This window comes from Lampetra fluviatilis, chromosome 17 (assembly GCF_964198595.1).
Source record: "Lampetra fluviatilis chromosome 17, kcLamFluv1.1, whole genome shotgun sequence".
NCBI classification, from domain to species: domain Eukaryota; kingdom Metazoa; phylum Chordata; class Hyperoartia; order Petromyzontiformes; family Petromyzontidae; genus Lampetra; species Lampetra fluviatilis.
In genome coordinates, this window is record NC_136291.1 from 4,645,675 (window position 1) to 4,768,013 (window position 122,339).

Below are 122,339 nucleotides of genomic sequence, written 5' to 3' on the forward strand. Positions count from 1 at the left end.
CGATAACCACGATATATCGCGCCACGTGTTTCACGATATAACGATTAAAATATTGTCGTGTCGTAAATATCGGTTTAAATCATGGAAAGTGGTTATCGCGATAACCACGATATATCGTGGACATTCCGATAACCCCCTCCTGCATGTTTGAACACGCGCCCGCAATTACGGCTATTGTGGGTGGGGGAGTTCCCACGCGGACCAATCGGCGTTCGTTTGAAGGTTGGAGGTTTTGTCTCAAATTTCCCTCCAATTAAAACCCCGATAAATAAATTACGCAAACGAGGAGTGGAGGGAGATGTGGTTAGGAACGCAGCCAACCACCACCACCAGCAGCTGAGCAGCATCAGCAGTGCGGGTTGTGTTCGTGGAGTCTGCTGTGTTTGTGGTCACTGACAGTCTTGGAGGTGGGTGGTGTTCGCTGTTGTTCATTAAACAAAGCTGCGGTTTAATGCGAGATTGACGAGACGAAGAGGGTCTGTGTTTGCATTGTTTCTGTTGTATCATCATCATCACCCTCCTGACAACTTTAAACATGTACGGATAATGGCACGGCACTTAAATTTCCGCGGCGCTCATGCGTGCAATATCTTCATGCACACGTGGCAAAGTGTGTGTCATCATCGCGAACTGGCTTCACTGTTTTGCAACAAACGCCTCGGCCCAGTGCAATTTGAAATCGATTGCAGCAAACTCGTCCACTGACCAGCGTGCCCTCATCCAGCAGTGGATTAATCATGGCTAACGATTATGATACCCATGTTGGTTGTATGTTGTTGTTGTTGTACACTGTACTCGCGCTATGTACCCCCCGCGGAAATTATCACCGCCTTCGCCAAGCCGCATATTGACCAGTCTGGTGAAGTATGACCAGCCCCCCCCCCTTACCACGTGCCCAACCTGCAATTGACCAGCGTGGTGAAGTATGGCCAAACCCACGCCACGTACACACACATAATAATAGTTGATCTTCTTGGTTATTTCGGTAAAGTCACGTAGAAGGAAAATAATAAAAATAAAACTTAATAAAATAATTCTCACAACGCAAGCAGCCGTTTGTGTCGTGGCCGAAACGTGAGAATTATTTTATTATGTTTTATTTTATTATTTTCCTTCTACGTGACTTTACCGAAAGAACCAAGAAGATGAATCCCTGCAGTCACGAAAGCTTTAAATCGAAATAATAGTTGAGTATGGCTCCTTGTATGTTGGGTGCTATTTGTCGTTTCCTGGCCGTGATGGAAACTCCACATTCACAACAACGCACTTTATCGACCACGTGGCGACCCAACCACTAGCCCTCTTTGATTAAAGACGAACGCCGCCACCTATAACATAAACCGAGACAACTTTCCTCTTCTTGGTTCTTTCGGTAAAGTCACGTAGAAGGGAAATAATAAAATGTTTTATTTGTATTATTTCCCTTTCTACGTGACTTTACCGAAATAACCAAGAAGATGAATCCCTGCAGTCACGAAAGCTTTAAATCGAAATTTAACTTTCCTCTTGTTTACTGTCATAAATCGTGCGATACCAGCATCCCTTCGTCTTACGCTGCAGCGTGATCAGATCGTTTGGGGCAAAGCTACCATCTAAACATCTGTAAGCAAACTACAACAGCACCCATATGCACGTGACATTGAGAGACACATGCTTGCATTTAGAGTGCTGTACTGCATATTAGCCACAATTGTAAAAGCAAAAGTGTGCGTTTGTGTCGTTGTTCATGATGTTATTTATCCACTAGATTCAGACCCCGTTTCCGTACACTGTGCCTCTCATGACCTTGCACAAGTGCAACTTATAACAAACACATTCCTGCGGAGGGAGCTGGTAGGAACGTTGGGTTGCTCGGTCAATGGCCAGGGTCAACGGCGGCGTGGTGTATTCCGCAAATATGCCCGACTGTGAGGGCGGGTAGAAGCCGGCGTGAGTAGGTTAAACGTTGAGTTTTATAAGGGCACCACGGGGTGACCAGCCCCTCCCCACCCAGCCCCACCCAGCCCCTCCCTGCACGACGGACGGACACAATAATCCCCTGTAGGCTGGTGTAACCAGGAGGTTCCTACCAGTGTTAAACTTGTAAAGCGCAGCACAGTATTAAATCACCGAAGCAGCTAGGACAAATTCAAAAGAGCGAGGGGGAACCACAGACAAGCGTGAAGGCAGCCAAACGCAATGAACCAACAATTTGCCCGAGCTCTGCAATTCTTTCATTAAAGTGTTTTCGGCAAAAAAAAGTGTTTTTTACATGGAGGAGTAAACTGGACGGGCGAGAGGGAAACGCTCTATCCTATACAGAAGTAACAGTGGAGTCGACATTTGTTTTTCTGGACCGTATTCTGGCGAGACAGGGTTACATGGCTCCTTCAGTGCTCACGGGAAGGGAGTTGAACAACAGTGCAATCCACCAACCCTCGAACCCCTCCATAGTGCTGGATTACAGGCGCATGCATAACGTCATAGAACTGTCACGTTATGAACGGAGATTGTAAACAATCATTCACGTAACATTTGTATTGATACCGCACTGATTTCTAATGGCCCTGTTATTTTCTGAACAGCTTATTGAATATTGTCAGAGTGATGACTTTTCTGGGTAAAGTCAGAAGAGTGTTCAAAGATATAATGAGTGTGTTGAGATTGGTCAGAAATATGTAGAGACTTTGAATGAAACTGTTATCTCAATAATGTTCCATTATTTAGTGGTGTATCCAAAAATAGATCACCCTGTTTAATATTCAATGTCTAGACATGTCAATTTACATTCCAGTGGTAATGTTCCTTCATAGCATTTCGAAGTGCATGCACTGATATACTACAATATTCATGACCTCGTTTTTCAAACGAATGCCCCCATTGGTGGTCCAGTGCTGCAGTCTGGTAAACGTGGAGTTGCATAACGAATAGCTGCCACTTGGAGCCTCTTGGCTGCACTGTAGCAGGGCAATAGAATGGTTGAGATTGAGATATGATGTAGGGAACGGTGCTTTAAGTTGCTGAGGTGTTTAGGTATCCTATACATGTACATACTTTTCCTTACCCATCATGCAATCCATCGGGTTGCATTATGAAGATCTGGAAAAAAACATTCAAGAAAAACGTGGATAACTTTTTGCAGTATATCAGCCTGGAAATTGTGACATTATTGGAACATTCTTTGTTAATAAATAACACTTCATGTGACCGTGTAAAGCAAATGTGTTACTTAACAGATTGCCATCAATTAATAACTTGTATACTAGTATTACATTAAGACAAGGCACAGAGCGACTGGCCATGCAACCCAAACTATAGACCATATAGTAAAACACTGTGGTCTGTGTTCCTTAAATGGAGGAATAGCAACACCTTCTCGTGGCAAGTAGATCTCAACATTGGCGTTCAGCTCCTGAACATATTGCCATATGCAAACATACACTTTACATTATAGGGGCAACATCTATAGATTGGTCTTTTAATTTTATGGAGTAAACCACTTGTATCTCTTGATGGAAAAGCCTTGAAAAGCTTAAGTGCATTTAATAATTCCTCTGCTTTTTCAATAACAATTAAACGGCCAATAGGGCATATTACTTAGCTGTGCTGTTACTGCACGCGATAGTCATTTTAAAGCGATTGTGCTGTATCGCTGCCTTTCAAAGCGGTCGGTGGCATTCCCTGGAAGTGAGCGTAACATAAACGTAATTTTCAATGGAAACGTAGAACACAATCTTCAATAGAAACTTCACGACAATGGGGCACCCATTGGTGCTTGCGGGCGTTTGACTGTTTCGCCGCCCGCGCTGCGAACGTGGCGGCAGCATGGCGACGTCGGCGGCGGCGGCCAAGGGGACGTTCCAGTTTGCCATCGACCGCGGCGGCACCTTCACGGACGTGTTCGCACGCTGCCCCGGTGGCCGGGTCCGTGTCCTCAAGCTGCTGTCCGAGGACCCCGCGCACTACCCTGACGCTCCCCGCGAGGGCATCCGCCGCATCTTGCAGGAGGTTCACACTCGGCAGCATCATCACCACCACGTTCATCGTCGTCGTCGTCACTGTTTTCATTTAACTTATAAATATCTCCCCGGCAAGAGGCAGTTTCACCAAACATACGCTTGTCTGCTTCACAGTGGAGGTTAAAAGATGATGTGGCATTAATTTGACAAAGAGTAGGTCACATGTGCTGGCATCACTGTCCAAATTTATAAACAAATTGAATGACTAGAAAGCTGCCTAATTATAAAAAAAACTAATATCACCCGATACTGTGAATATACTTCAGCCTATACAGTACTCATCTGTAAAATGGTGCCTTTGTGATAGCCTCGTGTAATTATGATGGCATGAATACCAAATATACCAATTTTTTTTTTTACTGAAAAAATGTCGGTAATAATTAGTATAATTTGCATTTAAGCTAAACACCGCACATAAATCGAAGCGATTTCCTGACTAATTCAGACAAAGAGTTATAAGTCGCTATTCATCCAGTTGAACGCAAGAATAAGTATAAATATGAGGTGACTTTTATGTGGCCCTAATATTCAATCAGGACTGTAATTCAAATTGATATAATTTTTCCACCTTTTGTGATGAGGGAAAAATCCTCAGAAAATAGCACGGTGTCAGACATACTTAGACAAACTGACATTTCGTCCACATTGGGACAATAATTGTGGATTCAGTTTCAAGTGTGCCAAACCATTGACTTATTCTATAAGTAATCTACATTTTCGAAACCTAGATAATTTCATTCGAAATCTTAACGGAATTTATATAGCGCCTTAATCAAGGCACTTTACTGTAATGGTGGAGATGTGAATAAAATAGACGAGATGATGCAATGGGCAAATCTGTGATGCGTGAATTCTGTGAAAGCGCAATTGACGACAGTAGATGATGAATGGATTGAATGAATGGGGAATGAGTGATAGTAATATCATGAGAATATGAAAAGGGAACAGTAAAGGTGGTGGTTATCAGGGGGAGATTAAGGGGATGGTTAGCTAGGGAAAATAGTGAGTTAGGAGTGGGAACTAGTGAGCGAAGGTGACTTTAATGAGAAGGGAAAGTTTGTTCTAGTGAAGGGGGGTGAGAAGAAAAAATGAGCCAAAGCGTGGATTGAGCGCTAGACAAAGAAAAAACAGAGAGACGCAAAGATTTAGAACGTAGAGTGAGAAGACACTAGGAAGATACAAGAGTGGCAAGATATGGTGGGTTCACCAACAATTCCAAGGGCAGTTTCGGAGAGGCCGTGGCCCTTTAACAACAAGTCCCTGGACATCATCAGTCGACTGGAGACCTTCGCCGACGAATCCTGTGTGACTTAACCTGTTGGAACTTGCAGGAGACGGGCATGGCAATGCCCGCGGAGCTGCCCCTGGACACGGTGGCCGTGGAGTGGATCCGCATGGGCACCACGGTGGCCACGAATGCGCTGCTGGAGCGCAAGGGAGAGCCCATGGCCCTGCTCATCACGCGCGGATTCCGAGACCTGCTGCACATCGGCAACCAGGCCCGACCCAAAATATTTGACCTGGTACGTGATTTTGTCAATGTATGTACTGTATGGTTCAACTTCTTTTGCACCGTTGCGTGGTCAACCATGCTAATTGGAGGTGCGGGGGAAAGGACAACAAACCAAACACAAAAAGCTGTTCTAAAGAAATACGTTTTTAATATAGGTTTAAAAGTGCATAGCTCCAGTGGCTTCCTAATATCGGAAGGAAGAGCATTCCAGACGGCCGTAGAAGCCCATCTGAAAGTGCGTGATGCAGTGAGCATCTTTGTTCGATGGTTGAGGGGCACATAGGTGGTTAATAGAAGCCAAGTTGTACATTTGTTTCAGCTGTCCTTTACGGAAGGAGCATCATGAATCATCCAGTTTTGTAACATAACTAACCCTCATGGTAACAAGCCCCAAAAGCATATGCGCAATCGACTACAATGCCTGCTTTCTGACCGTCACATATCTGCACTTGCAAAATAATCACCCACGCCTTTTGCAGTATTTGTGCATAGTGTGGCCACTTTTTGTGGATGTTCACAAATTCAACCTTTTCACATGCAGCAATGTGTTCTTAATCTCATGTACATTCAATTATAAAGCACAGTAAAACATTTTCCCAAGTTTAAAGGAGTTTTTGATTTATTTGTTTCTAGTAACCTATTTGTGCATTATATAACACATTTTCTAAAGATGTACTCAAATCCGACCTTTTCACATATCCACCTATACCTGGGCCTTACCTGGCAGGCCCCAGCGAATCAAGATATGTAATGATGTATTGTACAACCACTTGCATTTAATTTAGTAAAATAACTTCGAATACAAAATGCATTCATAAAAATAATTGTATTATTTTTGGTTTCATTATTAGGTGAGAACATACTGATGTCAAATAACATGTTTAAACTAAGCTGATTAAAGGTTGAATTAATATTCCACTTTTCATATTAAATTGTATATCCTAAAGGATAGTTTCAAACGGATATCTGCATCTCAGCTAATTTCCCAATTGTATGTGGTTTCATGAAGACTGATGTGCACATGAAAGCATTTAATCTGCAGTGGTTCTTTATTGATGGGAATCATTGTGGTTGAAGCAATTTTTTACTTGCACCCCAAGGGCCATATTCATTAGCCACAAAAATATATATTCTGCACTTCAGTCAATTTTGCTTTTCCCAAAAGGAAATCCGAATGCCCGAGGTGCTCTATGAAGAAGTAATCGAGGTTGAGGAGAGAGTGGTTCTCCAACAGGAGAAATGTCAGCTCCCAGGAAAGGAGGCACATCCGATTGTTACAGGTACAGTGAGTCCTCGCTTAACGCGTTTTCGCTATAACACGGTTCTTCTATTAGGGAACTCTATTAACACAACGCAGAAAGCGCAATCCGTTATAATAAGGTTTCTGGATTGTGACATTGCACAGGACCGTGATGGATGGCAATGACGCGAAGTGGTCTTCATGTTGCATTGGATAGAAATTGGCCTGTGATAATGACTTAGACAGTTACTTAAACTGCTCGCAAGTCTTGTGTATTAGTAGGCATTTGCCGCTGAGCCTTCGACAGAAGATGAATTTGTTTCGCATGGTGGGTGGAGCAGGTTCGACGGGCGAGAAGCTGGAGGTCTGGAAGGAGGTCGACCTCGCTGACCTGGAGGAGAAGCTTAGCGGAGTGTTGGCCCGGGGCATCAGCAGTCTGGCCGTGGTGCTCATGCACTCGTACACGTACGTGGGGCCTCCGCCAGAACTCCTCTCCGCGTCAACACCTGAGATAAAAAACACAACAACACCGGGCCTATATTAGACACATTGTTTAGTCAATTCTCAAACTCGTGTTATGTGCATTGAATCATGCGTTTCGAGAATTATCTGCACAAAACCTTCCAAACGAGATGTAAAAGATTACTTGCATTACAAACAAGATAGGGAAAATAATGCAACAGAAGGAAACATTTTCGAGAATCGTGACCTCGAATGTGAAAAAAACTTCGATTCGGTGTTGCAGTGAATCATTATATGCCCAGAATGGAACTGTGCGACACTAATACTCGACACTAGATGGAGCCGCTGTCACCATTACTGTACCGCTGTATCAACTTATGCAAGCGTGTTGAATTGGTAGCAGAGGTCGCAAACGGGTTTTGATTCCTTACCCGTACCCGTACCCTGCCGCACCAGGGTCGCAAATGGGTACCTGTACCCGTACCCGGCCGGGTACGGGTTCCCGTTCCCTACCCGTACCCTACCCGAAATGAGTGACAAACGGTGACTCACCAGTGACTCACGGCCTACCTGTACCCGGCTGCACCAGGGTTGCAAACGGCTACCCGTACCCGGCCGGGTATGGGTAGCCGGGTATCGGGTAGGGTACGGGTATCGGGTAGGGTACGGGTATCGGGTAGGGTACGGGTAGCCAGGTATCGGGTAGGGTACGGGTATCGGGTACCCGGTTGCGACCTCTGATTGGTAGTCGGTTATGGCAGCCATGTTAAATCTGATTTACAAATTTTGGTCATGATTTTGTTTCAGGTCCCACTGCAATCAGAAATGTTTTCAATTGAAGACATTCCTTTCGGCATATTATATAATTTATAATTTGAAGTCCATCATAGATGTACAATGACAGTACTCGCATATCTGCCAACCCCTTATCAGTGCCCTACCTTATTACAGACCAATTCAGACCTTATTGGTCACCTCGTGCCCTGATAAATCTCAACGTTCATCCTACAAAGTCTCATCAGAAGGGAGAAACACAAACAAATAGACAAAAAATGTTTTTTGCCCGGATTGAAACGGCTATACGCCATATGAACCTGAAAACTCAATTTCCCTGTATAAGAATATGGGTAAACCGTATGGGTTGACAGGTATGTACTCATACCAATACGTATGCCTATTACAATGTATACCCAAACGGAATGGCGAGAGGGAATCTGGAAAACCGAGTCTGCATTGCTATTTTGGATTAGCATTAAGTGTATAAAAAAACTACAGGAATGTGCAGTAGAACAGTTTTATTATAGATTAAGAGTAATTGCTGAAATTGGTAACCTTTGATATCCACACAACCTAACACATAGACACATGTTCTGAGCAGACCTGGGGCCAAATATAATTACAATTACGGCAGCATCGTTAGATGACATTCCACTTGTAATTACACTGTTATTGGATTTCATTACACATGATACATTTACAATTGTAATTGACCCCAGGTCTGGTTCTGAGATTCAAGAATCAATTCCCCTGTCTGCATGTCCCTTATCACATGGGTGACTTCCATCTTCAGGTCATCCAGGGTGTGTGAGAGTTGTTTGCATTCAAAGTAGCACAGCTACGGTAAGATGTGTATTGTCCAGTGCTTATTTGCAGCCAATTCTGTCTATAAGTGACCCGAAATATGTTTTCATACCTGGCACACCACATCCAATAACAATTCTTAAAATAACTGTGGCTGCGAGTCAAGTACCTAATCCAGTCTGCCAATGACCCAGACAATATTTGGTGACAAATGTGAACCCCTGGTACTGCTTCGAACCAAACAAAGCAGAATGTCAGATCTCAGAAGTTAATCAGGGTTGAGCTTGCATTCGTATTTGGATGGCTGACTCCATAGGCTCTACTGTGTGGTGTTCAGCAGAGGGCAGTGCAGCCAAATCCGTTGTTGTACTAAACTTCTCACTCCCACGTCTATGCTCCCTGTCTTCACCAACCTGAGCAACCCCTGCGTCCAGTATTGAGTGGAGAAGCTCTTATCCACCAGGGTAAATAAATGCCTAGGTTTACTTGGATTGTGCTGTATAGTTCTCCGATGTGTTTTCAGGTTGTACCGCATGATGGTCGGCAAAATCTTCCGACGCATCGCACGCTGTACAAACCCACCCAATAAACACATCGGAGAGCCGTGCACGTACGAGTTTGGTACCAGCGTACTAGCCAGTGCCAAAGCAAACGCAATGCCTCATGGTGGCGTCCAGGTGGGCGGGACACGAGCGGAGCGTGGGCGAGCTGGCACGCCGCATGGGGTTCCGGCACGTGTCGCTGTCGTCGGACATCATGCCCATGGTGCGGGCGGTGCCGCGCGGCTACACGGCGTGCGCGGACGCCTACCTCACCCCGTGCATTCAGAAGTACCTGTGCGGCTTCACCGCCGGATTCCGCAACGAGCTGCAGGTGAGCCCCTGTTGCACGGGTGACGACGTTGCTGTCAGGCGGCGGGTGTCCGGGTGGCTTCGTTACGTTAATCTGATGGAATCCACATTTCATCTACTGGACATCTGTGGAAAAAGAGCTGTACAGATCATCGGATTCCTCCTGTATAAATAAATATTCCCATTCTGAGTCTGATCGTCAGCTATGGGATGTCCATTGTTGTATGAAAACTTCACCCCAGCTGCCGCCTCCTGCACATCGCTCCACCTCTCATGTTGCACGTACTCTCAGCTTTGTTTCCTTCTTTGGCTGCCACCAAACTTGGGGGCCAATCAATACAATTACAGCACAAATTGATGCGTCGATGCATCGTTGCATGCCTAACATCATCGTTGCAGGCCTAACATCATTATTACATACCTAGCATCAGCGTTGCATGCCTATCATCATCACAATGTAATTCCAATTACAATCTAATTCCAATTATATTGTGATGGTAGTTCATTACGAATGACACAATTGTAATTTGGTTGTATTGCGTGGTTGCGACTACCGGTCGTTATCCCGTCCAGCTCAGTGTGTCCTGCCCAGGCCCACTTAGGTTTATTAACAATCATGATGTTCTCGAACTTGCATATATTCCCCAATTCGTGTGTTCCTCATTCTTCTTTCTCAGTGTCCCTGGTCCACACTTACATACGTGTAATTTAGGTCCTGCTTTAATTTTCGAATGTCTCAAGAATAAATAATACATTTGGAGGTTGTCTTTTTTGACAGTGGTGCTCTTCGTACATTGTGTCTTTCTTATTATTAAGAAATATTCCTTGGCTTACTTGGACTTAAGTGCTTTTGAACTATGCTTAATACCAAGAGCTATGATCCATCTTCACGTAATTTAAGTTCTGTTTTTAAATCTTATGCTGCAGCGATGCGATGACTCTGCGCCCTAGATTAATCGAGCAGCTAGCCGGCGCTCGCGCATGCACAGGTGGGTTTTGATTTGGAAAATGAAGGGGCCGGCAATGATAGGCCCCTTGCCTGCTGCGTCTTGCGGCGCATACGCTTGTCAGTTCCTCTTCCTCTCATGGTCGCCGTTCCCACATGGCTATGGGGTTGGCGGCACGCGCCTCCCCCCTTGTCGCCGAAGCCACTTTCTTGTCCCTGTTTATGTTAATGCTTCCGTCTCATCTTCGGTCTTCCTCGAATCTCTCTCTTAATGACTCTGTTTATGATTTTTTCCCTTCCTTACTCCGCATCACAGGGAAAAAAATCATCACCGTCTTGCTTCCCTCGCTTTGTCGACAATACTTCGTACCCACCAAATTGTTTACTGACGTCCTTGTCAGTCACACTTGCTATCCGTCCCCTCTTCTCCACACGCTTTATGCCTTCCCCCCCCCGTCACATCCGTGGTCTTCCGTCCTTCGCCAAAATATATTTACCCAGTGGCCGGCCGTCACCGACGATGCTCTCTGCAGGACGTGCGGGTGCTGTTCATGCAGTCGGATGGCGGGCTCACCCCGATGGGGAGATTTAACGGGTCGCGCGCCATCCTGTCCGGCCCAGCGGGCGGCGTGGTGGGCTACGCCGTCACCACCAGCACGGCGGACGAGCGCCAGCCCGTCATCGGCTTTGACATGGGCGGTACGACTCGTGGCCCGCGGGGGGCGGGGGGGGGGATGCTCATCAGCGAGCCCTCGGGCAGCGTCAGACCGAATTGAGGGCCGTGCTTGGAATTTCCACGAACGGATAGAATTGCAAATATGGCGACGTGTCGGATGCGATTTAGGAAGGACGTTGCAAAAACTAAACGGCTAACTTTATTTCGCATGAATTTGGCTGAGTACTGCCAAGTGCCCCAAGTATATGGAATACACTTGGCTGTGAATAACTTGGCGTTTGCAGAGTATAGTTGTTAGACTTGTAACAATTCATCTCCTAGTGCCTTGGAATAAGGCGCTATCTAAGATAAGATTTGATCAATTGTCATGAGTTAGGTTGGCTATTTGATTCAATAATCATATTTGGTTTCGTTATTTCTGTCTCATTTGTATTTCTAGGTGTTCTGTTCTGAGTTTAAAGTTTTGCTTCATTGCCATAAATGTAACAGGAGATATATGCATATACAGTACTTTGCATAAATAATAAATATATCATTCTCATAAGGAATTATTTAATGCATGTGTCCTGAGCTTAGGAATAGATTTTAGTTGATGAATCCATGCGTCCGTTACATGCCTAGCATCATCGTTGCATGCCTAATATCGTTGTGTGCCTAGTATGAACATTGCACGCCTAGTATAATTGTTGCATGCCTAGCATCTTCGTTGCATGCCCAGAATCATTGTTGCACACTTAGCATCGTCGTTGCCGGCCGAACATCATCGTTGAATGCCTAGCATCATTGTTGCATGCCTAACATGGTCGTTGCATGGCTAGCCACACCGTTGCCTGCCTAGCATCATCAATGCATGCCGAGTATCGTCATTACATGTCAAGCATCATCATTGCATGCCTACTATCGTCGTTGGATGCCTAGCGTCATTGTTGCATGCCTCACAACGTCGTTGCATAGCTAGCCACACCGTTGCCTGCCTAGCATCATCAATGCATGCCGAGTATCGTCATTACATGTCAAGCATCATCATTGCATGCCTACTATCGTCGTTGGATGCCTAGCGTCATTGTTGCATGCCTCACAACGTCGTTGCATAGCTAGCCACATCTTTGCATGCCTAGCATCATCGTTACATGTCTAGTATTTGCGCAGGTACGTCGACGGACGTGAGTCGATTTGCCGGCTCGTACGAGCACGTGTTTGAGACGACCACGGCAGGGGTGACGATCCAGGCACCGCAGCTCGACATCAACACAGTGGCAGCGGGTGGCGGCTCCATTCTGTTCTTCAGGTGTGATATAAGAACTGCTTTTAGTGTCGACTTTGGTGTCCTTCCCCCCCACCTCCGATTAGCACGGTTGGCTACGGACGGTGCGAAAGAAGTTCAACCTACATTTGTTTTGGCAGCGTAACTTTACTTGCTTAACTTGAATTGTCGGGCGGCATAAGGTAAACCTTTCCCCGTCAATGATGACCACGTGAAAGATTACGCAGTTTATCGTTTACATTTTTAATTGACCCAAAAACAGACAAAGAAATAAAACGTCGCGAGGCTTGAGCTGTGGCATGGTTATTGAGTGTGCTGGTGGCGACATTGCACTGGGGCTCATGGGCCAGTGGGGCCTAGCAGGTGGGCCACGAAGAGAGAAGGGATATTGAACAGGGGGCCTCAATGTCATTCCTTGTGTAGTAAGTATTCAGGAGGCTTTGACGACGGGGTCGGAGGCACACTTATTTATTAACACCAACTTGTGCACAGTAACGGGTACACACAGTACTTAAGGGGGTATCGTCCCCTTCACTCGGCTAACAGGGAGACACAACATCTAACCCCGCTAACCTACGCCCGAGTCCTCCACTACGGAGCTAGGGGAGGCTACCTATCCCAGCCCTGGTCAAGCTGGGATCCCGGCACCCTGAGTCTCCAGACCGGCTCTTATAAGAACGTCAGTCTGGGCTCTCGGGGCCACGCCACCGGCTTGCCCTGGTCGGCCCTGACAAGGACAGCGAGCCAGGGGAGCTCCGGGGCCTATTCTAGCTGGTCTTCAGTCTTCGCTGGTTTAAGCTGATACTCGACCTCGAGCCCTCCGGCTCACCACCTTTTATAGTACTCGGCCCCCGGGAGGGGCCCGTGGGGGATGCAGGTGCGGACGTCGGTGTGAGCACCTCCTCTGTGTACGGCCCTAACCACGCCCCTTGTGTTTGTTAGCCATCCGCGCCCATACACAATTACACCTCTACACTTGCACCAGGGCCCATGCCACCCATGCTACTACACCACTGGGATTGAAGGTGATAGAAATGTGGAAAGGATATATTGCTTGATGTGTTCATTTTCTTTTGGCAACGCAAATTATGGTTCCATCAATGGAGCTCGTAAATATAACCCTGTGGCTTGCTCACGGACATCGTGCACATGCCTTGTGTGACAAATGCTCCTCCAGGGCTGGCATGTTCGTGGTTGGTCCGGAGTCGGCTGGCGCTCACCCTGGCCCAACTTGCTACAAAAAAGGTGAGAGAGCAATGTCCGATGTAGGAACAAAAACAATTAGAATCAGAATGTTTATTTAGACTGGAGGAATCCGATGAGCTATGAAGCTTTTTTTCACAGATGCACGGTAGGGGCGGGTCAGCAAAGCTACAACAAGAAACAATAAAAAAAAAGATATTACAAAGTATCCCATTGGGAAAGGTGTAACACAAAGTCGCTGACAATTACCTGCAGTAAATTTCTGAAAAGCAGAATGTTGAGGATTATTTTGGAGTGAAATACTTCTTGTAAGGCTATGATCAAATAACCCATAATGCACCCTGTTTCATCAGATTTCGGACGCTGAGCAGAGTTGAGCCTGGATAATGTTTCGATGGGACACCATCATGCATTAAAACAGGTGTTATAGGCTGCTGCAGGGCTATGGTGTGGGCAGCAGAGGGCAGTGCAGCAAACTACATGCTGGGCTGACTCAACACGGCCCCCAGCAGGCGCTGTTCAGACAAGGGGCAATTGTTGTTCCCTTGGAAACCAGATGGGCCGCTCACCGTGACCGATGCAAACCTGTGCCTGGGTCGGCTGCTCCCGGAGTTCTTCCCCAAAATTTTTGGACCGGATGAGACGGAGCCTCTGGGCAAGAAAGAGACGTCGACCGCGTTTGCGAAAATGACGGCGGGCGTGAACGACTTCCTGGCTGGGCAGGCGTCTGGGAGTTCGCAGGCCCCCCCCGACAACATGAGTGTGGAGGAGGTGGCCATGGGTTTCATTCGAGTGGCAAATGAGGCCATGTGTCGCCCCATCCGGGCACTCACACAGGTACCGTCGGGGATTACATAAAAAAAAAACACATTTGCACTTGAGACTTATTCAGTTTTTTTCTTGCCATTGATAAGATGGCGCTTGCAACCGTTGTTGGGTGCAATGCCTCTGATGTCACCAATGTTTGATGGTTAAATGTGCCACTATGTGTCGAATCAACCATTAATAGTGATTCTCATGCTCACGATACATGCATCGAATCGCATGTAACAGTCATTTTTGTTTGTACATCTACGTAATGGATTCACATCACCCCTACAGCGACTACAGACTGTTTCATCACAAAGTTAAAAATAAATATTTGATTCTTGAAAGGACCCTGAAAATGTGCAACAACTCATCGCCACATGCAGAAATGTGGTTTTTGATTTTCTTTTAACAAGTGGTTTCGAGAACCATGTGGCTTCAAGGTTCGCCCCACAGCACTAGGCAGAATTGTACCGAGGACAAAAAACAAACGTGGTTCTCACTCATTCTCTGTTAATGCCCCAAACACCTGGAATTCCATCACTTCCAAAATGCCCTGGTTTGCTCTCGTATCTAAATCACAATAGGATACTAAGCTGTTTAATCTTCATGATAAAATTCACTTGCAATTGCATTTGATATGTAGAATCTGTTAACAGATAGTGTATATTGTAGTGATATGTAACATATTAACATAATAGAGTTACGGGGAATTTATTATTTTACATTGATTTATGTTCGTGCAAAATTTCCGATTTATCATGCGACAGTTGTTTTGTTCTGATTTGTTTGCTTCATTGTTTTACTTTATTTTTCTTTTGTCGGTTTGTTGACCCAGGTCACTTGCAAACAAGACTCTATACTGGTCTCTCCAATTCTCACGTGGTTAAACTAACAAGAGTCGACTTGACTTGTTCATGTACACACACTATTTGCTTCCTTACCAAACCTTTAGAGCCAGTACACTTTGCAGAAGCGAAAAACGCCTTCAATCCAAACCAAACAAATGCATTTAAATATTTGCCTTGGGTGGCTGGTGCCCAGTGTCGACAATGTTGTCCCTGTGTCTTTGTTTCTGTGCTAGGCAAAGGGTCACGACACCTCCCAGCACGTGCTGGCATGTTTCGGCGGCGCAGGAGGACAGCACGCCTGTGCCATTGCACGCGCCCTCGGCATGAGCACAGTCTTCATTCACAAGTCAGTGGCCGGCACCAGCAGACATAGAGGCGCTGCAGTTGGGACATTCGGTAGCTCTTACGAACCCGCACCTCCGATTAGCACGGTTGGCTACGTACGATGCGAAGTTCAAGATGCGTGCATAGCGCAGGCAACAGTGTAACTACACATTAGCGTGGTGGCATCTGATATCTATCGTTTTAGAGGTGAGGGTTGGGTGGTACGCACACATGTTTGAGAAACTCAAACCTGCGAGGCTGCGAGGTGGACAGCAGATGGCAGTACAGCAAGAGGATTGAATTACTTTGTTTAAAGCTTTGGGTGCTACCTCCTCAAAGCCATGGGTATTCTTCAGATATTCCCATTTCCTCCCAACATTCCAAACATTAATGAAATTGGCCAGACATCCTAATGCAGAGACTAAGTGCAGCGTTACTGAACACACAAAGGGCATTATTGTTACTTTCAGTACACTCAGGTTCATGTGATCGTCCTGATGTGTAAATTGTCACTGGTAATGTCCAAATGATTTATATTTGTATATCAACTGCGCTTCATTGATGCTGCGCATTCACCTATCAAGCGTGCTCCCCAGTTATTACCGTTGCACAACGCGTGCCTGCATCCTTTCGCCCACACCGTTTCAAAGGTATTCTGGCATCCTGTCTGCGTACGGCATGGCGCTGGCGGACGTGGTGCACGAGTGCCAGGAGCCGAGCGCGCTTGTGTACGGACCGCCTGCCTTCCAACGCTTGGAGGAAAGGATCACAGCACTCGATCAGCGTTGCGTGCAAGAGCTGCAGGCTCAGGGCTTCGCCCGGTAAATTTACTATGAAACTAAACTTTTTATTTTGCCAGGTAAGGCCCACTGAGCTGTATAGCTCTTTTTTAGAAGTGACCGGGCCACAAATGATAGTTCAACAAAGCAGCTTATCATCAACTGGAAATGTATAGCAGCCAAATACTCTATAAATGCATGTTTCTAAATGTGGAGGGAACAACCGGAGGACCCGGAGAAAAAATCCACGTGACCACGGGGAGAGAACACGCAAACTCCAAATATACAGGCTTAAGAGTTGGTATCGAACCCACAACCTCCTCCTCCTCCATACCAGGCGAGGTAGTTAATGCATTATGGCCACGGATGTCCAACAATGATTGGAATATCTTGATTGCTAATCTCTTTAGGGGTTTGTAAAAGTGGCACTAATCAATGGTGCTTCAGCATTCAGTGGGAATATGTCCTGTGGAGATATATTTTTACCACCATATGAACGTAGCATTTCTGCAGTGGGACCTCCAGCAATGAGCACCATTGAATGCTGGAAACAACACTGCAGGCCTGATGTTTGTTAAATAATGAACCGATAGGGCATCACGATCGCTGGTTTTGTAATAAAATTTGTCTACGTAAAAAGACCATGGTGGGAGAGATGGAGTGGGAGGAACTAAGCCCAGGGAGTTTCGTAACTCAAAAACGTCTGGAATCAAGAATTAGAGCCATGCTGTCGATCCAGAATTCTGCCAGTCTAAGTAAAGATTCTGATTCATTATGATTCTGAATTGTCATTGCCGGGCCGCTGAGCCTTCTTCGGGAAAATGTTGCGTGTGTTTCTATTCACTGCTAACCTGGTATTGCTCCCCCTTTCTTCAGGTCCCAAATCCACACGGAGGTGTTCCTGCACATGCGCTACGAACGGACCGACTGCGCTCTCATGTGCTCTGCCTGCGGGTTCCCTGTAAACGAGGCCTCTTCTAGCTACGGAGACTTTCTTGAGGCCTTCACGCAACGGTACACTATCACACCTTGTTTTTATTGCCAGCCCTCGGTCGTGGGGGATGTAATGTTTGTGGAGCATAAACGGAGAATTTCTGTTCAGGTTTTTCGTCGTTGTGCTGTGTAACTCTCCGAAGTGTTGTTGGTTGTACCGCGTGTTGTTCGGCATGATGGCCAATGCTTTTGGTTGTGCCAAGGTGGCAAGATGTTAACTACCTCACCTGGTATACAGGAGGTCGTGGGTTCGATCCCGACCCTAACGCCTGAAAATTTAGAGTTTGCACATTCTCGCTGTGGTCGTGTGGATTTTTTATCCGGGTCCTCCAGTTTTTCCCTCCACATTTATAATCGGCATGCGTTCAGAGTATTTGGCTGTAATACATTTCCACGTGATAAGCCACTTCATTGGGCGATCATTTATGGCCAGGTCACTTCTGAAAAAGAGCGATATAGCTCAGTGGGCCTTGCGTGGTAAAAAATTAATAGAAGTTAATGTTTTCTCCATGTGCTGCTGGGAGCTTCTTCAATTCAATGTGGTTTTCAAAAAAATTCAGCATGTCGAGCGAAATGTCAAGACATCTTGCCCAACAACATGGGGTTTCAACCCGAAAGCACATCGGAGAACTCCATCAAGACGGGAATGGGAGGCGAGGTGGGGGAAGGGGTGGCATTTGCACCCACGTCTCGAGAGAGCGGTCTCTCACCTGCCGCAGGTACAAGCAGGAGTTTGGCTTCACGATCCCTGGGCGCGCGGTGGTGGTGGACGATGTGAGGGTGCGTGGGGTCGGCAAGAGTGGCGTCCACGCGGAGCCCGAACTTCCTGCCAGCGAGGAACCGCCGCCTCTCAGGAAGGCAAGTTGCGTCTGCCGCTCGTGATCCCTGTCGCAGGGCCACACAATAATGAATAATCACGTAAAAGCTCATCCTCTGATTATGTGAATTGTTACGGTTCACGGTCATGATCGGAGAATCATTTCTTCATCCCGTATTTACTCTCTCATGTTTTTCATTATTGTCCCGACCTCCATAGCTCTATGGACCTGACCGATTAAAGCCGCTGTATTGCGTGTGGTGTTCCACTACGCTCCTGTGTTAACGTCGAGTGATGCTCATTGGTGGTCGTGGCGTACAGGTGACGCGTTGCTACTTTGAAGAGGGTTACCTGGACACAGGCGTGTACCTGCTGGGGGAGCTGATGAGCCAGCAAACTATCCCAGGCCCCGCCATCATCATCGACAACAACAGGTGTGGGCAGCTAGCATGCCCTCGGGTGCACGTGGAAGCGGCAGTTGTGGTCTCCTCTGTAATCGTAGTAATTGCTGGCATGGTGTAATGCTGCGCACACTGGACTTGCATATCCAAGCGGCAGTATAAATGGGTAGACCACAGCTATCATTGTTTGGAAGTTCGGTGTGGTGTGGTACAGTATGAATAGTTCCAAGATATCTGGCCAGCATGGAAGGGTAGGCCAAAATAGCCAAGAGATTTAGGTTTATCTAGTGGAGGCCCTTCCGCCAGCAGTGGCCTAAGCAAATAATTGCATGTGTGCACCTTTATCTAACTTCAGCGTGTTTTTTCTGTCCCATTTAATATGTTCATATTTACATCATTGGACCTCCTTTGCCAGTACCAAAATATGAGAATAGGTTTTCCCCTTTTTTTCTGGCAACAAAACAGGTGTGTAGATGTTAAAACACCAAACTGAAACCTTTTACAAGGAATCATGTTCATATTTGTCAGAAGAAATGGGGGTATCTGGAGAAGCCCACCCAAAAGAGGGGTACATGCTCAAAGGTTCCCACAGATGGTTTTCACAAACCCACTTGCTGTACTGCCGCCACCTGACAAACTTGCGTGCCAGTGGGTTTGTGTGTTTCGCAAATCTTGTGCGATATGCCAAAGGGCCCTTGCCACTAACGCGCACGTCGCAATTAGTTCAGGTTCAATTATAAGATGTTATCTGCCTCGCCTGGTAAGGAGGAGGTAGTGGGTTCGATCCCAACCCCTGACGTCTGTTGTATATTTGGAGTTTGCGTGTTCTCTCCCCGTGGTCGCGTGGATTTTTTTCTCCGGTTCCTCCGGTTGTTCCCTGCACATTTAGAATGAACATGCGTTTACAGTTATTTGGCTGCTAAACATTCCCACGTGATGGTAAGCCACTTTCGTTGATCTATCATTTGTGATAGCCAGGTCGCTTCTGAAAAAAAGCTACGTCGCCCAGTGGGCCTTACCTGATAACAAAAAAAAAAACTTTTTTGTTTTTGTAAACCCCCGCGCGGTTTCTCTCGGTGCCGACTCGCGGCCGCAGCACCATCCTGGTGGAGCCGGGCTGCACGGCGAGCGTGACGGCGCACGGGGACGTCTGTGTGGCCGTGGGCCGCGCCTCGCCCTGCACGGTGGGGCCGCGCCTCGACGCCGTCCAGCTCTCCATCTTCTCGCACCGTTTCATGAGCATCGCCGGTGGGGTCACGCGGGGGTCACGTGCAGGGTCATGCGGGGTCACGTGGGGTCTTGCGGGGACACATGGGATCATTTGGGGTCGTGCGGGGTCACGCGAGATCGTGCAGAGTCACGTCTGGGCACTTTATGGGCCGCAATGGCATGCGCAGGTACGGCACGTTCAAACATCCGGAGAAAATGACAGTATTTGGTAGCAGAGTAACGCGCTGTATGATAAAATACCTTTTCTTAAAAAATATCTTTAAGTTACGAATAAAACGTGTTTAAATTATGCAAAGCATTTGGGTAAGAGTCATGCTACCAAACAGGACGATGATGTGAGTGTGTGTGTGCGCATTGAATTGTGCAGATAAGAGTCATTGTTGTTCGATTCACGTACAGTACCGTGTTTACGTGACTCCTGTTCGATCTGCTCCAGGCCACTACATCACCGTATTGTAAAGAATTTTTATTTTTTATTTAATTGCTACGCTGAATCGCGAACATCTGTTGAATTGAGAGGGAGAACGTGAATCATTAAACCCCTGTTATTCCACTTCCCTTTTTCCTGCCCCCCGCACCTCTTGGGCTGTGCGGTCCATCTTAGGACAGCCCTGGTCAGCTTAGTTGTACAGTGGAAGAGTGAAAAAGTGGTATAAAAAATCTCACAAGGCAAATTGTCGTCGCCGGCTCACCGCCTGGCTGTCTTTCCCGCTTGCTTGTGGTTCTCCCCACCCTCACCTCCTCGAATCGTTCTCTCTCGTCAGAGTTGAACTAATGCAGTGTGGCGTGTTGAAAGCTGAAATTATTATAACACGAGATTTACATTCCCACCACAGAGCAGATGGGACGCATTCTGCAGCGCACGGCCATCTCCACCAACATCAAGGAGCGCCTGGACTTCTCGTGCGCCCTCTTCGGACCCAAGGGGGGCCTCGTCTCCAACGCCCCCCACATCCCCGTGCACCTGGGTGCCATGCAGGAGACGGTGCAGTACCAGGTACGGCCGTCCTCGCCACCTCCCAACTTAATCCGCCGATGTAGAAATGGGCAGCAGCAGAGCTTGAGGGAGTGGCTGCGCTCTCGTTGTGTGAACAGGGATGCTGCGGACACCAGACGGAAAAAAAAAATACCAGCTCGTATACAGACATTAAAGGTTGCTTATGTAAATGACGTGTGATAAGTATGTCACACGTCGAATTATTCTGAAATGTAAGATAATAGAATAGCAACTCGTATATAGATACCAAAGACAGTTGCCCTTTGGCCCGCTGATTGAAAAAGGATCACTGCAGGGGCATCAGCAGGGTGTCCCAACAGTGATCATGATTATGATGATATTTATACAGATATGTCTGCAAAGATGCCGTAACATGTAGTGGTGTTGTCCTGTATGTTCCCTATGCTGGTGTCTCCCCGTGGCTTGCCCTGCATTTCAGATCAGAAACCTGGGAGATGATATCAAAGAAGGCGACGTGATCTTGAGCAACCACCCGTGTGCTGGAGGGAGCCACCTGCCTGATCTCACCGTCATAACCCCAGTAAGTGCTGGCCCTGCTTGGCCCAGGGGCCAGATTCAGATGCCTTTTGAGGTCCATTGTATCACGGTTTGGTTCTGGCTCAGCACAATATCTAGCGGAAAACCACCCATGCCAGCAGGCTCCTGCACTGGCTCGGCTCAGATGTGCCAGTGGACAAGGGGTGTTTGTGTCGTGTGGTGACAGGTGTTCCGGGCAGGCGTGGATCGACCTGTGTTTTTCGTGGCGAGCCGCGGGCACCACGCAGACATCGGGGGCATCACACCTGGCTCAATGCCACCAAACTCCACCACGCTGCAGCAGGAGGGGGCTGTGTTCATCTCCTTCAAGCTCGTGAAGGATGGCATCTTCCAGGAGGAAGGTGTGGAGCAGGCGGCGCCTGTGATTCTTCTATCGGTGCAGCCACCAACAGACTGATGGACAGACACACTCCTTGTTTGCACAACTACTGAAGCCGGGCACTGCTGGCCCAAGAACTGTCCAGTACTGGATCAGGAATGGCCACATGTTTTGAGGTCGTGTCTCCATGCCTGATGTGCCATGAGGCTCCGTGGGCTTGACACTGTCCCACTCTGTTCCATATGAGTGATTTCACAACTGGTTTCTGGATCAGCCCGGCTCTAAGATCTAATAATGGAACTCCATTGGATTGGTTTGGCCAATTCGTGATGCCATGAGAACACTGGCTGACTGGCCCAGCCTATTACAAGAGTGCATTTGACTGCATCTGTGTGTATGGCTGACCCAGTAGATAGCAGTGGGGAGCAGTGGCACTGTGGTCAACATACTTGTACAAACCCGGTGACTTAAATTCGATATCCAGTCACAGCCAACATCAGTGGCAAGTAGTAACTTGTTCTGGCACCTCCCCTAGGCTGACTGTCATATTTGAGTACCCAGCGCAATCTGTAAACATCAGCTTTGAGAAGACAATGGGCCCCAAATGCCTATCAAAGCCAGGAACATTCCCAGTTACTGGTTTTCATTGGCACTTGGGCTGTAATATCACATTCACCGCTTGTTGCAGAGGTTCGTGATCCAACCCCTGCAGGCCACTCTGGTTAATACTGTAGATGTATTAACGTAAAGGTCCTGTGAAGTCATTCAAAAACAATAGGCCATTGTCTCTACACCTGTTGAGAGCCATGAGGCTCTGTGGGCTCGTAATCTCCCACTCTGTGCCAAATTTGGAAGAAAAAAAAATGTACCTGCAAACTAGTCAGCTGCAACATCACCCCATCCTGTACAGTGACCGCAGACTGTGTGAAACTTAGCGCCTCCGCCATAGCCTCGTGAAATAAACACCGGCGCAAATACCAAACGTACAGAATTATTCTGGTTACTCCATACTCGCAAACAGCACTTACCACCCCCCCCCCCCCCCTTGACGATCTGGCAAAGGTTGTACAAAAGATGTCTCAAGCCGAGTGATTGCCCACGCCCTCCTCTGTAACACTCAGCGGTGACCGAAGCGCTCATGGCTCCCGGCCTCGTGCCCGGCAGCAGCGGCACACGCAACCTTCAGGACAACCTGTCAGACCTGCGCGCCCAGGTGGCAGCCAACACCCGTGGCATTGCGCTCGTCGGACAGCTCATCGACGCGTACGGCCTGGCCACCGTGCAGGCCTACATGCAGCACATACAGGCAAGCCTGGCTGAACAGCAGCCGTCGCCCCGACCACGAGCGATATTTGCAACCAATCCCTGAGCACTCCTTCACCAACCGGCAATGACCAGCACGGTCAAGTAGAGTCATACATCACCCGCCAAGGGTCATGGAGAGGCCTTCATCCAGCAGTGGCTTAATAAAGGGATGTACACTGCATTATAAACCTTCCCAAAGATATTTTGTTTTTCACTTTGGTGTTAAAGATTTTGACCTGTTTGGATTTAGTTTACTTGGTCCCTACTATGTGAATGTAGGTAAGTCTGTCAAGATAGAGCTGTGTTAACTATGAATGTATCAATAAGTCATTTTTAACCAGGTGATATGTAAATGAGACAGGAGACCCTCATAAAAAGCAATACAGAATACCAACAAATCAAATACAACGGTAAAAACATCAGGAACCATTTACACATAAGTTCATAATTTAATTCAACAGTTAAATGTTAAAACCTAGTGAGGTGGTCTGGTGGCTTATGACCCAGAGCACTGCGCTGGCAACCACTAATTAATTATTAAACTGAGGTCTTGCGGGTTAATAGCCTCAAGGCATTATGCAATGACTGTGCACAGGCATCATGTGAAATGTGTTTTTCGTTTCATTTGGCAAAAGTTCCAGGATGGCTTCAAATATCACTCAGCACTAATGTAAGCCTTGGCCGAGAGTCAAACTCGTACCACTCCACCCAGTGCTATTGTACCACGCGTATAATTATTTTGTCAGCTCTTGCTCTAAAAGCATGCCAAGCATTCGCTGCTTGTTGCAGAGGCACACGGCTCTAATCCAGCAGCCGCCCTGGTTATTGCTGGTGCTCAATAAACGTAAAAAACAATGCGCACGCTGTTTGCTTCGCAATGAATGTTAAATGACACCGTGGCGTCATTGGCAACAGTAGGCCAATGTATGCCGTTGTCATGATCCACATTTTTTCATTAACCACAAATTACCCAATTTGACTATATATAGCAAACATTGCAAACATTACAAAAACTTGGCAAGAGTCTCCTCAAAAATATTAATGAGACTCAGCGAGGCTTTCCTGGGTAAGCAAGTGTAATAATAATACGACGGTAAGTCCTCGCTTAGCGTGTGTTTCATAACGTGCAACATGCCCGCTCCAACGCGGTTATCCAAGCGGTCGACAACAAAAACGACTTTCTTGAGCTGTATGGCTGAGCAGCGTGATAACAGTACGCGGAACGATACAGTATGTTTATCATGTATGTGCATGTGGCTGGCCCAGTAGTCGGCAGTTGGGAGTGCTGGCGCAGTGGTTCACATGCTATGCTACAAACCCAGCAACTTGAGTTTAATTTCCGACCCCGGGTTATGTCTCCTTTGTTTTTGCTTTTAATCATTTGCCCTACAGAACAATGCAGAGGTGGCGGTCAGGCAAATGCTCAAGGAGTTTGCGCTCGGTCTTTTGGCTCCCGGCAATGATGGGCCCCTTCGGGTGGAAGCCGAGGACCATATGGATGATGGAACGCCTATCCGTCTGTCGGTGGAGATCAACCCTGCCGATGTGAGTGCTGCGCCGCTCTGCGTAGACATTTATTTGTCGTGCGCCTGTCTTGTGAAGGCCGTGATACGCGAGGGCAATCGTCACCGGCGATATTTTATATTTTCCGCGCCACTTTTTATTCTAACAAAACATTTTTTTTCTCATGTATGGGTGAGGTTCATTGCTGTTCCCCTTAGTGGATACATGGGATGGAAACTTCCATTCAGATGACAGACAGGGGGTCACATGACTGTGCCATAATGATGCATCAGAGTAAACAGGGTTTGTAGCCAGTGATATTTATAAAATCCTTTATATTAAGTTCACTTGCGTGCTTGCTTGCGCGCTTACGACCGTGCAAATCTTTCGGTCGTTTTTTAACCCACTTCCCGTGATCCAATCGAGCTGACATTTTGCACACAGACTCGTTGTGCGTGACAATTTATTTTCGTGAAAATTGTTTTCCAAAATTTTACACTTTTTAGGAAAAAATAAATTATATTTAATTACCAATTGCTTAATGGTGGCAGGAAATCATCTGACCCATAGGTGGCAGCCATCTCAAGCCAGAGGACGAGAGGACTCTAGCCGCCACGCATGTAAAGGATTTATAGTGAAAAACTTTGTTTTTACGGGTTAATTTTTCCTTCATGTACCATGGCCTTAAAGCATTCAGCTCTGGCAATGCAGATGTTATTGATCCTCACTAATGAAGGTGTGGCCTGATTGTGATATTTATGTATATTTGCTTACACAAATCTGGGAATCTCCCCAATGCCGATACATCACACTGCCATACAAGAGTTGAAGGTGTCTTCAACCACGTATGTGTGAGTGCTACCATACAATGCAGAGGTGAAATACGTTACGATGAACAGAAAAGTGCGTGCAGCATGGACTCGACTGAAACAAGTTATGCACGCTCATGGAAATTTAAAATGGAAATGAGGCGTGTCCTGGGAAATGTGGGACGAAAACCCATTGTATAATAAGTAGGAATGTTAAGTGCGTGGAGTGAGTGAATTATTATATTTGTGGTGCAAACGTCTGTTAGGTGGTGATACAACAAAACTTTCCAAAGTGTGTGTTCGTGTGTTTTAATCAAGCCAGTGTGATTCATTTAACATTATCATCTCTTACGTGGATTCTAAAAAATTCTCCAAGACATCCCCATCCAGCGTATACATTATTTATTTAATTATTATTGTTGCATTTCACAATCTTTGTATTTCGCTTCGTACCCAAAGCCTTTGTTATTTACGTCACTTCTTTGGAATGCTTCAAGAAGAAACGGACACATTGACCTCTTCAAACATTAAAACAGAACTGGTGTCAGGGCGCATTGACAAATTGAGCTCACCCCCCCCCACTCCTCTTATGCTCGGTTAATTCTTGTTGCCTTTAAACTCGTCACAATTGCATGCCCTGCAGGGCAGTGCGGTCTTTGATTTCACAGGGACCGGTCCAGAGGTGAAGGGCAATTGTAATGCTCCCCGTGCCATCACGCTCTCCGCACTCATATACTGCCTGCGTTCCATGGTGGGACAGGACATTCCTCTAAATCAGGTCTGTACAGCTTGGCATTGCCCAAGCATTGCCCATTCAGAATCGACGTGCGTTTAAGAGTATTGTCGCTGCTATAAATTTCCACACGATGATAAGCAGCTTCGTTGAGCTATCATTTGTGACCAAGTCGCTTCTGAAAAAGAGCTACACAGCTCAGTGTGGGCCTTATCTGGTAAAATACAAATAGTTTAGTTGGACAAAGTTAACCAAGCTCTCTAATGTGTTTCCCGGGTTGCACCGTGTGTTGTTTGGCACGATGTCCGACGTTTCGCTTCACGTGCTGAGAGCTTTTCCAGGAGGCGAATGGAGCAGCGCTCACATTCTGCTTCGGTAAGGTTGATGTCGGTTGCTCCATTCGCTTCCTGAAGTAGCTGCCCAATGAGCTCTCAGCACGTGGAGCGAAAATGTCGGACATCGTGCCAAACAGCACGTGGTATGAGCCGAAAGCAAGTCATTTGTACAGCACAACCGTGAAAACCTGCATAATGTTTTTTTTTAATTGTCAAAGTTACCTAACCTTGGCTTGTTAAAAATAAACTTTTCGCAGGGTAGCATTATGTTAATCTAACAAACATGGGTATGTTTGCATGAATAAGTAGGATATTGTTTTCCCTTTACAGCTCATGACGTAAGTTTGCTGTGATTTATGCATTGTTTTCACAGCCGCCACTTTGTGATTAGAACTGTTTGTGATGAGATGGAATTCATAATATGTAGCGTATATCTCCTTTCTCATTCACATTTGTAGTGGATGTACATCATACATATTAGTGTCATAAACAGTTTGCATGTTTTAACGTACATACACATTTTTATTGATCATATTGATTTCTCGGCATAATTTGTAATCAATAAAAAAAACGTATTCAAACAAAACAAGTCAAATTGCAAAACACGACAATTCTAATTAAGTGTTTTCTGTCACTTGGTGATGTGTGTCGGCAGGATGCATGTGTTGCGTGTAATTCCCTGCTGGCTGGGAAAAGGAGTGCAGTGGTGGTTTGTGATGAGGCTCTTGGTGGGCTGTGTAATGTGTTTATGGTGGCGGCAGTGTGGGGAGCGGTGGCGCAGCAGTTAGCGCCCCGCACTATGAACCCAGCAAACCCGAGGTCGATTCTCGCTCGCAGCCAACACCAGTTACGATTACCTGAACCAGTCTTGGGGCCTCCCCGAGGTCGGCTCAGCCTCAAATCGGTACCTTGTGCGATGTGCAAATATTGCCAATCGGGAGACAAAGGCGGTCAGGCGTGGTGCTGGCCGCCCTCGTGTGCCGTGTCGGCCTTCATAGGTGCTCGCTAACAGCACTTATTCCAACAGTCTGTTAAGGCTACACGGGGGATCTTTGTCTTTGGTGACAGCAGTGGAGGCTTGTTATTAGAGGCCAGAAGGGCTGAGCCCCTACTATTTTGAAAAACACCTTTTGGAAAACTGACCTGTTCATTATAAAGATTGTAAATTGCATACAATCACCCACCCTCCATCCCCCCTCCCTCTCCATTCCGCCCCCCCACCCTCGTGGGCTTCCATGCCCCCACCACTGCGTGCCTACCGGGCGGCAGGGCTGCCTGTTCCCTGTGAGGGTGGTGATCCCGGAGGGCTCCATACTGTCGCCCTCTCTGGGTGCCGCCGTGGTGGGAGGGAACGTCCTGACGTCTCAGCGCATCGTCGACGTCATCTTCCGAGCCTTCTCTGTGTGCGCTGCATCGCAGGTCGGTGGAGAGGAGAGAGAGAGATACGGCGATGGGGAATTGTTTTACATGTTTTTTTCCATACCTCCGATTAGCACGGTTGGCTTACGTACGTTGCGAAAGAAGTTCTCCACCATGATTCAGGATCTTTGTTTAGACTGGAAAGATCTGGTGAGCTATGAAGCTCTTTTCACAGATGCACAATGGGAACTGCATTGCCACAAAACGTGAACACAGCACAATGTTCACTTGAGCATGGTTACATCTTAACTTTACATATCCTCCAAATTATAAGACACTGGAAAGTAAGACACATCCTTAATGCATATCTGCTTTCAATAAAGTTTTACAAATATTGCCACACATATGCATGTACCGGAATATAAGACGCACCCGAAACTTTGACTTTAAAATACATGGGGAAAAGTGCATCCTGTGAACATGGTAACATTACAATATTTACCAGGGGTGCGAAATTCATGGCACGCAGGCCTAGTCGAGCCTGACTTTTAATTCATATGGCCTGAGGCCACGCGATGAGACCTACCACTTGAAACAGCTCGTAAACAATATTTATCTGCCACTGCAGACATCTTGGTCGCACTACTCTGGTATTATAGAGGAATATTTTCGAACACTGCTTTGAGTGCGCTTAATCACTTGTGTCACTGCAATGGTTTTCTTATACTCGGTCGACTTATACATTATTTTACAACACTTTATTATTGTAAGGTGCTTGTTACTATGTGGACTGCCAAAGGTATTTAAATGTCGTGAAGATGGAGTGATGAAATCGGCTTGTGTATAGGTGCTCGGTGTGTTGTCTGTACGTGTGTATGTTGAACTTATTTCGCACCGTACGTCGCCAACCGTGCTAATGGAAGGTGCGGTTATTACATTGTCAAACGGTGAGTTGAGAGGCCTTAATCTCATTAAGATAATCGTTGATGATGGCGACGACGACGATGAAGGGAAAGGTTCTGCACCTCTGGCATTAACGAAGTCTGCTGTACGGTGTCGCCAATGGCCTTACCAGGGCTGCATGAACAACATCACGTTTGGAGACGAGGAGATCGGCTACTACGAGACGGTGGCGGGCGGCGCTGGCGCCGGCCCGCACTGGAGCGGCCGCAGCGGGGTCCACACTCACATGACCAACACCCGCATCACGGACCCCGAGATCCTGGAGAAGAGGTGCACTCCTCCGCACCGCCTCACCCGCCCCACTCTCCCCTCTGCCGTCACTGCGGCGGCATGGAAAGAAGAGCACCGATCTAGAGTGGAAGAGATACGTCTCGTGTCAACTTGAATTTGTATCGAATTATGTCATCTATAAGTCCTCCCGGGACGTTAAAATTCACTCTTTTTTGCCAGTTTGAGATGTAATCCACCACTCAAGTAGTAGTTACTCGCCCCCCTTCTTAGATGTTAACTACCTCGCCTGGTTTTTAGGAGGTGGTGGGTTCGATCCCGACCCTTGACACCTTTATATTATTTGGAGTTTGCATGTTCTCCCCTTAGTACCGTGGACTTTTCTCCGGGTCCTCCGGTTTTTCCCTCCGGATTTAGAGACATGCGTTTAAGAGTATTTGGCTGCTATCAATTTCCACGTGATAAGCCGCTTCGTCGAGCTATCATTTGTGGCCAGGTCGCTTCTTAAAAAGAGCTACATAGCTCAGTGGGTCTTACCTGGTAAAATAAAGAAAATAGTTAATAGTTTTGAATAGTTTGTATAGTTTATTTCTGATATGCGAGATATACTTCTCCCACGATATGTCCCAGATTTGTTGTTACCTGAGAGGCGGCAACCCCAACTCAAAATGGCATTTCCAAACCAGTAACAAATGCTTCTGCCCAGGTACCCCGTTGTGCTGCAGAAGTTCGCACTGAATGCTGGGACGGGGGGAAAGGGGCGGCACTCTGGCGGCGATGGAGTGACGCGGGAGCTGCTCTTTCGCCGCCCCCTCCTGCTCTCCGTGCTCACAGAGCGCCGGCGCTTTGCGCCGTACGGGCTGAACGGTACGACGAGCACTGTTACCCCCTTTGCCCTCTGCCCGCGTCATTTCCAACGGCAAGCTCGTCTCCTCCGCACCAAGGCGACAAAGTCGATAGTCAGGACATCTTAACACTGCAACAACAACATTTGTATATTAAATAAAAAAAAATATGATGCATTGACATGTTAATAACATTGCCCTGAAAGTAAGGAAAAATATTAACAATTGGCAACGTTTTGGGCAACCTGTCAAGAAGGGCCATTGCCTGAAACATCACCTATTTTATATAACAAACGAGAAGTTACTGAGAGGTGGCAAAAATAAATGCCAACATTAAATCCTTTCACGAGCCAAAATTGAGATATATTGATAAAATCTTCCGAGTTGAATTGTTATGCCAACGAAACATGCCCAGGACTGTACTTCGACATTTTCATGAGCTGTTTTCACATTCACAACAATGGCATGTTGAGATAATACCTTTCATAGCTTATATATATATACGCGTGTGTGTGTGTGTATCACGTGAATCGCCTTAAACTAAATAGTTGACCCTCGATTAAATATCGCGTACCCACATAGTTATGTAATGACTCGGTGTGCCATCGTATCCGCCGGAAGTTTTGTTTGCGATGATCGACACCTGAACTTATGGAATGCCCTTTACCAGCCCGCACTGATCAGCATGGTGAGTTATTGTCACCAGAGACCCCCCCCCCCCCCCCATTATTGTGGAGGTCTTCTTCCAACAGTGGACTGACAAAGTGCTGTAATTTATTATCACGGTAACTATGGGAGGATAGTGATAAATGTTGAAGTCAGTTTACCCGTGTTTTCTTCAATCGTGTTACATGTTTACTATGCACTGCAACGATACATAAAACTAACATTTAATTTCTGCACAAGGAGACAGAGGGGGGCAAAGGATTTTGGAGTTTGGTCCATAAATATGCAAATAAAAAATGAATTTTGCTATTGGTAGACGATTACTGTGGGTGGTTGCTCATTCTCCTCGACTGGCCCCATAGCCACACGTGCTGTCGACTTCTGCTCGTGTTCAAATCCAGGCTCAAGACCCCTTCCCCCTTGTTCTCTGCCCGTGACTGAGGGTCTGTTGCTCGATAAAATAAAAACCTCTACACATGCCTCTTTTTTTTCCTGGATGCCCCCAATGTCGCAGTGTTTCTGTCCAGTGTCGACAGTTGTGGTTGCTCAAACGACGATGTGCCCTCCCAAAGCCCCCACTTGTCGTTAACCTGAGTACGGTCTATAATCGATGATGTCGAAGGCAAAGACAGCGGCAGCCAAAAGATGAAATGCCCCCCGAGAAGACGTCCAACCTCATACATCGAGCTTTGAAATGGGCTCGTGTGCAGCAGGCGCTCGATGGCTTGTTTCATCGCAGGACCATGAGATGGTGATGGCTTTGGAGAGGCCTTCATCCAGCAGTGGCTAGAGCACAACGAATAACAATACACCTTCCTTGTGATACAATCAATTGCAAAGAATCAGTTATATTCCAACATAGATTATGATGATGATGACGACGATGCAATTCAAATTGTATTGTGTTGTTTTTCACTTTGGTTGTGGCATTGCCATTGGGACTGCAGGAGGAGCTCCTGGAGCTACCGGGCGGAACTGGTTTATCCGGGCGAACGGAGAGAGCCTCGAGCTGGAAGCCAAATCCTCCGTGTCCGTGCAGCCCGGGGTGAGGAATCTCCACCGCCAACACTGTCTGCAGGAAGCAATTACAATAACACGGCCACACACAACATTGGCATTGGGAGCCAAGTGTCATGACAATAACGATGACCGGCAATGCAGATGAGTGACAGGCACGGGGCTTTCCACGATTATGCGAGGATGAGCAGCTTCACATGGGAGGTTGCGGCTTGCTCCTCCAATCCTCCAATCAGTGGAGAATCAAGGAGTCGCCTAATTGTGACTGAGGTGCGAAGTGCAATCCATCGCTCGCAACACGTTGTAATGTACGGTGTGGCTCTGTCCGAGTCTAATGGGAACCGGGGTGAATGCACTGAACAAAACATACAAACGTTCTCTTAGGTTTTTTCGGTAAAGTCACGTAGGTAAAAATAAATAATAAAAATAAATAATAGAAATAAAATAATAAATCACGACGTTTCTGAAGTGGGCATTTGTTTCTTGCTGTGGTTGTCCCACCTGATGACGGACGCTTGTGTTGCACCCGAAACGTCGTGATTTATTATTTTATTTCTATTATTATTTCTATTAATTTATTATTATTTTTTATTATTCCTTTTTTACCTACGTGACTTTACCGAAAAAACCTAAGAGTATGAATGTTTGCAGTCACGAAAGCTTCAAATCTAGAATCATACAAACATTGTTTATCCCTGTTTATTTTTATTTGGACAATGTAAACGATTGTATCTGGCCTATGGATTTTACAAACAATGAAACAATGTGTATTCAAATAAATTACACTTACAGTATTCAGATAAAACAGTGAATTGGAAACAAAGTGAATAGAGTTGTTGAAGCTTCATTTATTTTAAAGTCAGTTTACAGATCTTGATTTGAAGCTTTCGTGATTGCAGGAATCCATACTCTTTAGTTCTTTCGGCAAAGTCACGTAGGTAGAAATAAAATAAAACAAATCACGACGTTTCGATCGCAACACAAGCGGTCGTACTCCTTTGCCTGATGACGACCGCTTGTGTTGAGATCTAAACGTCGTGATTTGTTTTATTTTATTTCTAAATACGTGGCTTTACCAAAAAAAACTAAGAGTATCAGTTTACACAATTTGGTAATGTCACTTTTTTATAAACAGAAAAATTACGGAACGTTGGAGTGAGGCGGATTTCAGTTGATAAGGTGTGACAGGTCTATTGCAAGTGGCATCTGTACAGTGATCCCCAACGCGACAAAATGCTGAATATTACTTGTCAGACATCTGCATACTGGGGATGTGCTCCCAATTGTTATATTGATAAATAGAAAATCGGAAAATCAAGCCAAGATACGAAATATCAGGAGATCCGAAACCAACACCATTCTTGTTTTGGATTGATCCTCTTACTGGACACGACATCACTAATATAACATCACTTCCACACTTTCCCGTCGCGTGACATCACTGTTGCTCGCAGGAAGATAATTTGCATAACTCCAAAATGTAATCCGAAACTCACCCTTACTCTACACCCTTGTTGTTTTGAAAATACAAAAGGTTTTATTAGTTTTTTCGATTAAGGTTTTTTTGGGTTGTTATACAAAATAACCTGAGCCAGTGGTGTTGCAAGGTGTATGGGTATAATGCAAGTGCCGTGTCTTTCCATTGACAACATTAAGTGACCTTGCCTCAATACACATTTTTTTTGAAGTCATGCATGACGCAGCATTTAAAAAATATACATTTGACAGTTATTTGTGCACAGAAGCATTAAAAGCGCTTTTTAAAAATGTCAGCCCTTTTGCCATTCCCCTCTTTGAAGGAGGCCTCACCAAGCCGTGTTGGTCGTGGGGCTGGTTTAACAATGGGTCACCATGTATGGGGCTCTGGACCGGTTCAGATATCACTCGCCACTGAGCCATTTCCAGGAATTAAACGTCCGCACAGCACGGTTGGCTGCGTGCAGCGGGAGAGAAGTAGAACATACATACATACATAAAAACGCAGGTCGCTGGCTTTGCAGCAGTGCTCTAACCGCTGTGCCACCGCTCCACACTTAAAGATTAGAATTTCGTGTATCTATATATATAATCTATATATAAGGAAAATTTGTGAATATGTGTGTCTGTTCAAAATGTTTAGCGTACTTCCCGACATGCAACAAACTTGAAATTTGCCATGTGGGTACTTTCCAGACTGTACACCATGAAAAAATTATAAAAATACACTTTTGTATTTTTTTTGGGGGGGGGGCGCAATAATGCATATATTTAGCACGGCAAGTGACCCGTGTGCTGAAGCGTAACGGAGTGTGCCTGCTGATCGCGGGTAAAGTGAAATATAAATGTGTTGCTTTATTATTTTAGACGGTAGTTGTAGTGGTTAGCACGCTGTGCTACGAAACCGGCGACCCGAGTTCGATTCCCGCTCACGGCCAACACCGGTGACGATTATTTGAACCGGTCCTGGGCTTCCCCTAGGTCGACTCAGCCTCAAACGAGTAACTGGTGTGGTGTGTGAACATCGCCACTGGGGAGACAAAGGCCCATCACCAAATCACCCCAGAATGGACCTCATTTCATCACACCTCAGAGCCGGGGATAATGCTTGCACAGGTAACCACCGAGTGTGGACGGCAGGTGCGTTGGAGGATGTGGTGGGGGCAGTGTGTGGCTCTGCTCTCCTCGCCTCCCACCTTCACCAAATGGCACCGCGTGAAGTACGGTCAAATATCCTTCATGGCCCTATAAGGCGTGGCGGAGGCCCCTCATCCAGCGGTCGATTGACAAAACGGGCCCATACTTGTAAGTGCATTTCTCCCTAAGGCGACGCATGCACGCGCAGCACCTCTTTGCATTAACACCGGTGTTGTTGGACCCCCCCTCTTTTCCCAGGACACGTTCTGCCTGCAAACACCAGGAGGCGGCGGCTTCGGAAAGCTGGAAGACAACGCTGACCACGGCGGCGAAGAAGAGCCGCGTGCCGCCGATGGGCGTGAGCCAGCCAGAGCTTTTGCTGAAAGAGGCAGCTTGTTTGACTACAAGCAAGCCCAGGAATCCGTTTAAATTGTTCGCAGCAACGACAGCTGGCTCAGCACACCTCGCCTGCCGACAGACGCCGCACAACAACAATGCAGGTGATGTTGTAATGCAAAGCGCCAAGGGAGGCCGACACTGTATAAACTGGGTTCTGCAACACACTCCCCGCGCTCCTGTTTAAGAACAGAGATGTTGCTATGGTCACCGGTGCCCGATTTGTGTTGGATTTAACACAAAGCGGGAACTTGTTAAATAAAAGCATGCGGAGTGTTCAAATAATCCTTGCGCGTTCTACAAAATCCAGCTTAGCGTCGGCCTTTAAGCGTAGAAACGTACATTGTGTTGTGTGCGTCTCTTGGTAGGCAAGGGTGTTGCTGAAGCAGTTTCCACTGCCATGTCCCGTGAAGTTAATTGAATAACCGACAGCTTTGCCTGCGATCCCCATACAAATCATGTATTCGCAAATGCCAAGAAATTCTAAGAAATTACATTTCAAATCTACCTCATGGGGCTTAACCCAATAGCTCCAATCCAAATAAGCTTGCTATCATTCTCACCGATGTATTTTGTGTGTCTGTATGCAACAAGATTCAGTTAAATAAAATCGCTCACACTTGTCATGTTACTGTGCATTCATCTGTTTTGACTGGGTCTTCAACACTTACAACATCATAAAACAGACTTGGCAAGCAATATATACACATGCACGGCAGTTGAAAATATGCATTTCGTGAAGTATTTTGAACGAGGTTCTTGCTGTTCTAACCACCTTTGGCTTAGCATGTTGATCGAGCTGAGGTAAGGTGCATGCAAATCACCTAAACGCGTTGGTGCACAAGACTGTTAACTATTTTTTATTTTACCAGGCAAGGCCCACGAAGATATGTAGTTCTTTTTCAGAAGCAACCTGGCCACAGATGACAGCTCAAGGAAGTGGCTTCAGATTCTCTTAAACGCATGTTTCTAAATGGAGGAACAAACCAAAGGACCCGGAGAAAAATCCACGCGACCATCGAGTGAGACGTCCAAGCTCCAAATATACAGGTGTCAGGGTCGAACCCACGACCTCCTGTATACCAGGCGAGGTAGTTAACATTTCACCACCGTTTTTTGCCACGGGCATTGTAAGTATTTGCACGTCTAGTGATGAAGATCCGGTTTACTTCTCCCCATTTTGTCAACCAGGGTGTTCATGCTGCTACGTCAAGATTGTGAATGAAACGCCATACATCTTACACCAATGGACCCGCGATTAACACATTCCTGCGGAGGGAGCTGGTAGGAACGTTGGGTTGCTGGGTCAATGGCCAGGGTCAACGGTGGCGTGGTGTGTTCCGCAAATATGGCCGACTGAGGGCGGGCACAAGCCGGCGTGAGTAGGTTAAACGTTGAGTTTTATAAGGGCACCACGGGGTGACCAGCCCCTCCCCACCCAGCCCCTCCCCTCCTATTTTTGGATGCACGACGGACGGACACAATAATCCCCTGTGGGCTGGTGTAACCAGGAGGTTCCAACCAGTATTAGAATGCACTCAACCATCAACACAAAGGCCTTTTTTAAGTCGCACCAATGTTGGGTTTTATTTCCAAAACAATACTGGACGTGTCAAATTCAACACCTTGTTTGTTGAAAGGTGGAGTACCTTTATAGAAAAAAACATGTAATAGAACTAGTTTAGGTCTTTATTTTTTTTTTATAAAGTTACAAATTGCAACAATCATTTTAAAAGAACATTACTCCATAGGCTACTCAAACTTGAACTAATTTCAAGGTTTACTCACAGGTCGTTGGCTCAATTTATAGCAAACGTACAACACTGCGTTTAAAACTTTTGCAGCTTTAAAATAAATGCCATTTACAACAATAAACTTTACACAAGGACCAAAGAAGATTCAAAATACGTACACATAATTTTCATTGAAATAACATCTTGTTTAAAAGATATACTGTACTTTTTTTTACAGAAATCTATACGATAATTAATACATAATTACGTGCATTGATAGCACTATACGATTTTGTTTGCCCCAGGGAATTAACCCAACAGGCCAAACTTCTTTTTTTTTTAAGTGTTCATTTAAAATTGGATATTTTTACTACAATTGTTATGTAGCAACATTTATAAGTCAAGCCTTTTATCGTTGCTTGAAATTCTAATATCCGACAATGACAATTAAAGCAAATCTGTGGGTGGGGGGGGTGAGGCTTATTCCAGCGATGCGGTTATTGCGTGGCACTTTTAACCGACAGTGGCTGGGATATCACTCACCACTTAGCCATGGCAGAGAACCAAACTCGGGACTTTGCGAGGTTCATAGTGCAATGCACCAACCACTGTGCCACCATTCCCCCACCACCTTTAAATGCTAAATCACAGTAATATAAAAAAAAAATCACGAAATATATTTCATTGTCCTTGGAATTGTCGTAAATAATACAAGGCAAAATGCTTGCTTCTCATTAACATACACTGCTGCACAAGATTTAATTTAAAAAAAATCCCACTTCTAACATTATATTCACATTGCTAATGCAAGTGCTCGAACAAACTAAATCTGCACCATTGGAACCTCATTTGCCAGTAAAAATATGATAATTGTTTTTTTACCCTTCTATCTGGCAACAAAACTGACACCTTTTTTACAAGGAGTCATGTTTACATAGACCACAATACCCGCAGTCACAATGCAAACAAAAAACAACTGATAATATATGCACTGTCCTTGAAGTTGATTGGTCCACACTCGAGACAGCTTTGCTTAGAGCCTAGTCTCACATGGGTTGGACCAACCCATGTGAGACTAGGCTCTAACTAAATCTGGCTTCATATTCTTTGGGTCTTTCGGTAAAGTAACGTAGATAGTTTTGTTATTTTCTTTGAACCTACGACGTTTCGATCGCAACACAAGCAGTCGTCATCAGGAAAAGGGGGTTTACTTCTAAAGGCAAACTCAGTTTTCCTGATGACGACCGCTTGTGTTGCGATCGAAACGTCGTAGTTTTTTGTTATTTTCTTTGCACCTATCTACGTGACTTTACCGAAAGACCCAAAGAATATGAATTCCTGCAGTCACGAAATCTTTAAGCCAAGATTTAAATCTGGCTTATTACTCGCGGACAGGATATTTCCGCACCACGGCATTCTACGTGCCATCTGCAACATCGCAATTACAAATATGCAATTCATTCCAGGCAGGACAATATTTTTTGTACAAAAGCCAGGCCCTTTCAGTGTTGCATTTCAAATGAGGTGAACACGGGTGGTTTTCATTAGATGTTTCTCTGAACCTCGTGGAAATTTGGCTTGAAATTTTACCTTCAAATTAGGAAATGAGATAAAAAATATCCCAATGTTGCACTTGTGCAGACGTGCAGTTTTACGTCATCACTGTTCGATCCCGCGAGCCCGATAATAAATTGCACGTGTCCTCGTGGGCGTAAAGTGCGATACAAAGAAGGGGTTGTGACATCACTACGTCACTATTTTATACCGAGACAACTTAAAAAATAAAATCTGCAGAACACACAAGCAATATTACATTTAAAGTGGAACAATTAAGTTTCGAGGAATCGATGCTTTAGGTTTTGCGACATGCTCCTTATCACTATTTGGCACAAATGTCAAGAAGATTCATTCCCCGACTGTTCGATGAATCGCCGCGATTCACGGTTGTGATTCGATTGTGAAATCCATCATTAGTTGTTAAGTCTTCACACTGGGTTGAATCTAGCGGCCACTTGTGGCTTCAGGTGCGGAGGGGGGGGGTCACGTGAACCGAGTACCTACAATGCATACAAAGGTGAAAAGCATTCACTCTAGCGAGATTCGATTTTGGTGAAATTATCATTATACCTTAAAGATATGTTACTTTTGACCACTGTCAAAGATAACCAAGCTTTAACCAGATAACCTACTTTATAACCACGTAGGAACACCCCCCCCCATGCATCTCGGCCAACCTCATTATTACCAAAGACAGCAGTGTATAATACAAACACTCTTGGAGTGTTCATATTAAGTTGATGATGGATTCACAACTCCACCAAGTTGCAGTCGTAGTCATACTTCATGGAGGAAGTAAACAGGTGAAGATTTTCTTCACTGAAGATTCATATATCATGTATAAAATGTTTCACATTTCATTCTATGACCATTATCAACACTCCTCTTCCAAAAAACTTTTCCTGTTTAAAACATCCGCAAACAGATACTGTTTGATGCTAAGCCGTCAATAGTGAGCACCGTCTGCACAGTTAATAAATAATACACGAGAGTCCTTGTGATCATTATGGTACAGGTAAGGGTGCAAAGCCCTGCACATTTTTTTTTCTCTCACACCACCGCTGGTGGAAGGGCCTTCCATTAGAAGAAGCAACGAAGAGCTCCTCTCCAGCACGAACTTTGGCCTCCTCTTCCACACTGGCCAGATCGTCTTGCAAAGTGCGGGAGAAGCCACACTTTCCCCCAGCAGATGCGTTGACTAGCCGTTCGACCAACCGATGCACCCATCTATGCCGCCGGGTGGACCGAGTTGGAGGGATCTTTCGTGGGAAAGACTTGCCCGTCATGAGCCCGATCGTTAAGATTGGGCGATGATGTCGTTTATCCACTTGGTGAATGCGGTGACGCGGGTGTATACGCCGGGCTTGTTGACAAGCCCGCAGCCATCGCCCCAGCTCACCAAGCCGGCGAGGAACCAGGAGCCGCGATCCTCGCACACCAAGGGACCCCCCGAATCGCCCTGTTGCAAGAAAAATGCCGAGTGCACGCAGCAGCAAGAACACGAGAAAGAACAACGTTGGTTTGCGCAGTTCAACTTTCAGGGCACGTGCCATGATAGCACGCGCGCGGAAATGATCAGGATCATTGCCGAGTGTTTGGTCTTGCTTTGCCAGGCACGGGTTTCGTTGGCTTACATTAGATAGACGTCAAATAATGAATGTGGGCATGGTTGAGAGGTTATCTCAAGTGTGTGTTGGGATTATAGCCACCGTTGCTATCCAACGTGCTTAAGTAACTTACATCACACGGTACATTACTCCCTCTGCACACACCATTTACTATCGAGGCACAGAATTTAAACAAACCTAATTCCATAAATAATGCCTTTGGCACGGAGGACACACAACCCATGGCATGCTTTTAGAGAAAACGATATCGTACGTGCCGAGCACACGAATGAATCGCGTGGCCATAACGACACTTGTGGCCACCTTTGTCTCCCTAGGGCTAAGTGTCTGGGGCGAGTCGGGCAACACTTTTGTTCATTGGTGCTGTATGTGGCGAGGAATCAAACCCGATGCCACTGAAGCGGGAGAGCGCTCTGCTCAGGTTGCCGTTACATTGTTTTTTTTACAAATATAAAATTGTCAAAATATCTGATTCCTGCAACTTTATGGTGTATTTCACATTCACATCGTTTTTGTGCTTTGCTGAATTTTCTGTACAGTACATCTTACACCTCCGATTCGCACGGTTGGCTACGTACGGTGCGCGAAAGACGTTCAACATACATCTCGGTGGCGAGATGTTAACCCTAGATTTAAAGCTTTCTTGCTGTGACGGTTCCACCTGAAGACGGAAGCTTGTGTTGCCTCTGAAACGTCGTGATTTTTATTTTTATTTTACTTTTATCAATTTTAATTTTTTACCTACGTGACTTTACCGAAAAAACCTAAGAATATGAGATGTTAACCCCTTTGGGCCTGGCATACAGGAGGTCGTGGGTTCGATCCCGATCCCGACCCCGACACTTGTATATTTGGCAAAAGGTACAATGTTCCCTGGGCCTGAATAATGGGCCCCCTAAGTGGCATTCTGTCCTGGACCTCCGGGGACCTAAGGGCAGCCTTGAACCTAATCAAGAACACCAAGCATACTTGTGCTGAACATCCAATGGTCTCACCTGGCACGCGTCCTTTCCTCCGTTAGGGTAGCCGGCACACAGCATGCGTGGCGTTGCATGGTCGTAGCTGCCTATGCAGTCGCTCTGGCTTATCAGGGGCAGTTGGACCTCCTGCAAGTTGTTGGATAGGGATACTGCAACAACAACAACACAAAACACACGAATCATCACGAGGTTCATTTAATCAACGGGCATGCACACAATAAAGCATCATTCCTAAACGCCCTTTTAAAATCAGTCACCGTTAAACAGAGGTAACGATCTAGCGCATGTGGTGGCAGCATCTGTAATGCAATGGTTCTGGCAATGATGTCTCGTGGCTCGAACCACAAACTCTACCCGAGACCGATTGTCGTGGGAAGCTACGTGGTGTGCAGGCACCCATCTGGCGTAGAAGCACCGTTGGAAGTCACTGCAATTGCATTTCAGTTAATTCGTTTTCCTGCTAATAATATTCTTTTTTAAACCCATGGCGCAGGTTGCGGCTCCAAAAACTGTAGTCACTGGGTTCTGTCATGGAATTGTGCCGTATTTATGCCAATTATGTTCTGTTTTGCCTTTGACCAAAATCACCCCAGCAAATAATGGGCCCCGATCTCGTCAGATCTCCAACAGCCAAGCGAGGTTGAACAGTGGACAGTTGTGAAGTGGGTGACCACCACGCACGAATAGATAGCCATAGGGATTGTTGGGGGGAGGGTGGTGGTGGAGACGGGGGGGGGCTATGTGGTGGGTAGCACCACCGTTTCCTTCATGCTGTATGGTTGCTCGGCCCACTTGGCATTTTGGGAATGTTTTACTGGTGTTCAGCAATTGTGGTAAAAATTATATATACATGCACGTGAGTCATGTGTCTCAACTCACAATCGTTGCCTTTGACAGTCCCCCAGCCAGAAACCCAACACATCTGTCCGGGCAGGAAGACGTGCGACGCGGCCGGCATGCACACGGTCTGCACTTGCTCCGTGAGGTTGACGGGCGAGTCGAGTTCTAGGAGGGCGATGTCGTAGTCATTCCCCGTGCCGACGTACTGTCTGTGCACAATGATCTGGCGGATTGAGCGATGCTGCTCCATCGGGCCTTCCTTGTCCAGCAGCAGTTTCCCGAATAAGAGTGTCCAGTCACTCAGAGCCTCAGCCCTACAATTTTCATGGAAAAAAAACAATATATGTGAAAAAAAACTGTTTCATAAATGATACGTTTCACTTACAAATTAATAGGGGATCAGTCAAAATGTCTAATCTCCATAAGCCATGGTAAATTTTATGAATATTTTAAAAAAGCAGGCAGGGTTGTAAACATCTTAAATAATATTCGCCATAAGTACACATTTTATTTGCACCATTCTCCAATCGCAGCCTCATTGCACCACACAGTCAGAAAGGACACGCCGACAAGACAGAAATGGACGCACTTTCTGTCGACGCAGTGCGCGGCCGTGAGGACCCATTTCGGGTGGATGAGGGAGCCGCCACAGTGGTGGCTGTTGATAAGGCCGCTCCGCAGGCTGGCCTGCCATGGCCAGGCACCCGCCACAGCAAACTCACCCCCCACGATACGACTCTGCACCATCCGTTTGCCGCAGGCTGAGGAGGAGGAGGAGGTGGAGCACGGGGGGGGGGGGGGGGAGAAAGAAGAAAAAAAAATGTTATTGAGAGACGCCGATGAGAAATGCTAAAGAGAATTCAGAGGTGGTGAGCTCTGGACACTATTTACATGACCGACTGCAGCGTGCAAATGCCTTCCATGAAGCATCAACCACCAGTCAACTTCCCAGGTCATTTACGGTGATGCCGATTTGGACAAAGCTCCTTTCAACATATAGATATATACTCTGCAATTTTATCCCTATGTCCTGAGACATAGTGTCCATTAAAATCAGCCACTTCAGATCCCTTCAAGTGGCTTCTGGTCCACACGGGAATGGGCAGCACTTTTAAAGTCAAACAGAAATATTTATTATTATAATAATAATGATGATGCTTGTTTATCCAGGAAAACCTCACCAAGTATCATGACTCTTTTTCAGGACCCTCCTGAAAAAGTCATAAGACCCCAGTTTTTTTTATGCACAGGCAGCTTCCTAGATTCGATCCCAGGATCTCAGCGGTGCCGGCTCATCACTTTCACCATCATTCCCCCCGCACCTCCGAGCCAACCGGCAGCAAAGCTGCTTTTGAATCGGTATAATTCAGACTCATCCATGTTCGACATCCATCGACATGACAGAACAAAGCTAACGTAATAATTCTTAGGTTGTTATTATTTTGCGCACCTAAAAAGGGATGTGTGCGGGGCTGCGGTAAAAATTATGCGAGCACAATTAAATGAAGAGGATCAATAAGTATAACCCGTAAAAACAAAGTTTTTCACTATAAATGCTTTATATGCGTGGCGGCTAGAGTCCTCTCCTCCTCTGGCTTGAGATGGCTGCCAACTATGGGTCAGATGATTGCATGGCAGCATTAAGCAATTGGTAATTAAATAATATTTTTGTCCTAAAAAGTGTAAAATTTTGGAAACAAATTTTCACGAACATTAATTGTCACGCACAACGAGTCTGTGTGGAAAATGTCAGCTCGATTGGATCACGGGAAGTGGGTTAAAAAACGACCGAAAGATTTGCACGGTCCTAAGCAAGCAAGCGAACTTAATATAAAGGATTTAAAAAAACAGCTGCTGTGGGGGATGTGCTCACCACACGAGTGCTCGTCGGAGCCATCCGGGCAGTCGCTGTGACCGTCGCACTCCGGGTTCGGCTTGTGGATGCACTGCCCGGTGCTGCAGTGGAATGTGAACGCACTGCATGGGACCTCTGCCAGAGCACAAGCACAGGAAGAAGAGCAAGTTGTAATGCATCAAGTAACAAATGTGGATTCTGTTCATGCCTTTCTAGTTGACCGGTTGACCGTCCACCATGAATCACCACCTCCCATATGCCCAATAGAGAACTCTGTTCATGGGCTACACTGCTTTCTTTTGTTAACACCGTTTGAGACGAGGCTCAAAAGAAAGCCGTCTCTGGTGTGGACCAATCAGTTTCAAAGACAATGCATATATTATCAGAATATGTTTTTTGTTTGCATTCTGACCACAAGTATTGTGGTTAATACGGACATGATTCCTTGTAAAAGGTTTCAGTTTGGTGTTTCAACATCTTAACACCTGTTTTGTTGCCAGAAAAAAAGGGGAAAACCTATTCTCATATTTTGGTACTGGCAAAGGAGGTCCCATGATGAAGCTGCAAGGTTTTCCCCACAATGACCCAGTCACAGTCAGTCACTCGACGCCTGACAGTGGGCCGTGAGATTCGGCACGGCAGCGGTGTGGTGTGGGACGTAGCGCACCTTCTCCGAGACAGCTTTTCTCATCGTTCCCAGAAGCACACTCGGCAGAGCCACTGCAAACGGCGGACAAGGCCACACAGCCAGCGCCTGCTGCGCATTGGAACTGCATGGGACAGGCTGCACCACAGGTTGTCAGAGAGGGTGGGGAGGAAAGACAGAAACAGTATTCTCTTACACAGAGTCCAATGTGGGGAAGATTTATAAATAACAAAATTTGCAGTAAACGTGTGAATAGGTGAGTAAAAAAAGCACCACCAAACAAGTAAAAAAAAAGTCTCTCAATCCACTGCTGGATGAAGGCATCTCCCACACCATGTAAGTTATGACGGTTGTTGACCATATTTCACGATGTATGGAACCAGTTCAGGTAACCCGCCCCACCGGTGTTAGTCATTGCACACAGCGTTGGTGTACGGTGATTTTTCTGCAATATTTTGCTGTCTTTTCTTGGATTTTCTGTTTGCACATAGTCACTATAAGATGTATTATTGTTCATGTTTTTTGTTTGTTGCGGTTGCACCCGATTCAAGAGCCGAATGGCTCACAGGGCTATACCTAATAAATGAACTTGAACTTGCTGGCAATCAAACTTAAGTGGCTGGATTCGCAGCGCACTGCGCTAACTACCGCACTTCCACTCCAAGTTGTAAGATATAGTAACAATTAAAAAATAAAATAAATATAAAACACAGACATCAGTACTGTAACCAATATCATCCAGCAGCATTTTGGTTTAGCAAATAAAATCCTAGCCCGGTTTTAATTTCATCATCAGCAGAGTTGGACGCAGGAAAGCATTCAATTCGGTGGGTTCACAACTGTTATCGTTTGCCCAAACAATTTGTTGGTGCAAAAAGCTCACAGCAGTTCATCTCGTCGCTCTTGTCGGGGCAGTCGGGGATTCCGTTGCACATGGTCACGCACTCCGAGTTGGAGCTGCACAGGAATCCTCCCCTGGGACACGCTGCACACGACACACCGCACTTGTTGCACAAACAAACTGGGATACCCGGTAGGCCACTAAGCATAACGATCCCTTGATCATCATCATGATGATCCATGGGCAGATAGCTCGTAGGTGTCCCACAGCACATTTCCTCATTTGTTTCCACTTTCCTCTGTCTTGTGCCAATTTGTTTAAGGAATGCACATCTTTCTGGCGCTTAGATGTCAAAAGGAATAAGAATTTGCATTTATTTATGTGTTTCAGCAACTCAAAGTGCCTTACAATCACATCATCTCAACCATTCAATTGCCTTAATGCAGTTTAGCCGACAGGGCCCCCCCAGTGGCAGCTGCCCCTGTGTGCACAATGTGAACACCGGGGCCTGCAAATGCGTAAATGGGTATTGGTTCACCAAAAAAGGGTGGTGATGTTGCTACGTTTTTTTTTCTCCCAATTAAGTAATTTGCGAGCAAGCTATCATATATAGACCAGAATGCCAGCACACATGGCCTACTCTGTTTCAAATGGCTTTATGGGATGTTATTTATTTTTTATTTTATTTCAATCGGAGCCCAGTACAGACCCCAAACCGTGACGTAGGGAGGGGTGTATAAAAACTCCGCGGCTTTACCGGATCTTTAACATTTCACTGTGAAGCAGACGGCATGTATTTAATGTTAAACATCCTCGCAGTATTAATCGGGGCCGCCACTGGGTCTCAAACCGCGAACTCATTCGAGTTCCGTGTTCAGTGTTTTTGCTAGCTCTTCGTAAAAAAAAGAAATCACAACTTTTTTAGAGACCGTGAATATCGCGGCGGCTCACGATTGTAGATGTCGTAGACATTGACAGCAGCTCTGATCCCGCCGCGGGTGTGGATTCCCTGCGACGCGAACTTGACGGAGACCGACAGCATGCCGGTGGAAACGCGCAGGATGCGCGATCCACTCGCGAGGCTCCCGCAGTAGCTGCAACCAAAAAAAGGGAGCGCAGGCGAGGAAAAAAAAACGAAGCGCGTGAGACAGGACTTGTGGATATGACATCGTATTCTTAGAAAGGTTAAAGGTGCAGCCCCGCAAATTGCTCGCTCACGCCCACTGCTGGCGGGAGGGCCTCCAATAAAGTGAACTTCAAGAGGGCCATCATCATGAGGCCTCTTTTGCCAGTAGCAAAAATATAATAATAGGTTTTTTCCCCTTTTTTCTGGCAACAAAACTGAAACCTTTGTATAAGGAATCATGTTTGCATTAACCACAATACCTGTAGTCAGAATGCAAACAAAACACACTGATAATGTATGCATTGCCCTTGAAATTGATTGGTCCACACCAGAGACAACTTTCCTTAGAGCCTACTCTCATTATTATTTGGTTCTTTCGGTTAAGTCACGTCTAAAGATAAAATAATAAATTAAATTAAATAATAGAATACGACGTTTCGATTGCAACACAAGCAATCATCATCAGGTATAATGAAATAGCGACATAATATCTAACCAGAAAACTATAGACAGACATATTAGCAGACAGATATCACAAGATACATACATAGCGAGAGCAACACAGGTGACAGAGAGGGGTGATCGTCTCTGTGGGGTGGCCACCCCACAGAGACGATCACCCCTCTATAGTTTTCTGGTTAGATATTATGTCGCTATTTCATTATACCTGATGATGATTGCTTGTGTTGCAATCGAAACGTCGTATTCTATTATTTAATTTAATTTATTATTTTATCTTTAGACGTGACTTAACCGAAAGAACCAAATAATAATTCCTGCAGTCACGAAAGTTCTAAAATTAAGATTAAGCCTACTCTCATATGGTGCTCGACCAGATGACGCCAAAAGGCGCCTTTTGCATACATTATCAGAGTGTGTTTTTTGTTTGCATTCTGACCGCAGGTATTGTGGTTAATGTAAACATGATTCCTTGTAAAAAGGTTTCAGTTTTGTTTCAAGAGAGCCTTTCGGGGATATTTTTGGTCGACACTTCCACACCGGTTGGACCTCTCGTTCTGGCAGAGTTGGGAGTACCCGCACTTTAACCCAGCCTACGTTTCTGGCCGACTGTGGTGAACCCATTTATACTGCAGGGGAGATTTAATAAACTCGCCCCCTGATTATAACTTCCGGGAGGGGAAATGAAACCAAAATAATGGCTTCAAAAACATATGGGCAAACAAACCACAAGGTTTCCACATTCTAAGCAGCTGCTTTTATCATCTTTAATGAGAACATGCTAAAAATACCATATTCTCCAGATTATCAGATGCTCCTGATGGTATGACACCCCAAAGCTTTTGCCCATTGTCAATAAAGTTATACAAATTTGGCGTCCAACTCTTACCGGATTAAATTTACTGGATTATAAGATGCACCTGCAACTTGTGCTTTAAAATACAGAGGTGGGTGGGGGGGGGGAGGGGAGCATGTCCTATAAACTACCAAAAATGACGGTTCGTACTTTTGTCCGTTGATGATCCACAACTCATACTGGCAAGGGCTTGCTGATGGTGACTGTGCTTGCAGCTCGTATCCCTCAAAGTTTAGAGAAAGCCCAAATGAGTCATTTGGCATCTGCAGACACACACACATACATGTGCACACACACAAACGCACAGCAAAAAAGGCTTTATAAAAGGTCTTTAGCAAGGCTTGTAGAATTTTTTTTTGCATCCCCTCCCATGCCCTTGGCTTTTGCCATCTCCTCCCCTTGCTTCCGAACCCCGTGGGCTGACAGCCAATAATCTGCTCTGGCTGACAAGTAATTGGGCCCCGAAAGATATGGCTTACTTAAAGGTCATCATCGTCTGATCCGTAGCTCATCATCGTTGTCTGCAGAGGGGAAATTTGGAAGCGCCACTGGTCTCAGGACCCTCCCCAGACATGCCTGGCACTATGCCACAGCATAATTGTAGCTTACCTTCAACAAACTATCCCATTGTGTTTCATTTCCTTTACAGACCTGGAATCAAGTGGCTGTTGACTGCTTTATGTCGGTAAACAGAGCAGTGCTTATACAATCATATTCTCAGCACCTCCTCCGCAGTTCAAAGGTTATATTTTATGGGCACAAAAGTGATAGTTACATTTTTCGTGCTTCTATTGTCAGATATGAATATGACCTTTTCAACAGTAAATATTTGCAAAAGATTTTGTAGGTTCATAATGTATATGTCAATGCACAGGACCAAATATTACAACTCAGGTCTGATCGGTTCCTACGATGAGGCTTAATTTGAACAAAATCGGAGAGGAAAATATCCTGAACACATACCCCAACCTTGACTACGGGGTAAAGATTCACAGGTTTGGTGGATTACGTTTGATGTTTTCCACCCTCCAATCACAATTCAACCGTGTTATTGGTATCATGTCATGAGACACACATGTACATTCTGAACCTTGGAGCTAGTTGTGTATCACCCTGTGTCAGAGAACAACCACAGAAGATGAAGAAAAAAAAACACTTCTGAAGTTACTTCAAATGGCCTCTTTATTCCCATTAAGGGTACACCTATTTCATTCTCTGCAAAGACCGCTTGTTGCAATTAAATCAAACTAAAATTCTTACAATTCATTTTTGGAACCAGCCAATGAAAGTGAAAATTACTGATTATTTTATTTACAGTCCTTTGTGACCGAGCTTATATTTTCAAAATGAAATTCACCAATACCCAGATGGGTTTTTTTTTTGTAAATGGAATTTATTAACTATTTATTTCCATATAAAATGTTTATTCTAGTTTCCAAACGATGTGAATGAACAACATAAAACCGTTGTGCCAAGAGCAATGGCCTGAGGCAGCGTTGGTTGTTTTCCATTAAACATAAAGATGCTGGAAGGATAAAAGGTAAAAGTGCAGCCCTGTTATTGCTTGCTCCGATCACTTATTTTAAGTCTATTACATATTTGATTATTTATCTTGTGTTGATCGCCGATTGTTTATTGTTTATTTATGTCTGTTAATTGTGATTCATTTTTTAATTGCTTGGTTGCACCGTGGGACCAAGAGAGAGGACTGTAATTTCATCTGTGTTGTATGTTATGCATGTAACACACTTGACAATAAAGTGACTTTTGACTTTTTGACTTTTGATGGCAGAAGAGCCTCCCCGATGTAAGTATATATGCTGAACTTCCTTCACACCGTACGTAGCCAACCGTGCTAATCGGAGGTGCGAAACGCAGCTCTGGAGGGGCACCTCTAGAGGGTATTTGACCTTTGCTTCCACCCTGCCCAGACATCTTGGAAGAGGAGGGAGTGCCCACATTTTACCCTACCACAGGTGACCTGCCGATCGACAAACTGTGACGGACCGGTTTACACTGACGGGATAGACAGAGGCGATTGGGGGGGGGGGGCAGGGGACGGGGGTAATTTAAGAAATCTCCCACGTTTCAACTGTCGTGACAGGAGATGGAATTGAACTGGCGACTCCTGGATGTGCAGGGCGAGAGCAAACCTTACCATGAACGTCCAATTGCAGCTGAAATATGGGGGGTAGAAGTCCGGGTAGAAAGGCGTGGACACGAAGCCCTGAGATTCCATGGTGGGGAGCAGCTGTCGCACGCCCCCACACTCTGGCAAGGCAACACAGATCGCGCGGTCAACGTGATGTGGGTCGACGGGGATCTGGATCAACGTGACGTGGATCGACGTGGTATATGTGTGTGAGCTGAAGGCTTACAAATTCATACATCAGAAGCAATGCATCATGGTATTTCCCACCGACAAGTATTACTCTTGTGCAGGCATTTCAAAATACTGACACAAGTCATTTGTGGTTGAGTGAACAATGTTTTGCTGTAAAGTGTCGAGTTTAACAGAATGGAATGTATTTGAGAAACTTTAAGCAAACTTTCATGATGTCAGAGCAGAAAAACAGCCATGGGCTAGAATGTTGAGAAACGTGTCTCTTTTTTCTGAGCGCAAGTTTCAACATCTTGTGAATTTGCTCACTACTGAGCAACACCTGCAACAGTGTGTATATAAAAAAATGTAATCTTGTCAAGGCATCTCAGGACTAATGGCCTTGCCTTCAGAAGTCTGAGAGCATAATGTCTTTTCTTAAGATTTAAAATATATTTTATGAGTTCACTGCACATTGCCCATTCAAATTGAAATGTCTTAAATGAACTCTGCTTTTTATGTTTGCCTCTGCCACCAGCACCAGAATTTATTAAATTTGCACCAGGCATACAGCTTACCAGAGCAGGTTTTTAGGCCGAATACTGCTCGACCGGGTGATGACCATTCACACAGGTTGGTAAAGCCGCAAAATCAATTCTTGTATTGTAACGTCTAAGCTCCCATATCTCAGCTCCACAACCTGCACCGATCAAGTAATCCCCCACCCCCCCGCAAACCACACTGTGTGTGGAAAAACTAATCCAGCAGTGCATTGACAAAAGGCTGCATATGTTCCAGATAATATGCCTAACACAGTTAGACGTGTAGCTTGTACAGGAGTGGAGAATCTTAAATCATGCAGCGCATTAAAACTAGCAATTTTATTTAATTTTACCAGGTAAGGCCCACTCAGCTATAAAGTTCCAGAAGTGATCTGGCCACAAATGAATGCTCATCAAAGTGGCTTATCATGTGAATATTTATATCAGACAAATACTCTAAATGCATGTTTCTAAATGTAGAGGGATAAACCAGGGGACCCAGAGAAAAATCCAAGCGACCACGGGGGAGAGAGAGAGAGACACGCAAACTCCAAATATACAAGCGGCGTCAGTGTAGGCATCGAACCCACGACCTCCTGTAAACGAGGCGAGGGAGTTAACATCTCGCCACAACTGAGGCCGATCCAAGTGTACCTTGTTTTTTCACAGCCCGGGCGACAGCGTCCAATTGGTGGCTACCGCCACTGCCACCACTGGCGAGGTTGTGCCACACTAGCAGCAGGATGCGCCCAGACGAATGGAAAGAGATCGCCCCAGAGGCCGGGGTGCACGTGCTGCCAACGGGAAACGGTCTCAAATTATCACAGGGTTTCGATTTAAAGCTTTCGTGACTGCAGGGATTAATCTTCTTGGTGCTTTCAGTAAAGTCACGTAGAAGGGAAATAATAAAAAAATAAAACATAACAAAATAATTCTCACAACGTTTCGGCCACAACGCAAGCAGCCGTCCTCAGGTGAAGAACAGGGCTGTCGGAAAGACAGCGTCTGAAGACAGACCTGTTCTTCACCTGAGGACGGCTGCTTGCGTTGTGGCCGAAACGTCGTGAGAATTATTTTATTATTTTTACAATTGTATTATTTCCCTTCTACGTGACTTTACCAAAAGAACCAAGAAGATATCGCAGTGTTCTTATGCGTAGGACAACTTTCACACTGTGCGGGTCGTGGAAGCTATTCGACCATAGTCCAGGAGCCGCTGACGGCGTGAAGCATCGACGTGGGAACATATACTGTACGGTACAACAAGTACATTTTTATCCACTGCCCACTCTGCTTACCACCACGTAGCGCAGTCACATGGTCGCCTGTGACAAGCTTGCATGCGCATTTGTGGTCACCCATCCAAGCACTATCCAGGCTCAAAGCCTGCTTTCGCTTCAGAGATCTGAAGAGATGGGTTGTATTCTGGGTAATTTGGTCATGGGCATCAAAATATTTATATTGTCAGAATATTCTTAATGCACTGTTACACGTTCTGTAATCCTGTTGTGGCAAAACATAATTATGGAAGTTGATACGATTTTACATGGGTGGGGTTTATAACAACAAATCGGTTGCACATTCCAAGCAATTTAATTTAAATAAGTTTGATTTCCAAATTAGTTCATCAGTAAAATATTTATACAATTTCCAATAATTTGCCAATTCAATTCTGGCTGAAGGCCTTCCCCACGCTGTGTCGGTGATGGGAATTGTTGATCAGTGCGAGTGAGGGGGGAGAATAGGGCCAAAAACCGGTTCACAGATAACGTTTACCACTGATGTTAGTCGTGGCAGAGAATCAAAACTCAGATCAGCAGGTTAATACCACTCAATACGAGAAGAGGGGATAACTATGTATAAATGCGTTGTCTTGAGTGGTGTATTATTTAGATTTTCCCAGGACAGCTGGCAACCCTAGCTCCATTCCAGGAATTCTATAATACATCATTGCCACTGACAATCAACGAATCCCGTTGCCATTTTAATCATTGAACAGACCTTAGAATTCTACTGTAATCAAACAAAGCTGTAAACACACACCCCAGCAAGTAATTCGACCCAGAAAGCCACGGGGGGGGGGGGGGCGTGGTAAATCTGCAAGTGCGGCCAACTCTTTGCTTACTCTGCGACGAGGCTGCTGTTAGCAGGCAGGACCCCATCATACAAGGCGACGGCATCGGTGCAGACGGTCGTGGAGGGGTCGGCCTGCAGAGCAAGTTGGACCAGGGAGCCCTCGGGCGCCACAATCATCCATGCGCACGACTTTCCGGCCCGCGATGTCACCGACACCGTGGGGTCGGCGCCCAAGTTCACCACCTCCAGACAGTCTGAGAACCAGGACCACCTCAATGTGCAACCAATGGACAAGACCTCGCAATCAAAAGAGCCAATTCGCTACACGCATTGTTGTGGCGCATCATTATTGATAGTAAATTAAATTAAAACCAAAACAAAGTAACTCGTACTGGCCAAAGATCCCGATGCTCAAAAATTATCCGGCCAAGTTGGGATTACGCAGAGTAACATCGTCTCTTGCTGCGAAAAAAACTTGGCAAGACCCTCATGAAAAATAGTCTTGAGACTCAGTGAGGATAAACAAGCCAAATAATAATCATCGTAACATTGTGCTGGGATTTCGATTTAAAGCTTTCGTGACTGCAGGGATTCATCTTCTTGGTTCTTTCGATAAAGTCACGTAGAAGGGAAATAATGAAAATAAAACATAATAAAATAATTCCCACGACGTTTCGGCCACAACGCAAGCAGCCGTCCACAGGTCTGTCGGGAAATGTTTCAGACGCTGTCTTCCCGACAGACCTGTTCTTCACCTGAGGACGGCTGCTTGCGTTGTGGCCGAAACGTCGTGAGAATTATTTTATTATGTTTCATTTTTATTATTGTATTATTTCCCTTCTACGTGACTTTACCGAAAGAACCAAGAAGATTGTGCTGGGATGCCAGGTGAATCAGAATCTATATTTAGACTGGAGGAACCTGATGGGCTATGAAGCTCTTTTTTTAAATCCTTTATATTAAGTTCGCGTGCTTGCTTGCTTGCTTAGGACCGTGCAAATATTTCGGTCGTTTTTTAACCCACTTCCCGTGATCCAATCGAGCTGACATTTTCCACACAGACTCGTTGTGCCAGACAATTATTGTTCGTGAAAAAAAATTCCCAAAATTTTACACTTTTTAGTCAAAAAAAAATTATTTTACATATTCAAATAGAACGCATTCATGGCTTTGGCTGAACGTCAGAGTTTAAGAGCCCAGAGCGTAACCCCTCCACAGGCCATGGAGGAGTAGCGCAGTTGGTAGCGCCCTCGCTTCCCATGCCAAAGGTCGCGGGATCGATCCCCGCGTCCTCCACAGGCGAATATATTTTTAAATCCTTTATATTAAGTTCGCTTGCTTGCTTGCTTGCGTGCTTGCTTGCGTGCTTGCTTACGAAAAATCTTTCGGTCGTTTTTTAACCCACTTCCCGTGATCCAATCGAGCTGACATTTTCCACACAGACTCGTTGTGCCAGACAATTAATTTTCATGAAAAAAAATCCAAAATTTTACACTGTTTAGGGAAAACAAATTAAATATTTAATTACCAATTGCTTAATGGTGGCAGACAATCATCTGACGCATAGGTGGCAGCCATCTCAAGCCAGAGGACGAGAGGACTCTAGCCGCCACGCATATAAAGGATTTATAGTGAAAAACTTTGTTTTTACGGGTTTACTTGTAAGGATGTCCATTTGGTGTTATTGGCAAGAGCCGAGAACCCCTTGCAAACGAGATATTCAAACTGAAGGGATTATCCAGGGGAAATATTTGAACTGAGAAAAAAAAATGTACACATTATTTTCGTGGAGCATTATTAATTAAAGGATATATATATATAAAGCAGAATTCCATTCCGTCTCTACATATAAATTTATATTGACTAAAACACATTTTTACATGTGGAAAGAGAATGAAATTCTGATAATATATGCCGATGCATATATGCTGATGAGACACAGAATATTAAAACCGGTCCAGAGTTTGCATATGTAAAGTGCTGTTGGATAATGTTGGTCTCGAAAGCCAACAGGGTGACTGATGGACTGGATCATTGTTACGTGCAGGCACATAACAGAGGCCTGTCTGTATATGAGCGATTCTTTGGTTTTTTTCGGTTAAGTCACGTCTAAAAATAAAATAATAAATTAAAATAACATATTACGACGTTTCGATTGCAACACAAGCAATCATCATCAGGTATAAAAGAAATAGCAACAAAAATCTAACTAGAAAACTATAGACAGACATACAAGCAGACAGACATCACAACGGCACACAGAGAGAGGACACAAATCGGCACAAAGAGAGGGGTCGTTTCTGTGACGGTCCCTTAAATATAGAGAGGGGGGGCGGGGACGGAGAGAGGGAGGGGGCAGAGAGAATTAGCATATCAATGAGTGTACGGCAACGTACTGCTGTTGCAAGTAAGATGACAATGTGGAACGGGCACGCAAAATTGAAAACGGGCACGCAAAATTGAAAATTAGGAGACAGGCACACGAAAATTAAATAACCTAGCAAAATATCGAAATGTGATGTAATACAACACAGAGAGTCGGTTAACACACAATTAACGCATAGCCTGGTTGATTACGTGTTTCAAAATTTGCTAAGTTAGAATTTTAAGTGTGAAAATTCCAAAGAGAGGACACAGGCAGAGAGAACAAATAGCCAGAAAGAAAAAGGATAAGCTTAAAACTTCCCCGTAGAAGTGGTTCAATCTTAATTTAGGAGCTTTCGTGACTGCAGGAATTATTCTTTGGTTTTTTTCGGTTAAGTCACGTCTAAAAATAAAATAATAAATTAAAATAACTAAATATTTTATTTTTAGACGTGACTTAACCGAAAAAAACCAAAGAATAATTCCTGCAGTCACGAAAGCTCCTAAATTAAGATTGAACCACTTCTACGGGGAAGTTTTAAGCTTATCCTTTTTCTTTCTGACTATTTGTTCTCTCTGCCTGTGTCCTCTCTTTGGAATTTTCACACTTAAAATTCTAACTTAGCAAATTTTGAAACACGTAATCAACCAGGCTATGCGTTAATTGTGTGTTAACCGACTCTCTGTGTTGTATTACATCACATTTCGATATTTTGCTAGGTTATTTAATTTTCGTGTGCCTGTCTCCTAATTTTCAATTTTGCGTGCCCGTTTTCAATTTTGCGTGCCCGTTCCACATTGTCATCTTACTTGCAACAGCAGTACGTTGCCGTACACTCATTGATATGCTAATTCTCTCTGCCCCCTCCCTCTCTCCGTCCCCGCCCCCCCTCTCTATATTTAAGGGACCGTCACAGAAACGACCCCTCTCTTTGTGCCGATTTGTGTCCTCTCTCTGTGTGCCGTTGTGATGTCTGTCTGCTTGTATGTCTGTCTATAGTTTTCTAGTTAGATTTTTGTTGCTATTTCTTTTATACCTGATGATGATTGCTTGTGTTGCAATCGAAACGTCGTAATATGTTATTTTAATTTATTATTTTATTTTTAGACGTGACTTAACCGAAAAAAAACCAAAGAATAATTCCTGCAGTCACGAAAGCTCCTAAATTAAGATTGTATATGAGCGAGTTACGAAATCTGTCAAAAAGGTTCAGAGCACAAATGTGATTGTGTTACTGTGCATGTGAAATCTTACCTGCCACGATATCCAAGTCTCCAGTCTTTACATCTGGAATAACACATTTATTTTGCATTAAAGCTTTATTACGCTGAGGGTTTGCACGATAGCACACATTCTGAACGTATATAATCAGCCAAAGTGAAATAGGGCTCAGCCTCTTAAAGTTAAGTCAATAAAGGAGGGGTCAGGTTTGATCCAGTTGAATGTTTAACTTTGCTTGCTTTTGTATAAACTTTAGTAGACATGACATCTTTAAAGAATCTACACAATTTTTTTTGCCCATTCACATTGAGGTTTTTTTTTCTCTCAGATGTCACTTTTTCATATTTACATTTTGCAAAATACTCCAATGCTTTAACCATAAGCGAGGTTGTTGGGTTAGATCGTGCAAATATAAATGTGTCGTTAAACCCGCCACCACCCAACAGCCAATTAGTAAGGTTTGTCACGTAAACAAAACATGTCAATTCGTTCCAAGTACAGCACACCGCTTGTGTGTTGGAGAGTAAACCCGCAACATTTACAATTCAAGTACGATGTTTTGCCAGTAATTACAACCAGCATCACGAGACAACAGCCGGATTTGTGTAGAAATCCTCCTGTTTCAGTCTTAAATATAGAGATAAATGTGATGTTATCACTTGCGATCTTGTGGTTTTGTGTTGAACTGTATTGCAGTCTACCACACAGTTGCTATAGAACTTGACCGACTGGGAAATATCTCTGGGTTTTGTCTACAGCGGAAAGGTTGTAGGCAGAGGTGACCCGCCCACCCCAACCCACGCTATTTAGCTCTGCTTGCTGTGATTTTAGTTGAGATTACTGTGCGATGGACAATCGCTAAGCAAGCAGAGCTGGCGACCTTGGCGTCATGCATTCCCTCTCAGCTTTCTGAGATTTTTAGGTGAAACCAGAGACAGCACTTGCCGAAAACCCCACGCACACTTCCCGAAGCCAAGTCGATCGACGCGCTCGTACCAGAGTTAATGGCGATGGAGCCAGGGTTGATGCTCGTGCCTGTGGTGGCATCGTAGAGGTCACCGCTGCGGAAGGCGTCCAGCACGTTCTGGCGGGTCAACTTGTTGCTGCCGAACGACTGGACCGCGAACGCCAGTAGGAACCGCACCACTACGCTGCCGCTGCTGCATCATCATCATCATCACACACAACCACGCGCGCCTTAGCGTTGCAGACAATTGCTGCGAGCCCCACAAGACTGTGATGGGCGAAGGTCAGGGTGATGACGTGTTGGATGTGTGTACGCGAGAGGTGGAGTATGGAAGGGCGGTGGTGGTGCTGGTGGTGGAGTGGTCGATGGGACGATGTTGTCGAAGCAAACTCTTTTAGCAGACAAAGGATAGGGATTTCTGAGCAAATTCCCCGATTTGTTTTAGGATTTGATCGAGTCGAAGAATTACATCGTGCGGCCCAATACGTAACTAGTTGTTGGTAAATGCGCAATGTCCTTCACAGTTCATTTCCTTCACCAGATATACATTAAAATGACGACGCCAGTGGTGAATGAATGTGATTTCCCAAGCAACTTTGAAGGAACAAACCAAGACTTTTAGAGGGCATTGCCTCGAATAGCCGATAAGAATCATAATTTGCGACGTTACACAACATAAAGTTTAAGTACTTTCTCCTTGCTAAACAAAACAATTCAGCAGCCAGAAGTTAGGATATCTCTGCTGCATAAATAAAAAATGCCCACAAGCTTGTCTTGTTATTGAGTCAGTGGCTCACTAGGCTGCGTGTTCGTAGACTATGTATGGGAATGGTGATGTCTTCCTGAAAGTCTAAGAATGTCGATATGCTTATTAAGCTTTGCTGGTGAAGTCACAATTATATATATATTAACCTTAAACAACACACTTCTCTTTTTAAATGAAAAGGTTTGAATTAGTCACCTGAAGCCCAAAACTTTACTTTCTTTGAAGTATGGAGACAGCACTGATGACTGGAACACTTCATCGATCTGAGGACAAAAGATTGGCCATTTGATTCCAGCAAAAGGCATAAATACTTGCTCTGAGAATTGATATGTTATGGGCCCTAACAGTAGACAGACATGTAATCTGTAATCATGATAGATGATGTCAATGAATAAAGCGGTTGAAAATAATATTGAGGACAAATAAATGTCAGCTTTTATTTTGCCTGCCTTTAAATCATTTTCAGTCAAACTGCTAAAGTTGTGGATTTCACAAAGTCAGGGTTATTCCATCTGTGAGGATAGCAGAACAACGGCCTTGATTGTTATTGTAAAGGTCACTTTGGAAAACAATTAACAATTGGGCCTTCAGATGCCCAAGCCAATTACACAACATAATGCGCACTTGAACAGGAATTAAATCAATATAGCTGCTTCTCTTGAGCAATGCGCATGTACAGTAATGGTTTGCGTTCATGACGTCACCTTTACCATGATTACCATCTGATAGACTTGCACTAAATACATTCAGGAACAGCTTTCTAAGTAGCCGATTGGTGCAGTGATATAGAAGCCACGGCAGATTTTGACTAGGGGGGAAAAACATTGCTACAAAGGGTATTCATGACAAGTGAATGTTAATGCAGCCATTGTTTCCTTGCCAAACCTTCTCTACCAGGACCCTTTCCTCCTCCCCATTCTCCCATCGCTTTTGATCTTTTTGATAACTGTCCTACACAGCAGCCTATCCTTATTCAACAGCACTTAGGACCGTGTTAACATTTGCTTTTGGTAAAACACGGTGAGCTTGCGGACAATACATTGGAGCTAATTTTTCATTTACTGTTGAAAGCAAGCACAATAGCAATTGTTAGGGGTTTTTTTCCATGAGGCAAAAGGAGTTAATGTATGAAACTCGTAAAACTCGTCTACGTAGGCTTTCCCGAGGAAACGTGTCCAAAATAATAATCCAGCTTATGGGATGTGAAGAATGACAAAAGGAAATTCTCGAGTTAAAACGTATTATTTGTGAAACATTAACGCCAAACCTGGCAGAGCAAGATAAATGTGACAGGAAACAAACGACTTGTTGAAGTACATATGCACGTTTTGTAGAAAGTACAGCGTGCCATGAAGCAGAGGGAGTTTATAAGATGAGAGGAAAAGATAATTATTTCACACGTTTATAAATAATTATGTAAATTTAGAATATTAATCAAACACTACTTATGCTTGTCTATTTTTGCTTTTTAACAGACAAGTGTCTGGAAAATGTATATCTAGGTTCACACATATCTAATTTTTCACGCATATCTAAATTGTTTATAACAACGGAACAAATGAGTAGCACTTACGAACTGTAGAGCTTTTCGATTTAAAGCTTTCGTGACTGCAGGGATTCATCTTCTTGGTTCTTTCGGTAAAGTCACGTGTTTGATATTTTTATTATTTTATCATTTCCCTTCTACGTGACTTTCCCGAAAGAACCAAGAATATGTAGAGCTTTTGTTTAGTTGGGTCGCTGCAGGTTTAATTTTTTAATGATGGTCTGCCAGTGGACCCAGGTATCGGCATGCACACAACGTTGGACGTGGGGTCTTCTTCCATGTCTGTTCTATTTTAGTCTCGACTCCAAACCAAAACTAAAAATGTTTTTACTTTACCAGGTAAGGGCCAATGAGCTATATAGATATTTTTAGAACGTAGTGGCTTATCACGCGTAAATGTATAAGCAGCCAAATACTGGATATACACGTTTCTAAACGTTCAAGTTCAAGTTCATTTATTAGGTATAGCCCTGTGAGCCATTCAGCTCTTGAATCGGGTGCAACCGCAACAAACAAAAAACAAAAACATGAACAAAAAACATCTTAAAGTGAATATGTGACTAAGTGCAAACAGAAAATCCAAGAAAAGACAGCAAAATATTGCAGAAAAAACACCGTACACCAACGCTGTGTGCAAAAATCCCAGTGGGATGCAAGTCAAACAACAACAACAACAACCACAAGACAGCTTAGATTAAGGCCATCAGTCTAACTCTGTACTACAACAAACAAACATGGCTAAACCAATACACTTTTCGAAATCACCAAAATAAAGCCATGAAAGCAATGAAAAAGCAATCATAGGAACTGTGACAGAATTTTCACAATAAATGGCATAAACAACATGTACTACCAAAACCCTGCAGCCATAGCTGGCTGCATGAGTCACTCCACCTTTAAGATAAGCACACTAAATCAAAACACAGGTCATACTTTGTAGCGATCATCCGGAGCGAAACATTTTATTTTAGGTCACTGAATAGCACTGGCAGCTAGGGGTGTACAACTCCTCTAGAGCAGTTTTGAGTGAAGATCTCATAGGTAGTGACTCAAGTTTCAATTTATTGGCAACAGCATTCCAGACCCTGGGGGCATCAATAGCAAAGGCCCTTCCTCCAGTATATGTACGGCAATAGGGAATATTAAGCTGGTAAATGAGTGTAGACCTTAGGTCAAATTTGTTCTTTGAAACAGAGATGAGATCCAGCAGGTAATCTGCAGATTCTTTTGCAAGTACATCATGAATAAATAAGATCTGGTGCACAAGCCGTCGAACATTCAGAGATGTTAAGTTTGACCCAATGTAGAGGTCACAGTGGTGAGTCCTATATGGGCAGTTCAATGCAAATCTTAAGGCCGAGTGATACATTGAGTCAAGCTTCTTCAGTACAGTACTTGGGGCTGATTTATAAACAATGTCACAGTAATCAAGTAGAGGCAGTATGGTAGCTTTAATCAATTCCAAACGGAACATAGGGGGGAAGCAGTGCTTGTGTCGATATAGAAAACCAATTTTAATTTTTGTCTTTTTCCCAATATAATCAATGTGATCTTCAAAATTCAGTTTTGAATCCAGGATGATCCCAAGATACTTATAGATCTTAACTTGCTCTATTTGATCATTATTTAAGGAATGTAATTTGGGGAAAATAACTTCCCGCTTTAGTCCTGGTGAGAAGCATAGCACCTTGGTTTTGGCAGGATTTAGGACTAGTTTAAGAGCAACTAGCTGATGTTGTAGTTTGTTGAAATCACTCTGGAGCTTAGCAATCACGTCATCCGGAGAGCGGCCAGCAGTAATTAGTACCGTGTCATCTGCAAAAAGATTTACCCTGGAATAATCCAGTTCAGTGCCCAAGTCATTTACATAAAGAGAGAACAAGAGGGGGCCGAGAATGGAACCCTGTGGAACCCCTTTTGTTTTCTTAACACTGTTTGACCTCCAACCATCTGTGAATACAGTTTGGGTGCGAGAAAAGAGGTAATTTTTTAACCATTTTACTGTGTTTTCGGAAAAACCGAGGCAACTTATTTTACTAAGCAGGATGTTGTGGTCTACTGTATCAAAAGCTTTGGACAAGTCAAGAAAAAGACAGGCGCAGTACTGCTTATTATCAAGGCTACTGTAAATGTGATTCATAGAGTCTAATGCAGCAGATGTGGTGCTGTATTTTTTTCGGAACCCAGATTGTTTTAGATGTAATAGATTGTTGGCGGACAGGAAACTGATAATTTGGTAGTTCAATAATTTTTCAAAATTTTTTATCAACGGGGACAAAATTGAGATAGGTCGGTAGTTATTTGGATCATCTTTTGGGCCCCCTTTGTGAAGTGGACGAACATAGGAATGTTTCCATTCTAGAGGAACTGATGCTTCTTTGATGGACAGGTTGAAAATATGGGCTATAGGTTTGTATATTAGGTGACCAACACTTAGTAGAGCAAAGACGGGAATACTATCTGCTCCGGTAGAGGAGGACCCTTTGAGGAAGGACAGTTGTTTCAGAACATTACTTTCGTGGATTGGCTGAAAACTAAATTCGCTTAATGTTTGGATAGGGGTGTAGGAATTTGCATGAGCAGGGGTGACTCCCAATAGATTATCAAATAGGGTACCAGCTTCAGAAAAATGAAGGTTAAAATTGTCAACTATTTTTTGGGGATCTGAAAAATATTCCCCATTTCGGTTAAGCTGAACGGGCAGATGATCTGTTTTGGATGCCTTTTCGATACATTTGATTGTTTTCCAGAAAATCCTGGCATTTCCATGAGATTCAAGGAGAGTAGAAGAGAAGTAGTCATTTTTTGCATGCCGTATTTTTTTGACGCATCTATTCCTTAAAATCCTGTATTCTAGCCAGTCATTAACCAAATTACTTTTCTGAGCACATGCCCAAGCCTTGTCTCTAGTTTTCATGAGTTTTGTAATCAAAGGATCAAACCATGGTGGACGATTGCCTTTAGTTTTAAATTTAACCAACGGAGCATGTTTGTTAAGAATTTGTAGAAACGTGTACCTGAAGGTCTCCCAAGCCGTAGTCAGGTTTGGAATATCACAGACCTTGTCAATATCCGAGTGAAGCACATCATTAGTAAATGCCTGTATGCTGAAGTGTCTCATGGAGTGCTTCTCAACCAATTTAGGGGGGGCTTTGTGTCTGGCTGATGATCTCACCCCAAAAATGAAGGAGTGATCACTAAGGTTATTACCTAGAACACCAGTCAGTGCGAAATTGTGAGGGGCATTTGTCAATAGGACGTCAAGCAGAGATGACTGTCCCGGATTTTTTAGGTTGGGTCTTGTGGGGACATTTATTAATTGAAACAGGTTAAATTCATCTGCAAAATTTGTGGCCACGGCCGGCGGGTTTAGCCAATTCCAATTTAGATCACCCACTAAAACTATTTCACCTTTAGCGAGGCCCCCAAGAAGCTCTCTCAGTGCAGATGCAGCTTCAACATCCTTACCACTAGGCGGTCTATAGCAGCACACTACCAATATGTGTTGATTATTAGGGAGAGTTATTCTGAGAGCCAGACCTTCAAAGCAACATTTTTTAAACAAGGAGTGAGCTGGTGAACATGCAATAGTATTACGAACATAGATGGCAATTCCACCTCCTTTAGATCCTCGGTCAAGCCGAAAAAGGTTGTAGTTGTCAATCGTAATCTGCAAGTCATTGACGGCAGGAGTGAGAAATGTTTCTGTTAGGCAAAATATGTCCGGGTCAAGATTTGCTACTTCTAGTTTTAGTTGACTTAATTTAATCAAAAGCCCTCTGATGTTGACATGTAGAACACCAACACCTTTTCTGCCAGAAAAATCTACAGAATTATATGAGTTCTTTACATTTGGGCCAGGATGAAGCTCAATACCACCCAGAAATAAGAAAAGTAGAATTAATAGTTTGCACAGGTATTTTCTGTGAAAAGATGAAGAGCGACAAACCTTGGACGAATAGCAGCAGCTCGCAGATGGTGTTATTTTTAAGAGCAGAATGAAGTTTGGAAGGAGTGCTGGTGAAGTAATGGGACAAAGATAGGGTTTAAAAGGATACAATGATGGAGTGTAGAAGTGTCTATAAGTTGTTTCATTAGCAGGTGTAGTGGCAAATTTAGCAATAAGTATTGACGCGAAGTAACGCGGGTAGCCGTTTGTAGAGTTGAGTGTGGCACTAGATATGGCCGGGAGGGACAGTAGTAAGATACACAGCAGGTGAATTGACATCTTTAAAACACTAAATTTAAACACACACACAGCTCACTCACACGCAGCTCACCCTCACCCACTCTCACGCACAGCCCACACCCATGCAGCACAACGCACACACGGCCGCACACGTGGAGGGAAACACCGGAGAACGCGGAGAAAAATCCATGTGACCACAGGAAGAACATGCAACCAAAATTGTGAATGTTGTGGTTTCACGCTTCAACACACCGGTGGGCTAAAGCAGTGAACTATTTGTCTTTTGTCAACGTGACACTTTTTTACTGATTGGCCGTGTCGGGTGGTGGAGGGTTACGACACATTTATAAATAACGCGATCTAAACCCAAAAACGTTGATTATGAACAACCTCCAAATATACAGGCGTCAGAGTCGTGATTGAACCAACGACCTCCTGCATACCAGGCGAGGGAGTTAACATCTCCTAGCCACCGAGAAGTACTACACTGGAAGTGCACGCCATGCACGGGAGCGTGTCCCATCGTCCTGCGGACGCGCGTGTGCAGGGTTTAATGTGGGGGTATAAGGGGGGGGGGGGGCTTCCCCCAGACTGCTACCTAACACCCTGTGCCACAAATGAGAATTGCTTAGGGAGGTTTAAGTCTCTGGGTCCCTCCTCTCCTCTTTCCTCCCCTTATTTTTCCACTTCCACCCACCCCCCCCCTATGTTTTGTACTGTATACAGTATTATCTTTAGGTTTTATTTTGGCACCGATAAATCCCATTGGGGAATAAATGCTAGTTTTCGATGGGGACCTCGTGTTACACCATAGAAATCCGGTTTGCAGCAAACGATACAAGAACAAAAAATCCAATACCGTGCATCAACTATAGTACAACTAGCACACACAAAAAGACTATAAATGACACTAACGCACGAGTCCCTCTTTATTTTGTGTTACAGTCGCCTGACGTTCGACTCATAAATGCTCGTCGAAAATCCCTTCGGCGTTTGGTTGGCGTTTAAAAGAAAGTGTAAAAAAACAACACGTATATTTTTTCGATTTAAAGCTTTCGTGACTGCAGGGATTCATCTTCTTGGTTCTTTCGGTAAAGTCACGTAGATGGAAAATAATAAAATAATAAAAATAAAACATGATAAAATAATTTTCACGACGTTTCGGCCACAACGCAAGCAGCCGTCCTCAGGTGAAGAACAGGTGAAGACAGCGTCTGACGCTGTCTTCCCGGCAGACCTGTTCTTCACCTGAACAAGTATATTACCTGATATCCATTTAGGAGCAAGCGCCCTTTCATTTTTTTATTCTATCTACTTTACCGAAATAACCAAATAATATAAACACAAGTGTTTTTGCTTAACCAAAGAAAGCTGGGGAAGGGAACGTTTTAATCACAATGTACAAAGTAAACCACTTCTTGTGACGAGAGAGAATTGATCGCGTGATGGAACACTCTGCGCTTTATGGTGAACTAAGCCCGATGTTTTATTTAGCTTCAGATTTACAAATGTTTTCACGAGGAGTGGAAAGGATGACGAACAATGATTCACTTGAAACTCACAAAGGAGCTAAGTCCTGTGCTGGAATTGTTGCTCTCAGCAAGTCCAGCCTTTCAGGAACTGAAAGCTGTACGAATCATCTGCATGGCAAACTTTATATTGACAAGTGTTTATTATAAAGTGGCTAACCACAAGAGTATTCAATATAGATTTTAAAACGGTACTTTTATTGCTGTCGGACACTGTGTATAATGCTACAAAGCAGGGCTTTATTTCAGTGGGAGCTGTCCAAGCCTGGGCTCCAGAATATGTCCCCACCACCCACCACTGTCAGCAAGTGGAGTCCAGGTTTGTGGACCCTTGAGAATATTCCATGAGCAATTAGGGTCTGGACACAAGTACAATGGACTGGTTTTGTGTTTCTGCTATAAGGCAATGTTGATGACAAACGCACGTCATTCGATTTGTGCCTTCTTTCTCCAAAATGCAATACGCTGAAGGATGTAAACTAAAACTATTAAACTAAACTTTTTTAAATTTTACCAGGGAAGGCCCAATGAGCTATATCGCTTTTTTTAAGAAGCGAACTGGCCACAAATGATAGCTCAACAAAAGGAATTATCACGTGGAAATTTATAGCAGCCAAATACTCTAAATGCACGTTGATTCTAAATATGGGAGGGAAAAACCAGAGGACCCGGAGAAAAAAACCCAAGTGACCACGAGAACATGCAGACTCCAATAATACAGACGTCAGGGTAGGGATGGAACCCACAACTTCCTGTATATCATGCGAGGTAGTTAACATCTCACCACCGCGGAACCCCTATGCACGACGTATACTCTGAAATGTGTTTTTAGATCTGTCAATTTCCTCAACAAAGGAATTTAATTAAAAAAAATTGTCCAGCCCAATATTTCGAGATCGAGTGTCACCCGAAGTGCACCGACAATAAAAGGCACTTTTAGAGATGCAACAGCAGACTGACAACCACCACTTACGTAATGAAATGCACCCGACTGTACCTACAGCAGACATGCGGGGAAACCCCGAGGCAACGTGCAGGCTCATTATTCAGATAAAATCGAATTTGATAGTCAAATCAGATTTTTTTCAAGTCCAGCCTTTCCGGAACTGAAAATTGTTGTCGTTCACTACGTCACAAACAAACTGGCCAGTTTAATAAATAAATATATCAGCTATAAAGCTGTGTTAATGACGATTGTTGTTCTGAGCCTTTTTTTGACGAGCACTCTTTCCCTAAATGACAATTTTGTTAACAGGCATGCCACCAAAGCGCAACAAGCAATAGCCACTTGTACAAAAGTATAACATCAGATTGAAAACCGCCATTAAATGTAATCAAATGCACTTACACAGGATAGAGCAAACATGTGGGGGGCAAGCCCCATTCAACATGTGGGCTCAGTTTTCACAACAAGTCCGATTATACCCCCCCCCCCCACTTTGCGCAAGAGCGCAGAAGTGTGGTCACCACATCTGCGCCTCTATATAAGGAACGAAGCAGGTGGACTTCTCCACAAATCTGGCTGTCGCCTGATGAAGCTAGTTGTATTTACTGGCGAAGCGTCGTACTCAGATTGTAAATGTTGTGGCTTGGCTCTCCTACACACCCGTGTGCTGTACTAATATACTACACTATACACTACACTATACACTCCACTATACACTACTATACACTACACACTACACACTAGTGCTGTACTAGTGACGAATTGGCATGTTCTGTTTACGTGACAACCCTTACTAGGTGGCCGTGTCGGGTGGTGGCGGGTTTTAACGACACATTTATATATTTACGCGATCTAACCCAACAAAAACCTCTACGGCCGATTATATCTGGGACTCTTTCTTCCTCGCCTTCTCTTCTGAACACGTCATCTCTGTTTTTATGATTTTTTTACAGTTTTACGTCAATTTGCTATTTGCATCACATCAAGGGATGGAGTATCAATGTGAAGCTCTTGCAACAGAGGCGAATCAATCCGTATAAAAAATGAACCCGTAAAAACAAAGTTTTTCACTCTAAATCCTTTATATGCGTGGCGGCTAAAGTCCTCTCGTCCTCGGGCTTGAGATGGCTGCCACCTATGGGTCAGATGATTGTCTGCCAGCATTAAGCAATTGGTAATGAAATATTTAAAAAAAATTCCCTAAACAGTGTAAAATTTTGGAAAAACATTTTCACGAAAATTAATTGTCACGCACAACGAGTCTGTGTGGAAAATGTCAGCTCGATTGAATCACGGGAAGAGGGTTAAAAAACGACCGAAAGATTTGCACGGTCGTAAGCAAGCACGCAAGCAAGCAAGCAAGCGAACTTAATATAAAGGATTTAAAAATAACGGCCTGTGGAATGAGCTCACAGAACTACTGCCGAGTTCCCTTCAAGTGTCCTTCTATCCACACTAAGGGTGCTGCATTTCCCCCACATGCCCTGCGATAGAAATGTTCATCACAATGCAGTCAATTTGAAATGTTATGTTGTTTTTTACGTTTCACTGCTAGAAATTTCCACAAATTTAAGTGAAAACCTATTTTAATATAAAGGTGTTTTTTTGCGTGTGTGCATGCATTGTTTAATGGACTGAGGCCATGAACTCCATACACTTCAGAACGCGCTTCAATCACCGCATTCAAATCCAGATTTATCGGCGATTCCACCTCAAGCCACCTGGCCACCTCGTTCCCCGTCATCGCGGACTTATGGACACACCTTGGCTTGTGTGGAGCTCGCGAGGGCCCGGAACTTGGCACTGGACGGATCGACGAGCGGCGCTTCGAAGGTGGCGTCCGTGATGGTGAAGGAGCCAATGAATCGCACCGCCACCGATGGCTCAGGGGAGCTTTGGTTGCGAGCTGCACAAGCAAACCGGGAGAGGATAGGCGGTGATGAATTGTGTGGGCCAACAAAACATTAAGTTATACTGTCCCAGATTTGTATATGGCACTTCACAATAGTCTGGCAAAAAAACATGTGTAGGCCAATCAAGTTGAGACAATGCATATCCTATTCTTGTTTTTTTATTCTTTCTTTACTGGCAAACAGGTCCCATGATAAAAGAGGAGGGGCGGGGGGGTTAACACGCATTTGATATAATTTCCTTTTTGACATCATCATCAGCCATGATCTATCTACTTCTAGATGAGGGTGTCTCCAAGCCTAAATGATCTTTTTAACAAAAGGTCCTCCATTGGGATGTTTGGACAATTAAATTCACCATTGTTTGAGCATGTGCAGAAATAAACCATAGTACATGGAGAAAATCCATATTGGCATATGGCATATTCCTCAAAGTAGATTCAAGAATCTGTCAAATGTGCTGCCATTTTCTGGCTATTTCCAGCTTATTCGTAAATTAATTTTGGTTGAGCAATCCTGCGATCAACCGATCAAATAATTCAACAATGCTTTCACTAACCATTGCTTATTGTCAATTGTTTCTTTGGGAAGATGGGGAGAATGGATATACGATTACTGCACAGTATACATACTATGATAAACAATGTAGACCCACGTACAGATACGCCTATGTACAAACATCAGACAATCCCGAAAGCAATGTGACACCATCACTTCAGCAGCTATCCTGTACCACTTCTTAACAGTACCAAATTCCCCTTATTCTTCACATTTTATGAGTAACTATTTCATCCAGGAAGAGTGAACATGTATTCACTATATGCTGCAACATTAGAAAATGTAATTATTTATTACATCCCACTTGCCTGGGTTGCCTGAACACACAGCCACGCCTTCTACTAATCAAGAATTACGCCCTTAGACTCATGATCAAACTCCAGAAATCATCCCGCATTATACAAAGACTAAAACACTTACAATGGCTACCAATTAAACATAAAATAAACTTCAAAGTAATCTTATTAACATGCAAAGCAACACACAACAAAGCTCCACCTTGCATCATAAAGATAAAAAAACAACTCATCACTTTGCTCCTCAACCTAAACCATCCTTCAAACACCAACAACAAACGTCACCACCATGGGGGACAAATCTTTCTCATTTGCAGCACCACACCAATGGAACATCCTCTGAGGCAATACGCACAATCGACTCCATCACCGCATTAAAGTGACAACTCAAATCACATCTATCCGCTCGCATACCATAACTAACTCACAGCCATAACTTTCTTTGGATTCTATTTTTTTACTCTAGAGAATTGCTTATTTTTATGTTAATGTGTGCAATGATATGATGGCGTTTTGTGCCAGAAAGGTTGCCACGTGTTCAGAAAAATGTAATTGACTTGACTCGAAATTACTGTGTCTGTGGAACTGCGTGAAAGCCCCCAAAACAAATAACTGTGCTTGGTCTGCCTTCCAACGTGTTTATTGCCTCGTGTTTATTGCCTGGCCCTGGTTCTGTTGAGTCAACATAACAAATAAGCAGACAATGCATACACCTGTTTCCAATATTTGTTCATTCACTAAAAACAATAACATCTGCACAGCCCATCAGCCACCGAGGCCTTTTAGGAGACCATCATTTCAGCAGCATTGGGTCAAGATAAGCACACTCGAGACCAGCATCAACATGATGCATCTCATCCGCAGTCAAAGCTTGCTTGAACCAATACTGGTGAACTGTAAAATGCGTAGAGGAAAGAATAAGGGTCCCAGTTTGACACAAAACACATAATAGATAACGCAAAAGCATCCTTTTTCTTCGTATCTTTGCTTCAAATTAATAACTAAACATTCACGTTTACTGGTACTGCATGCAACAATCCCATAGATGCTGACGTTTACAGTAAGCGCTCTAAAAGGAGAGTCTAAAGGTGTAAAATTACTCTTCATAAATTGTATAATTCCAGGCTCAGTGTTAAATTGTATGCATACCTGCCTGTATCAACGAACAAAAAGCATGCTTTAATAACACTGGAAGTAGGTTAATTTTCTTCAAGTGTTTATACATGTATGTATGTCGAACTTCTTTCGCACCGTACATAGCCAACCGTGCTAATCGGAGATGCGGGGGAAGGTCAACAAAGTAAACGCACAAAGCAGTTCTAAAGAAATACGTTTTCAATCTAAATGATTTAAAAGCGCATAGCTCCAGTGGCTTCCTAATATCAGAAGAAAAGCGTTCCAGACGGCCGCAGAAGCGCATCTGAAAGCACGCAACGAAGTGACCATCTTTGTTCAATGGCTAGCAAAAACATATATGTATACAGTATACTATATTTTTTTATGCCATTAAACACTTTAGAGGTTCGTGCTTCCACACTCCTATATACACTAATATATATGGGGTGGAGCAGTAGTACGGTGGTTAGTGCATTGCAGCACAAACTTGGCACAACCTGCATTCAACATGGTATGGGAAGGCCTTTATCCAGCAGTGGAAGGAGAGCTTAAAACTATTATTGTGTATAGTGGAGCAGATAACAAACAATCGTAGCAAATTTGGCATGTATTATCTCCTAGGGTCACTTAATAAGAAAGAAACGTTTGTCACCAAAAATAAAATATGGCCACCACCAAATATTGTGGTCTTCTGGGACAAATGGAAACTATCTTTGATGTTTAGCAGGCTAAGGTTTTTTCGTTTCATTGTGAATATTTAAAGTAAGTTTCATGCTTGAATCACAAACAGTTCCGGTGAAAGAATGCACTTTTCTACTCCACTAAAGTGCTGTATTCAGTGGCACATGGTAGTTCTTCTTCAAGCCATACCATACAATATAATCTTGCCATGACCTTAACGCATCGAGTTAAGTGACAGGTGAATTGATAGGAATTCCCTGCATTACACAATTCACAATGTTCTTGGTTCTTTCGGTAAAGTCACGTAGAAGGGAAGTAATAAAATAATAAAAATAAAACATAATAAAACAATTCTCACGACGTTTCGGCCACAACGCAAGCAGCCATCCTCAGGCGAAGAATGAAACACCCCAAGCTTGGAGCGTATATTTAAGCTGGGTTAGAGGGGGGGGAGGTGGGAAGAAGAGCGCCTAAACAAAATAGTAACTCAGCTTATTGTAGAGTATAGTAAGTTTACTGATGATGCTATGTAGTTTATACTTTAGTTTGTCATGCAGTTTATACTGTAGTTTTTTACGTGGTTGTTTAGTAACTACAGCTACATACTATTAACATTCCTTTCCTTTGTTAATGCTCCCCCCCTTCCCCCCCCCCCCTTTGATGCTGCTAATCCTGCATAATGCACGGGCATAGTATTGATTTGGAACCCCCCCCGCCCACCTCCTACGCATTTTCCATATGCTGAATTCCTCTTGATATGCAAATTATTTTGTTTAGGCGCTCTTCTTCCCACCTCCCCCCCCTCTAACCCAGCTTAAATATACGCTCCAAGCTTGGGGTGTTTCATTCTTCGCCTGAGGATGGCTGCTTGCGTTGTGGCCGAAACGTCGTGAGAATTGTTTTATTATGTTTTATTTTTATTATTTTATTACTTCCCTTCTACGTGACTTTACCGAAAGAACCAAGAAGATGAATCCCTGCAGTCACGAAAGCTTTAAATCGAAATTCACAATGTGTTTGTGCGCGAATTCTAAAGAGCATGTAGCAGCACATTTTTGGGTTTTTTACCTTACATGTAAAGGTTAAAGCGGGTTCTGGGGCATTGCCACACTTGTGTAAGATTGAGCTCGTGTAAGATATTAAATTGAGGCAATGTAAGACTGAAACAACGTCTAACAATTTGCACATCAATAAAAATGAAGATATTTATTTTTACGGAGAAGCCTTACCAATTCAGAACCCACTTTGTTATCGGGATTTTGGCCCAAGAGTGATGTTTGAACATCTCAGAATCATTTTCTTTATCATTGAAAGTGATCTAAATGTCAATGCACAAAGCACGTTCAGAGGCATGTGCACACAACATTTAGAGAACACACGGTTGGCTATGGACTGACGGTTCAAAAGACTTCTGTCAAAAGTCCAATAGTCGCCACGTAAGTCTCTCTTGAAAAAAATGCTTAGAAATGTGTAAGTACATATCTGTATGTTGACCTTCTTTTGAACAGTACATATCCAACAGTGATAATCGGAGGGGTGGGGGAATGACAACAAACTAAACACAAAAAGAAGTTCAAAAAGCAGTAAGAGGCAGCAGATATGAGATGCACATGACATGACAAATTACTGACGGGTCATTACAGTACTAAAGTTGGAAGCCTATACCAACCTTCAAAGTGGATATGAATGATATAATTCTAGATTTGAAGTTTTCGTGACTGCAAGGATCCATACTCTTTAGTTTTTTCGGTAAAGTCACGTACGTGGGTAACTTTACCGAAAAAACCAAAGATTATGAATGATATACTGTATACGTGTATATATTTGTACTGACACTTCTAATGTTATTGTTTTATACGATGAATTGTATGGAGTAGTGGCACAGTGGTTACTCGATCGTACTGCGAGCCTGACAACCCGAGTTCCATTCCCAGCCCAGGCGAATGCTATTTAAAGCAGTCCTGGGTTTTCCCCCTTCTACCAAACCATAAGGACAAGAGGAGCATGGTCAAGCAACCCCCATAATCGACACAGCATAGGGAAACCTAAAACCAGTGGGTTGACAAAAGGCTGTTATAAAACGAGGGTTGATCCATACCTAGTGCTTCGTTTTTTTACCAGAAACAACTGTTCATTGAAATGATACCACAGACGAAGATGTCTTGACCATTTTGCTGCCTTTTAAACATTCTCCATTTTTGTGTGTCAACAACGAACCAACAACCAGCATTTCCATGATGGTAAAATGATTCATAAGGATCACTAAACCATCTGTGAACGGCATTGCAGCGGCTTTGGGCTAGCCACTGAACAAAGACGGTCACTGCATTGCACACTTTCAGATGCGCTTCTCACAGCCATCTGGAACGCTCTTCCATCCGATATAAGGAAGCCATTGGAGCTATGCACTTTAAATACACATTTAAAACTCATTACTGTGCAAGATAATTTCAACATACATACATACATCATCCTGCACAGCAATGCCAATTTAAAGCGTGTGTTCTTTTGTATGCCATAATTCAGAAGATCCAACAGATTCAAATATCAAGCTACCTAATCTGAGCTGTCTCGGCATCGTAGTGTTAAGAAGAGAAATTCTGGCCACATTCACAGAATACAGACTTGCAATTTCCTCAGCATCTCAAAAACGTACGTCACATTTTAGGAGAAGTAAAACGTGTCTCATGGAGTTGTATCTCTCAGATTAGCTCTTTCAACATAAGCAACATAATGGATTGGTTGTCTATACTGTACACGACTGTTTATGTCTATGACTAAATGACTAAATCACCCAGAATACACCCAATACCATCAGACCTCAAAAGCCAAGCAGCTTTGAGCCTGGATAGTGTTTGTATGAGCAGCCACAATGCACAAAATCAGGTGCAGTAGGCAATGTGGGTAACAGAGGACAGTGCGGGGAAATACAACTTTTTATGGACTTCCCCCACAATCCCCAACGTGCACTGGACCAGCATGGTGAAATGTGGTCAAATAACCCTCGTGGCCTGCACACCATGATTAATCAGGCCCTCATATAACAGTGTATTGGGAGATAATGATTTAGCAGTGGTGCATCGGCACATATAGCAACAAAAACTAATCAGATTCATCAATTACACTGCCTTAAAATGAAATAATACATTGACAACTTGTATGGTAATGGCCTTTCTTCATAGCACATGATATATTTACGTGCTATAAAGCGTTTGTTTTGATATCGTCTAGCAGTGCACTGACAAACGGGCCGTGCCTGTAAATGTCCCCTGTTTATTTATCTTATATGGCTAAGTAAAATGTTATAGACATTTTACAAAAGCACAAGGGCCTTGCAAACTAGTCACTTTATGTGAAAGGGAAAGTCCTAAGAAAGTAAAGTTTTGAAAAGAGCGAGTAAGTTGCCGCGCGTAACTTACTGACAAAGTACCAGATGATGACCCCAGCCCCTGCTAGGACCAACAGCGAAAAGAGCACCAACAACCCGATCGCCACCTTCCAGAAAATCTGCTTCGTAGGCTGCATCGGCAGCACCTGCAGTCGACACACATTGGTCAATTAAAATACATTTATCAACAAAGCTTGACAAGAAAAAGTAAAAAAAAAGTACGTATAATTGCAGTCACTACTGGCATCATCAGAATTGATCAATCCACTGCTGAATAAAACCTCCTCACAACATTTCGGTTATGAGGGTTGTGTGTGTGCCTTACCTGGTAAAATAAAAAATTGTTTTAGTTTAATTTAAGTTGTAAAAGATAAGAGTTAAGACGTTCTTTTTTTGAATGAGCAACGTTATAAGAGTTTTGGAAAATATATGGTGGGATGGAATTTGCAGGCATCAATTCAAGTATAAAAATGAAGGAAACCCATCAAACATCAAATAAACTCGTGCAGGAATGGAAACCCAAGACAAAAAAGTGCACTGTGTTGTTGAATACACATGATTTTAAATTAAATGTTTTCTATAGAATCCCTCCCCTTGTTTCAGTGGCGTGTCCATACATGGATCACCCTTCATAGTACATATTTAATATTATGTAGAATGGAATACGTGTAAACAGGGTGATGCATGTATAGACACCCCAACAGGGGGTACACAGTTACCGTACAGTAACAGAGAAAAAATATTGTACATGTCCCACCAATTTTGACCAATTAAATGACATATTTTAACACAGGCACTCCGTGAGATGTGCAGCCATCGCTTCCACAGTATATACTCAGCTGTTGAGAAGACGGCAAGCGCTATTACAAAGCAGCAGCTGTATCTACACACGAATCACCATGCACTGTAACGTGCATTTATAGTATCGATTGACGCGCCTTAATTCCATTAAAGTCGCGTCTTAAAAAGAGCACCGCATAATATATGAGCAAATTTAGCCAGCATTATTTGTGGATAAGTTCATTGACCAAGTCGGTAGCGTGAAATGACCGTTGCGTTAAGAGCAGCGGTTCAGGCCGCCACTGCGCTGTGCAAAAAAAAAGTTGTGGGAAAAAATGTAAGTTAAACAAAAAAGTGAAGTGTTAAAAAAGTTACGTGCAAAAAAATGGGTTAGGTGTAAAAAAGAAAATTAATAGTCAAGGGGCAAATTGTGGCTAGCCGGGATGATTTAACCAACGACGGCCGGCACTGGTGATCGAATTGTTCGGGGAGGGGGGGGTGGTAGACGTTCGAGGCAGCGATCCACACCGCCACCGAAGGGAGATGGAGCGATGGAATCGGCTCGTGGTGTCGAGACGGAACGTCGCCGTCGCACAGACCGCGAGTTAAGGGGCCGACAGCTTGTGGATAGACCATCCGCCGTCGACGATGATGCTCACCGCAGTTAAAACGACCCGATGGGTGCGCCAATTCACCCTTATCTGCAACCCAATTGCCCTCGTTTGTGTTGTCGTCGTTAAATCTACAACGTAATCGATCGGATGCTCAACTGGTTTGCCCCACGGCTGTGCGCGCGTGCGGTGTGTCTATTCAGTCGGAAAGGTGAGTGAAACATGGGGAAGGAAAGAACAAAGAAGGGCCCTTTCGTCTTACCTGCACTCCCGCCGGCATGGTTTCTTCCGCCGTGGTCGGGCTGATCGAGAAGCACGCAAAAATGAGAAAACAACGGCACTCGCCACGCTCGTACCACCACCACACCTGTCTCTCTCTCTCGACGACGTGCGTGTGTGTGTGTGCACGACACTTTTAAGGGTTCGAAGCCGTTTCCTTTGCGCGTGAACGCGGCCGGCTAAAAAAAAAAACCTCACAGATGAGTCTTGAATGCGGGACGCGTGCTGTGTCCGACAACAGCAAGCGCGCGTGTGTGTGTCGTGTGTTGTACCTGGGAGCATTCGTACACCTGAGCGAGGCCTCCCTCCCACCCCACCCACCATCACCGCGTGAGTGTTCGGGGCAGAGAGGAGGCGTGGTGCTCGCGAGAGGCAGGTGGTGGTGGGCAGTCTCATGCCCCGTCAGCCCGCACGGGTTTAGAAGCCCCGGGGTACCCCTTTGGCACGGGGAAATTTAGTTTTTCAGGTCCATACGGCGTACAGCCGTTTCGATAGGGGCAACAATAAAATTATACGGCCAAATACTAAAACAAAGTCAGAATCATCGGTGGGCAATGGTTATGTAAATAATTTATGTTGAGGATTCCCTGAAATTTGGACAAACAGGATTGGGACGTATATGAATTATAGTGTATTATTTGACCCTTCATGAATGTCTGTTTATTGTTGTACATTTACAACGTGTGTACATCCACATATCAAGCAAGTAGCAGCATCAGCTTGCAATGTCATAGACAGTAAGCATAAGTAGCATTACTGACACCAATGATCAAAATGAATACATAAAACAGTTTTGTTTTCGTGTGTTTCTCCCTTGTGATGGCACTTTGTAGGATGAACGTTGAGATTTATAAGGACACGGGGTGACCAATAAAGTCTGAATTAGGCTGTAATAAGGTAGGGGCACTGACTGATAAGGGGTTGCCAGCTATGTAGTCTGCGGGCAGGTGACATGAAAATAAAGTGTTGGTTGCATTATTGGTGTGTGTGTGTGTTAACGAGATAAAATATTTGAAATCAGGGAAGGTGCATCAGCATCATCATCCGACATGATAAATCCACTGCAGGATGGACTCACTAAGCCAGTGGTTCATAAACATTTTAATGCAGCCTTGCACCCCTTTGGTTCTAAATCGTAAAAAATATATATATATAATTTGAATAAATACATATGGGTTTGATTAAACAAAGTAGGTGTGTACTTACGTGTCCCTGCTTAATTTGTGTTTTCGATTATTTACCTTCTGAAAACATCTGGCCATGTCTCGCACCCCCAGAAAGGACATCTCCCAGGTGAAGAAGAACCACTGCCTGAACAGTCGCAAGCTGACACGATCTTGCCAATGTAACATATAATTTGGCGATACTGCTTTGACAGTGGTGAACAAACACATAATACCGAAAAAACTCAATACATTCGTCAATAATACTGCCTTAAAATTATACTATTTGGCGACGTTTCGGGCAATGGCCTTTATAGCACACACGTGCTATGAAGGCTGCTTCGTCGAAAATAAGCGCGAGTTCGTACACAGTGACAATGATTATGTAGATCGGGAGCTAGAACTGATGTCCCAACAATAATTCAAAACAGTCAACTTGTAAGCCTACTCTGCGGCGTCAATTGTTTTCGCAGACCAGGGTTGCGACCAGATTGTGCGCGTAATTGATGATGTGATCCAAGGCCGTAGCCATGGAGTCAACATTGGGGGGGACCAAATCTTCCAGGGGGTGTGGGGGTCCCCCCCCCCCCCCAGAAAAAATGTAAAAAATTGAAAACTAATTTTCTGCCTAAAATATAAACAAATTCACTAACACATAGGATGCACTTACATTGCTCTGTTTTTTCTTTTTTTTACCTTTTCTTGTTTCATTGTATATAATGGCAGAGATTAGGGATTAATAAAGTACAACCATAACCACAATCATATAAACAGAAACCTATTTTATAGCAATATATTGGGGGGGGGGACATTTTGAGAATATTTGAATATTGGGCCTTGGTGTGATCTCAGCAACAAAGCATTGTCAATACGTCTGCAACATCTCGTTTGTCTAACTTGCCCCACCCCTCCGCTTGCCTCTCTGATGAAATCGGTGTTTTTCTAAGACTTGTCGCACATTGAGATGGGCACATTTCGTTCGAGCATTCCGACAGCCGCCTTTTGTGGTTTGGACGTGAACAGACGGAAAAGACACACACACACATCCACTGCCTTGCCGATGTGCGGACAATTAAAAAGGCCAGCGGCACTCTGCCACTTGTTTGCTCAAAGCTGCTGACTGCTGCTGTTACGACATTGCCGCGAGGATGTCACCCCACCGAGGATGTCGCAATCAACAAAATAAAGTATTCGTTGTTCGCAAGGACCGGCTTTACACACACACACGCACGTGCAAAACAGTGAATTTCTTTCGGTGCGTTTTCCGGGTTTGTATCATTGGACTATTTACTCCCAGAGCCACGTACGCTTCTGCAGAAACTGACTATTTCATTTCAGTTCTTGAAGAATATTCCAGTTGTTTCTGAAGCTCGCAGGACTTTGGAGTGCAACGTCGTGCATGATGCCGAAAAAACACGGCAATGACCCTATAACACATCGGAGCCATGCTGTAACAGCACGAGCTTGTTAATTCCCGATTCCATCTGCCAAGGGAGTGTGGTGACAAGTCCGACTCGAACCATCCCTCTCCCAGATTTGTTTGTATATATGCCAATGTAGTTACGTTCTAAGGTGAGCGGGTTTCAATAATACGATCAGTTGCACGTTATATAGACAAGAAGACATTTAAATATTGTATTGGGCATCGGGGCATTTGCTTCCCAGGACTGACCAGTGCGGCCTAGACCAGATGTTCTTGTACATACTCCAGTCCTCGCGACCCACCATGTAATACTGCCTCTCCCATGTTGACAAATCTCCCTCATTCAAAAACAAATTCTCATCTCACCCTGCACGCGTCTGACTGATTAGCAATTTTCCACGTGCCGTACAGAGCCCTGAATACAATCAAGAAGCTTTTCATGTCACGTGGGACACATAAGAAATACTCTAGGTAGTGAATGTCGCTGATCGACACCCCCCACCCCTAAATTCCCATCTCCCACCTGAAAAATAACGTGCTTCTTTTTTGTCTGAAGCATGAAGACAATAACAAAATATAAGCTACAAATCCATCAGGATTTGAATGCCTCTCACATTTCTGTGCTGTCAATGTTTAGTCAGCATGTCCTTGTTTGGTCAGAAACGCCACGATGCATGCAAACATTTGCTCGTTATTACACGGCCCCAGGTGCTCGCAGTCAGCGGGTTTGACCAATTATGGATGTTCCCATTCTCTTGGAAATACTGGTATGAAATATCAAAAGCAACCTTTTTTTAATAAAAAAAAATCGTACTCAGCAATTGCACAAAAAAATGCGTGTTTATTATACAGTAAACACATAGTGGTAGCTCAGAGGTTGGCGCACGTAACTATGAACCTGGTGACCTTATCGATTCCTGGTGACCTTATCGATTGCTGGCGATGGCAAACATCAGTAGCAAGAGATACCTGAATGAGCCTTAGGCCCCCATCTCAACCGACACTTGTGTGAAGTATGGTGAAAGTACCTACATTACTTAAAGATGTGGTGAGGCCTTCATCCAGCAAAGGAACAAAAAGCTGTGAATATTTACTTTTAAATAAACATATTGATATCAAAAGCAAACACCTCGAATGTTTGCGTGTACGCAGATGTTTCACATTTTGTAGATTTGGACTTTCTGAATCCAGTAAAGCCATAAATGAGCAGCTGTGAGGATGGAGTTGAGTTTGAAGATCCCATATTCTCCGTTCCTGGTTCTGTTATAGTTTACAATACCGACCGTAGCTCAGTTAGTCACACGAGGTAAGAGTTATGAATAACAAACAGCACTGCCCCCCCCCCCGCCCCCCCAAAAATGGTTTAACATCTCCTCACTGCATAGCCTCATCAAGTGTCATAAAAGAAACATACATCGTACAAACCAAACATCCGTCAATAACAATATTTTTTAAATAACTTTCAGAAAATATATACAGTATTGCTATGCAGATTAAATGACGCAAAACAATTATCGAAAACATAGCAATGCAGTTTTTTTTCCAGTTTAAAACCCGATATGCACAACAATGGGCATATAATGATGGATTCGGCAATTATAATACATTCTGATGCTCACAATACAAGCATCGAATCATGCGTACTTGTGTTTATTATTTATATATGTAACAATAGGAGTTTATAAATGTAACAAAAGCAAAACATTCGTAGACAATTTGCATGAATCATAATCGATTGTCACACGCATGAAGCCTATGCATGTATCAGGAGTATACACATTCGTTTTAATAGTTGAATACATTCACATTGTGATAAGGTTGGGGATTTATGGTGCTTTATCATGTTCACATGTACAAGATTGCAAATTGTGAGGTTTAAAAAAATAAATGAGCGTCAGATTGTAGCAGAGCAATGCCACGAAGGTTAATGTTCTTAATGAAAGGTAAAGGTGTAACCCCGCAATTTATAGCTCATGCCACTGCTGGCATTATGCAGCCCCTCTAGGTTATTTGGCTTTCTCGTCCATGCTGACCCGACATCTTCGGTGACTACTCATACTTTTACCCACAAGTCAGCTGCTGATCGACTGTGATGTACACATTTATACAGGTAGGAACAACAGTTCCACACTGCCCACCAGGGATTATTTGTCTGTCGTGCATAGCCCCTCCCAAACATGTACGCTCCCGGATTGGTTGAAGTGCATCACGTGACCGCGAGCTTTCTGTCGTGCACGAATGCGCTGTCCGACCAAGTTCCTACCTGCCCACTCCGAAGGAACGTGTTGTTACTGTTGGGTGGATAGATATGGGGGCATTTAGGAGACTGCTCATCGTTTCAAATGCCAAGTGGTTAATAGCCCTTTAAAGTTAAATGGTCCGTAGCTCGAATATAATGTGTCCCGGTTCATAAACACGTATATTCGTGCACGTGCTGCGGCAATAAAAGCTATTTATACAAATCCCAAATTAAACATTGCTTCTGAACTCGTTGTTGGTGGGTTTCTATCCGTTGTAGTTGTGTGTTTGTTGTTAAGATTTGAGGTTCTTTGCAAATATTAAACCATGCTTGAGCATGACAATGGACCTCTCTTGCCATCGGATGGTTTCTTCTCTATTCTGGAGCAGGGCTTTCAAGCGGGCCAACTCCTCGTCCTTCTGCGACAGCTGCCTCTGCAGGCTGACGATAACCTGAATGGATACAAAACATTAACAAAGGTCATTTGTTTTCTTAGTCTTAGCTGGGCGCTGGTGGCCCACGCCTCGAATCCAGCACTGTGGAGGCGAGGGTTGGTGGATGACACAAATCCTGAAAGTACCAATCCTACTGAACTTTAAGGTCACAATCCCCTGGGGGGTTGGCAAGATATGATAGTACAGCAAGTTGATACACTTGCATTGATATTCCACTTGTATGCATTAGGGTTTTCTCTGTGTACTCTGGTTTCTTTCCACATGTACACGGTCTTGTTAATGGGGTTGGCTAAACGCCCTAATAAATATAGGGACGCAGAGCTTGGACAATTATTGGTGCCAGTTCTGGCTGGTTTCCCATGCCTCTGAAATCAATCTGCATTTGAATTAATAAATAATGTTGATATATAGTAGAAGCTGGATATAACCAAACCTTATGTGAGGACAGTTCTCGTATAAGCAACACATGCTTACTTTACACTTGTGGGGGAGAGGCGATGGGCAAACTAAACACACTTTGATTATAGCCGGTCTGGCCTTGCCAGAAGAAACAAGAAGATATTCAGCTTCAGCTGGATTCGCCTCCTTTTGTGCTCGTTGGGAAATCTCATCACACCGTTTACAATAAAAAAAACTATTGCATCCTTGTATCAGAAATTATTATGATGCTTATTTACCCAGGAAAGCTTCACTGAATCTGAAGGCATTTTCAGGAGGGCCCTGCCAATGTTTTGCAGTAGAGGGAAATGTGACTGCGTGTCATCCCAGTTGAGTAATTTGCAGGTAATTTCTCAAAACTGGGATGTTTATGCCAATGCCAGTTAAGTATGTATTTTTATGGGAGGAAACCAGAGAACCTGGGGAAGAGAGCAGGCACAGTTCCATACAGAACAGTGCCCGAGTCGGGAATAAAACCCACAAACTTCTCACTGTGAGGCATTGTGCCACTCCACTGCCCAAAACTTACCAACATCGATGCCCAACCAGGTTTTTGACTCTTTGCACCAAACAATGGCATTAACTGCGTTTTACTTCAATAATGGGTATCGCTTGCATGGACCCCACACGTCTACAACCTGGACAGCTTAAAGCCTCTGTCCTGCTGGTTTTTCATACTCTACACCACCTACTGTGTCTAACACCCTGTACTTTTGATGTGGATTTCAACGTGTAATTATTCACTAAAAATATGTTATATATTTTTTTCATACTGTTGAATATGGAGACAGATGTATGGAGACACGTATGCTCGTCCATTCTGTTATTCATATTCTCCACGATGACGTCAACATTGAAGAGATGTGTGTTTAGCAATTGTCTACGCAAACATTCACATACAATGTTTGGGACTGCATTCGCATAAATTTAGAAGCATCGACAAAAACACACACTTTTGTACGATCTTTAAAAGACCTCCTTAACAAAAAAATACGTAACGTAAGGCCTACCTTCAAAAAGAAGAAAAATGGCCACTGTCGTAAGAGATAAGATTACTAGAAATGCGATACTCCTGACTGCACATTCCCAATAATGAACGTACACACACGCTGCTTGCGATTTACGACTATTGCGCAACACAAAGCACTTCACAACAAAGAGCGAAGGGGTGCTTGCCTGGTCCTTGTTAACAATCAGGTCTGTGGTGAGGATGTCTTGCGGGGTGGGACGCGCGGCAGGGTCATCCTGAGTCAGGAGGCCAATGTACTTGGCCTGTTCGGGCCACTGTGCTGTGAAAGGGCCGGAGACAACTCCACCCCGAAGTTCCTGGATGGTCTGCACACGCTCCATCTCTGTTCCGAACGGTTGAAACAGCTCGAACAGCACGATCCCTACACTGTACATGTCCGACTGTCACACACACACACACACGCAGAACACAGTGGAGTGTTACTGCTGCGGAAAGATCTCACTCCACATGCCGGGAGCTTTTGAAGGAACTGAATTTGGCTCCCAGAGCGTGGGGCGAAAGGTTAAGACATCATGCCGGACACAATGAGCGGCACAACCTGGGAAACACGTCAGAGCTACACAGTTGCATGTTTACGTGCCAGGAATATTGGCCGTATGCTGCTGATGAAAACTTTTTTTTAATTTTCATAAAGGATAACTCCTGAAATAGTCTTCTTGGTTCTTTCGGTAAAGTCACGTAGAAGGGAAGTAATTTACTTCCCTTCTACGTGACTTTCCCTTCTACGTGACTTTACCGAAAGAACCAAGAAGATGAATCCCTGCAGTCACGAAAGCTTTAAATCGAAATCCTGAAATAGTGTTTCCCCATATAACTCTTCAGTTACATTAATGTTCTTAATAATGCACATGTAAAGCCCTTTTTGTCAATCCACTGCTGTATGAGGGCCTCCACATGCCAGGAACGTTTTATGGAGGTTATTTCACCTTACTTCACCACACGGTTAACTGCAGGTAGGTGAAGGCGGGAAGAATAGGTGTGGGGGCACAGAAGTACAGTCCAACAATAGATGTTTCTGCACTGTAGTCCACTGCCCAACCTATTTGTGCATGGTGGTGACTCATCCAACCACTATCCAGGTTTATATCTGCTGAGCTTTGGGAAATTGTGTTATGTATTTTATAGTTTTGCATCGAACCTAACGCAAAAAATCAGAGAGCCGTTCTTTTTTAGAACATCTGACAGTTCACCAGCATTGGTTTAAGCAAGCCTAACTGCTGATGAGATACTGAATGTCGAAACCGGTGAAGGTTTTTTTTCATATTAAACCAATGCTGCCTGAAAAGCATCACTTCCAGAAGGCTGTGTGGTGAATGGGAATTGTACAATTTTTTTGCATATGTTGAACTTCTTTCTCACCATACGTGGAGAGATGGATATGAAGAGGCATATTGTCTGTATCGCGCCCTTTCAGATGCGCTTCTGTGGCTGTCTGCAATGCTCTTCCTTCCAATATTAGGAAGCCACTGGAGCGATGCACTTTTAAATACAGATTTAAAACTAATTACTTTAGAACTGCTCTTTATATTTAGTTTGTTGGCCTTCCCTAACACCTCCGATTACCACGGTTGGCCACGTACGGTGCAGAAGAAGTTAAACATACATATACTAATGAATATTTATTTAGTTGACTCAGATTATGACGAGATTTGGCCCATTCTGGGTGATATGGTTACAGGCCGTTTAAAATTCCACCACCATAAACGTATACGCATCGTACAGAAGAACAGAATTTATTCATTTGAAGCGTAACTTTACTACAATAGCTGCAGGTTATAGCCAGAACACATAACCATTCCAACTGTGACAAGAGAAGGTCAAGTGCCAATACAGGTAAAACACGGAGAAACATTTAAATGATGTCATGTTAAAATGCACTTATCTTAACCATTCATGGTCCCATGCAAAAAACCCTGTTCTTCAACTATGGGTGTGCCCCCGAAAATGTTGTATGGCTTAAGCGATATACAAAATACAAAGATGTGCAAACACTGTTTTCCATTCAACTTTGCCGTGTGTGCCACAATGGTGAAATGCAAACACAAAGGTATTCTTCAGATGTTTTTTCAGCAAATGACCAAACTGAGCAGCTATACTGAGAAGCACGGCACACACAGTGGTTGGGATGCTCAATCCTATGGCCAGCAGCTTCTCTTCTCCAATATAACTCCGTGTATGGGCCCCACCAGATACAAACACCAATTACAAGAGCTAACAATCAAAATCTGAGCAATTAAAGTTACATCACGGTAGGTTAGCACTGCCAAAAAGTATGCAAATAAACATGCAGATATGAGTGCTTGGAATTACATTGAGGGAAGAGGAACGCGTCGATTCGAACCCATAGGGAGGTTAAATAAGTCGGTTTAGGCAAGATGATGGCTGATGATCAACAACAGTGATGGGAGGGGGCATCCAACGAATGTAAAACATGCGAAGTACGTCCACCTGACTCAGCTTGTGTGCAGGTGCTCGGTGGACTGTTACGTCGTAAGATTGCAGGAGATTGCAGCGGCTTGTTTGAGGCCTACGTCTAAGCAATGGATTGACTACGGCTAATGTTGTCCTTCCCCCTCCCGCACCTCCGATTAGCGCGGTTGGCTACGTACGGTGCGAAAGAAGTTCAACGTACCTAGATGTTGATGACGATGATAATTATGCGAGCACACGTAAATAAATACTGGGTCGGCTGTTGCCATTATCATCCCTGCTGATGAGAGAATGCGGGATCATGCTTTGCTCCACCTTAAAGTCGTAGTGGGAGCCCGACAGCTGCTCGGGAGCCGCGTACAGGGTAGTGCCCACGCCTGACGTGTGAGCGCCACCGGCATCTCCAGCACCTGTCAAGGCAGAGAAGTGCATAGTGTGGCAGGCGGGTAATGATCGCGTGACATCGAAATGTATCTCGCTCGCTCGCTATTAAGCTCTTATGTTACGGTCTGTTTTACAGATGGGACCTTTTTTTTGTGTTCAGGGCAATGGTGGTGTTGCACACGAATAATGCTCAGCAGTTGGTGTCTCGCTGGTAATTTGAGTGGAGATTAAAGACTGAACAACTGGCTCCTAGTATGGCTCATTAAATCAATCGCTATCATGCTCAAATTACCAGTAAGAAGACACAATACGAGTGTGTTATAGCTTAATTCTTCAGATGCTACCTGAGAGGACAGAGCGGCTTGCCAATGCCACAGCATGATAATATCTTGAGGCAAAGAAAAATGTATTCTGTGCCAATTTACTATGATAATATATGCATTGTCCTTGAAACTGCAAAGAAAGCCGTCCCTTGGTGTGGACCAATCAGTTTCAAGGACAATGCATATATTATCATAGTGTTTTTGTTTGCATTTCGACTGCAAGTATTGTGGTTAATGCAGACATGAATCCTTGTAAAAAGGTATCAGTTTTGTTACCAGAAAAAAGGGGAAAAATCCTATTATTATATTTTGGTACTGGCAAAGGAGGTCTAATGATATTGAAACAGAAGCCACGCCAAGCTATTCCACACTATTTGTGTACTCATCCGATTTTACCCTAAAGCAAGGTCAATGCTGAAGGAAGTGGGCTTGTCTTCTGCTCAATATATTTAAATATCACGAGCCCTTTTTGTTGCTTCGAATGCTAACCTATCCCATTCGTCATTAAGCCTTATTGTGTGATGCGCACAGGAATCATTGTGCTCAGGACAAGTTTTCAAACAACGTATACAAGAAACTGGACAGATTCCTCATGATTATGATAACGGCTGCCAATTGCAAAATAGGTATGCCAACAAATTGATATCGGTTTCTGCATCATCTGTCCAACTTCATATCTTAAATTACATTAAAGCACTGGAATAATTAGAACATGTTATTTTATTAGAACAGCAATAATTGAAATAAACATAAAATGTCGCATATTTCCACTCTTTTGAATATAACAGATCAGAATGAATATCTTATTTGAACAAAGATTAAGCTTTCACTACACTCATACAACACTATAGAGAGGATGACTCTTTAATTTTGCATCCATGTTTCATGGACATCGCTTACAACTGTCACACGAAAGTATGCATTACTCAATGCATTATTAACAAGAGGCATGAACGTCATACCTTTGTATGCATTTTTAATGCGCGTTTGTCTCTGCAACGCTATCAACCCGCTTAGAAATGTAGCATAGTCAAGAAATTACTTTTTGTGCAAAATCATGACCTTTGCACGGTGAAATAATTAAGTTGACTGTTTCGCATGGCTCAGATAACAATAAATGATTGGTCGGTTAAGGGAGGGCATGTGCGCACACTGGCTTATAATACACTGGCTGTGACCGCAGTACGGCACCCACACACACTGGCTTGTAACACACTGGCTTTGGCCACATTGCGGCACCCACACACACTGGCTTGTAACACACTGGCTTTGGCCACATTACGGCATGCACACACACTGGATTGGAACGCACTGGCTGTGGTCACAGTACGGCAAGTGTGCACATCAGTTGTTGACGCGTGCCATCTGCATTCTCCAGGAAGCCTACTTGGGTGAAACGATTCGACAAATTCCCATTTCCACAAGCAAGGTAATATCCATGCGAGTTTGGCATGTGGGCAACGCAACTCGTCACTATCACAACTTGAAGGTGTGAATACAAAAATAAATATTAATTTTAACATCACATCCCCACGTCCAAAAATAATTCTAAATGAAAAAAAAACTTAGAAGCAATGATAAACAAATTATGTTTCCAAATACAAAAAACACTTTTCAATCCACTGCCGTGTTGATCGTGGAGGATGTTTGACCATATATCACCATGCTGGTGAGTGCGGTTTAGTAAAGGGTAGGCCCGGGACTGGTTCAGCTATCACTTGCCACGAATATGAGCAGTGGCTAGGAATCAAAACACAGGTGTGGCTGGGTTCATAATGGAGTGCACAAACCACCGTGCCAACCCCTCTACTCTGTTAAAAAAATAAAATGTTGGCATATTGTTTGTCTACCACATTCAGAACATTTATGACATCACCATTAAATGTAATGCATTGTATCTGAGCCTGCAGCTATGTGTGTGTGTGTTTTGGTACGACGCCATAAGAATTAAATATTTCCATAAGAATAAAATATTTGATAATAGGTTTTTCCCCTTTTTCTGGCAACAAAACAGGTGTTAAGATGTTAAAACACCAAACTGAAACCTTTTACAAGGAATCATGTCTGCATTAACCACGACGCTTTGTGGTCAGAAAGCAAACAAAAAACATATTCTGATAATATATGCATTGTCCTTGAAACTGATTGGTCCACACCAGAGACAGCTTTCTTTTGAGCCTCGTCTCAAACGGTGTTAGACCAGAGGACGTCTAATGGACTTGAAATATATTGTGAAAAGGAAAATAACCAGAACAATTTAAATCTGCATAAGCAATTTCTGTAAATGCTTACTAAACTTTTAAAACACTAGGAGAGACATTTCAACTTCTTTTCCGGAATGTACATTTACGCGAAGGAGGAAAGCAGCATAATACTACTAAGCAGGTGACGTCAGGTTTGTATTGCAAGAGGTTTACCGGCACGCATGAGCCTGGGGTCTTCATATACAATGTCCTGGCAAGCCAGCCCAAAGTCTCCAATGCGCACGTGGTGGTCCGGTCCATGGAGAAAAATATTCCTTGGCTATGAAGGAGAAAGCTTTTTGTTTACATGAGAGTCCCCAAAAGTGGTTAATTTTACAGACGCACACATGCTGCCGAATAGTTCAACTTAATAGATTCACAATGGGGGGGGACTATCACAAATACAGAGGAGCTGGATGAAATAAAAACTCTGCTGGGCAGTGGTACACATTGTAATAAAAGTGCCACGGGCGATCGAACACAAGTCCTCACCGCACACGCCCAACAGCAGCACGAACAACCAACATTCGGCACTAAGCGGCGGTGACGTCACCACGGCACTTGTGCCAGACTAGGTGCACTTTGAGGCCACACGTTAGCACATTCACAATTGGTCTAATTTCGTTGTAACAGTCAGCCCTTCAAGATTGTATAGATTAAATACCCCAGCTCAAGTTTTACAATGTGTTGTGCATTCGTAATTACTATTTCAGTTCACGCATTAAGAGAGACGATACAATCTGGAAACTGTGAAGAATGCGATAACTGTTATTGATGCACGTCATGCCATTATGAAAACATAATGCGTTTGTAACAATGGATGATGTGCTCATGCAGCTGTAGAAGACAGGCAGATTTTGTAAAGAGGATAATGCAGAGTGTTTGTCAAACCTTGAGGTCACGGTGCATGATACCCCTCGAGTGGATGTAATGAACTCCCTCCAGCAGTTGCTGAAACATTCGAGTGGTCTGCTTCCCGTCCACCAGTGCGTATCGGCCTGTCCATTGCCAAAACAAAGAGTGAATGGTACACGTCAGAGGTGGGACAAAGTCATTGTTATGCAAGTCACAAGTAAGTCTCAAGTCTTTGCTCTCGAGTCCCGAGTCAAGTCGAGTCAAAGATGAGGCAAGTCCAAGTCGAGTCTGAAGTCATCAAAATCATGACTCGAGTCTGACTCGAGTCCAAGTCGCATGACTCGAGTCCACACCTCTGAGGTGGGACAAAGTCATTGTTGTGCAAGTCACAAGTAAGTCTCAAGTCTTTGCTCTCGAGTCCCGAGTCAAGTCGAGTCAAAGATGAGGCAAGTCCAAGTCGAGTCTGAAGTCATCAAAATCATGACTCGAGTCTGACTCGAGTCCAAGTCGCATGACTCGAGTCCACACCTCTGAGGTGGGACAAAGTCATTGTTGTGCAAGTCACAAGTAAGTCTCAAGTCTTTGCTCTCGAGTCCCGAGTCAAGTCGAGTCAAAGATGAGGCAAGTCCAAGTCGAGTCTGAAGTCATCAAAATCATGACTCGAGTCTGACTCGAGTCCAAGTCGCATGACTCGAGTCCACACCTCTGGTACACGTGCTCGCGATTAGGACGACTGGCCTGTAACAACAAAGATACAGAAGGCTGCAGAAATCAAACTTTCCTTTAACACTTTTTAAAAAAACTCATCAATTGTTACATCAATTATATATGCAGATGTGTCACTATATAATAGTAATCACCATCATCATCCATGTTCAATCCACTAATGAAGCTCTCCCAGACCTGCTACCATCCCTCACGGTTCTGCGATGCCATATTGGTAATACAGTAGAACCTCGGAGATCGAACGCACCAGAACTCGAACAAATAGGTGTTCTAACGATATTTCCGAACATTTTTTGCCCCGGAAACCGAACGAAATTCGGAGGTCGAACGGGGCAATTGCGACTTGAAAGAATCTGTACGGCTGAGACGTGTATGGCCAGCGTGCATGACGCTTGCCCAGACAAAGGTTTTACCACCTCCACCTCCTCACCACCTACCACTCAAGCCATCAACTCTCCTTACTACATGTAAAGTGAAGTTCAATGTTCATTTATTTAATTTATTCCATATATTTATTCATTTATTCCATTTATTGTGTTTCTTGGTTTTTTGTATGATTTTATGCATGTAATTACTGTAAACTTCGTGTAAAAATGCTTTATAATGAGATATTTCTCGTGTCTGGAACCAATTAATGTAATTTACATTCATTCTTATGAAGAAAATTAATTCGGTGTTGGAACAAATTGGTGTTCAAATGGCCTTCTGGAACGAATTAAGTTCGATCTCCGGGGTACCACTGTATATAATATATGTATAGTACTGTATGTTAAACATTTATGTTGTGCCCTTTGTCAATGCACTGTTGGATGAAGGTCTTCCCACATTGGGTTGTGTGGTCACACATCACCATGTTGCTCAGTGCAGATTGAATGGGAGCCAGAAATGGTAATAAATATATGTTTAATAATTGTGTGCTTCCTCTAACCTGTAAAAATAAATGCTAGTTGATTTTGTATTTAATTATAAAAATATTGAAGAAAAAATTGCCTGTTATTTGCAAATGACAATATTATATTTGGTAAAAAATATACTCAGCGTCAGCTAATGTATAAGGGGCTGTATGGGTTGTTGTATTGAGGGACCATGAAAGATTTCGATTTAAAGCTTTCGTGACTGCAGGGATTCATCTTCTTGGTTCTTTCGGTAAAGTCACAACGCAAGCAGCCGTCCTCAGGTGAAGACATGTTCTTCACCTGAGGACGGCTGCTTGCGTTGTGACTTTACCGAAAGAACCAAGAAGACCATGAAAGATGGTGACAACTTAGGAAGGCCTTCAATCAGCAGCGGACAGAGCATGCCTTGTGATAATGATTGTTAAGGGTTAGCACATATTCTATGGGGTAGCACATTTTGCCTCATTTTAAATTAAATTCATTGTCACGATTCAGCGTCAGTGTTCGATTCAAGAATAATTATTTGAAGAAAAAACTTTATTAAACGTTGTGGCCTCTAGTAGCTGGGGGTGAGTTATGTAATCCCATTATACGTGACATTCCAAATCAAAGACTTTGAACCTTGCACAAGCAATTTGATGCATGTTATAATGAGCTACATGAATTTATGTTAATGTATGCATCACTTGACCTCTAACTGCAAGTGTTTGAGAAGCTTTTGTAAGTTACAGTAATAATGTTCATATATATGGCTGTGTGGATACAAATAGGCTAAAATGTGCTAAATGTTTAACCTCAAACCATTTACAAAAAGGTTAATATTTCTACTATTCATGAAAGGGGTCCCCAGGATTAATCCCAAGAGATGAAATCTGTCTGCATAGCTCGAGCTATACATTTAAGATATATACACAGAGACATGCTTTCAGAAGGAGGGTCAAATCCACACTGGTTTGGGTGGTCTGGCTCTTAAACGACATCCAAGACAATTATTTTTCCAACTGAGAGAATTGAAAGCAAAACAAAAAGAGTAATTCACGTCTTATTTTATACAATTAAATTTATACTCTGGTTTAAAGCTAAACAGCAGCTATAATAATGTTTTATTCTCGGACATGAGGAATTATATAATAATAACTTTTTATTACAAATCATAAAATGCCCTGCAAATTCATAACACGTTAACAGGACCACAGGGCGGTTTAGTAATCCGTCATAGCTGTAATAGTGCCCACGGGGTAATGCAGAAACTTGCCAGAAAGGGCAGTGGCGCCCTCTGCTGAGTCCTGGAAACGCTCACAAAGGGCATTCCGATCCATGAGCCACTCTTTGAGGGACCTTTCACACAGCTGCATCTGGATGTACAGGACGAGGTGAAGGTCCCTCTGCAAACGAGATTGGGCTTTAAAACCTCCATCACGGCCACAAAGTAAAACCATCGCATTGAGATTTTAAATGTTTGCTTCATTCGTAGTATAAGATAATTAAAGATATATTTCATGGATAGCGACATGCTGAATATTCACACGAAGTAGCTGAAACGAGCCGAACAACCATTGTATTAAGTAGTACACGAGTAAATCAGACCCTATATTATCCATATTTACATGAAATAGTCTCAATTATTTTATTAGTCTTATTAATCTAACACCAATAAATGCGCGCGAGTGCATGTTTACCTTCATGCAAGCCATCTCTCGCCACGAACTCCCATCTTTGCTGTCAGACCCTGGAGTCCAACTGGTGTTGCTATTTTCAGATTGCTCACTACTACTCTCAGAAAGTTCATTATTACTGCCAACAAGCTTGCTGTTGCTCTCATACAACTCCTTTCTGAGGTTTGTGGGTTTGCCATTGCTCCCAGAATGCTCGTTTTTTCTCCCAGAATGCTCGTTTTTGTTTTTACCATTCTTATTGCTGCCGCTGTTGTTGTGGCTCTCACTGTTTAAGCCACCATGGGCCTGGACCAGAGAAGGCACGTGACATGAAGAAAATCTACCAGGTGGACACCAGCCAACATTTCTCTGGCAACCTGCCTCTGCACTTGGCAGGCTGCGAGATGCCAGCAGCTCAACACAGTTTTGATTTAGGTCCTTATGGTTCAGGGTCTCTTTATTCTCTACTTGCTTCACATGCTCGGGTGGATGTTGCAGAGTTGGATCAGGTGCAATTGCTGGTGGTGTATCCGTGGTCTGTTTTTCTGAGGATTGAGAGGCATTCTGGAAGATAATGCTATCGGAGCTGGCGTTCATTATCTTTGCTTCACTGCAACAAGAATACACAAAATGAATGCCATTTAACACAGATTAACGTGATGTAAAACACTACACGCTTTGTAACTACTACACTATGCAATAAATATTAATTTCACGGACAAACAAAAACAAAATTTGGAGGAAAAGTAAGTTGAACTACACATTTTGTTAGTTTTTGTTTAAATCAGACGTTAATTGTGTTATGACTCTTGCATATTTTTTGCAAGCGTGCTGTATAACTCACGTTTGTGTTTTCGGTTAGTATGGCATGTCATTCAAAATGTCCGACGTTTTACATCACATGCTAGGAGCTGGAAAAGCTCGCAGCATTTGGGAGCGAAATATCCAACATCATGGCGAAGGGCATGCTGTGCAACCCGGAAACACATCGGAGAGCTTTTGCTTGTTTGTGTTCAGGTTTAACCACGTGCTTACCTCTCAGAGGCTGAGTCCAATGGACCACTCACAGCCATAAGATAGGCGGATGACGATGCAGTGAGACAGCCTTCAAACCATACAAAAGGAAACCCTCTCAGTGTTAAAAATTCCCAACAAGAGTCAATGTGATTAGCCTCAATGTCAACATACGACAATGATGATTTTTATCTTCAATAAAAAGTGCACATTACACAATTATAATTAGTGTTGATCGTAACGTTATGTTGTTGTTGTTTTCCTCGCACTTTCTGTTTATAGGTGGCGTTGTGTCGTCACTTTAGAAGGGTTTAGCCAGAGATCAATCGATATAATTTGTGGTCTGCGTTTTGGGCAACTGAGAAAATGGGAGACATCTTCTGGCGTTGCTTGGTACAAAGGGCAGCAGTTTGGGACTGTTTGGGTCGATTCGATTGTGGTTAATCGGCTGGCATGAAGCAGTAACCTGAACGGAGTTGAGCCAGTTTTGTGCGAGTTTCCCGGGCCAGGGATTTTTCGTCGTCTGCTGTGGGTGGGGGCCAACTAAATTGCATGACATTGGGGGCTTGTAGGTGTTCAGGCAGTGCATGGTGGCAGCGGTGTGCAAGTGGTTAAACATTTATTTGGTGGTGCTATTTGGTGGAAGAGCATTTAAAGTAGATTGCACATTGGCAGAGCTGAAGGAAAGCAAGGTGGATTTTATTTTCCTAGCAGGTGCAGGGGCTTTGAGTAGCTTTGTGCAAGGATGCGTTGTCGAGTGGCATGAAGCCAGATATTGTAGACGTTGATTATAGTGAGTGAGCCTAGATGGGATTTGATACGGACGCTTAAGACTTCTGTGGTGATATCAGAAGGAGGCATTGGGAATTTAATTTCTTCAAATTGAATGCTGTTATGGATGAGGAAAGCTAGACCGCCACCAGCTGTTGGTCGGTCTCGACGGAGGAAAGTAAAAAAATGTAAGTTGGGCGGGCGAGAAGTGTATTTTAATTTTGCTTCTTGGATAGCGCCTATATTAATGGAGTTTTGTTGTAGGAAGGTGCTGAGTTCAAGATACTTGTTGTTGATGCTGTTGATGTTTAGTTTTAGGATTTTGAGGTCGTTTTTGTTGTGGATGTTTTGTTGTGGTTGAGACGGTGGTTGCGATGGATGAGGTAGTGGTGCTAGTGTGGTTGTGCAAGGTGGAGTTGTTGGAGTGGATGATGTACAATATTTGCAGAACCAGCCGGAATGTGAACTGGGGATGCGGGCTAAAGTAGCGCAGCGTTTGTGGTACCAAGCTTTACAACTGTTGCATTGGATAGAATTTGCATTGACGTTCTTGCCGCAGCTGCCACAAGGGAAAACGGGCCTCGATTCAATTCGACGTACCCAGCAATAATGAGAAGCCAGCTCCAGTATGCCGGGAGGCCTGTGCTGGCTGGCGAAAAAACAGGAAAGTGCGAGGGGTGATGTTGCCATTCGCAAGTGCTTTCGTAGTACTTGGTCTCTCCACTTCGAACAAGCGGCAACACTGGAGAGGTAACGTTATGTCTTCAGGATGGTCGGCTTTTACTGTTTCTCCAGTCAATATCATGTCAAGTACCTGCTAGAGTAGGAGGTTGGAGCAACTCCAACCATGCGCCGTGGTAGCCCACAATGCTCAGGTGCTGCAGCCCGGCCAACAGCTTTACCTCCCGCAGCACCTAACACACAGCGTCGAGTTTGAAAACTGTTGCAAAATTACCTATTTTGCATTCTACACCCGAGTCGTTCTGGACTCGTTACGAACCAGCCCGGTGCAGCTCAGGAGGCAGAAGTTGTATTGCTTTTATTGCAGATGCCGAGCACTGACAATGATGTCACATGCAAAGAACGGGACAAGTCACATGCAAATGACGTGCTGATCCTATGTCCTCACACTTTTATGACTGATGTTACATGCAATAGACTCGTTATTAGCCCCACCCCTGGCCCTGTTTGGCCGCCCGAGTCAGATTCAGATGTCTTGTGAGGCCAGGATATGATGGTTTAGCGCTGGCACGGTATGGCTAATCGCCAGTGGAAAACAACCTGCACCGTAACGGCCCCATCCATGATGGCTCGGCTGTGCCAGAAGAAAATGGACACAAAAGAATGTTGGGCCTTGCATTCGTTTTCACAAGCAACTACAACTTTAACGGCAAGGGAAGAAGATAACATGGTTTTGAAACCGGGATTCACGAAATGCAACTCAAGAATAAACCGTTATATTCACCAAAAATGTTTCTTAATGCAACATTAACATAAAGTTAGGACAGCCCCTGAAACGTTAGATGGTTTGACGTGAGATTTGGTTTGAATGTTGATGAGGAATAACCTTTTTGCAAATACTTTCGCCGGATCCCTTGATGAGCACCTTTTTGACAGCGTACAGCTGTCTATCCAACTTGTTGCGCACCTAGGCCACCGCACACAAAGGTATGTTCAGCAATTAATGCAAACGCCAATTTGAGCTTGCAGTTAAATCCTTAGGTTTCGAAAAAACATTGGCAAACATTTGTGATATTCTTTGGGTCTTTCGGTAAAACCACGTAGATAGAAAAATAAAAAATATATAGCGGTTAGAGCTATATTTTTTCACCTGATGACGATTGCTTGTGCTGCGATCGAAACGTCGTGATATGTTTTTATAATTTTCTATCTACGTGGCTTTACCGAAAGACCCAAAGAATATGAATTCCTGCAGTCACGAAAGCTTTAAGTCAAAACATGTGCGACCCAAACAACACCTTCTGGCAGGACTTGAAGAAAGAACAACTGTCTAGATCATGCTACAGGCATACAAGTAGTCATACAACGCTGGCCCAGATGTGAATCATATAGGGAGTTTTATGACCATTAGTGTGTGCCTGGTAGCACAACGATGTGGGGAGTGGGGGGGTAGTGGTATCTGCACAATCTGCTCTGAATACAGCGACTGTCAGTGGATTCCCAGCCACAACTAACATTAGTAGTGAATGGTATCTGGATCGGTCATGCCCCCCACCCACGCTCCCCCCCTTCCCGATGCCCCCCTTCGCCAACTCACACAAATCAGGTGGTGAATTTGGTTAAACGTCTTGCGAGATTGATACGGCATGGGGAAGCCATCGTTACGGAGAGTCGTAAATTACTATTTCTATTAACAAATGATTATGAAACATTAATTGTGGATGGTGTGGGATCAATGCATACCTTGAAGACCTGGCCATAGCCCCCGCGACCAAGCCGGCAAACCTCTTCAAACTCGCTCAAGTAACGCGATGTGTGCGTGTGGAAAGCTTGCTCTTTCTGCCTGCAACAGTTGTCGGTCACAAGTTAAGCATGTGTGGAGTGTGTAGCACGCAGGCCCGGCACGTCCTGCCATCATCTCATGTTTATGATCCTTAGAAAGGGGAAAGATGCCATTACACCACCAAATCGATTTCATAATTTAATTTAATTATTCCACACGCTTGGAGTACCAGAGCTGTTTTGGAAAGGACATTCTTAGTGCAATGCAAATTACATTTTTATCAATTATTCAATCAACAATAATAAGCCATTCCCGATGTTGTCTGAACAAGCATGGGCTTGGAATTTTGTGCATGAATGTAATTATATTTAATGAATTGAACAATATGAATAGGAATTAAAAAGTCATATGTGTCTATATCAGCACAAATCTGCTGGGCTATTGTAAAAGCAGAACAGACAGACAGTGCGGGTGCCAATAAGCCAAATTATTAATACAAATGTTTTTGTTTTACAAAATGTTCACCTCATTTACATGAACTATATATCATAAGCACTCAAATGACTCCTCAAACAATGAGACCTGGAGCTGTTTAGGAGGAATTAGCCAAATAAACATACCAATTAGTCACTTACATCAATGCCTGATATATAAACGGTATATAATGTTTGCAAACAACAGAATTGTACAAAACATAACTAATTCATAACTAAATTCTCCCTAATAATACCTGGAGGGTAGCGCCAATGGGCGTGGACAGTCTTCAGGAAAGAGAGACAGCTGTGAAAAGACACGCGAACATTTTATTTGTAAGTAGTACTAATCACATACCTGCATTTCCCATAAATATGCTAAATTCCTCTTGACATGCAAATTATTTTGTCAAGGCGCCCTTTCCCCCCCTTCCAACCCAGCTTAAATATATGCTCCAAGCGTGGTGCTGTTTCATTCAGACGCTGTCGCCTCGACAGACCTGGTTTTCACCTGAAGACGCCTGCTTGCGTTGTGGCCGAAACGTCGTGAGAATTATTTTATCATGTTTTATTTTTATTATTTTATTACTTCCCTTCTACGTGACTTTACCGAAAGAACCAAGAAGATGAATCCCTGCAGTCACGAAAGCTTTAAATCGAAATTTTATTTGTTCACTAAGCGTCACGACACAGACATCGGGACATGTGCATATGGGCAGTCGACCAATGCCTGCGCCAATTTTGCTCAACAGTGAACACAGTCAATGGCAATATAAAAAATATACAGAGCGTAATGATATACAAGAGTCGTATATTATCACGTTATCAGTGCCATTTAATATCCAACTGTGAAACCATTCTGTTAAAAGCACGACAATCACTTAAATAAGGTGGGTTATTTAGCCTGTATAATAAACGGTGATGCAATTATAAAGACTTCACACAAAAAACAATCAAATTACTGTAAAATACATTTTATTTCACAGCCTCTACACGTCACCCACCAATCTCAATAAGCTCATTGAAACTCTGTGCACTTTTCCTCTATAAGATGCGAAGCCATCGTTTTCACAATCCAGTATTCAATCGCCTGATGAGAAAAAAGTAAGGGCATCATGAGGATTCCATGGGGTATCTACCAATGGATCACCATGTACATTTATTGCAAATGATTGTTCCCACTTAGGCCGTGCTATCAAAAAAGACTTGCAATAATGCTGTTTCTTAATGAGCATGAATACTGAAAAAAGTGCAGACGAAAGCTGTAGAGAAATGATTCCCAACCTTTCTGAACCTGCAGGCCACCCTTAACCCTCAAATAAAAATGTGGTGGACCACCACAAAAGCAACGACATATTTATCAATTACAACGACTCTTGTGATCATAGTATCTGCGAGAGTTCCATGGACTACTTCCCTCAACCGTGTGGCCCAACAGTGGTCCACGTACCACAGGTTGGGAACCACCAGTGTGGAGGATGCTAAAAGTACCTCGGTGTGCAGGTGGCTGGATCCGGAGCGCAGCAGGTCACACAAAGCCTTGCTGTACTGATTCCGCACCGTGGCAAATTCATCGCAGAAGGATGATGGAGAGACCAGCTTCAGTTGGATTAGGTGTGCACCAATGGCTGTTGGCATGCATAGGAACATAAATTAATACGTTGAAGGACCTTCACATGCCATCACATCTCGAAGAGCATGCAAAAGGCTTAACATGTGAACTAAATGCCCACAGAACTACAAATGCAACGTGATATTACTCAACAAAGAAACATGGAAATAAACACAATATTGCTTCTGTGAACAGGTGTCTTTTATACAGGTAACAAGCTGAGATTAGGAGCACTCCCTTTAAGAGTGTGCTCCTAATCTCAGCTCGTTACCTGTATAAAAGACACCTGGGAGCCAGACATCTTTCTGATTGAGAGGGGGTCAAATACTTATTTCCCTCATTAAAATGCAAATCAATTTAAAACATTTTTAACATGCGTTTTTCTGGATTTTTTGTTGTTATTCTGTCTCTCACTGTTCAAATAAACCTACCATTAAAATTACAGACTGATCATTTCTTTGTCAGTGGGCAAACGTACAAAATCAGCAGGGGATCAAATAATTTTTTCCCCCACTGTATGTGTGGTTGCAACAAGGTAGATAAATATGATGATCCACTATTGTGCAGTAACTTGAATGTGATAACCAGTACTTTCATTTTACAATGGTGGGTAACAGGCAATCAGTGTAAATCTCAGAGCAGAGGAGTTAACGTGTTCATGCTTGCATTTAAAATGTATTTATGAGCCATAGTATCCACTAAATGAAGCCAAATTATCTGTTTGTTTAAAACACAAACAAATACGACAAGTCCAGATGAAGAAATAGGTTCCGTGATAACGCTGGGGTAAGGGATTGTAATACTCTAGCTATGTCAATATAAAATGGAAATAAGCTGACCTAAGTGTAGTGATACAATGCGGCTCAAGAGTAAGGCCAGAAACAAGCCCGACTGTAAGGTTCTTGAACACACTACCGACAGGAAATATATTTACAGAAATATGCAGTACATCAATGTTAATAACTGCAAGCCACATTTTGGTCCCAAATGTAGAAAGCATGGTATTATTAACACTAGGTTTAAGCTAGATAGGTTTAAACTTTGCATCAGCATTTACATAAAATTTGTCGAGCCTGCTCAGTCTTTTAAACTAGTAACTACAATTAGTGACAATATAATAAATGTAATTAATAACATTCAGTATATTTGTACACTAACTACCTGACATTCAGGTACATTTCACTTACATGTAAAAGATGTTATACTTGATATTCTTAGGTTTTTTCGGTAAAGTCACGTAGGTAAAAACATTAAAAAGTAAAATAAAATAAAAATCACGACGTTTCGGAGGCAACACAAGCTTCCGTCTTCAGGTGGTACCGTCACAGCCACGACAGCTGTATCAAGTAAATGAGAGATTGCAGGAGTTACCACTGCGCTTATATAATGGTTGGAGAAGGTGGTGGGGCAAGGGCCGCAGACTTATTATTAATATGGTAAGGTGAGATATGAGACTAAGAATAGACTGCATAACAAAGGCTCAGCCTTTGTTATGCAGTCTGAGCCTTTGGCTGCCTTTGTTATGCAGTCTATTCTTAGTCTCAAACCTCACCTTACCATATTAATAATAAGTATGCAGCCCTTGCCCCACCACCTTCTCCAACCATTATATAAACGCAGTGGTAACTCCTGCAATCTCTCATTTACTTGATACAGCTGTCGTGGCTGTGACGGTACCACCTGAAGACGGAAGCTTGTGTTGCCTCCGAAACGTCGTGATTTTTATTTTTATTTTATTTTACTTTTTAATGTTTTTACCTACGTGACTTTACCGAAAAAACCTAAGAATATGAATCATTGCAGTCACGAAAGCTTCAAATCTAGAATGTTATACTTGGCCAAGTTGTGTACTTTCGGTTTGCTAATTTATTTGAAAACTTTGCACCTTTTATATACTCTTTACTCTTTGGTTCTACGGGTAAAGTCACGTAGGTATAAAATAAAATAAATCACGTTTCGATCGCAACACAAGCGGTCGTCCTCAGGTGGAAAAAATATAATCCACCTGTGGAACTGCTGAACCAGCGAGAGAGCTCTTACAACAAGAGGTTAGATATGTGGCGATGGGCAAGCATGCGGGGTATGAGCTTGACAGGAATTCCATCCACGGACGCAAGCACATCAGTTGTGTTAATGGCGAAGATTAGGGTGAGGGATTAGGGAGAACTACAACCGTTACCTGAAATTATTCTAATAAAAACGGCGATTACATACGAAAAAACTTTACTCAGTTTGGCAACATCCAGAACTGCGAATACTTAATTAATATTAGAAATTGGTGCATCTGGCAGAGAACAATGCACCACAATCTGACCTATGTCACAAAATTTGCAAAGCGCGACAATTCAAGGGAAAGAATCTGTGAAGATCAATCTCAATGAGATGTGCATCAATGTATTTCCGATGTCAAAATTTGCCATCAATAAGATATTGCCGCGTGGGTAGTCTAGACACAAGAATGCTTCTGCGTCATTTCACTGGACGAAAAATTGCAATCGGAAAACATAATACAGAGCCGCGAATCACGACACCATCTACAAACCGTGGATATCTGCGCCTGCATAAAACATCTATAAACTCCATATATATATAAAATAAAGAAACTCGGTAAACATTATAGGGGAATCCCATTTCACTGGCAGATACTGGAAGATAAATAATTGTTAACTATAGCAAATTATTTATATATTTACAAGACAGGCATATCAATAACATCAACAAACACCCAGTGACACAAAATTGACCCTTGTATGGCATGTTTGTAATAACAGTGAAGCTGAGGAATTGTTATGTTTACAAGCACCCTTTTGCCAGCAATTCTAATTGTGAAAATTTGAAATGTACGATTGAAATACAAACAGAAAAAAACCATTTCTGCATAGATGACTCTACTAGGACATTTTCCAGTTTTGCCATGACCTATGAGTTTTAAACCGATTCCTGGAATTAAATGCTATCAATATAACTTTAGTAAATTAAAGACTCATAATGAGTAATTCTATTCTAATCTGCGCATGGAAATATGTTCAGGAGCTAAACGCCATTGTAGAGGTTTGCTAGCAACGAGAGGGATGCACGAGAGAGTTTGTGTTTTTTTGCTATTCCTCCTTTAAAGTAGATCAGACGACAGTGGTCTAGTGCGGTCTACGGTTTGGGTTGCATGAGATGCGGTTGATGGTCAAACCAGTGTCTTCGACGAATGTCATAGCCAGGAGGTGCAATGCTTAGATCCCGAATTACATGTTTATTCTGGATCAATTTAACACGTAGGCTTTCGCGACCAATATTATTCATAATCAACGTTTTTGGGTTTAGATCGCGTTATTTATAAATGTGTCGTAACCCTCCACCACCCGACACGGCCAATCAGTAAAAAAGTGTCACGTTGACAAGAGACAAATAGTTCACTGCTTTAGCCCACCGGTGTGTTGAAGCGTGAAACCACAACATTTACAATTCTGGCGAATTGCCCGATGATGCTGGATGCAATTACCAGCGAAACGTCGTACTCAAATTGTAAATGTTGTGGTTTCACGCTTCAACACACCGGTGGGCTAAAGCAGTGAACTATTTGTCTTTTGTCAACGTGACACTTTTTTACTGATTGGCCGTGTCGGGTGGTGGAGGGTTACGACACATTTATAAATAACGCGATCTAAACCCAAAAACGTTGATTATGAATTTATTCTGGATGTTCACTTTGCTCCACTCTGCTTGCCAACATTATTCCAGATCTCGGTAAAATTGATGAGGTTTTGGTTGATGGATAGGTTATTTCCAAGAAAACGTGTAAACTCCTTTGCCGTTTGCATGTCTCTGCGCATATTCGGTGGCAAAATGTTAGCCAGAACAGGGGGCCCGAGGATTGGTGTCGGTTTCAGTGTTCCAGTTAAATGCGCATTGCTTTATTCAAGCAGTTTTGAGCATGAGCTCCCGGACCAGGCTGGCGCACAGCGACTCTGCCACTGAATCGATCAGTTAGAGTTGCCTCAAGTAATTTCTGCAAGTATCTGTAGAAGGATGATTTTTTATTTGGTCTTTTCACAGATCTGTTTAAGGCTTATGTCCGTGATCATCCTTTAATATCTTGGAGTGGGGTCATAGCACACTGGGCTACGACAGAAGAACACATCAAGGGTGGCATCTATAAGTGTTTTTTTTGGGTTAGATCGAGTCAATATGTCGTTAAACCCGCCACCACCCGACACAGCCAATGAGTAAGATTTGTCACTTAAAAAAACCATGCCAATTCGTTATGAGTACAGCACACCGGTGTGTTGGAGAGTAAACCCACAACCTTGTAAACCCACAACATTGCAAATGTGTTAACCTGAAGAGTGGCATCTGATGCACGACCGTTCAAGTAGTGGATTTGTAAGCATTTGATTGGAGTCTAATATGCGTCCAATAAAGTTATGACAGGTTTTAAGAGTATTCGCAATCTTCTCCAGGTTTGTGCTCTGTGCAGCAAGGGCTATGTCATGAACTTGCGAGATGATGTACGTGACGTGTCACTGATATATATCTTAAATAATGATAGGTATCGAGCCTTGAGCGAGGCCATTGTGTTCATTATTCTCTTGCGAGAAATGAAAAAAAATTACGTAAAATAAGTAACAAAAATATCTCTTAATAAGCCAACATTGGTAATAATATGAAGAATTATAATAATATAAATTCGAAAACATACTTCATATGCGAATTGACTTTGGTTTTTTTAAATGCCAATCTTTAGAGCATTAATGGACATGTGTTACTGCTGTAATTTTTCTAAGCAACAGGTTGAGGTCTAATCAGTTTCCTAATAATCGCACCAAGCTTCATTCTTCTGCCCTGAGACCAACTGCAGTAAAATCAACATGAGTGGCCCGTTAGCTGTGTTATGTAAATGTAAACTCAGTTAAACTAAGTGCTGCAATTCAATATGAAATGTCTTGTGTCGCTTAACCGTGTTCCACTCTTGTTAAGTCGCGACGGACGAGGCTACGTACCGTGGAAGAGCGCCTGCTTATTTATGGGATCTCGCTCATACAATGAGCATAGGTGCTCCAGCAGCGTGACCAACAGCAGCTGGTTGGACACAGAGTGGCGGAGTCCGCGTGGACTCAGGGCGCCATCCTCGACTGGCTCCGCCGGGGCCTCCGTCATCGGGCAGTCCGAATCTGCACCATGCAATACATGAGCAAGAGATGGCAAGAGGGTTATCACGGTTCCTCTGTGTAACATATGGAGGCATGCTTTTAAAATATTCAATCGCCTGTTGAAAATATACGAAGAGGGTCATTATAAATGGATCACCCTGTATTCAGAAATTAATATACGATTAATTAAAGGTGCATCTTATATTCGAGCATGTTATCGGCGACTGCGAATGAAACACGTGCTTGTAATTTAACAAAGGCATTTTTTGCAGCATACCACGTGTTACCGATACACACAGCCAAGTGCCATGCAGTGGGCGAGTTGATCATTTTCGGTCGACTGATGAGTTACCAAACTGGGTTATACTGACCCAGTGCCATGAAAAGGTTGTCCCAGACAGTTCTAGCCTTAGTTATGTAGAAAAAAAAGATATGCTCATTACGTACTCTTAAGAATTGGCGCTATTCACAGGTGGTGCAGTGGGAAGGAGGAAAGCAAGAACGTTTTTTTCTTCTTGGTTTTTTCGGTAAAGTCACGTAGAAGGGAAGTAATAAAATAATAAAAATAAAACATAATAAAATGAAACAATTCTCACGACGTTTCGGCCACAACGCAAGCAGCCGTCCTCAGGTGAAGAATGAGACACTTCAAGCTAGGAACTTACATATAAGCTGGGTTGGGGGTGGTAGAAGAGCGCCTTAACAAAAAGAATGTGCATATCAAGATGAGTTTAGCATATACATGGGAAATGCGCAGGGGGCGGGGGGGCTTCAAAGTCATACCATGCCCACGCACTATGCAGGATCAAGAGCACCAAGGGGGGGTGCAGGGATTAGCATTAACAAAGGAAAGGAATGCCAATGATATGTAGCTGCAGTAACTAAACAACACCGTAGAAAACTAAGGTATAAACTACATACAAAGACTAAAATATAAACTGCATAGCACCATCAGTATACTTACTATACTCTACAATAAGCTGAGTTACTAACGGCAAGTAATACATTACAATACTACGTCGTAAAAGTTATATAATATGCTTCCATCTAAACTTTATTCTCTTACATCAACCGAGCATATACCGTACTATATACTGCCATAGATAAACCCAACATTAAATTATATACTGTATTGCAATAAACCACATTTCAACATAACACGTTGTATAATGTTCTGGAATATTAACAAACATTCAAATTAGGATTACAATACTGATATATTTTTGGCAGTCTAATTAGTGGGAGGAAAGCAGGAATTTTGTATGATGTTCTGTAATATCTACAAAACATTCAAATTAAGATGACAATAAAATACTGATAACTCTATTGCCAGGTTAATTATGTATATCTTAATCAATTATAGTTTCTTAAGTAAAAAATAGAATGTTGCATGTAAAAAAGTAACAGGACTCCTACAGCCACTAGAGCCCGCTACATGCATCACAATGTTAAAAAAGTATTTCACGAACTGAATCGACACAGGTACAATTACTAACATCATTGGGACGAGTGTATCACAACAATAAGAGACACCACCTATTATTATGGCAGAACAAAAACCGCTCGTGGCATGCTCGGTGCACTTTATGGCACAGCATACACACACACAACAACAACCGCCATTCGCCACTAAGTGGCGGTGACGTCACCACGACGCTTGTGCCAGGCCATGTGCACCCTGAGGCCACGTGAAGTGTCGAACGCCCGCTGACAGGTCACGGGGCAGACCCAGGTGCCACGGGTCGACTGACCGAGATGACCGAGATGACTGGCTGATGCACCACCTGTGCCCCCTACTGTGCCAACTTGCTGTGCTTTAGCCACCCGGTGCTCCGCTCGTTGTTGTGAGCGTCGCTCCTCCGCCCTCCGTTGTTGTTGGAGGGCGACTGCCTCCAACTGCCCAGTAGCGTCCTTCACGAGCCTCCTCCACTGAGGCCGATCTTGACACCGCTGGTACCAGTCATCGGCAAGTCCACTCAGCTCCACGTCCTCCTGTACCACATCACTCCATCTCTTCTCTAGCCCGTGCCGCGCCCGTTTAGCCCCCTCGATCCGGCCGAACAAAAGCTGTTTAGGCATGCGGTGGCTGGGCATGCGGGCTACATGACCCAGCCAACGCAGCCTTGCCTGCCGGAGGAGCTCACTGATGGGACTTTGCCCAGATCTTTCAAGGACTTGTGAGCTCCTCACACAATCCAGCCTGGTTAAACCCAGGATGGATCGTAGGCAGGCCAGCCTAAATGTTTCCAACCGGCGAAGATGCTCCACTAGGGGGGTCCACGTTTCGCAAGCGTAGAGAAGGGAGGGAATGACCGTGGCCGAGAAGACCTGAAGCTTCGTGCGGAGCGACAGACCAGGTAGCTTCCACACAGCGTTACGCAACCGATGAAAAGATATTGCCGCTCGACTGATTCGGAGTGAGACCTCTGCTGATAAACTGGAGCCCGTCATAAGCACACTGCCCAGGTATGGGAAACTCTCCACTCTCTCCACAACTGCCCCATCACCGATTGGGAGTTGTGGGGGTGGAGTGCCCGATGGTACAAAATACCCAGGCAGGTGCTTAGTTTTGGTGGGGCTGATGGTAAGGCCCCACCTCTTAGTGGCACGCTCCAGTCTCAGCAGCAGCGTCTCCAACTCCTCTTCTGAATGAGCAGCTATTACACACACACAACACCTCACAGCACACACACCCAGCAAAGCACACGAGGAGTTGACGCCCTTTCTGCAAATCAAACCCGGATATTATTCGCAGTCAGCTTAGGTCTACCAAAGCGTAGCAACTCCACTGTAACAACGGTGAACACAATTGCCACGCAGATGCTGGTACGAATTCGATTCCTGACAACAGAGCACAGATGTGTTCAACAGATGTGTTCTGGAGATCTGTGGACGTCTGTGAAAAAAAGAGCTTCATAGCTGATCGGATATCTTCGGTCAAAATAAAAAAATAACCCGTAAAAACAAAGTTTTTCACTATAAATCCTTTATATGCGTGGCGGCTAGAGTCCTCTCGTCCTCTGGCTTGAGATGGCTGCCACCTATGGGTCAGATGATTGCCTGCCACCATTAAGCAATTGGTAATTAAATATAATTTATTTTTTCCCAAAAAGTGTAAAATTGTGGAAAAAAATTTTCACGAAAATAAATTGACACGCACAACGAGTCTGTGTGCAAAATGTCAGCTCGATTGGATCACGGGAAGTGGGTAAAAAAACGACCGAAAGATTTGCACGGTCGTAAGCGCACAAGCAAGCAAGTGAACTTAATATAAAGGATTAAAAAAGATGCTGATTCTGAGATGTCAGTCAGCGGAATGTACGGGAAGCAACTATAACCGGCATTCAGGACACATCACATAGCGTGCACGTCACAACACGCCGCACCACCACCGAGGACGCAGCATCCTGTACAGAGCACCCACACCAGGCAAAACAGAGTCATGTTTATCTTCACTGGAGGAATCCGATGAGCTATAAAGCGCTGTTGTCACAGGCGTCCACTAGGGGCGGGTCAGAACGTTACAACAACACGACCAGGAGTGCACAGGGTCAAATCACTTAAAATATATACAAATAAAACTAAACTATGTTTTACCTTACTCTTTGGTTCTTTCGGTAAAGTCACGTAGAAAGTAAATAGAGAACGACGTTTCGATTGCAGCACAAGCAACCGTCGAAAGCAACCGTGGAAACGTCGTTACTCTATTACAGTATTTTATTTCTACGTGACTTTACCGAAAAAAACAAAGAGTAATTCCTGCAGTCACGAAAGCTTCAATTTATGTTTTACCTTGCCAGGTAAAGTCCACTGAGCTATTGGCTTGTTTTTCAGAAGCGACCAGGCCACAAATGAAAGCTCAACAAAGTGGCTCGTCATGTGGAAATGTGGAGCATCACACAGGGGCCAGACCACAAGCACGCAGCACCAATCACACAGAACACACACAGCACACTCACGACACAGCACACACACAGCACACTCAGAACACAGCACACACAGAATACAGCATACTCAGAACACAGCACACACTCAGAACACAGCACACACTCAGAACACAGCACACACACAGGACACACAGCACACACAGTACACACAGCACACACCCACGACACAGCACACACAGTACACCAGACACAGCACACCCAGAACACACAAGACACACCAGACACAGCACACACACAGTACACCAGACACAGCACACACACACAGCACACACACAGCACGCACAAGACAGCACACCCACGACAAAGCACACACACAACACATCCAGGACACACCAGACACAGCACACCCACGACACAGCACACCCAGGACACACAGCACACCCACAACCAAGCAAAGACAGCGGCAAAACCAGTCCTACGAGTTGCCTACGGGGCTAGACGAACAGGCGTGGGGGATACGGGGCCCAGCACTCTCTCAACGACACAAGGGGCAGTGGTGGTTCCCCGCAGCACAACCCACCATCGAAACGTTGTATCTCCTCGCCATGGCCCGCCTTGAATTCAATGCTGGCCTTGCCTAAGACGCCGGCTAATGAGTCCGCCATGCGAGCGGCCAGTTGTGGTGACGTCATCGCGAACAGCTGTGAACCCGGCGTTGCATCATCGGCGGCGCGGTGACGTCATCGCGCAAGGGGATTTCGCCGCGGGTGTGACGTCCGCGACGCGATGTCGTCACGCCGTCACGCGCTGGGGGAGGGGGCCTGTGGTTGTGACGACGGAGTGATGACGCGGCCCACGTGTTTCGCAACGGGGTGGCTGAGAGAGGGGGATTAGGCAATAACGAAAGCCCTCGATGCTAAAATGTTGATATGGAAATGTAATCCGATCTTTATTCCATAGCTGTCAACCCCTGATCAGTGCCCTACCTTATTACAGACCAACGCAGACATTATTGATCACCCCGTGGCCTTATACATCTCAACGTTCATCATCAAAAGTCCCATTACGAGGGAGAAACACAAACAAATAGACAAAACACATTTTTGTCCGTATTCAAACGGCTGTACGCCGTATGAACTTGAAAACTCAATTACCCTGTACAAGAATACGGGCAAACCGTATGGGTTGACAGGTATGGATAAGGAAAGAACGAAAGCTCTCGATGCTAAAATGCTTATATGGAAATCTAATCCGATCTGTATTCATAGAGCACCTTTCACTCAAGGCGCTTGACGTACCACATTTCTCCAGAGTATAAGACGTGCACCCAGCCCAACTTTCGCTTCAAAATAAAGAGAGAAATTGCATCTTATGTATATGAGAATATGGTTCTACAACATTGAGAGAGAAAGAAACTACACATTTTAAATTTCAAGCATGCATTACACTATGCACCCAGTTGCTCTGTGAAAAAACTACTGGAAATATGTGGGGAAGAATTTCTTTATAGCTCATCGGATTCCTCCGGTATAAATACAAACTCTTGATTAAAATCCTGGCCACGTGTAACATTAATTGGAAAACGAGTGATATCTAAACCAATAATGGGTGCCCCCCCCCCAACCTTCCAACCCAAAACGGTACCTCGGGTACGACGAATCAGGGGAGACCTCCCCGGGCCCCGCATTTTGAGGGTGGGGGGGAAGGGCATGCTTTGACGTCACTGTATCAGATGCACAGTGGGGTTTGCCCCGGGCCCCGCACCCACCTACGGATGGCCCTATTCCTAGCTTCACCAACCCGCACTGACCAGCGTGGCAAAGTATGGTCAAAACCCCATGACCGGTCAAAACCCCATGGCATGTAGGATAATTTCGTCCAGCAGTTGACTGGTGGAGGGCACAAGTTCAGTGCGAAGTCTATCAGAACTGTTCAACTGTTCAATAAAATAACGTGCAACACAGTGCAGTATCACGAGATCAATTCCTGCCACCAGAACACAGGTGTCAATTCCCATATTGTCTCGGTGAAACGTCATGATATCACTTGATTTGCTGCAAAACCTCACTGTGTCTCAAGACTAATTTTTCGCAGTGGAGAGGGGGGAGTGGGGGGCTTGCTGTTATGTGTAACCTCAGTCGAGTAATTTGCAAGTGAAACAGGCGTGTCGTTGTTACCCCGGTAATCTTTCAGTATTGGGATGTTTGTCATTTTGTTCAGCTATTGTAGGAAACCAGAGAACCCAGAGAAAACCCATGCACAACAGAGGGAGAAGATAAAAATTCCACGCAGAAATTTGCCCGAGTCGGGAATCGCAATCAGGAACCTCTTGTTGCGGGGCAAATAATGTCAAATGTTTACGCAGAATTGTAGAATGATTATTCTGTTTTAAAAGTTTAGGATGGTTAAACATGACACGTGTAAATGTACCCTTTTGTCAGTCGACTATTGGATGAGGGCCTCTTCACACCATGCGAGTTGTGGGGATCACTTGACCATCCTTCACCATGCTGGTCAGAGCGGGTTTAGTGGAGACTGTGGGTAGCATAGAAGCAGGCACATAAATCATTTAACATTTGATAAAAAATATCAAACTTGCGCGCATTCATTTCTTAGTTACTCTCCAACACATATGCATCAGTAATCTCAACAATGATTCTCACCGTAAATTTAACCCTCGCCACCGGTTCCCATCTGAGCCAAAGTGCCACCAGGCAATAACAGTGCATGCGGGTGGAGTGGATGATTTAAATCATTGTCATTACAACACTGTAATTGATAGCTGCAGATGACGTGATTTTACAAAGGGCAGCTTGGATTGAGTGACATTGCTTCGTGGAATAGTGTTAATTGCATTAAGTGCTGTTCAGTTCTCAAGCTGCAGTGTATCGTTTGCGGCGAGTCTGCAATACCAGTCTGGCGTGGCTGTGTGAAGCTGGAAACCATTGCTAGGGCATTTGAGACTTACCACAGCATATTTACATAATTATTAAAATATATATTTGATAGGTCATGCTCAAGCATGACCCCACCCCCTTCCCCCTTATTTATAGGTCTCATTATCAACATACTTCTTTCCAAAAGTGCATGCTTTCAATTACACAGAGAGACGGAGAAGGGAATACGTAGATCAGGGAACAAAAATAAATTAATCTTGTGAACAATTTAAAGTAAATGGGCCTGGGCAGGGCACGTTGCTAGAAGGCATTAGTGCCGATGGTTGACACTGATGACCAAATGGCATACAGTGGAGAGAACTGTCCAAGAGAATGACCACCAGTTCATTGTCAGGAGTGATATGGATAGTGGCAACACGCTTATGTGATGGATGGTGACAGTGTATAGAGACCTTCATCCAGCAGTGGCTACATAATGGCTGATTATGAAGAAATAAATCAGGAAAAGGTTTAAGGTCCACTCAACTCAGCATCTCTCAAAATTCGGAAAAATGAGCATGTATCAATTAGTGTGAGGTGAACAATTCTTGCTATCTAGGCCGATCCCTGCCATGCAATTACAACTGTCAGCTTACCAACAAACAATCGGTTAGGGAAATGAGCATCAGTGGAGTTAGGAACCTCTCAACTATTGTTTGTGTAGGAACTTTAAATCAAGTTGGTTTGGATGTGAATTATTATCATCAGATATCCCATACAGACAACCCAAATAGAACAAACAATGCTAATTGGAGTATGGAATAATACATTCTTGTTCACAAAATGTGACATATTACAACTCTGGTTACCATGATAAAAATGTCCACAATAGGATATGATAGTATATTAATTTTCACGATTTGATAAACTATCATCAGTTTCCCATAACTTTGCAATTGTATTTCACAATTGTGTTGCGTTCTTGCACTTTTCTCTATCTTCAGTACAAATAAAGCTTAGTGAAAAGTCCTTTAACTGCAGTTAACTCAATGTAAGCCTGCCATAATTATATCCAATCAGTGCATCTTTATATTGTATAATGCTTATAAATTACATGCTGCTAGTTACGCTCAAATAATGTAATCATTAAATGCACTATGACAATTATTACAACTGTGAAGAGTTGCTTCAAACTGATACAATACCAATTGTGCAGCGCTTATTTGGTAAAACGCTACGTATATTGTACTGACGTGGAGGGGTTTCATCAAGTTAAAATCCAAAACGGGAATAGAATTCATAGTCAGCAGTCTATAAGCTATGGGAACCTCATTTGCCAGTAACCTCATTTACTGGCAAATGAGGTTTCCATAGTGTAGATGCTTGCCCCGAGCTCTCATACTCTGATGGTGCATTGTCTTTGAGTTGTGCGCCTTTTGGCGTCATCTGGTCCAACCCATGTGAGACTAGGCTCCAAGGAAAGCTGTCTCGGGTGTGGACCAATCAACTTCAAGGACAGTGCACATTATCAGAGTTATGTTCTTTTGTTTGTATCATGACTGCAGGTATTGCGGTCTATGCAAACATGACTCCTTGTAAAAAGGTGTCAGTTTTGTTGCCAGATAGAAGGGTAAAGAACCAATTATCAGTCTATAAGCTCTTTATTAAACCCTTTATTTTTTATGGATGCAATTTAGTCACACTTTCAAAAGTTACACAAAATATGTCACGTGCTGTACTTGGGTTTTCCTGCGCTTATACAGTACAGTATATACATTTACACAATAATTTAGTTGTCAAAATCTTCTACCTTCAATGTTGAAACAATTATTTGAAATAACTCTGAATGTTGCAACACAGCACCACCATTGCCCTGTTTGGCCACAATCCCTAAGCCTGGGTGGGGGGGGACACCAAACATACCACAAGGGCCTGTGGCTCTATTTATTTATTTACTTACATATCTGTCCAGTGCTGGCAATGTGAATTGCAACACATCTGACACACTGTGTTCCTGGGTGCGGGAAAGGAATGTCATGTTTGCAGCGTGGACGCCAAATACCTCGCGACCTTGTCCATTACCCAAGACGCTGCTGTTGTTTATAGTGCTCGCTTTATCAATGCACTGCTACCAGCCTTCTTAATTTTTTCACAAAGTTCTCAATGTATATATGGATGTTGAACATCTTTAGCACCGTACGTAGCGAGCCGTTGGTAATCCGAGTCCCGATTCAAACTTTTGCAATAGCCCTGTCCTGAGATCGTGGATGTTTGGCTCATTCTCTTTGAATGTAAATGTTTAAACTATATATATTAAAAAAAAAATGAAAATGCATTCCAACAATTCTGAATTCATCAATGGACAAAGATTTCGCCACACCATGTCGGTCACTATGGTTTTGACCGTACTTCACCACACAAGTCAGTGCAGGTTTATGAAGAGGGGGAGGGCAAGACCACTTCTCGTATATCACTTGAAACTGAGTGTGGCCAGGAAACGAACCCGGGCCCGCTGGGTTCGTACTGCGAGCCAACGTACCACCACCCCTCTATTCCGTTTATGCATAGAGTGCCAAATGCTTAGTCAGGAAAGCCTGAATAAGTCTTCAGACTCTTTTCAGGAGGGTCCCACATTGAGGTGTTCGACCAATGCTATTAATATATGTTTTGCCATGTGTTGGGAACGCAGAAGTACCTGGAAAAAAAAATCCAACTTGGTAAGCCCTGGTGATCACTCATCCAGGTATTAAACCTGGCTCCTTCCTGCTTAGTTTCAGACAAAAGGAGCACATTCAGGATGGATTGGTTCTAGACATGTGGAAGGCCGCTGGAATCTATATATATAAAATCGCAAATCTGTCTGTCTGTCTGTGTGTGTGTCTGTGTGTCGCCGGACCATACGCAGTTTCATTGGACGGCGGTTGCCCCTGGCAACGGGTAGCGACGCATTCGCTGCGGGGTGGACGCCATTTTTAATTCCCGTTAAAAATATGCGCACGCATTAACACGCGACTCTGAGGTAAATTCATCAAAGTTTCACGTCCTCTTCACTCCCCCCCCCCCACCCCAATGTGTGCAATTACTATTATAGGTTCGGTAGATAATAAAATTATAGCGATTAGACAGTATTATTGTAGCGCGGGGGGGGGGGGGGGGGAATGGCACCCGTACCCAGCCTCAGCCGGGTGGGCAATTTAGGCGAGGCCGGAGGCTCTGCACGGTACTAGGCCTCGACACCCCACCACACTATAGGCGTACATATTACTGCACAGCGGCCGAGGAGATCGTGGCTGGGGGGGGGGGGGGGTAGCAGCCCATCTGTGTATATATGTAAGGTTATTAAGAAATATATTTTTCACCCGGGCAACGCCGGGTACTTATGCTAGTATATGAATAAAACCTATGCAATGCATATGTAATTGTGTGAATTTAGTTCAAGACTCCTCTTCAGGAGGGTTCTGCTAAGTTTTTAGAGAAGGGCGGCGACCAATTTGCCTAGTATTTCCCAATTAAGTAATTTTCGAGTATTTGTTCTACTTACCCAATTTGAACCATGACACCAGCACACAGTGGCCTGCTCTTATTCCGAAAAACGCATCATATAATAACATCCACTGTGGAGCAGCAGACAACGCATACTTTAAGGGTAATACACCCAAACTATTAGTCGTGTCTGTGAGTTCAAACCACGAACCTCTGGAACAAGCGGGAAGACGCGCGACTGCTGGGCCAATGGCACTTCTCCGTATGAGAGGATAATGCTAAAATCTGCAACATATCATACGGCGATACGTGTGCTGCGTGAGAAACCAATTCGTATTTTAATCTAATCCACATTAGACTCAATGTGCGAACATTTCCAACCAATAAGCACGAGGCACGGAAGAACTTTAACACATTCCGTCTAATAATGTGCTCACAAGAAACACATGATGGCATTGTCCGATCATCCCACAACTCAAACCCCAATCCAAACACTCCCACAGTGTCACCCCTAACAGAAATACCCACCCCACCACGACCGTCATCATCACCACCAATAACCCCAAATCCTTCCTCCAATCACAGAAATACAGGGCAAATGGCAGACTTGAAATGAACACTGCTGGCTTTCTTCCAGATTAACCAAGGGTCATGCTTGTAAGTTAACTGTGAAATATGAACAAAGCCTGACCCACTTCAAACCTACATGCTACAAACATAAAAACCCTGTGTCATAATCTTTGCCCTATTTCACTATTTAATATACAGTAAAATCCCTTCTGTTAACCAATCATGCCATTGGGTGGCAGGTTAGGTCCACGATATCGCCATGCCTGCCCCATAGTCTCAGGGTCACTGGCATTGAACTTAACTATCGCGTAAAGCAAGTGATGCCGGCAGCAACTAAAATTGCATGCACAGCCCTGCAATTGTTTGCTCACACCACGCCTCCTGCTGATAGACAGGCCTTCACTAAAGGTACCTCTAGACAGCACCTACATGAAGTCTTTAACATTGGTTAGATACTCTTGAAAGAGGTAGGGTGGTGCGGGGGATGCGGACCGCACCGGGTGGTGACACCAAAATGACTGTCTATAAACAATTTTGTGCAGTGTTTCAGCAGAAATGTACATATATATATTTTAATATCCCTGTAGTTAGTTATAAAAACAAAAAATGTTTGCGTAAGACCAGCTTACATGTACTGTATCAAAATACCTACAAAGCTAAAACTCTATTCTAATTCACTTTTTGAACCCTTCTCATGCGCTCCGGTCAGAACTGTCATTGTTACCCAATTACAGTGACGATTCGAGTCACGTGGTTTCGTCTGCACGCGCTACAAGCACGCGCTGTTGAGTTCGTCGATGCTGGTGTTTTTATCGACGCTTTCATTTGTCACATTTTCTGGTGTTTTAGCTACAATATTGTGGTAATTAGTATTTGTGAACCTATATCGATAACTTTATTGAGAATGAAGTAGTAATTAAAGGAAAAGGAGAAGAATAAAAAAAGGCTTCTGCTCAGTAACTAATAATGTTGTAACTAATAATGTTGTAATTCAATGTGTAAAAATTTAACAAAAATTTTTGTTGTTATTATTCATATAATCTAAGAAATATTACATTTAAGCAATTTACAACTATATCACATATTATTTATGATTAATATTGATAATAAACTTACATGTACAAGAAAATATCGATTATATAACTCTTTGATAACTAAATAGAGAAATTAACAATTTAAAACACGAAGTGGGGGGAAATGCTATGTTTCTTCATACATTTTTAGAAATATAACTTCAATCTTAAATTAAGTTTTTTTTCATTTTAGTTTTTTAAAAAATGTCTTTACAATACATCACTGTCTTGCAAATATATATCTGATTTAATGTAGTTCTTAAATGTTTAGACGTTTTTTACTTCGAATTCTATTTTTTTTACCGAATTTTCACTTTAACCACGTTAAATTATGTAAAAGTACATTTAGGCTGCACGTATATAGTAAATAAAGGTGTAATTTAAATGTTGCTAGTTGTTTACGTCACTACTATTGCCATTACATTCAGTGATATCCGGTAAATACGAGTAACAGTACAAAAACACATTAAGAATTCTGTATGGTCTGGTTCGGGAGGAGGTCCATGGGGGATGACACCACGAGTTACCGCACTGGGTGACACCAACCCTCGTGACGCCACTGGGTAGGAGGAGTACCTCATACACTTTACCCCACCGCATGCAACCTGCCGATGGACTAACTGATATACCCATTTATTTTACTAGTTCGACAAAGGCAAGCGGAATTTGAAGAAACTTGCCAATTGTTTTGGTCTACCGTACCCGGGGAGATAGAACCGGTGACCTCTGGATTGCAAGTCTATTGTGCTAACCATTACTGTGTGGCAGATTCCCAAATGTGTGGTACAGGTAATTAAAATACAGGTCATAAAGAAAAAACACGTAGAGATTGCAATATTCTCTTTCTGAGTATCAATATTATGGCCAGCAGTGATGTTTTATGAATTTACAGATAGATAATCCTACTTTATGAGTGTTATCTAATTGGGCGGTGGTCCAGTGGTTACAGCACTGCACTGCAAACCCAGTGATACACGAAAGCCTACGTGTTAAACCAAACCCAGTCATCTCACCCACAGCTAGCATCAGCTGCGAGTCATATCTGACCTCGTGCTGGCCATACCTCAACATGCTGGTCAGTATGCGGTGAGGAAGGGAGCACCATGGTGATGATACATGACCTAAAAAACACCCAAGAGCGTTGTGAAGTATGGTTAAACAAACCAACCAATACCAATACTGTGTGTGGAGCCGTCACCCAACAGCGGGATTTCAAAGGGAAGAAACACATTATATCATGAATAATTAAAACAGGCAAGACGAAGACATGCCGACAATTTAACCAGCAGGAAAGCACCTGATTTCGTCAGATCTCGGTAGCTAAGCAGGCTTGAGCCCACATAGTGATTGGATGGGTAACTGCCATGCACAAACAGGTAGTTAGAGGCTACGTGGTGGGCATCAGAAGGTGGTTCAGCAGTCAATTGCTGTGCTGTACTTCTATGCTCGCCACATTCACCAACTTGCACTGCCCAGTTTGGTGAAGTATGATCTAAACACCCAACCCTCATCCAGCAGTGGATTGACAAAGGGGTTGTGTTTTTACGATCCAATACCATCCAATGCATAGCAATTCCAAAATAATCTCCCTAATACTACGCCATTATTATAGATACCACAGCACATGCTCGATTGATATATTTTAATGTCCATAAATTCAGGAAAAATGAACTACATTAAAATATGACACTAATTGTCACATTCTATACGAAAACCATAAAACATTTGCTGCTTTTGTTTAGCGAATGCTTTTGTGAGTCTAACGCTTCTTTCTAGCATTGCATTGTTGTGGTATGAGCCTTATCATCATACTACAATGGAGCAGGTATGCGTTTGTTACTCCGTCTGTCCGGATCTTTTCGAAAGCCCATTTTTGATCGCGTAACATTTGTAAAACATTATTATTCAAATAAGCATCGATTTAATGTCGTTTTAAATGTCAGGAAAAGTGTTGATAAAAAATTGGGAAACATTACATCCGGTTTATGATAGTCCGATTTGCGACTCACATTTATGACGTGTTTATGTATGTATATATATTTTACTTCTTTCGCACAGTACATAGCCAACCGTGCTAATTGGAGGTGCGGGGGAATAACAACAAACTAAACTCAATAATCAGTTATCAAGAAATTCGATTTAAAAGTGATGTAGCTCCATTGGCTTCCTAATGTCCGAAGGAAGAGCATTCCACACAGCCTCAGAAGTGCATCTGAAAGCGCGCAATGCATTGATCGATTTACGATCAAATTACGATCAATCGATTTACGACACGAGATTTACGGAGAACAGTGTGAAACCTTTCAAGTAGCCTTCGTGAAACTCTGACTTATTGAGGATGGTAATAAAAAGGATCGAGTAATGTAAGAAGCCAATGCCATCAGATTTGGGCCTCAACTACATGATGTATTTGCCACTACCCTCCTCTACTGCACTCCGGCTAAACCACTGATCTTTGGGAACAAATGGAAGTACGAACTTGTAAAAGCCTTGAAGCACAACAACAAAACTTATTAATTCACTCCACTCATTGTGCATACGGTGCTCCTCCATCTTCAAGAGAGAGTGAGACGAGAGGGTCTCGATCTGAATGCAAACTTCTCCCTGCCTGTACCTGATACCAAAACGTTGTGCGGCAAGCTGAAGTTCCAAGAGTCATCCGGGACGAAGAAACCAATTTTTATGAAGCTGAACTTGAGGCCAATATTCAAAGAAAGTTGCCCACTCTCAATCACAAACAAGGATAAGTGTATGGCCACATCATGGAATCGATTGCATCAGAACAAGGCAAAGTATTTGGCCTCAATGCAAGTGGAGGTACGAGAAAAATGGAGAGGCATCCGTGGTTACATTACTTGGCCAATTCAAAACTCAAATTCCAAATGAAAACCTACCTCCATCTGAGAACCTCAGTGATCCCAGTGATTTCGTCTTTGATGGCCTAAAGGATAACTTCAATGATGCTAAATGGTTTGCAAACCATGCCATCATTTCTCCTACAAACAGCGCTGTTCATTCAATAAATACAATGGAGATGTACCATTTTCCCTGGTGAACAACGAGCCTATAAAAGTCAAAATAGAGCGTACATTGAATACATCGATCATATTTAATTCATCAACCGGCCCAACCCATCTCGATTTCCACCTCACTTGATCAAAACTGAAGGTTGGCTCCTGTATTATGCTCCTTTTGGATTTTGATTGGAACAATGGAACACGCGATATCATGTTTCCAATGAGCAATCACATTATCGAAGACATGATTGAAAGTAGATCCCATTACAAAAAAACTCATTATCCCTCAGATTCCTCTGGCTTCAGCTGAAAACACATTTCCATTTTCGATTACACGGAAACAATTTCCAATTCGTCTCGCTTTTGGAGTCACCGCCAACAAAAGCATCGGACAAACAGTGGAGGAGATTCTAGTCTTCCTCCCTTGTGGCATATTGTAGTCAAGGCAAATATTACACGTGGCAAACTCATGCGTTCGATCCAGCAAAAACATCAAGCTTTTAGTAGCTCAAAGAAGGCTTCGTATCCGGACAAGGATGGAAAATACGCGGATAATGTGGTCGAAAAAGTGATTTAGTAAAATTATTACGTTGCTTTTGAAATGAAATAAAACATATTCCTGAAAGTTATTGTACATTTTTTACTTTTACATATAAGTAAGTACCTAAGCTTAGTTCTCCCTATGACCTTGATCGTTTAACAAGCATCCTACATGTTAGCAATGCATTTGCTGTGCATACTCTTTGGTTCTTTCGGTAAAGTCACGTAAGTATAAAATAAATAAATTATATCACGACGTTTCGAGTGCAACACAAGCGTCCGTCATCAGGTGGGACAACCACAGCAAGAAACAACTGCTTTCAAAAGTGCATTTAAAACTCATTTCTTGAGATTAATTTTCTTAGGTTGTTTACGATAAAGTCACGTAGGGAATAAAATATACTAAAATAAAATTATAATAAATCACGACGTTTCGGAGGCAACACAAGTCTCCGTCTTCAACACAAGTCTCCGTCCGTCAACTTGTGTTGCCTCCGAAGCGTCGTGATTTATTATTATTATTATTTTATTATTATTATTTTTTTACCTACGTGACTTTACCGAAAAAACCCTAAGAGTATGAATCCTTGCAGTCACGAAAGCTTCACATCTAGAATCAGTTCTTGAGAACTGCTTTTCCTGTTTAGTTTGTTGTCCTTCACCCGCACCTCCGTTTAGCACGGTTGGCTATGTAAGGTGCAAAAGAAGTTCAACATACATATATATTATCGCATTCATAATCAACGTTTTTGGGTTTAGATCGCGTTATTTATAAATGTGTCGTAACCCTCCACCACCCGACACGGCCAATCAGTAAAAAAGTGTCACGTTGACAAAAGACAAACAGTTCACTGCTTTAGCCCACCGGTGTGTTGAAGCGTGAAACCACAACATTTACAATTTGAGTAGTACGACGTTTCGCTGGTAATTGCATCCAGCATCATCGGGCAATTCGCCAGAACGTTGATTATGAATAATATTGGTCGCGAAAGCCTATATATTATCGCCTTTCCCCACCTATAGGACAAACAGTTCAAGAAATGCCATAGATGCGCGCAAACGGTGGTCAGACTGGAAGTGTGGAAAGTCTCCGGCGTGAAATCTGTTGGTCCAGCAGCAGCAGTCTGCCCGTGTTCACTGCCGCTTCCTCTCTGCGGAAACGTGGCAGGGCAGGAACAGGGACCATTCAGACGCTGTCTTTCCGACAGACCTGTTCTTCACCTGAGGACGGCTGCTTGCGTTGTGGCCGTAACGTCGTGAGAATTATTTTATTATGTTTTATTTTTATTATTTTATTATTTCTAAGTGCCACCTCGCGCGTTCGGCGTTGTGAGGACGTGCCTGGTGGAACGTTCCTTAACAGCTCTTTTTATTTGTTAGCACTGCTCGCAAAGTATGCATTTGGTTCCCCAATTTTAACTCTCCAAACCGTGGAGAGAGCGAGACGTCTGGACCGCTTCATTAACAGGACATTGCAGGCTTGTGAAGGGGGAAAAAACTGTTAAAGGTTTTTAAAAAAATTTTTAGAAATAATCTCGGTTACCACCCATAGACTTTCGCAAGTTTTAGGTTTCTTCTCGGTTCACACGAAGGTAAAACATGCTTTTTTCCTGCCAAACTTTATTCCAAGCAGCTTTATCGATAGATCGAGAGGGCTTACTTTACAGCAGAGTCATTTCTGGTAGGTCCAATAAGGTTATATTGGGCAATTACACATTATCTGGGTACGCTTTTAGTGTGACGTTTCAAGGTTGAGCCACCCACCCACCCCACTCCATCCCACCCCACTCCATCCCATCGTGCTCACCCCCACTGCTGTCCCCCCCGCACCCCACCCTCCAATTGAAACAAGACCCCGAGTCCACCCACAGCCCTATCACCAACCTCTGGGATGCATTATATATACCGGGCACCACCGGGTTTGCAGAATTGCACTAAGCGCCACTTCCCCGCGTGCTTTGTGACCGAACGGGCAGAATCGTCAGTCCATCGAGCAAGTCCAGAACCGCTGCAGACCCTCAAAGCCAGGCACCATGCACGCCGCAGTGACGCGCACGCTCGCCCTCTCGCTCGTCCTCTTCCTGCTGATCAATATGGAGGTGAGTCGTCTTCGGGGTGGACACGCTCGCGTATCCTGCCCGTGTCTGTCACTGCACGGTGCGTGACACCAGGGTTACTCCAAGGTAATGGATTTCTCTAGACCGGTGTGGGTCTGAGCGCAACCCATAGGGGTGCGAGATGCCCTTTCTGGGGGAGGGGGGGGGTGCGAGACACGGCCAGATTTCTTTGAGAAGGTAAATCATCGAAACACAAATTTAGCACGGGCGCGTAAGTACATTTACTTTGTTTCATTAAACCTATGTATCGATTCAAAGCTTTCGTGACTGCAGGGATTCATCTTCTTGGTTCTTTCGGTAAAGTCACGTAGAAGGGAAATAATAAAATAATAAAAAATAAAACATAATAAAATAATTCTCACGACGTTTCGGCCACAACGCAAGCAGCCGTCCTCAGGTGAAGAGCAGGTCTGTCGGAAAGATTATGTTTTATTTTTTATTATTTTATTATTCCCTTCTACGTGACTTTGCCGAAAGAACCAAGAAGATAAACCTATGTAGTTATTAACATTTTCCATGTTTTAAAGATTGGGAACCAAAGGGGTGCAAGGCTGCAGCAAAGGTTAAGAACCACTGCTATAGACTTATCTAGAATTATCATCATCAGCAGCAGCAGTAGCCATGGTTAATCGACTGCTGGATGAAGGCCTCCTAAACCTGCGATGCGATTAAGCCCATAGAGCACCGTTCACACGAACTAATTTCATCGTTCCATCTCCCCGGTGGACATCACTCTCATTTTCATATCCATTCCATTACAAAAAGCACAATGACATCTGCGACTTGCTAAAAGTGCTACTGTTTTACCAAGCCGCCACAGCGGAAAATGTCCAGTGGAGTGCCTCTCTCCCGTCCCCCTCCCTCTTAACTAACTTAAGAGATAGAAACGTGTTTCATTGCATCGTCTGATGTTTGCTGCCGCAGGGATATGCAATGACAGGGAAGTGTGAAATCTCGAGAGTGGATTGCAGCAGCCGCGAGTCGTGTGCCTGAGATTTGGCACCAGTCCATTCTGTATCGTTGCCCATGTCCAAATATGAACACATCGATGGCAATCCACGTGGTGTGCTGCTGCCTTGTTAAGCACTCCAATGCCGAGGTCAGGAGAGTGCAGTGGTTAAAAAAAAAAATTGCACGCGGCCAAGTTTTGCACGCGTGCAAATTCATCTACGAATCGTTGCAGATTGTGTCGACTTGTGAAGAAACACGCTGCTTGTTTTAACATTTTTTTTTACATTTTATTTAAGCTCGTGCATGTGTTTTTACGCAAGATTTCATAATATATGAGCGATAACTGCGCTCTAATATGCTATGTTGAGAGAAATAAACGAGATTTAGATAATTGCTGTATGTTGTAATTCTTTCGCACTGTACGTAGCCAACCGTGCTAATCGGAGGTGCGAAATGCAAACAGCAAATTGGCGAAAATGTTAAAACACAGATTTTTTTGTTGTATAAAGACATGCCAAACAGACATGTGAAAAAGCATAACACGTGTTTAACGAATTTTATAGCTGCCACATGCCACCCCCCAAATATTCATTAAATGTGTAAATATTGCCATAACCAAAACAGTGTGTGTGAGGGTACATTTCAAAGTTGAAGTAATTAGATCCACTGTTAAAACACTTGTCGCGGCCACCATGCTGATTTCGTCTAATTTCCAAATACTTCGTCAATCATTATTTTTTTTCTATTTGAATACATAATTAAGGAACAGTGGTAAAATAATTGTTGAGATTTAATAAAAAAAATGTTATATACATCCTTTACTAAAACTGAATACACTTCTTAAAACTATGAAATAAATAGGTAGTCAAAATATGAATATTTTTTGTTATTAATTTTGCAT

The 122,339-nt window shown here is 43.6% G+C and overlaps 4 protein-coding genes and 1 non-coding gene across 6 annotated transcripts in view; 3 read left to right on the plus strand and 2 right to left on the minus strand.

The window, feature by feature from the left end:
• The first annotated feature begins 299 nt into the window (after window positions 1-299).
• On the plus strand, window positions 300-34,816 carry OPLAH (5-oxoprolinase, ATP-hydrolysing). The gene is given in 29 exon segments (XM_078864022.1): window positions 300-407; window positions 1,538-1,602; window positions 3,804-3,987; window positions 5,330-5,521; window positions 6,677-6,791; window positions 7,093-7,216; window positions 9,472-9,667; window positions 11,125-11,290; window positions 12,417-12,555; window positions 13,709-13,776; window positions 14,291-14,571; window positions 15,626-15,738; window positions 16,367-16,537; window positions 17,372-17,509; window positions 18,208-18,346; window positions 18,627-18,739; window positions 19,803-19,954; window positions 20,773-20,933; window positions 21,373-21,474; window positions 21,658-21,832; window positions 22,932-23,183; window positions 23,186-23,217; window positions 24,508-24,660; window positions 26,071-26,205; window positions 27,765-27,914; window positions 28,930-29,087; window positions 29,752-29,912; window positions 31,504-31,601; window positions 34,445-34,816. Coding segments are annotated over 27 exon segments (4,038 nt in total). The 5' UTR covers window positions 300-407; window positions 1,538-1,602; window position 3,804; the 3' UTR covers window positions 34,616-34,816.
• Window positions 34,817-39,169: 4,353 nt separating this feature from the next.
• LOC144936726 (transmembrane protease serine 6-like) lies at window positions 39,170-75,471 on the minus strand. Its single transcript, XM_078863855.1, is given in 20 exon segments — window positions 39,170-39,331; window positions 40,496-40,629; window positions 41,360-41,634; window positions 41,910-42,081; window positions 43,194-43,310; window positions 43,843-43,959; window positions 44,705-44,806; window positions 45,614-45,756; window positions 47,254-47,366; window positions 49,262-49,374; window positions 50,620-50,759; window positions 52,091-52,295; window positions 55,661-55,693; window positions 56,624-56,787; window positions 57,556-57,623; window positions 67,334-67,476; window positions 73,551-73,665; window positions 75,173-75,212; window positions 75,388-75,453; window positions 75,455-75,471. Coding segments are annotated over 20 exon segments (2,439 nt in total).
• On the plus strand, window positions 53,265-53,337 carry TRNAG-CCC (transfer RNA glycine (anticodon CCC)). The gene has a single exon. It is a non-coding gene; the product is annotated as a tRNA-Gly (tRNA).
• Window positions 75,472-78,620: 3,149 nt separating the features above from the next.
• EIF2AK1 (eukaryotic translation initiation factor 2 alpha kinase 1) lies at window positions 78,621-107,558 on the minus strand. Of its 2 annotated transcripts, XM_078864033.1 has the most exons (15): window positions 107,392-107,558; window positions 102,775-102,945; window positions 97,663-97,799; window positions 96,429-96,478; window positions 95,659-95,758; window positions 94,802-94,882; window positions 94,049-94,148; window positions 92,485-92,554; window positions 91,474-92,059; window positions 91,050-91,179; window positions 88,209-88,315; window positions 87,492-87,597; window positions 84,683-84,777; window positions 82,084-82,317; window positions 78,621-80,466 (listed from the first exon to the last, which is right to left on the minus strand). In XM_078864033.1, the coding sequence occupies exons 1-15, from the start codon at window positions 107,501-107,503 to the stop codon at window positions 80,308-80,310; spliced, it is 2,238 nt and encodes a 745-aa protein (XP_078720159.1). In that variant the 5' UTR covers window positions 107,504-107,558; the 3' UTR covers window positions 78,621-80,307. The 2 variants fall into 2 exon arrangements, with proteins under 2 accessions (XP_078720159.1, XP_078720160.1); XM_078864034.1 differs by lacking the exons at window positions 97,663-97,799; window positions 102,775-102,945; window positions 107,392-107,558 and adding an exon at window positions 97,176-97,261.
• A 12,797-nt stretch (window positions 107,559-120,355) lies between these two features.
• The window catches only part of LEAP2 (liver enriched antimicrobial peptide 2), a 6,919-nt gene continuing 4,935 nt past the window's right edge, over window positions 120,356-122,339 (plus strand). The window contains exon 1 of the mRNA XM_078863856.1: window positions 120,356-120,469. Within this exon, the coding sequence (XP_078719982.1) occupies window positions 120,404-120,469 (66 nt within the window). The 5' untranslated portion in view covers window positions 120,356-120,403. The remainder of the gene's footprint in view (window positions 120,470-122,339) is intronic.

Bases quoted from the DNA above. Each gene is read 5' to 3' on its own strand.
- EIF2AK1 (XM_078864033.1), bottom strand. From the start codon at position 107,503: ATGACGTCACCACAACTGGCCGCTCGCATGGCGGACTCATTAGCCGGC. The intron at 97,800-102,774 runs GTACGTAGCCTC...GCATGCCAACAG, and splicing joins TAAGCAGGCGCTCTTCCACG to CCATTGGTGCACACCTAATC. The intron at 94,883-95,658 runs GTATGCATTGAT...GCGGTGGCCTAG, and splicing joins GCTATGGCCAGGTCTTCAAG to GTGCGCAACAAGTTGGATAG.